This window comes from Equus quagga, unplaced genomic scaffold, assembly GCF_021613505.1.
Source record: "Equus quagga isolate Etosha38 unplaced genomic scaffold, UCLA_HA_Equagga_1.0 146_RagTag, whole genome shotgun sequence".
NCBI lineage: Eukaryota > Metazoa > Chordata > Mammalia > Perissodactyla > Equidae > Equus > Equus quagga.
In genome coordinates this window covers 219,554-363,732 of record NW_025796728.1, presented here as the reverse complement: position 1 = coordinate 363,732, position 144,179 = coordinate 219,554, and the positions used below count along the sequence as shown (strand labels likewise).

General features: G+C 42.6%; 1 protein-coding gene across 4 annotated transcripts; it reads left to right on the top strand.

Moving 5' to 3' along the window:
- The first annotated feature begins 41,633 nt into the window (after positions 1 to 41,633).
- Positions 41,634 to 122,916, top strand: LOC124232991 (mast/stem cell growth factor receptor Kit). Of its 4 annotated transcripts, none has more exons than XM_046649987.1 (21): positions 41,634 to 41,775; positions 77,231 to 77,500; positions 80,086 to 80,367; positions 81,456 to 81,592; positions 86,235 to 86,403; positions 90,824 to 91,013; positions 93,134 to 93,249; positions 106,183 to 106,297; positions 107,987 to 108,168; positions 109,621 to 109,727; positions 109,821 to 109,947; positions 110,217 to 110,321; positions 110,408 to 110,518; positions 111,766 to 111,916; positions 114,093 to 114,184; positions 114,687 to 114,814; positions 115,864 to 115,986; positions 119,292 to 119,403; positions 119,520 to 119,619; positions 119,975 to 120,080; positions 121,223 to 122,916. In XM_046649987.1, the coding sequence occupies exons 1-21, from the start codon at positions 41,709 to 41,711 to the stop codon at positions 121,349 to 121,351; spliced, it is 2,919 nt and encodes a 972-aa protein (XP_046505943.1). In that variant the 5' UTR covers positions 41,634 to 41,708; the 3' UTR covers positions 121,352 to 122,916. The 4 variants fall into 4 exon arrangements, with proteins under 4 accessions (XP_046505943.1, XP_046505940.1, XP_046505942.1 ...); XM_046649984.1 differs by having other exon boundaries at positions 107,987 to 108,180; XM_046649986.1 differs by having other exon boundaries at positions 86,232 to 86,403.
- The last annotated feature ends 21,263 nt before the right edge of the window (positions 122,917 to 144,179 follow it).

Here is a 144,179-nt window from a genome sequence, read left to right as displayed (position 1 = left end):
ACATCCATGAATGCCAGTCTCCTCATGTGTAAAATCAACTGAGGAATATCTGCTTCTCAGGTTTTTAAACGAGAGGCACCCAGCTTGGTCCTTGATACATGGAAGTGTTCACGAACATCCGTTCCTTTGACATTCCATATCCAAATTCTTATGGGATGCCCACAGGAGCTTCCCACTTAATATGCCCCAAAGTGACCTCATTTAAGCCTACTCCCACCAAAACTTGGCCTCCTTCTTAATTTCCTGATCCAATTCATGGCATTACCACCCTACTCAGGCTCCCAAGCCCACACCTAGAAATTATCCTAGATGCCTCCCTTTTCCTAGCGCTCACATCCAGATACTCACAGCATCCTGCTGATGTTAGCTTCCAAAGAGCCCTCAAATTGCTCACTTTCTTGTCAGCTCTGCTGTCACTTGGGCAGGTATCGTTTCTCAATGTCCTTCCAGTGGTGCCCCTGCTCCATCTTAACACCATGCCCCAGACCCCTTCCCTAGTCCTTCTGCTGCACCACCACCAGAGCTACAGGCTTCAAACCTGATCTTGCTATTCCGCAGTTTTAAATCTTCCAATAGTTCCTATTAACCTAGATGGAGCAGAAGTCAGGAGCAGCATGCGTTCTGAGAACATGGGAAACTCCGGAGTCTTAAAAGCTGATGTGCTTAATCCCAGGCACCCACATGCCGAATGAGACAGGAAATAAGGGACAAAAGGTAAAACAGGGCAGCCAGACTCAGACAGACTCCCCGTTACACGCTTCTTCGGCCTGCGGGGCTGATTCTTGAATTAGCCGTACAGAATGGTGCTCTAGGAGAATTCAAGCAAGGTTACCCTCTGCTCCCTGAATCCGGGACTGAGAACCACACAGTGAGGTTTAAATAAAATGAGCAGGGGAGTTTTCCAAAATTAGGAGGTGCTTCCCAATTTTCTGAAGACTTGGGCTTCAGTAGGACAAGACTTGATGAGTTGTCAGCTGCAACGGCTGTACATGCAGGTGGAAGTAAGAAAATACTTCCTTTCCTGCCATTCTCCCACCTTCCGTGAGCAGGACACTCCAGCCACAATTCTTACAGTTTTCCAAACATACCACATTGTTTTATGCCTCAGGGCCTCTGCAGATGCCATTCCATAATTTTTTAAAATGTGTGATTGTCTTTCCCCATTAGAAAGAATGTCAGCTCCAAGGAGAGCAGGCCTAGAGTAGTGCCTGGTGCATGGTAGCTGCTGAATAATTATGCACTGAAAGAATGATGCTATTCCTTATGTTCAAAATACACTTTCCCCCTTGTCTGCCTGAGGAACTTCTATCTTTCAAGACTCAGCTTCTACATCACTTCCGACAAATTCCCCTCATCCTTCCTCACTCCTTCTCTCTCAACTCTCTCCTCTTGGGGACCCTTTAGGCTTCATCAATGTTCCTCTAGGACTGCACTGGTCCTGCCATTTATAATGGCATTTTTACAAGCCTGTCTCCTCTAGGAGACCATAAATCGCAGAGGGCAGGGGCCAAGTCTTGCTGACTGAGGGCCCCAGTTCCTAGCACTGGGACAGCGATTGAGCACCGTTCATATCGAATGTTCGGGAAAACAGAAAGGGGAGCACCCAGCTTTCCCTAGAGGGTGTGGGGAGGTGGGGTCAGAGAAGGAAGTTAGCGGGGGCCAGGAGAGGGAAGGTTAGCAGAAGAGAGACTGGAGATGAATCTTCAAGAGGGACAAAAGGACATTCCAGGAATGAAAAAGACATTCCAAGGGCTACTCCAGAAAGTCTTTTCAGAAAAGCTACTAATGACTACTGAGCTGGACCACCTGAGTCCAAAAAAAGGGGTTTAGAAGGTGACAGCACCGCCTAAGGAGCCCTCTCTGTTCTCCACCTGGAGCTGCCGCCTCCCCAGCCGGCCCCTCTTCAAAGCCTGGGTCAGGAAGGGGGAACAAGAATATGCAAATTGCTATTCCAGTGGCAGTTTTGCCCGCAAGCAATTTCTGAGACCACACAATAGAAGTTTTCAAATAAATGGTTTCAAGTATCCGCAGTGTAATGAGATCAAGACTCCAAGACTGCCAGCATGTAGTGCACCAGGAAAAATATCACTTATGGCAGGCTCATGAGTCCTATTTGCATAAAACATATGAAACCGAAGGACACACTGCCTATGCCCTGGAAATCAAAAAGACCTCTCCTTGTTTTTGTTTTCTCTGGCCAGTGGCAGCCTATCAGGGGAGTAAGCCTTTGTGATGAGAGATTTCTCTAAAGCCAAAAGAGGCTTCTTACAACGGATTCCTAAATATATGAATGCATTCATTCAGTTTTTTTTTTATTGCTCTGTTATAGGAAACAAAGCCTTTCCACTTAAACTGTTTTACAGCTCTTAAATCTCTACACATGCTCTGCTGCTCCCTCCATATCCCAGCTTCGTAACACCCACTCATGGGCACAAAACATTACACACGTGTGTACCTGGTACATCCAGAGTATGTGCACATCTACAGAGCCCGGCTGGGGCGCTGCAAATTTTCCAAAGCACTCGTTCTCCCTGATCTTTAAGCTCCCAAGGGCACAGCTCTGCCGTTCCCTTGGAGGGAAAACAGTCCTCACAGGTCAGGCAAAGTTTTCCAGTGGTCAATTGAAGGAGTTGAATTATGTGAAATTTGAAGTCCCTTCTAACAGTTTAGAAGATTCGATTTTCTTCTCTCCCCTCCCTCCCTCCACACTTCCTAACCTCACAAGGTGCATCCAGCGTCAGGGGAGCAGGTGTAGCATTCACATGCAAGGGCCGTCCTGTGCCTCGCGGGGCACAGACTTTTCTGCTAGAGCGCTCCAAGCCTTGGGTCTCCTTGGTGCCAGCTGCTACTGCATTCGGAGAGTTGAATAGAGTTGAATAAACATAAAATGAATGTAAACCCTATTCTGGACAGTTAAGACAATGCCCTTCATGCATGTTTCTAGAGGCAACGTGTCTTCAAAACTCCTTGGTTTCACTGACTAATGGTGAGGACTAGAGGGATCCAGAATTAAGGTGGGGCAACATTTCTGGACCTCAGAGGTGGTTAGGACCGCAGCAAACTGCATGGCTCTGGCTGGGGGATGGGGACTATGAGGGTGGATCGGGACCTGCAAAAAGTGAGAGGGCCTGCAGAGCACCACAGAAGAGCCAGGGAAGGTGGCGTTAGGGTAGAGAGGAGCATGCAGACCAGAAGACGGGGTCCTCCTGGGCCAGGGGAGCAAATGTCTCCTGCTCCGGAACAGCAGGCTGGTTTCAAACTCTCTCACCTAGGAGGGGCCAGAACAGGGGTTGTAGATTCAAAAGCCTGCCAAGGACGTGGCATAATAGTGTGAGACCTTGTTCCTCATTGTTGAGAGAGAGCCCAGAGAGAAGGGGACTGCGTAGAGAGCAGGGACCAGGCTGCAGCCATTGTTGATCTTAATACCCAGGGACTCAGGTTTGCAAGGTCTGTAATTTTACGTGAAACTCGCACATTTCAAATTTAGCAACTAAATCAAATTTAGAATGTTGTGCGGGGCCAGCCCCGTGGTGTAGTGGTGAAGTATGCACACTCCGCTTCAGCAGCCTGGGGTTCACAGGTTCGGATCCCAGGCATAGACCTAGCACCGCTGGTCAAGCCACGCTATGGAGGTGTCCCACATAAAATAGAGGAAGACTGGCAGAGATGTTAGCTCAGCGACAGTCTTCCTCAAGCAAAAAGAGGAAGATTGGCAACTGATGTTAGCTCAGGGCCAATCTTCCTCACACACACACACACAAAAAGAATATTGTCCCTTCCAAACAAAGCACCTTGGTGGGCCAGGTTGGGACCTCCAGTGGGATTTGTGCACAGGACCAGAGTAATGACAGACATTTCACCAGTGCTGGGACGTGAGGGATGGGGAAGGGATGTCAGGATAATCCATGGAAGGAAGACAGGTCATAAAGCTCAAAACATCTCAAAGTGAGGAAGGCTAAGAATATTTGGAATCACGGACGGGCTTGGAGTCTTCAGGAAGGTGGCATGATCAAAGTCCAGGGACACATGTTGTCCCAGGATATATGTACCTGTGGCTGACACTGATGTACTATGAGCCACTCAGGGAAAAAAACGCCCTTCTTCAGGAATGCATGAAGCTTAAAAGAAATTGCTTCTAGTTTATACCAGAAGAAGGAAATGAGGTCAGAAAAAGGTGAGAATAAATGAAAATACTGAGTTATAGAAAGAGCTAGGCCACCTGTGTCAGGATTGCAAGAAATTAAGCAATGCTTTCAGGAGGCCAGACTGAAAGGACAAACTTGTTTAGCCACAACTTGATGATAGGACATTCGTGCCCCAAGATTCCCTCTCACTGTAGTTCAAAACCTGAGTCTATTTTATTTTTTCTTTTGGTAAAGAAGATTGGCCCTGAGCTAACATCTGTGCCAATCTTCCTCTATTTTGTATCTGAGATGCTGCCACAGTGTGGCTTCATGAGCAGTGTCTAGGCCCACACCTGGGATCTGAACCCATGAACCCTGGGCCACCAAAGCAGAGCACACCAACTTAACCACTAAGCCACCAGGTTGGCCCCAAAACTTGTGTCTTTAAACGGTGGGCTGATGATGTTGTATTACCATGAAGGGGAAAGGATGTTACAAATGAAGTGGGATTGGGGAATCAATTTTTATTTATTTATTTTTTTGAGGAAGATTGGCTCTGAGCTAACATCCACTGCTAATCCCTCTTTTTGCTGAGGAAGATTGGCCCTGAACTAATATCTGTGCCCATCTTCCTCTATTTTATATGTGGGATGCCTGCCACAGCATGGTTCAACAAGCCATGTTACACCTGTACCTGGGATTTGAACCGGCGAACCCCGGGCCGCCGAAGCAGAGTGTGTGAACTTAACCACTACGCCACCAGGCCAGCCCCGGGAATCCATATGTTTTGAGCTCCTACTATGTGCCAGGCCCTATGTGGGTGCTTCCTGTATGACAATTGCTTTTGTTGCTCACAGCACCCTGCAAGATAGGCAATTCTTATCATCCCTATTTTACAAATGAGGAAACTGAGGCACAAAGTGGGAACATGACTTATCCAATGTCCGGGAGCTAATAACAAGTGGAAGAACTGCAATTTAAGGCAATTCAGTATAACAATAACAGCAGCTAACACTTCCACGCTGCGCCCGGGGATCTTCATGCAACCGCTGAGCTATGACCTTCCATTATCAACTTCAGCCTGTCTTTAGAGGGTTGCGAAGATGAAATGAGATGGCACATGTAAGCACTTAACACACTGACCTGCCCAATAAATGCAATTAATAGTTGTTGTTATTAATGGAAGTAACTCGATCCGGCATTCAGAAGGCTCTGGTGACTGTAAGGGTGACAGACAGGAGGTGGGACAGGGACAGATTGCAATGGACTAAGAAGCGACTGGGAGATGAAGAAGAGGAGGCAGCAAGTGCAGACCACTTCAGGGAAAAGTTTGGTGTTTGAGGTTCATTTTTAAGAAAGCTGATTTGCTCTGACTGCTGTGGACTGAATTGTGTACCGGCACATTCCTGTGTTCAAGCCCTAACCCCCACGTGACAGCATACGGAGATGGGTCTCTGGGAGGTGGTCAGGTCATGCGGGTAGACCCCGTATGATGGGATTCGTGTGCTTAAGAGAAGAGAAACAAGAGAGATCCCTCCCTCTTTCCACCACCTGAGGACACAGCAAGAAGACGGCCACCTGCAAGCCAGGAGGGGGGCCCTCGCCAGACACCGAGTCTGCTGGTACCTGGATCTTGGACTTCCCAGCTTCCAGAACTGTGAGAAATAGATGTTTGTTATTTAAGCACCCCAGTCTTGGTGTTTGTAATAACAGCCCAAGCTGATTAAGGCAAGGACTGGAAGTGGAGGAGGAGAGGCTGATGGTGCGAAGGGAGAGGGGGTGCTGGCAGGTGAAGAGCCCACAGGTCCTGGAGGGAAAGGCACCGGGATCCCAGACGAGAAGCTCAGCCCTGGAGAGGGTCAGGATGCTTCTCTTGAAACAGGGGAAAGAGAATGGAGGGAGACGCTGGGATATTTTGAAGTAGAAGGAAAAAAATTGAGGGAACAAAGTTTGATCTAATCGCAATGAAAGTGGGGAAAACGTCGCTGCTGACAGTGAGGAGAGAAGGAAAGGTGCTGGGGGTGGAGGAACTTGGGAAAGTTGGGGATGGATAACCGAGATAAGCACGCACCCCAGATTTCCTGGCACAGCCCTGATTTCAGTATCCTCTCCCATTATCTTCCATAAGCACATTCACATGGGCACAGATCCTTGTCAGACCTTATGCCCAATTTGGGATTCAAAGAATTTGTCCCACCATCCAGGGCTGAATGAAAGGAATGATGAGCAGCCTGAAACAGAGCTGAGATCAGATTGAGTGAATGTCTACTGAGTTCTATCAGTAGACCCAGGTGACTCTCTCTAGCTCCACGGAAGAGTCCAGAGAACCAGACACAGGGAATGCTTGGCAAAGTGGCCGTGGTAGAAAACCAAAGAATTGTAGGATTCTATGGCTAAGATGAGAAGGCAGAGGTAGGCAAGGGAGCACCTCTTTCCTGTCCTAATCCCAAACAAAGAAAGCTTAATTTATATCCAAGATTTCTCTGAACGTATTCCCCCCATGTCCAAATAAACTTAGGAAGCAGCGCATATTTTATTCGCCACAGAGGATTTGTATTATAAATCAGCATATTAAAGGCTCTGAGAAGTCCTGCTGTAAAGAAACTTTGCATCAAATAATGTAAAAACACATTTTAATATAACTGCTCTTTGGGAAACACTAGAGGTAGTGGGAAGGACTTTAATAATTTACTAAGGATTGGGTGGCACTGAGTCTGTGAGGGGACCATTTAGGAAGCAACACGTTGTTTCTAAATGCCCTCTATGGAGAGCGGACCCAGTCAACTGCAGAACTTTCGTTTTACTGAATTCAATATGCAGATGTGGGGCCAATATAAAAATTTTCTGGGCCGTGAAGAAGAATCTGGATGTGAATGAGGAAAGGACAGAGAAGAGGAGTTCCAGGGGTGCCAGGAAAAGGGGATCTTGGAAAAGAACTGTATCTAATGAGGATAATTAAGATAGCCTGCTGTGGGTATGGGGGATTAAATCTCCTTCATTTTTCCCAAGAAAACTTCAGCAAAGACTGAAAGAAATAAAATCACAAAATGGCTGCATATCATTGAAATTTCTTGTGGAAAATAGTGAAGGGGTGAATGCCAGGAGGTGTGGAGTGGAGGTGCCATGGGCATATGAAGATGAGGTGGGGGTTAATGTCTGTCCGACTGGCTTATAGCTGTTCAACCCAGTATTTTCCAAACTTATTTGTCCAAGAACCTATTTTCTTTCCTTATAATGCCTGTTAACATCTCAGAACTAGTATTCCTCAGATCCAAATTTGGGAACACCCTGGTCTTACTCATTCCCCTTTTACATAATCTGATTAAAGTCGGGAGCTTGAGAAAGTTCTAAATTTGACTCTGACAAAAAAAAAAGAAGGATGATGTTCAAAATACCTACCAAGTCCAGCTTGAGTTGCAGTAAATGAGAGTGGATAACTGTCAACCCAGAGCATTCAAGCTGAGCATCAGGCCTACAAAATCCTGTTCTCTTCTCAACTATGTTTAATTCTGGCACTGGAATTTAGGCTCATCTCTTAACAGAAGTGGGAGGGGTCCTGGACACCTTACTCTTCAACTCCCTCCTTGTACAGAAAATGAAATTAATGGCTGGTTGGTGGCACAGTTGGGGCTGAAACCCCAACCCACTAATGGTGGGGCACACCAGCAGTTATGCTGTGAAACGTGAATAAATTGCTCCTAGATACTCAAGACCAAAATCATCCAATGCTGCCCTCTTCCTCCTCACCTTCCTCCCCACCTACCCTCTGTTTGGGGTGTACAGTTGTGCATAAACACTGAGCTTAGGAACAAGACCATAGCATTTGGGCCTTGCCTGGGTGTGGAGGAAGGAACTCTTTGGACCTGTGTTAGTTAGGATAGGACAGGCTGCAGTAAGAAATAGACCCAAACAGGTGACGGCTCAACGCAGCAGAAGCTTATTTCTTGCTCACATGACAGTCCAGAGTGGTTCCAGCTCTGGGGAGCAAGGGATGTGGGGAACTCTTCAGTTATTCAGGAACTTAGGCTGATGGCAGTTCTGCTTCCTTCAGCATATAGCTTCCAAGGCTGCTCAAGGGATCTCCGTCTCAGTGGGACGGAGGAGGACACATAGAAGCTTATGAGCTAACCTGGAAGCATCACACATCAGTTCTGCTCCACTCCCATTGGCTGGAACTCAGTTACACGGCCTCAAGAGAGGATGGGAAATGAAGTTCAGTTGTGGAACAAGGAAAGAGAAGAAAGACATTTTGGTGAACAGATCCTTTGACCCTCGTCTTCCCGTGACCTTATGAAGCATGGGGATTTAAGACATTAGCTTCCCCATCTGTAACTGCCTGAATAAAATAGAAAGAAATGACAATTGGATTCACCGATGTCTTTTTCATTTCCTAATGTTTCTGCTAGCCTGTTTTGTGCTTAGGATCAAAATTGATAAATGCTGATAGTAAATTTAGAGTTCTTCTCCAAATCTTTATGGGTTCCAATAGCTGCCTCTCTTTCCCCTCCATTTGAATGAAAGGTAAGAGCTGGATACTGGAAAGCCTATTGGTGGAATAGACAGAAGGTTTGGGTTCAAATTCTTCTACTTCCTAGCTCTGTGACCCTAGGGGGAGTCAATCAACGTCTTGGAGCTCCAGTAAACCTTAATTATAAATCAAAAATGCACGTATCAGCTCTACCCAGACATCTGGCCCCAGAAAGTGTCTCCTCTATCATTTCCCATGCACATTCATATTGGGATCCTTCTCGAGGATTCATTTCGGGAATGAATGGCATTGTTCACGTGGGTTGACCAGTACTCTTTTTTGAGGCTGAGGGTGAGGAGGAAGGGAGGCTGACTCACGTGCCATCAAAGTCTCACCCTGGAACAGGGCCATTTCAGTGAGCCACCTGTCTCTCCTTGAAGGTTAATAGAAAGACCAATTTTTCTATAAACATAGTGGGGTTTTTTGCCATTTCCAAGCTGGAAGTCTGTCTAAATGTATATTCATTTTGTGTTTGAGTCCGTTCTTAAATTAAGGTACAACGCAGATCATAGACTTGGAGAACTGGATTATGCACAGAAAAATCCATGAAACTGGTGACCTATCATGAATTTGAAGCATATTTGTATTTTCCAAGCTACATCGAGGTTGGGATAAATTTTTTTGCACTTGCAGTATCAGCGATTTATTTTTTTTGCGTTAAGGATATAGCACTGGTTTAATAGGAATACAAATAGATAGTTTAAATATTATTTCCATACCCTCAACCATCCCAGCAGGAACTGAGAGGAAAGGATAGGGCAAAGTTGTTACAAGACTTTAATTCTTCTCTCCCAAGAGAGACTAAGAATTGTGCTAATCATGCCATTTGTCCTAGACAAAGTGAGGTGACACCCAAATGTCTCAATTTAATCAATGGAAAAACTGAGGCCAGAAGAGGTCCATTCACAGCTTGTCAAATATTATGCCCAGAAAAGCCATAATGCAGACTCAGATTTTCTGACTTCCCTCCTGTAGTTTCTGATTCATTTCCTCATTCACACACTCATTCATTTGCTCACTCTTTCATTCATTCAGCAAATACTGTGGACACAGAAGTCATAGGGGCTGTGAAGGACACTGAAGAAATGAAAGACAGTTCTTAGAGTCAAAGATCATAATCCAGTTGAAGAGACCAAAAAAACACAGCAAAAGCGAAAAGCTACAAAATCAAGTCTGAATGACGAAGAGCCTGGTACCCCGGTCAGAGAAGTGCTGAAAGAGCTCAGAGGGCGTCCACTTCAGTGTGAGGCAACCTGTCAAAGGAGGTTTTACAAAGAAAGTGGAACTTGATCTCAGAAGTAAAGACAGGTTTGGTTTTTTTTAAGTGGAAGTGGAGTGGAGTGGGGTGGGTGGGGGTGGTAGTGGTTAGACTTGTTAAAGAGGAAAATTATGAGCAAAACAGTAGGAAGGCAGTAATGAACGCAATTTATTAAAAGACATTGGGAAGTGGTTTGACTAATGAACACATCTTTTGTAAAAGCAGAGAAGACAAGGGAGACAAGGTCGGGAGAGGGAAAGAAAACCCAGAAGGGGAAAGGACACGAGGGTCTGTGTCACAAACACTTGATTGGCATTCAGAATCCATTTCTATTGCTGCCTAGTATATATGTGCACTGCAGAAGCTGGAAAGCAAAAAATGACATTTTCCCTCACCTTGAATGTGGGGTTGTGGATGTTAATTGGGCTCTACTAGCGGGGCCAGCTTGTGGGCACGTAACCTGTGTGGTTGCTTAGGGCTCCTCTCTCAGAAGGGCTCCAGGTTTGGTTTAACGCTCTGCCGTCATGGTCTTGAAATCCTGAATAATTTTAGCTTTGAATTTGTGTTCTGTAAGTGAAGTCCGAGGGGACGACAGTGCATGTGCGTGAGCAGAGGAAATACGCACAATATGGGTGTCCGCTGCTGTTCCTTGCTGCCACACTCCCACAAGCACAGAATCTGGTGGGCAGCATACCACGTGTGGGAGTACATTTCCCCTCCTCCCAGCCCTTGGCAACCACCAATCTATTTTCTCACTCTATGGATTTGCCTATTCTGGATATTTCACATGTAAAACTCAAACTAGTACACAGTAAGTGTATTACCTAGACAACTAAATAAGCAGAGGCGCTGACAGTTCCAAGAGGTCACACTTCCCACTTGAGACAGAACTCACTGGAACACAGAAGGCAAAGACATTCTAGGAAACATGAAGTACCAGTTACCCTTATCATATCTTTTCTTACTTGCGTATTTTTACTTCCCTGTAGTTAGCCAACCACTTATGCTGAAAATGAAGATGTGATGGAAAGGGAAAGAGAGCAATCCAAAGTTACTTTTCTCTTCTGTCTTCCTTGTTCATCAGTAAGCTGAAGGCACGGAACATTGGTGAGATATGTGCATATCGAAAGTGAGGTAAAAACAGTTGGGTTAGTTGTGTATGGTGTTCCCATTGTTTTGACAAGAACAAAATAGTATTCAGGTACAAGCTACAAAATGCAAATGGTGTGATTTCAGTGATTCTACATGCAAATTAAATGCTATTATGTGTATTTGAAACTGGGATAGCACAATGTAAAGATGGATGGTAAAACTAATGTTAATAATTTAAATTTTTAATTTTTTCTTACTTAGAGAGACATTAAATAGCAAATAAAAAGCACTGTAAGTTGAGAGAGAGATTGCAGAAGAAAGGAAAAAGCTTTATATTTTAGTATATATTAGTGGTTTATATATTTAGTATATATTTTAGTGGTTAGACTTAACAGCACTTCTTTCCCTCTTTTTGAACAAAGGGCCCTGCATTTTCATTTGGCACCAGGCCCCACATACTATGAAGCAGGCCCTATCTGTCAATTAGATGCCCTTGTGTGAGATGTGGAAGGCAAAAATGGTGTGGACCCGTCTTCCTCCATCCCTACTGCTTTCATTGATTGAATTGCCACCGCCTGAGGCCAGCCATGCCTCCTGGTTTATGTTGCTTTCATTACAAGATGAAAATAATGTGACTCCTGGAGTCAGGTTTACATTAGGCGGGGTTACTTACCTATTTCAAAGGCAATTCAGGGTTTTGAGTATAACACCATTTTTAAATTAATTTTTACTTTTATTGAGGTAACGTTTTTATATAATTTAACATTTCAAATACTATATGATTCTAAAAAATTGAGGTAGATTTCATATATCATAAAATTCACCTTTTCAAAGTGTCCAACTTAGTAGTTTTTAGTATATTCATAAAGTTGTATAACTATCACCATTTCCTAATTACAGAATATTTTACAGAATTACAGAATATTTTCGTTACTCCCAAAAGAAGCTCTGTACCTATTGGCAGTCGCTCTATATTTCCCCTCCTTCAATCCCTTGGCAACCACTAATCTACTTTCTGTCTCAATGGATTTGCCTATTCTGGATATTTCATATAAATGAAATCACATAATATGTGATCCTTTGTGTCTGGCTTTTTTCACTTAAAATAACGTCTTCGAGGCTCATTCCTGTTGGAGCAGGTATTAGTACTTCATTCCTTTGTATGGCTGAATAATATTCCATTGTCCGGCTATGCCACATTTTGTTTCTCTACTCATCATTGAAGTATGAAGTTTAAACAAACAGAGCAATCACCTGCTCCATTCTTTCCTTCTCCACACTCCCACTCCCCAAAGGAAGTCACTTTCTACTCTTGTAGTTATTTCTCCTGGTACATGCCTCCCTGTTTTCATATATCCTTTTACTGCTATTTACTTATAATTGTTAGATATTTATTATATTCCTACTTTGGAAGATGATCCTGTGTTAGTTTGATACCTCCACAAATACCTATTCTTTCTTCTTCCTTTCTCTTGTTATAGCTACATGGACAATTTTTGGTTAAGTCAATCTCCAGTCATTAGATCATTGTGACCATGTTCACTGCTGAGCCAAGAATCGTACTGTTACTCTTGCTTTTTTGAACCTGGAGAATCAACTCTCTTCCTGATCTCCACACGCTGGAGTGCTACAGGGCCCAGGCCTTGGACCACTTCTTCTCTCTATCTACCCTCACTCCCTAGCCATCCCCATGGCTTTACCTATTATCCAAATGCTGATGACTCCCACATTTATTTTGCCTGCCTTGTCTTCACTTGAATTCCAGACTTGTGTCGTGCACTGCTGACTTGACATTTCCACTAGGACGTCCAACAGGCAGCATATACTTAACTTGTCCAAAACGGAACCCCTACTTCCCCTCCTCTGCAGCCACACCTTCCCCTCTCAGGAAATGGCACTTCCATTCTTCTAGTTGGTTAGGTCCCAAACCTTGGAATTATCCCTGTCTCTCTTTTTTCCCCTTTCATACTCTCTATCCAGTTCACAGAAAATTCGGTCAACTCTACCATCAAAATATACCCAAAATCCAACTACTTCTCCCCAGCTCTACCTCTACCATCCCAAGTCCAGGATGCCATCATCTCTCACGTACACTATTGCAATAAGCTCCTGACTGGTCTCCCTATTGTCCTCCTTGCTCCCCTACAGTTAATTGTCCACACAGCAGCCAGAATTGTCCTTTTGAAACATGAGTCATATCAAGCCACTCCTCTGTTCAGATCTCTCCAGTGGTTTCCTAGCTCACTCAGATAAAAGGTGCTGTAAGATCTGGCCCTGCTATGTCTGTGACCTCATCTCCTTCGACTCTCCCCCTACTCCTTCTCCTCAAGCAGCATTGGTTTCCTTGTAATACTTGGAACCCTCTAAGTTCATTCCAACCTCAGGTCCTTTACACTTGCTGTTCTCTCACCCAGAATGCTTTGCTCCCACATAACGCATGGCTTACTCTGTTAGTTCTCTAATGTCTTACCTGCTCAAATGTCACCCTATTGGAATGGCTATTCCTGATTAGCCTGCATAAATCAACGCCCTACTATGACTCTCTTTACACCCCTTATCTTGCTTTATTTCTCCTTGTGGTATTTATCACCACCTGATAGATTACATATTTATTTGATTGTCTGCTGTCTTCCCCTGGAAGGTAGGGACTGTCTGTTGTATGCACTACTGTAACCACAAACCCTCCAGGACCAGTTCAACTGACCCCATCTTATCAACAGAGTAATTAAGAAATTGTCTTTCAGAAAATTTACAAAGTCACATAGCCAGGGCATGCACAGAAGAAGAAATCTTGACCTGAAATGATCATGGAACCAAAGGTTCTCCTCCCCATGGAATCAAAGGACCAGGACATGGCCGGAATTTAAAAGTCAGACTTTTGTCAGAAGTGAGGGGTCCCTCATTTGGGAAGATCCAGTGTTAAAGTTCCTTCCCCAGCTCATCATAAATGTTTAGAACCTCATCATAAAAGTTTAGGATCTCACCATAAATGTTTAGAACCTCACCATAAATGTTTAGAACCTTACCATAAATGCTTGGAGCCCATCAATCAAAACCTGTCCCACCAGCATTTCCGCATGCCAGCCTGTTCTCCCTAACCTCTTAAATTTCACCCCAAATCTTGACTCGGGGAGACAGACGTGAGGGCACGTGCCCCCTGTCTCCCTGCAGATCACTCTCGCAGAATAAAGCTGATCTCTTTTCCAAAGGCTGATTCGTAATAAATTGGCTTGTTTACATGCATCGGGAAGGAGAACCCCATTTTTGTGTGGTAACACTACTGTATCTCCAGTGTTTAGAATGTGCTTGGAATACAGTAAGCACTCAATAAATATTTGATGACTGAATGAATGAATTAAAGACTCTCAATAAATGCATGTATTCACTCTACAGGGTGGATTTTGAAGAAGAATTTCGTATTCTGTATTACAAATTCTACGTAGCTTCCCCTCATAAATGCCTCCTGGATGATGGGACTCTGTTTTAAGTCTCTTTCTCTTCCACTAGACTGAAGCCCCTCAGAGGAATTCTCAGTGCCTGGCACAGAGGCGACCCTCAATAAAATGTCTGTAGGACTGTAGCATCTCAGGGCTGTAAAGAACTAATGGGCATAGCTGCTTGTCAAGCTAACATGTTGCTCATCCCTCAGATGTTTGTAGGAATGAACCCAATACATCGAAGACCGAGGATTCTACCACCTCATTCATCCATTCATTCCAGCATTCAACCTGATGTGTATTAAGCACCTTCTCTGTGAAACTTTCTAGTTTCTAAATACTTTCTATTCTTGTATCTAAATTACCTGCCCTCCCCCTTACTGATCTAAAATGTTATTTCTCGTTCTGACCTCAGTGGAGCTGGGAACAGCTGGGTACCAGCATCTGTCTAATCACCCCTCATCCCTTGGCAACAATTAAGTCATGCCAGGATGCTCTTTGCTGATGCCTCTCAAATTTAAAATGGGGACCCTGGGCATTCAAAATAGAGAGCCTTGACATTTAGAATACCTGCCCGGCCTTTTTCAGCCTGAGAGAAATACCTGTTGTTGACTGTCAGGGTTGGGCAAAGGCCAGCCACCCTTCCATAGGGCTGGGGTTTGGTTTGGTGGGATGCTTTCACAGACAATGGGCACATTTTCATAAGTCATCACATCAGGAGGAACCCACATTCTTGGAAGCAATGTGTGGTAGCGTGATAAAAGAAGGGTAATATTTTATGTATGGAACTTGAATTCTATTCAGCTAGTATGGAGCAATTTAAAACATGTCGGGAGAGAGATGAGACCGAATTGGAAACAAGGCTCCCAGGTCACACTGGAAGGCTGTTTTGAGTGAGGTCTTCTGAATTTCTCTACAAAGGCACTGGGCTCCCTGGACATCCTTCCAAACTCCTTGCCTTAGTTGGAATGAAAAGGTGTCCTTGGATTGAGTTTCCTTAAACTCTGCTGTGTTATGTAAATAAACCTGTTTTAGAACAAAGTCTCCTGGGGGCCTTTTACTGTAGGGCCTTGTTTTTAGATCAGAGGTCAAGAGGGGAGGGCAATGACCAATCCATATAATTGTTTTGCCACAATTATTCACTGTTTTTGTTAGCATCATTTTCACCTCCTAAAAGTAGAGCACTTGCCGGGGAAAGAGAAACAAGAGGCAAAAATTCATTCTTACCAAAAAAACCCCACAGAAAACGGAATCTAATTCTTTTACTCCAAGAGGGGAGTCTTTGAAGAAGTGGGCTCTCCTATTGTATTTAAAACAAGTCAGTTTGCAGATACATGCTGTCTCACATATCATTTGATTTACATCCAGCTTTTTGTCTCAGTTTCTTGCCACCTGGTTCAGGGCTATTGTGTCAAGGAAGCTCTGGCGACCCATTTGCACGTGGGACATGAGCAGGGGAAATAGGCCCATCAGCCTGGAAGGGTGAGCCGGGATTTCAGGATATAAAACTGATTTGGGCCTGATTCCTATCGGGTGCATTTGCCTGTGAAGTGACCCATTCAGCCGTAATGAGGTGGAGTTACAGCCTGTGACCACATTGTTGGGAAATCTCCCTGGAGTCGCTTAGGGATGGCAGGTAGGGTGGGGGTGGAGCTGGTTCCTTGTACAGCTCCTGGGTGAGACTGGGACTTCTTTTGTTTTCCTCCCAAGAGGTTGGCTCAAGCCTCCAGAAACTTGTTTGTGGCTGGTGCTCCTGCCAGGTGATTTTGTCCTTGGGGAGGTGTGGGCTGTGAACACAGGGACAGCTCAGTTAGGACACACGGCTTATAATTTTTAACCGATACTGCATTTCTCCAGACACGCACAGCCTTTCTTCAAAATCATTCTTTCTCCTTGACCTCATCCCCTAGAAGTTACCTTCTTTTGCTCTCTTTAAGGTGTTTTCAGAATCCTGTGAAATTCATTATCCTAACTTCCCAGCTTTTACCCTGCTCCCCATTGCACCCATAAGCTTCAGATCAGAGCGTTCCACCATCTGGTGCCCTCAATTTCCACTTGAGCCACAATTCCTCTTAGCAAGGAAGTGAGCAATTTTGGGAATCTTGGACAGAGTCCCCCAAAGCACGTGTGCAGTCAAGTCACCAGTTGATAGCTGGCTAGACAAGCACTGTTTATTTTACAATTTTTTTTTTTTGAGGAAGATTAGCCTTGAACTAACATCTGCTGCCCATCCTCCTCCTTTTTTCTTTTCTTTTTCTTTTTTTTTGTTATGGAAGACTGGCCCTGAACTAACATCCGTGACCATATTCCTCTCCATATGTGGGATGCCTGCCACAGCATGGCTTGACCAGCAGTACGTAGGTCTGTACCCAGGATCTGAACTGGCGAACCCTGGGCCACCAAAGTGGAAAGTGTGAACTTAACTGGTGCGCAACCAGACTGGCCCCTATTTTATTTATTTATTTTTTTGCAGGGGAAGATTCACCCTAAGCTAACATCTGTTGCCTATCTTCCTCCTTTGTTTTTTTCTCCCCCCACCGCCAAAGCCCTAGTACATAGTTGTGTATAGTTGTAAGTTCTTCTGGTTCTTCTGTGTGAGCCACTGCCACAGCATGGCTACTGACAGACAAGTGGTGTGGTTCCTCGCCTGGGAACCAAACCCAGGTCACTAAAGTGGAGCCCGCCAAACTTTAACCACTAGGCCTTCAGGGCTGGCTCAGCACTGTTTATTTTTGATGGAGGTAAATGATCGGGAATAGATAGAAAAGAAGACAGTTTCAGGGAATTAAGTAACAGATAGACTGCAAATTCCTTTCTTAATTCTACCATCAACTACCCGTTGACCTTGAGTTTCAAGACTTATTGTAAACACAGAGAACCTCAGACAACTTCCCAGGGCTATTTTGAGCAATACACATTAACTGGTTAAGTAAGGCAGTGATTACAAATCATTCTGTAAATGCAAAGCTTTGTCTATACTAAGTGATTTCTCTGCATGACTTACTAAAAGTAAAGGAGAGAAGAGAAGCCCGTGTTTCTCTCTGTATGAAAATGAGAGCTAACAGATCCATATTAAGCATTTATTACATATCTGGTATTGAGCTCAGATGATCTCATTTAATTTCCCCAACAACTCTACGTGGTCAAGACTTCCGTTTTCCCCATTTTAGAGATGAGGACACTTAGGCACAAAGAAGGTAAATAATTTTCCAAAGTCTTGTGGCCAGAAAGAGCCAGAACCAGGGTATGGACTCCAGCAATTCATTTTCGCTGTTGCTCTTATCCACTCTGCTATAACTCCCCACTATGTCTGGAAGTCTCTCAAACTACTGCAGAAAAGTTTGGTAATTCTGTTTCATTAAAATCTTCAGTCCATTGGACGACATAATAATGAAAACTTAACACTTGTTGAACAGTTACTGTGGAGAATTACACGTATTAAACCATTTAATTCTCATATCAAATCTACGAAGCTGATACTGATATTATTCCCAGTTGGTGGATGAACCATAGACGTGTTAAGAAACTTGCCCGTGCCACATGTGGCAGAGGCTGGCTTTGAACCCTGGACAGTCTGCATCCAGAGTTCATGCTGTTTATCTTTTTTTATTTTTCTATTTTTTTGAGGAAGATCAGCCCTGAGCTAACATCTGCTGCCAATCCTCCTCTTTTTGCTGAGGAAGCCTGTCCCTGAGCTAACATCCGTGCCCATCTTCCTCTACTTTATATGTGGGATGCCTGCCACAGCATGGCTTGCCACTCAGTGCCATGTCCGCACCTGGGATCCGAACCGGTGAACCCCAGGCCACCTGAAGCGGAACGTGCGCACTTAACCGCTGAGCCACCAGGCCAGCCCGTCATGCTCTTTATTAATAACAGCCCAATCAATGACTGAAAACCTAGGGCAGCGTGGAGAGTCCTGTTACTGATTCAAGGAGTCGATTTGGCCACTAAACTTTTTAGGGGGGATGGGAGTATCTTTTTATTTTGAAATAATTTCAAACTTACAAGAATATACAAGAAACTCCTAGAAATACTTTGCCCAGATTCACCAATTGTTTACATTTTATCCTATTTCCTCTCTGCCCCCTGCCCCCTCCATGTCTCTCTCTCTTTTTGTCTCTCTCTCTCTCTCCCTTCAGAGTATATTGAAACATTGCGTTTCCCTTTACCTCTTAACATTCAGCGTATATTTCTTAAGTACAGGGACATTCTCTAACACAGCAGTTAACTGTGTGATCTTGGGCCTCAGTTTCTTTATCGGTAAAATGGATGTTCTCCAGCGACCCTGCCTGCTCTTTAATTCTGCACTTTAACATGTCAGAATCTCTTAATGGGAGTCCGGAGAACAATCATTCCAGCTTCAGGAACAAGCTGGTAGCAAATCTTGCAGATTTAGGAATTTGAAAAGACACAGAAAGTCGACCCAAGTTTGGAGTTTCATTCAGGGGCCCTTGAGTCCAGAGACTCCCAGGAGCTAAAACCACTCCGCAAGAGGATGGAGTTGTGACGGCAGGGGAAAGGAGAGCTGGAGTGGGGTGTAGACATGTGGTACAAAGAGGCTTGGAGGATTCATCTAGAGTAGACAGTAGGACTATGGTAAAAAAACATTACAAGTGGTGTTGTGTTTTGTGGTCTTCGATGTGATGTTGATGAGAAGTTGCAATTCTATCTTCTTAAAATGCAGTGGTGTCGTTAGGGCAGCAAGTAAGGAAAGAGCATGAGGGCTGTGGACTGGGCAGATGTGGCTTTGCTTACACTTCTGCCACTTTTTCGATTGCGGTCCTGAGTAAGCACCTTAATCTCCTTGGTAAAACCGGGACCATACTAACTCCGAGTAGAGACTCAGTAAATGCTACGTTCCACTCCAACAGACCAAGATTGCTTCTCTTCCCACCCCTACCCCAAACCTGAGAAAGTCAAAACCCAATTAACTCTAAGCAGAGATGAAAAGCTTAGATCTTAAAAAGGAATGAGGATGTCATATTAGCCCCTGTTTTTCAAGTTTCCTTTAGACTTCTGAAGGAGCTGGACCCCAATCTCAGAGTTGAAGGGAGGGGCATAGAGTGATAAGTGGCTAGAAGCTACTTATGTTTCTTTGCTTCTAGCTTTAGATTACGTCTATCTCTGCTTCTATCTTCACATCTCTGACTCTGACCCACCTGCCTCCCTCTTATAAGAATCCTTGTGATTAGATTGGGCCCACCTGGGTAACCCAGGTGATCTCCCCACTCAAGATGCTTAATTTAATCACATCGGCAAAGTCCCTTTTGCCACGGGAGGTAACATATTCACAGGTTCTGGGGCCGGCCATGATTCAGCCTACCACACCACCTAAGCTTTGGTATCCAGAAATTTAATTTACATCCTTATGAACTTTGTGACCTCAAGCAACTCACTTCTCTCTGAGCCTTGTCGTCCACACCTGTAAAATGGGAGTAGCAATATTTTACTAGATTCCCTTACAGTGAGGGCCCATAGGGGTAATCTACATAAGATGCCCACTACCGTGCCTTGCCTGGTGTAAGGGCACAGTAAGAGTCAATTTCTCTCCCTCTTCCCTAGCAAGCGATGAAAGACGTTATGGGGCCAGCGATTGGGAGAAAGCACTGGGATGCTCGGCAGCTGTCGCAGGCTGAATTCCTTGGAAAATAGACTTTGAGACTGAGATTTGTGTGCAGGAAGTTTATCGGGGGGTGGTCTTAGGATCCACACCTGTGGGGGGCGGGTGCGGGAAGCAGGACTGGGCAGAGGGAGAAGGTGGGCTGTGATGAAGATGCAAAAAGGCCTCAACCTACCCATTGGGGAACTCAGAGTTGACTCAAGTTAGGGTGAGGGGCTGAGCTTTTATATCCCTGCTTCCAGTCGATATACGTGGGTTGCCCTGGGGAGGGGCGTGACGTTGGCCAAGGTGGCCATCTCCCACCGAGGGTATCCCTGGAGAGCACACGGCAGCGGCCGACGCTTCCAGCAGCTGGGAGAGGCATGTGCCAGTCCCAAAGTGGGGATCTGGGGAGTGCACCATGGCATCCACTACAGCAGCTAACCCTCTTGTCTTATTGAGTGAGGACCAGAGAGAAGACAGATGGTAAGAGTCCTAGCAGGCCGATGGATCCCAGGATCTGAGGCTCAGTGCTTGTGCTCCCAAGCGGGTAAGCCCAACTTCAAATCTCAGTTCTACTTCTTCCTGTTGTGTGATTTGGGATGTCACTTAACCTCTCTGTGTCTCAGCTTCCCCATCTCCCAATTAGGGGTAGTAGTATTTTTTTCTTAGAATGGTTGTAAGGATGAAACAGAAGAAATGAAGAAATCTTAGCACAGAGCCTGACATCTGGTGGGTCCTCTACTTGTTAGATTTTGTGACTAATCCTATTCTCCCAATCCCTTTCCTTCTGTATCCTTTTGGCCCAAATGTTTAAAATGCGAGCTGGAAAGGAGAGGGAAGAATCCTCTAAGAATACCCATCATGGCTTAAGACACATATCAGGAAGGCTGGTGGATGGGAGGGTGGGGCAGGGATTGGGGCTTAGAGGGTGGGGGGAGGTGTTAAGAGCACACACCTGGAGCCAGGCTGCTGAAGTGAGGCTCCGAGCCACTAACTAGCTGGATGACCTTGCGGGGTCATAGTGAGAACTAAATGAGACATGTGAGAAAAGCTCTCAGGACACTGCCTGCTGCACAGCAGGCGCTATGTGTGTTTGCCGTTATCATTCTTACGCTACCACACAGCTGCAGAGGCAACATTGAGGGAGAAGCCCATGATTCAGACCTAGCAGTTTGCCCGGGAAGTTTAAAACACTTGGACAAGGAGACCATTCCTGAAGTTGGCTGCAAACCCCCTGCTTCATCTGTTACCAGGTTTAACCCCTCAATAGCCGAATCGCTGGATGAAGTGTCATCATTTACAACTGTAACAGAGTGGTCAAAGAGAGTGATGTTTTCTTTAGTCTGAGCTGGGATTGGAGGGAGAAAAGAGCTTTAAGAAAAACGATTCCAGAGATCAGCTAAAGGAATTGGTGTCTTTGAGAATCCTACGCCTCGCTTCCAGGTAAAATAAGGTATGTTAAAGTGACTGAACTCTGCGTTATATGACTTTTTTTTTTAAGCCTTATATTTTAGTATTTTTTTTTTAAGATTTTTATTTTTCCTTTTTCTCCCCAAAACCCCCTGGTACATAGTTATATATTTTTAGTTGTGGGTCCTTCTAGTTGTGGCATGTGGGATGCCGGCTCAGTGTGGCTTGATCAGTGGTGTCATGTCCACACCCAGGATCCAAACCAGCGAAACCCTGGGCCACCGAAGCGGAGCGCTCGAACTTAACCACTCAGCCACGGGCCAGCCCCATATGACTTTTTCTTAATTCTTTTTTTTTTTTAAAGATTGGCACCTGAGCTAACATCTGTTGCCAATCTTCTCTCTCTTTTTTTTTCCTTCTTCTCCCCAAAGCCCTCCAGTACACAGCTGTATATTCTAGTTATAGGTCCTTCTGGCTCTGCTATGTGGGATGCTGCCTCAGCATGGCTTGATGAGCGGTGCTAGATCCATGCCCAGGATCCAAACTTAGGTGGCCAAAACAGAGCGCACAAACTTAACCACTTGGCCACAGGGCTGGCCCCTCTTAATTCTTTTTTACCTGGAAAGTTAAAACTAGAGGAACTTCAAACACCCTAATGCTAATAAATCTGCCACTTTGCCTACTATTCGATGTCCTCCAGTTTTCTTTCTCCCCAGTCCCAACACATGCTGGAAATGATTGCAGAAGACGTGAATGGTCAGAGTACAGCGGGGGCCACACTATTTGAATTGGGAGACAGAGAGTGGGTTTAAGAGAACCTCTCCGTGCAGGGGCCCAGGCTCCAGGCTGAGAGCTCCTGCCCATCCTCTACTCTCCCCTCCTCGCTCCTCCCTCTGTATCAAGTTGAAAAAAACATCAGCTATTTACTTTGATTTTCCTTTTCAAATGTGCTTGATTTTCAAGCCCAGCTTGTGGGGAACACTGCCCCACCGGGTCCAGGCTGACTTCACTGGGTTCCTACCACACGGAGTAAAAAAATAAGCTGCAAGAGTCCCAAGTCACGGAGACAGTTTGTTGGACTCATTTAAACTTTCTCCAAGACTAACTCTTCATTAATTTTATTTGATTAAGAGTCGCAGTTAAGTTTCCTCTGCAACTATGGTGTCAGATTTTCTTTCTTTTTTTTTTTTTCAGCAAGTAAGCAATAAAACAAACGTGCAAAGTATTTTGATAAGGGGGCAATCATGCTGTTGTGTCTTTCAGAATCTGAAGAGCTCCTAGTGACCCAAGTTTTCGGCATTAAAGGAGATACTTAGCAGACAGGACCATGCCCCTGATTTTTATCTTTGTGGCCTTAAACCCCAGGAAAGTCAGTTCACAGAGTTATTAGGAGGCCAGAATGGACTCGCTCGCCACCTCCTGCACTGACTTTTCATATCAGAAGGCATAGTTGACTTTAACCTTGTATTTTTATTTCCCAGAAAGAAAAAAAGAAAAGAATAGGCAAACAGGGGAAATCCTCTTAACGAAACGTATCTGAAATCTAATCCTGTCTTTCCATCTCCAGTGTCACTAATCTAGGGCAGTCAACCATAATCGCTGAGACGACTACTCACAATGACCTTCTAATTGACCTCCCTGTGTTGATGCTTGCCTGACTCCTGTGTGTTTTTTGCACAATCACCAGGATGATTTTCAAAAAGTCTAAATCAGATTGTGTCACTCCCCTGACTAAAACTCTCCAGTAACTTGCCTTGCACTTAGGGTAAACTGGAAATTCTTACTGTGGATACACGGACTTGCTTGTCCCTTCAGGCTCATCCGCTATCCTGTAGGCCCTCTAGACTTCAATTCCTTAAGTAAGCTCTTAAAGGCCTCAGGACCTTTGCACATGCTGTTTCCTCTGTTTAGAAATCTTCTGTCCACCCAATCCCCTTCTTTCAAGTGACTCTTCTCGTTCTTTAGACCTCACCTTAAATGTCACTTCCTCAGGCGGAACTTCCCTGTCTATCCTATTTAAGCTAGGTTTCTCATTCTGATTATTTGTCTCTATTTTAGTCTTTACATAGCATTTATCACAGCTTGTCATTGCTTTTTATTTATTATTGTTTTTCTTTTTTCTGATTTATTTTCTGCTTTTTGCTCTTGAATGTAGAGGGCTAAAACCATGTTTTTCTTGTTCATGGTTGTATCCTTTCTGTCTAGCAAGGCGCTTGGCACAAAGTAGGTACTCAACAAATCTTTGTGGAATGAAGAAATTCTTTATTCTGATAGAGAGTTTTAAACATGACTGCATTTTCCATGAAGTAGTCTGCTTTTAAAGTTTTAATTTTATTAAACTCTATGACATGCTGGAGTGTCTATTAAAATCATCTGGTAATTTCATTGAGATTGTTTCCATCCCCCCATTCCTCGTGTTTTCTTGTCTTCTCCTTTGTGAATTCCATGAACATGCTAGCATGTAAGCTTCATTTTGTCTGTTTTGTTCACTGCTATATCTCCAGTATCTATAATGGTGTTTGGCACACAGTAGGCATTATACATCTACTGCTGTTACAGAAAAGCTATCCAGGGTCAAATTTCTAAACTGCTTTAGCACTAAGACTATAAACAATGGTTTCCAATAGTACCGTAATGGGTCTTAGGATATAGAGTTTGCAAAGTGGCAGTATATCAGCTAGAAGTGTAATGTTTGACTCGGGTAGAATTTTAAATTGTTTTAAATCAGTTGCCTATAATGAAAAACTGGGATTTCATATAAAAATCCAGACACCAACTTTTCTTGAAAAGCCAGAAGATCTAGCCACACCGGGTCCTCTGCCTCATGGTACCATGGGCTGACCCTGGGTGGCAGCTGCCCCTTTTGGAGGCCCACGTCCTCTGCGTTTGCTTTTTCTAACAGTCGTGTTGATGTGAGGACCCTGCCCCATTACAATTGTCCTGAAAATAAGAGTGGGGGCTTTTTAAACTAGGTAAATATGGAATTTCATCAGAAAACCCATCAGAAATGAAGAACCAACTGAGGAAATATTTGTGCAAGATGGAGATGGAGTTAGGCCTGATTAGTCCTTCCGAGAATTGTTCAGAGTTCTCTGCAAGCGGTGCAGTAAGTAGTGGCTGGAATAGAAATCATTTACCCTGGAGATCGTCTATGTTGTTAAATTCTGGGCATGGAGAAAGAAGCTAAACTGATTTCTTCCTCTTAGGACCAAGCTAACTCAGCTCATAAAAATTATTCAAGGGCATCATGTCCCCAACTTCCAAAGAAGGGAGGAAATAAATATAAGCATTATTTAAATCTGTTACTGGGCCATGTGCCTTGAAAGTTGGCAAACAACTAGCACCTGGGCGAGACCAGTCAAAGGGATTATCCATCGGTTGCTGACCAGTGAGCAGCAGCAGAGGATTGCCATCATCACCGCCACCCAGGAAATCTGAGATTTAGTCCGGGCATTTGAAAACAAGTTAAGCCCCCAAACAATGTAAGCAACTGTTTGAACCTGATATAAAGAAGTTCGAGTTACATTTGATCAGGAAATACTTTGGCCATGTCCCCAACACGGGTCAAAATAACAAGTGATTTATGAGATCGAGAACTGAGTTATTGGCCTAAGTAAATCTGGGCTGATGTCAAAACGATAATTAAGTTCATTATAACCATTTTGCTTTTAGAATTTTATTTTTTGCCTCTTTTATTGTTTTGGTCACTGTGGAAAAAAATAGGCCTGATGAGGGTAAAAACATCCAAGGACTGCGGACTATGATTTAGCCTAGCAATTAGGTACATTTTTACAAGTGCTACTAATTGTCCCTGAAAATAGACTGGAATGCTATGAAAATGGATGTCGCAGTCTAAAATTACTCATCTATTTTGAAATCTAATTCATAGCTTCCACTTAAATGTTTACAGATTATAGTAAAAAAATAAGCACTGTTAAAATTACAAAATGTTTAAGTATAATTTACGAGGCATTTATCATTCATGATTTAATTAAGCAGTTCATTGCAGCTGTTCAGGTTCATTCTTGAATAAAAATATCTTGCACCCAGCAGTATTCTAGAAAACCAAAAGTTTTACCACAACAAGGTTTGCTTTTCTTTCTTCTTTTTTTCTTAAAAAGAACATGGAAAGAATTCACGTGTAGTCACTCATTGGAAGAGTAGCACTGCTCCGTGTTCAAGGGCCACCGGCTTGGAATGGGATTAATCTGGAATTCCTGGTCTGGTCCACAATGACTCCCCAGCCTAGAGCAGCCAAGCTTTAGAATCAGTGAGAATCATTGACGGGACTTGTTAAAAATAGACATGTCCCCAGAGCTTTGGATTGCTTACTTCTAGGATGGAACCTGGAAATCTGTAATTTGTAAGGCTCCACAGGTGTATCTGCTGATCAGGCATATTAAGGAAGTACTGGTCTGCTTCCAGGGGATTTGAGAACACCAGAGGGACCCAAAATGGATCTGTCATTCTGTTGTCCTTCAAACTCAGGTGAGCCTGGAACCCATGCTCTGAACCAGCCTAGAGCCCTCCAAGCTGACGCAGTCCTTACATTCCAATTGTCTCAGATTAAAATGCCTGAAGTGGGGGCCGGCCCCGTGGCCGAGTGGTTAAGTTTGTGCCCTCTGCTTCTGCGGCCCAGGGTTTCACCGGTTCAGATCCTGGGCACAGACACAGCACCGCTCATCAAGCCATGCTGAGGCAGCGTCCCACATGCCACAACTAGAAGGATCCACAACTAAAATATGCATCTATGTACTGTGGGGATTTGGGGAGAAAAAGCAGAAAAAGAAAAGAAGAATTAAAATGCCTGAAGTGAATGATTATAAGGGAATTGGCAATCAGAAAGCTTGGGTTTTAATCATCTTTTTGCTTCCAACCAGCTGTGTGAAATCAATCTCACCTGCTGCATTGCTGTCTGTAAAATGAAGGAGGGGGGCTAAATGGTCCCTAAAATGAGGATTGCAAACCAGTGGCCTTAGGCCACATCCAGCCTGCACATTGATTTTACTTGGACCTACATGATGTTCAAAAATGAATTTCAATTACTTCCCCAATAGGGAGATTTCTCCCCAAAATTGAGATTTTCAGCTTCTCAAGGAAAATTGGAAATTCTGGGCAACAATGGGGCCCTCATTCTTACCCAGCACCTGTCCCTGGGTAGAGTAGTGTTTGTTTCTTTGAAAAGGGCCACAAGCTCTTATATGTGACAGTAGCCGCCCTTCTTACCCACCAGCCTGCTCCTCCACTGACGCCTCTGCTTGGCACAGGGAGATGGGGGAACGGTCGACTCTTGCCCCACGGCCATTTCAATACTAACATCCCTTGATCCTCTAGATTGCATCCTCGGGGTGGGTCCTTTAACCAGGCCTGTGTCTGACCAGCACCTCAGCAGCTGCTTGGTCCTCCTCTTTTGAGTCAGGAAAGCAATTTCTGCTCTTCCATTTTCAGGGTCCAGGGAGTCTTTAAGGAAGAATCAAGAGAGAGGGAGCCTGAAGGAATGTGGTGTCTGCTTCTCCAGCAAGGATCCAAAGAACTAAAATTGCTGTGTTTACAAATTCCTAAGTACATATCCCCAAGTGGGCCTTATTTAGGCCAAATGTTTGCACCACTGGTTACGTGCAGTTCTACCAAGAGTAAAGGCATGACTAAATTGCCAGGTTTTTGCAAATTATAATGAAAATTGCATGGCACTCAGTCCAAAATCCTTGTGCCAATATGGTAATTACCACATGACTGGAGTTACTGAAAGGAAGTGGCTTTTGTGGGAAAACAAAAAGTGGGAAAAATTCTTTTAGCTCTTTCAGAAGCATCTTCAGCCTCAAGGTGGGACCGCTGGGATTTTAAGGGCCTCGGGAAATGATACTGAACTGCCGTCAATCTGATTGTGAGTTAATCAGATCTCACAGTTATTGGAAGGATTGACCTATTCAGGATGTGGTTTTCACACCACTTCCAACTAAATTCCTTCAACATACACAAAATGTAAAGAGTGGCCAGTGTAGATATTATTCTCAGCTTCCCAAGGCAAATTAGTGTCAAAAGCATACTCTCTGTGATCACTTAATTCAAATCCAACATTTCTTATTCCCCAATTATGGGCATGATTCTATGTTGCAAAAGATGGATAAAATTTGAGCCCAGAAGCTAGTGTATGTTACAGATATCTATGCAAGTGACAAAAATACCTGTTAGAAGTTTTAAAGAATTCCATTGTTGAGAAATGACAACGTGCCATGGGGAAGGGAAGAGGGCATCACTTGCATTAGGTCTAGAAGGATGGTTTGAGTTGCGTGGAGAAATGACAAGGAGCATTTAGGCAAAGGACTGACAGTAGCAACAAATGTTAGGGGAACCCTGAGTGATCTGCTTGGACTGGAGTGGAAGCAACTTGAGTGATGAAAGAGGTAAAAAGGAGTGAGAATTGGCAAGAAAGAAGGCAAGAAAGCTAAATTCCAGCCAAATTGAGAAGGCATTGGTACATTATTTTTAGGTAATGGTGAAAGCCATTGGAACTTTTTGAGATGGGCATGGGAATTATCATATTTTTATTTTAGAAAAATAACTCTCCCTACAGCGTGCAGCATGGATGGGAGAGGTGGCTGTGTGTGTGAGGGGGGTGGTGAGAAGACTCACAATTATTTTGAGATTTCTAACTTGGGTTTGTTATTATCTTCTGCCTTAATTCTAAAAGATAAAATATCTATTAATTTATACTTTGTTCAAAGAGTGCCTTAATGTTAATTTAATGTTCGATTTGAGTAACAGCCCTCCTTGTAAATTGGATTATTTTGTTAAAGTAGACATATTATTTTATTCTAACATGCTCTTTCCTTAAAAAGTAGTATAAATAGGTGCCAGCCCTGTGGCTGAGTGGTTAAGTTCACGTGCTCCACATCGGCAGCCCAGGGTTTCACCAGTTCGGATCCTGGGCGCAGACCTAGTACCACTCATCAAGCCATGCTGAGGCAGCGTCACATGGCAGAGCCAGAAGGACCTACAACTAGAATATACAATTATGTTTAGGGCAGCTTTGGCAAGAAGAAAAAGAAAAAGTAGTATAAATAAAAAAACAACCATTTCGATTATTTAAGGATTTCCTCCTCTTTTTGACTTTCCTAGGGCCTTTTCCTCTCCCCCTTCTGTTTTCCTCTTCCCCTCTGTTGTGAGCAGTTTTGCAGGATCTTTGGTGGGGTGCTACCAAATCTGCAATGAAGCAGGGACAGTAATGTTTCCTATATAGTTTGGGGGTCTCAGTGACTCTCAATATCCCTTTCTTTTTTTGCTACAGATAGCTGAGAGCATCATAAGACACTTGGGATGGAAACTATCCAGGCGAATGTGGTAATAAGCCAATAAACAAGAAATCTGATTATGACAAGAAGTAGAAACAAAAAAGAAGCATAACCCATGGAGAAAGGGGAAAAAACCTAACACACACAGCGCTCTTTCTAGCGTGTTTTACTTTGGTCTACTATATATAGAACCTGTTTCTGCCTCAAGGACAATGGATGATTTTTAGCAGAGTCCACCAATGACAGGCCTTCGGGAATTTTGAAGTGAAAAGAGAGCCATTCCGTACAAAATGCAGTTACAACCATGTGAAATATCTTATTGCTGGGTCTGGTTTTATTGCACTGCACTAGTAGAGACATACTTAAATGGTCAATCCTTGTGAAATACAGAAAAATGCAGCTGATAAGGAATTTAAGGCTGTTTCATGAATTTCACATAACTCGGGACACATTCTGCCCAGTGATATGCATGACTAAAGGAAAATCCTGTGGAATGAGGGAAGGCTGAATTGAATATTTCATTATTTTGCTAATCCTTTTATTCTTTTGGAGAACTATTTGCAAACTGCTTTATAAAGATTTTTCTTAAATGTTACTATTACTAATTATCACTCAATATTATCTTAGTAAAAATAATAGAATCTCAGGCCGTTTTAGTTGGAAAGATGGCAAAGAGCAGTAAGTACACTCACAGAGTTCACGTTTTGAGCAAAGAGAAGAGGTGGAGCTGAAGTCAGCTGCCTCTGAGTTCCTAACGAGTGCCGGTGATGGACACTAGGGCCCTTTGGCAGCAACTCTCTGTTATGTGATCATAAAATCCACAGGTAATTCAAGGTTATCAGCTCCCTTCCCACCAATACACCATAGTCAACATCAAGACCGCCAGAGTCAGGCAGGCCTGGGCTGGAAAGCTGCTCTGCTGTTTACTAGCCGTGTGACTAGAACGAGCTGGCTAACCTTTCCATGCCTTGGTTTCCTCATCCATAAAATGGAGACAGTAATCTCCTAGGGTTGTCTTGAGTGTTAAATGAGATAATCCATCTAGAGCAGGGATTATGAATCCTGGCACTACTGACATTTTGGGCTGGCTAATTTTGTGGTGGGCAGCTGTCCTATGCACTAAAGGATGTTTGTCAGCCTCTCTGGTCTTCATCCTCTAAATGCCAGTATCACCTCCCCATGCTCCCCTTCCCCAAAGTGTGACAATGAAAATAGTCTCCAGGCATTGCCAGATGTCGCCTGGGGGCAAAACCGCTCCCCTCCCCTAAACAATGATCTTAGTAAGGTACTTGGCACATAGTCAGTGCTCAAAATATATTAGCTATTATCGTTATCATCATCATTTTGTATTGCCGTGAAGGAGCAGCAATGTGGCGCTCACACCGTCTCTTTGTTTCTTCCCTTGGCCTTTTGTGAGAACGTGCAGACAAATGGTCAAATGCAAGGATCACAAAAGGATGAGCCACAGACTGTATAATCAGCTCTTGACAGTTTTGTTAAATGTAGTGATTTTCTTTTTTTTCTGCCACTAAGGAGAAGGTGACCCAACCCTTGGATCCTTCCCCATATGTTCCAGATTTTACCAGGCTCTGCAGAGGCCTGAGTGAAGAGAATGTTGTCACTTTACCAAGCCTGCTGTGAGAAAAAAGGGAAAAAGATACCATGGTCAAATGGCTCACATGCTATTATACACTTTGCGCTCTGGTGAGCCAGGCCGTCTCTGACTGTAATTTCCGTGTCTTTCTTCACCTCTCACCTTCCACCGTGGCGATTACTTAACCCACTGACCCAGATAACTGCTTATTAACATTTAATACATGCTGAAGTGTTAGTGGGCTTTGCACAAAACATGAAGAAGTTTCTGACTTGCTTTTAGCTCTTTGCCCTTGAACCATTACATGAGTAATTCTTTAAAGCTCTGCTCTGCCACTGCCATAACTGTGGCATGTATTTTCTTTAAGATAAAAATGAACAATTTATGAAAAGAGTTTGTGCCCTTGTTGCATGCAAGCTTTCATTCATTTAATGAATGTCGATGAGCTCCTTTTATGCTGGATATTCTATGCTGGGAAGGCCTGGGTAAGTAGCCCTGGTGGCTGCCTTCTAGTAGCCTGTGCTGGGGGAAGGCAGGGGAGAGGAGCACTGGGAGCCGCAGACCCTTACAATACAGAGTGAGAAAGTGCCAAGACACTAAAGGTGTGTCAGCAGTCACACCGGTTGAAACGCAGAGTGGAGCTCCTAACAGACTTCAGGGGTTAGAAATGTTTCCTCTATTTAAACACAAATGAGGGGCTGGCCTGGTGGCACAGTGTTTAAGTGTGCATGTTCTGCTTGAGGCGGCCGGGGGTTCGCCGGTTCGGATACCGGGTGCAGACATGACACCACTTGGCAAGCCATGCTGGGGCAGGCGTCCCACATATAAAGTAGAGGAAGATGGGCACGGATGTTAGCTCAGGGCCAGTCTGCCTCAGCAAAAAGAGGAGGATTGGCAGCAGATGTTACCTCAGGGCTAATCTTCCTTAAAAAAAAAAAATTAAAAAAATTAAACACAAACGAAAAGAAAATGATCCCCACCAGCCTCCCCTCCTAAATAAATAAATAAACAGGTCACACTGTGGAGAAAAATACAAAATTCAATCAAGGGAGAGTCTGGAAGTTTGTGATATCTGAAGTGTGCAGCCCTGGTATATGCAAATGCAAAACATTGGAGGATAGGAATGTTTAATTTGACATAAATATTTATTCCTAAGTTCCTTCCAAAAAATACTTGACGTAGGTAAATTGGGCAAATGGCCACTTTTTTTTTTATTTTTTAAACTATCAAAGTAATACATGAACATCTTTGAAGAAAGTTCGAACAGTACGGAAAGAAAAAGAGGAAAAATGGAACAGCCCTCCCCAAGTCGACCCTTCTTGCCTAAGACGAAGATTTGATAGTTTGGTGCACACCCTTTGAGAGACAGAGTTATGGATTAGGTGGAATCCTGCAAAATTGTTGTTTTTCTTGGTCAGAAATGGTCAAATTGGGGCTGGCCTGGTGCCGTAGAGGTTAAGTTTGTGTGCTATCCTTTGTGACTTGGGGTTTGTGGATTCAGATCCCAGGCACAGACCTGGCCCGGCTCATCAAATCATGCTTTGGTGGCATCCCACATAAAACAGAGGCAGATTGGCACAGATGTTAGCTCAGGTCCAATCTTCTTCACACACAAAAAAGGAATGCTCAAATTATCAGCCCCTTCATAGGATTCCAACTAATATTTAACATGATTGGAGTCATCCTACACAGATTATTTGGTGACTTCCTCTTTTTCGCTAAGATCAATTTTATTTCTTTGGCACATAACATCTCTAAATGGATTGTTTAAAAAATAATCTTGAGAAGCCAGCCTGGTGGCGCAGCGGTTAAGTTCGCTCATTCTGCTTCAGCAGCCCAGGGTTTGCTGGTTTGGATCCCAGGTGCGGACCTTCACACTGCTTGTCAAGCCATGTTGTGGCAGGAATCCCACATATAAAGTACAGGAAGATGGGTGCAGATGTCAGCTCAGGGCCAGTCTTCCTTAGCAAAAAAAAAAAGCAGGGGGGAGGATTGGTGGCAGATGTTAGCTCATGGCTAATCTTCCCCCCCAAAACTAAAATAATCTTGAGATGATAGATTAACACTACAGAGAAGAGAAGCTGATGATGGTAGAGCTGCTAGAAAAATTACTCATAATATGCTATCATTGGAAAAATAAACTGCCCGCCTGAGGTCAGCCTCCCCAGAAGGCCCAGTTCTTTCCAAGGGGCCCAGGGGGCATGGTTAAGAAGCTTTTCAGTTTGCAAACAAAAGAATGCCCCCATTCCCTTCACTGTGCTGGGCTGACTCCTGCTGCCCCTGTAATTTACCTTTCAGCCACCCAGCGTCCTTGGACTGCACTGTGCTGGGCTCCAGGCTGTCTGGGAGAAAGGCTGGCTGGCTCCAAGACCAGAGGCTGCAGTCTGCAGCTCGGACTAAGTTTGTGTGTTAACAACAAATGTTAACTTAGTTTCTGATGACTGCCAGAGTCTTAGGATAGTACCTGATCCTCCTAGATTGTCATCTAGTATCATTTTTCCTAATTGCTATTTTTCATCATAATGCCCTCAGACGGCAATCTGAGTAGCAGCAGCCCTGGATTTATGGTCAGAAAACTTGCCTTTAAACGTCTGCTCCATTGTTTATTAAAACTGATAGACTTTGGTGAACTCATTTCTCCTCACTGAACCACAATTAGTTTTAATAGCTGTAAAATGGAGATACTAAACTATACCTACCATTTACTGGGTGCTTCCTCTCTGCCAGGCACACTGTTTAGCACTTGACATATATTAACTCATGGCACTGTCATCCCAGCCCTACAAGGTGATTGGGACCCTATTCTTACCCCATTTTACAGATGAGGAAACTCAGGAGCAGAGGTTGAATAACGTGCCCAAGGTCACATAGCTAGGGAGTTAGAAAGCAAGAAACGAAAGCAAGAAATGCAAGGCTTGAAGAAGGTTGAAGAAAGAAGAGTGGTTTTAGCATCTCTTCTTGGCCACCAGGGCAAAGAGTTGGTGATTTTTTTTCCTGCAACTATTGCCCCCAAATCAGAGAATCATAAAATTTTGGAGCTGGATGGAAGCTCAGAGATAGTCAAGGGCAAACCTCTCATTTGAAGAGAGGAAGACACTGGGCCCAGAGCACATAAAGGACGTGGGGAAGGTTCAAGTTTGCTGGAACATAGACTTTGCTGCCCACTGCCTTCAGTCATTCCCATGGTTTTCCCTATTTGGTTAAATACCACAAACAATTTTGAAAAACTGTTTATTGTGGAGAAAGTTAAACATGCACAATAGTATAATGGACCTCAATGTCCCACTACCCAGCTTTAAACATCGTGAACCGATGGCCAATCTGGCTTCATCTATATTCCCACCTACTCCCCACCTCCCAACCCCTACTGGATAATTTTGAAGGGGACCTCAGGCATCATATATTTCATCATAAATATTGTATTTATCTCTAAACCATAAGAACTCTCTATTTTTAATATTACCTGATGCTATTACCACACCTTAAAAATAACAATATTGCTTAATATCATCAAATACTCAGTTCAAACTGCCCCATTTGCCACACACTATTTTTTTTATAGTTGGTTTGTAGAAAGCAAGTTTTGAACTTTTAACAAGTGCAAGACACTGTGGAGGACACAGGGATGGGTAAAAAACAATCCCTACCCTCGGTTCTGAACAATCAAGTACGAAATTGAAAACCTCTTGTTAAAGTGGAACAAACGTGCACATGGTACAGAGGGAAGCAGTGGAGAGATGTGCTCATTGGCTGCTGGGGTTCTAAGCCTACCTCACCACTTACTAACCAGGTGACCCTAACTAAGTCGCTTGACTTACCCGTGCCTTCTTCTCCTGGTCTGTGAGATGGGGCTACGAATAGACCTACCTCAAAGGGATGTTTGGAAAAGAAATGTGGTAATACAGGCAAACACTTAGATCAGCACATACAACACGATAATTACACAATAACCATTAGCTATTATTATTATATCCCAACATGGTTAGGATCCATTAATAAGCCTTAAGGCACTTTTAGTAGAAAGATGGATAGTTCTGGTTGTTATGCCACAAAAAATAATAATACATAATAATATTATTTTGTATTACAATAATGAAGATGATGATGCTTTTGGCCAGGATTTATTTTTTAATGTGCAAGTCAATTAAAATTAATTGACTTTAATTGTGAATTACAATTAATGTGCAAGTGTCTTTGCACTCATAGTCTCTCTGTCTTTCTCCTTCTTTCTCTTTCTCTCTCTCTCTGCTCACAGCTTCCTCCAAGCTGAGGTCAGAGGGACACCACCCCTGCAGCCACATCTCCAAAGCATTTCTTTCCTCAAGGGCCTAAGGAATAGAAGAGATCTGATTCCTAACTGAAATGGGGTAGCAGCAGAGAGGTTGCTAGAATCTCTAGGCACAGGGTAACCATCCATCCAAGATTGCTTGGTTTATGCCTGTTGTCCCTTTTCTCTCCCCAAAGTGTCCTAGTTTGGAAAATAAATTATATGATCCCTCTGCCTGTACCCAATCAAAACATCAGGCAATTTTAAAAAGCACAAGTTTTGGAGTCAACCTTCCCCCATTTATCTCCTTCCTCCCTCCCTCCATCCCCCTACTCCGCCCTGCCCTGTAAATACCCCCACCTCTACGTCACTTTAACCACCGGAGGCCGACGGACAAGCTCTGACCACAGCTACTCCTGTCACTGGGAATGGTTTACACGACTGCACCGGCGTAACAGGGCCATGCTCTCCCTGCTATCTTTTCAATTGTGAAAATAATCAATCAAGAATGAGGGGCAGCTCCCTAATCTGAGTTGCTAATTTTACGAATTGTAAATAGATTAGACAATGCTTCTCCCCTCCTCCCTCACTAATTTACAGGCAGTCTTTTTTGTGTGTTAAATACATTTTACTCCTTGTATTTACTCAACCATTTAATACTTTTAACCTTAAAGCAAGTTTTTCTTACTCCTCCAACGATATTTCTTTAACAGATCCTAAGGGAAATGTAAAAAGGCAAAAGGTCGTGGTGCTGTGAGATTCAGACAGATTTGGATTGTACAAATTTATGACAACAAAAATAATTTTTTAAAAAGAAGTTGGATTTCTCAGGGCCAAACAAATCCTGATACAATAAAAATCATGGAAAAAAGCTCCTAGATACATAATGTGTCAGTCATTCCATTTTGCAGACATGTAGTGCCTACTGCGTGCGTGGCTTTGTTTTGGACAAGCCCTTCAGTGAGACCCATAGTTGAATTATAGCACAGTTTCCTCAAAAAATGTATTATTTAGTGGACAGACTATGACAAGGTTACAAATAATTCTAATAAAAGGCAATGAAAGATATATGACTTAAGAGATGTCTGAACCATTTGCTGTGGGATTTATGGAACATGAATGTGCCTCTGAAGTGTAGAAATACTCCTAATTCTGGGAAGTAGCATGGTCTCAGACACCCTATAAGGTGTTTACTTATTTATTTATTTTTGTACAGTGCCCCAGGCTGAGGAAGTTCTCAGCACTGGTTGGGGATAATTATGACAAAGTAATCTTTGACTGTCATAGTTTAAGTAGTAAATATCTATGCCTCTAGGGTTTTTAAATTGACCCCACACACTTTCCCCATCTTTCACCGGACGTGTCCCTTCTGTTTTCTCATGTTCGTTGCTCCATCTTGGCTTTAGATTCTGTTTCCATCTCCCCTTTTCAATCATCCTCCCCCACTGACTGGATCTTCAAAATCTCCCTCTTCTGGAGCTTTCACCTCAGCCTACAAACAGCTCAAGGCTCCTCAATCTGCCCTTGACCTTTTGCCCTATCATCTCCTTAGAGCATTAAATTTCTTGAAAACTTAAGAAACAGTAAATCCTTGGATCCATCTCTTCTCTTCTAATGTATTGCTCCACCGGCTGCAGCCTGAATTCTGGCCTCACAAACTCTATGGGGATGTGTGTGTGTGTGTCTGAGTGAGAGTATGTGTTTTGTCACTAAAGACCTCTAGGTTAACTGGGGACGTGAGTTTCCCCAGTTAATTATCAGAGTACTAAGCACAGGGGCTATGGAGTCAGCCTGCCAAGGGTTCAAATCCTGGTGCAAATTTTGTGCAAGTTACTTAACTTCCTTGTGCCTCAGTTTCCCTAACTGTAAAAGGAAGAGTACCTACCTGGTAGAGTTATTATGAGGATTAAATGCGTTCGCGTATATAAAGAATTTAGAATGGTTGGGCGTTGTCAGTTCTCATTATGATTACAAACTTCAATTGATGCTCTTCTGTCCTTATCTTATGTGAGTTCCCTAGGAGACAGGATACAATTGAACACTTCTGCTTTCCTGAAAATCTCCTTTTGCCACAGCCCTCTCTGTTTTTGCCTTTCTGACCCTTGCTTATCAGGATCTTGTGTGGGATTCTCTTCTGCTTGTCCCTTAAATGTGGCTGTTTCCCTGGGTGCTGACATCAGCCCTTTGCTTTCCTTGTGGTGTACCCGCTATCTGGCGTGACCTCATCCAAACCTTGCCTGCAGCTACCTCCCTACAGCCTGGCCCTATGCTGAGCTCCAGGTCTGCATATCTAGCTTTCAAGAAGCCCATGATCACCTCAAACCCAGCAGGCCCAACTCCAAATCCTTCATCTTCCACCACAAACCTGCTTCCGTGTCTTACTGAGGGGAAGCACATTGTAGCTTATACCAGGAATCAGGGCACCATCCTGGAGTCCTTTCCACTCACCTTCCAAGGGATCAAGGCCTACTGGGTCTGCCTAACATCTCTCTCATTCATCCCCTCTCACCATGCTCACCTCCACGAACTTAATTCAGTTCATCATTGCTCCCATGGATCACTGCATTAGGCTCTTCACTATTTTCTCTTCCAGCCTCAAGTTTAGGCCCCTTTCAACTCATCCTTCACTGAGCTTCCCCACTATCTTTCCAAAATGTAAATCTTATTACATCTGGCCCCAGCATAAAGTCCTTTAGCGACTCTTCATAACTTAGAGGACGCAGTTCACGTTTCTTGGCACGAATGGCTCTTGTTTATCTCTGTGGTCTGCACTCTGCCCTTCCCGACAGGCCCCGTTTCCCTAACTGTGCTGCCCTGCTTGTGGTTCTTCAGAGTCCTGACGCTGTTTCATGCCTCCAGCCCGTTGCGTGTGTGCTTCCTACTGCCTGAACATGCTCCTCTTCCTGCTCTGCCTTCCTCTCCTCCGGGTCCCTCAGAATCTAACTGCCACCTCTTTGGGGGAGCCTTGTGAGAGCACCATATAATATGATGCAGGTGTTCACACAGCATCCTGAGCATAGCTCTGTGAGAAAATGTACGACAATTTAATCTTTGACCCCCTGACGTGTCTTTCTTCGTTCTCTGCAGATCCCATGAGGGCAGCATCGGTGTCTTGTCTGACTTCCTTCCCAGCACCTAACGTAGCACATCTGGCATATAGAAGGTGTTCAATAAACGCTGGCTGAAGGCTTGAACTAAGCATACGTTATCTTCTTCCATCCTCACAAAAGGCGAGGTGGGTATTGTCAGTATAGAGTCTACCAATAAGGATCATATATTCACTTCTCCCACTTCATGGACAAAACATTTTCAAATGGTTACCAGAAAAACAAGGACTATTAGGTAGCAAACTTGAAAAGGATTATACCCTTGGTGTAGTAATTCTACCGCTAGGAATCTATCCTAAATAAATAATCAGAGGCAGAGAAGTTTTATTTACCAAGATGTTCATCAGCAAGTAATTTATGACAGAAAAAAACTGGAAAAGAAAAGAGAAATGATTAAACATCCGGAATTATGGTACATACAGACAACTAAACATTATACTGCCATTTCATGTTATGTTTCCGAAGAATCTTTAAGGATCTGAAGTAATGCTTAAGTTATGATTAGTGAAAAAGCTGGATAGAAAACGAGCAAGTATTATAAAATCTTAAATTATATAAGAAAATAAACCTTTTAGAATAAACACGGAAAAAAGATTTGAAAGAAACACCAAAAGGAACTCTTTAGTAATTATATCTAGGGTGATTTTGTTTTGTTCTTTGTAATTTTTGGTATTTTCTAAATTTTCAACAGTAAGCATCTTTACTTTTACAATCAGAAATGTAAAACAATTTTCAAGTTAGAGATTTGGGGTGTGAGACTATAGTGAACATCTGCTCTATTTGTGCAGCATCATTTTGCCTTCTGGTGAGAGCACCTCAGATTTTCTTTGGGGACACATCCTTCTTCATTTTAGGCCTTAAGATGTGGATGAAGTGGGTACTCAGCCCTAGCTCCAGGAGTGAGCGTGTGACCAGACCTGGCCAACCATCATATTCCATCCGTCTGGCTTTGTGACTGGCTCCAAACTGGCATGTGGCTTAAGCCAAGTCACAACTTTTATAGGAGATGTTAACGAAGGCAGAGAAATTCTGCTTACATTGGTACTAATAAGCTGTCAGCCTAGAGCTGCTGAGCGCACACGAGGACAGGGAAGCAATATAGGAAAGTACAGCTGAAGGTTGGAGATGGAGAAAAATGCCTGTGTGTGTACACACACACACACACCACCTTCAAGCCCTCATGACTTTGAGTTCGTGGATCTAGGAATCTAGAACACATCATCCCTGGACTTTCCAGTTATAAGAGCCAATAAATTTTAGGTTTCTTTGTTTGCTTAAGTCAGTTTGAGCTGGGTTTCTACAAGTTGCAATTAAGAGTCCTCACTAATACAATTATGAAAACAATAAAACATATCAAGTGTAATTCATGAAAGGGTCCAGGGCTATCACAAATCAAGGGCACAGAGCTGGTGCCCTACATCCTACCTGAGATATAACACATTTCCATCATTGTAAATGTTTCTACTGGACATGATCTAAAATACAGTTCACTCCCCTAGCATTTCACTCAGAGCACCTTCTAGATGCCTCCTTCGAGCACCTGGCTGGCAGGGGCTATCATCAAAAATAGCTAATCGCCCTAAAGGCACAGGGACTGGAGGCTCTGTTGTGCCTGGCATTAAACTGTTAATTGCTGGATCTGGGGAGATTTGGGGTATCTCAAGGGAGGGTTGGAGTAAGGGGGTGATTAGGTGTTTTGGGGGAGTGGCTTTTTTCCAATCACTACAGAAAGATTTCAATATTCTACCAACCAAATTGGTGTGTACTGGCTGAACACGAGCCCTGTTAGCAGATATTACAGTTTCTTATTTGGCTATCTGTTTTCTCCCCTGGACTGTGACTCCCCCTAGACAGGGACCTTGTCCTACTGATTTTTGTAGGTCTTGTGTCCACCCAGGTGCTCAGGAGATGTTTGTTGAATGGTGAATATGAACGACAGTCTAGCATTGTATCATTCCCTATTCTAGGTTTTTTTTTTTTTCCTCTGATAGAAGTTTCCTGCCTAGAATTAAATTGCAATATGGTCTCTTTTCACTCACTCTTCTGAAGACTTGTTATCCTCTCCAATATCAGTTGATTGAAGAAGAAAATTGTAAATTTTCTCTCTTGGGCATAATGTTGATATTTTAACTCAGTGATTTTTTTCTCACTACAAAATGGATTTTAGAAATAAATCAAGATCCCAGAAACTTCTGATTGCTTTGAGTGGTAGCTTCTATCTCTGTCATCCAAAGAAAAAGATGTGGTCTGATGGCTCAGAGCACAAACAGAGACCTTTGCATTTCAGTTCTCCCACAGCTGTATGACTTGAACCATTCGCTAGGACATTGGGGTGTGGGTTCCCACACTTCACTACAAGGATTGCGGCAGGGCCCACATCTGTCTGTTAACAATGGTACTCCCAGTGCACAGCTCTTACTCATTCACAGTAGACACTTTAATGCTTGTTGAATGAATAAATTCAAAGAGAGGCAATCATACACAATGATCTAGCAGTGATAATTTTTAAGTGATTAGCTTTAAAAATCATTTTTCTTAAACCAGTTTAGGTCCTATCAACATCAAACAGGAAAGCTTTCAATGTTAAAGTGTGTGTGCGTGGAGGTGCTGGTTAATTATAAATTTTGAATACCACTTTAGAGAAGAATCTAGGTGTATCTAAATTATTTCCTCGATTTTTCCGATGGGCATCTCCCATTTATTTTCCATTCCTAAGCTCTCTGGAGGGGTGTTTTACTGGTTTGTTCGAAGACGCAGGGAAAGCTCGTCATGCTGGAGTCAGTCTTACAATCTTGGGTCTCCCCTCTATTAGCTGTGTGATCTTGGGCCACTTTAGAACTAAAATAATAAACATTATCTGCTCTACCTACCTCGAAAAGCTGTTACTGTGAGCATGAAATAATATTCAGGTTAAGGAGGAACTGTAAAACGCTACACGTTGTTACCCTGAGTAAAGCACTTCCTAGGCAGTGGAAGCTGGCTTAGGTGCAAGCCTTGCACTATTATTTCGCTCCTGGTGCAGGCGAGGGCAGCTAAAGAGGAACGCCGGGATCTCCACCCTGTAACTGTCCTCGGATAGAGGGACAGAGAAACCCTACGGGGGGGCGGGGGGGGAGGGAGTAATGCCGAGAGAGTTTAGCACAACGATTTTGGCGCAAAAGGGTTTAAAAGCTCTGGCTCCCAGAGCAAACTTCGCAAGGCGCCCCTCCCCTCTCCAAAGCCCCAGTCTCCAGAAAAGTCTCGGCAGTGGATTGTAGGACGGAGGCCACTCCGACCAATAGAAACCAAGTGTGATCTTACCGTTTAAGAAGCAGGTGGAGAAACTGAGCGGAAAGAATTACCTACGCCGCAGCTCAGCCTTTTACCCCGGTGCCAGGCGCTGCGTTTGGTCCTCCCGGACTAAGAGAAATGGAGAAGAACGTCGGGGCCCCATTCTTATCCCCCTGCCCCCCTATTCCTGTCCCTGCACCACCTCCCCACCAGCCGCGTCCAGCCTCCTCCCTCGGGAGCGTGCTCAAGGGGCAGGCGGCGGACCTTTATTGTCTGGGGAGCATCTGCCAGGTGGCGGGCCCGTGCCCTAATCTGCGCGTGGTGCCCAGACTCACAAAGCGCGCGGGCAGCACCACCCTCGTACGGGAACCGCCCCCGGCGGCCGGACCACAACACAGGGGAGGAGATGAAGGGGCTCCGGGGTCGGAAGCGGGCGACCAGGGCCGGCACGCCTTCCCCCTCCCCCTCCCCGCGGGCTCAGCCCCCCGGGATTAGCACGTCGAAAGAGCTGGGAGGGAGCGCGAATCAGGCGGGAGGGAGGGAAGGAGGGGAGGTGAGGAGGGGCGCCGAGAAGGGGCGTGGCCGGCGCGCAGGGGGAGGGCGCTGGGAGGAGGGGCTGCTGCTCGCCGCTCGCGGCTCTGGGGGCTCGGCTTTGCCGCGCTCGGTGCACTTGGGCGAGAGCAGGAACGTGGAACGGAGCTCCGATCCCAGCGCAGCCACCGCAATGAGAGGCGCTCGCGGCGCCTGGGATTTTCTCTGCGTCCTGCTTCTCCTGTTCCGCGTCCAGACAGGTGGGAGAGCGCCGCGGGCACCGGGGCCGCGCCCCCCGGCCAGCCTGGGCCCCCGAGGGGTCGAATACGCTGGTGTGGGTCGGGAGAGGGGGCTGCAGGTCGTCCAGTGCCCGCGCGTTTCAGCCTCCGGGAAGATTGGAGGCGTCGCTGGGACTTTCCTGCGCCCTGCCTTGCTCACCTGCGCGAGGAGACCGCAGCGCTGGTGGTGGGCACGCTGAGCTGGGGTCCTCCAGAAATGAGGGCAGCAAGGGGGCTTAACCATGAGCGAGGTGCAGGCTGAGGGCAGCGAGCTGCGTGCGAGTTTGGGGTTGCTTTTGTGCCGAGAGTGCGCGGGGGCACCGGCGGGCGGGTCGCCGGGTCGCACCCAGCGCGTTATCTCCGCCGTGCGAGGCGCGGCCGCTGTTTCCTTTTGTTAAAAGTTGCGCTTGTGTGACCGGCGCCCCGGAGGACCGGCCTGCAGGTTCTCAGCTGCGCCGAGGGCAAAGTTGGAGAGGCTTTTCCTTGCTCTGCGGCTGCTGCTTTGCACACCGCGGGCACTCTTTGTGCCTCGGAGCTGAGGACCGACGCGCTGCCGCCTCTGCTCGCGGCGCCACCCGTGGACGCGAGTCGGAGGCTGCGGCGTCCCCCGGTCCCCTGGTTATGCTGCGCCGGGAGCGCGCGGTGCGGCTCTGGGGCCCGACCCTGCGAACCTGGAGGTGGCGGTTACTGGGACAACTTAGGCAAGGCGTGTGGAAAGCAGCCGCTAGGTCGCAGACTTTTAGCTTTTATAAATCCCGTGCGAGAGGCTCGCCTCTCTCTGCCGCTTTCTTTCCTGCCACGCGCCTCGAAGCGGCTGGTGGCTGCGTTTGCCGCCTGCTCCCGGGGAAGGCAGGGACACTGCGCTGGAACGCCGCGGTCCCTGACCCCGGCCGCCTCCGTCGCCCGGCCAGAGTGCCTGGCCAGGCTGGCGGGGCTCTGCAAGCCCCGTGAACCAGTGTCTGCGACCTGTAATCGCAGGTCCCTGTTTTCTTTGGGAATTTGGTGGTTTGCAATACCCCTCCCACGTGATATCAATACTTAAGGGCTGCCTGAGGTGGGGGGTGGGAGATGGAGTGGAACTTTCTGCAAATCTTACTTGGGTCTTAAAGCTGTTAAGAAAATCCGGTTATATCTGCGCGGGAACTTGGGTCTTAAGGCGGCGGCGGATTTGCAGGTTCCTGGGAACCCTCAGTCAGATTCCTGCCCATTCCTCATTTTTCTCTGGGTGTCGCTGGTGCGCGAGCGAGTGCCCGTCGCCCAGCTAACCCCTGGAGCCCTGTTCTCTCCCAGGTTATTTTTTGAAAAAACCTTTACAGCTACCCTGATGGTGTAAGGATGGAAAGTGAGTCTGAACCGGAATTGAAGGGCTCCAGAGGGAGCATCGCTGTGAACTGTTGTGGGGCTCTATCGACTCCCGGTCAATTTTCTCTTAAAGTCTCAAGATGCAGCCTCCGCCTTTCTGGGCTTGGAAGGCATTGTCAGGGCTTTCCTGTGGGGGGACGAGGGGTCTTGCATCTGAACCCCTGTGAGGTAGGAGGGATCATGAGTGAGTGTCCGGATTCCGTGGCGGATTTGACCGCCTAAGCTTCAAATGACATGTTTGGTCCTTAAATCTCTATGCCTTGGCGTTTTAAATTTCAGTTAAGGTGTGTGGACCGGAGGGGAGTAGGGCGCTAGAAAGACAGACCACACAGAATATTTCCTTTTTGAAAATTAAATGAGTCAATTTCTTCCTTCTTCCTCATCATTAGCCTGCTCCATCCAATAGATTTTTGGCAAAGGAATTTTAAGGTCTGGCTCCTGGGGGGCACTATGATGCCCTTCTGGTTCTCCTTGTCTCAGCCGTTTATTGCCTGTGTGCCCTTGAGCAGGTCGCTTAAATTCTGGGGAGCCCAGTTTCCTCAAGAGGACAGTGAGGCATCTTTGGGTCCAAAATTCTCTAATTCTCTTTCAGTCTTCTGAGTGTAGATTCTGCACTTCTGAACTTTTTCCCTGATTCCTTCCTACCTCCTTGAAATTCCTCTGCCTCTTCTGGTCAGAGGGACCACTTGGTGGGATCCTACTGGTCTCCCCCTGGCTAAAGCAGGGAGGTGTGGTTAGGCTGCCCTCTCCTCAATCCACTCACGTCGCCTGCAGTTTCCCTTTGAAAGCTAGGAGGTGCCAACTCTGCAGGACCCTCCATCCCCTCCCTCCTCCCCCCTAGTATTTACAACTCCTATGCCCAGCAGGATGAACCTGCAAGGAATTGTGAATCATACCTTCTCCTTGTTCCTGCAGATGTGAGGCTGGAGTCATCCCCGGCAGCTGGACACAGGACATTCTGGATTGTTGTCCTGCTGGAAATAACATGATGGTCTTGTAAAGGGATCCCAGATAAATCATTTATCCCCATCCTGGTCTTTCCTGCTCATCCACATGTTTTTCCTTATGACTTTATAAATCACAAATGCTGTGCAATTACAACACGTCTTCTAATGTGCCTTAAATTTCACGTTACTTGTGTGTTGTACATTGTTGTTGCTCTTTAATTGGAAACTGCCAGGCCTTTGGTGGGGCCTTTACCTGACATTTCCAGTCCTCTCAACAAGTCCTGCAGGTAGATAGGACTGGTACCATCCCTACCATTTTACAGCTGGAGAACCCGGCTGAGGATGTCAGTTCCCAGAATAATCAGTGGTGAAACCTAGCTTGGCCCCATATGCCCAATTGTACATCCATTCACATGACTTACCCATTCGAAACTGTTTGATGAGGACCTATTATATACCAGGTTCTGGGAATACAAGGTGGCCAAGGTCATTACTTTCCCAATTTTGGTGAAAAAGCCCTAGAATTGCCTGTCTTATGATGTCTGAGTAAGAGTGTTCTAGTTTGAGGAAAGTCATTAAATTATAGCCCTGAGTATGAGTCCTTAGGTGTTAGCTGTCCCATTCCAGTTAGTCTCTGAGAAATGAAGATAAGCTGGCTCTAAAATGATGGTGTGAGCCAGTTGAAAATTTTCTCCATCCTCCGCTCCCCAAAATAAAAAATGGTCTTAGCATTATATACTCGTGGCATACTCGTGAAAGATAAAACCCCCGTGGTGGTAACACTGTTGGCCCTTTGCCCCGGACAGGCACGATGAGCTATCATGGCAGTTTACCATTCATAGCCTTTCTTCTCCCAAAACAAATTCTCATCAGACGTGTGCCAAGTATTTTGTGTGCTTCCCCTGGAGCACGTCTGTGTACAGATGTTGTGGTGATGGATTTTGCTGCTGTTGTTGACGGCTGCTAGAAGCTGCCCTTAGGATTTTGACTCATTTCCTCGAGTCTCTCCCAGCTGATTAAAGGAGGACATGAGGAAATGAGCTGCGGTGTTCTGAGCGGAATTCTCGAAGCTAGGCTCGGGGTAGGGACCCCTCCAAGGCAGTCATCCAGGCGGCAGCAGCGTTTTCTCCAAAATGAACTTAGTTGAACAGTCAACAAGCTAGGATGTGGGAAGTGCTTTATTTTGCTGCATTCGTGTGTGGTAACTTTTGAAAAAAGGGATTGAAAGACATTTGAAAGAATCTTAAATATGCAGAATTTCATGTGCAGTTTCTATAACTTGAATAGATATTTTCATGGCTGCAAAGCCAGAGTAAAGAGGGCCTTCAAGGGAGTTATTAGAGGCAAAAGTTTGAATCTAGAGCAAATCCAGTGTAAGTCTTTGTTCAGAGTCGGCGGGCCTTGTGAGTAAGCCTGGCTTCACAGCTCTGATTAGTGACATTTTGGACATGAGACAGCCCATCTTTTGACTTCAGACTCTTAATGAGTAAAGAGAAGTTGCAAGCTGACAGTCCATAGACGTGTTTTGTTTGGTCCACATGATGCTTTTTTAGAAAGCATGGAGGCAATATTTAGAAATTGGGAGAATTTATATTAAGACCTGGGTTTCTCTGTCCTTTTTTTATTTTTTATTTTTTTTAGGAAGATTATCCCTGAGCTAACATCTGCTGCCAATCCTCCTCTTCTTTTGCTGAGGAAGACTGGCCCTGACCTTACATCCGTGCCCATCTTCCTCTACTTTATATGTAGAACACCTGCCACAGCATGGCTTGCCAGGTGGTGCCATGTCGGCACCTGGGATCCAAACCAGCAAACCCCGGGCTGCTGAAGCTGAACGTGAGCACTTAACTGCTGCGCCACGGGGCCGGCCCCTCTGTTCTCTTGAAGCATTGAATTACTGCCCTTTTGGATGGGACCTGTGCTCTTCAGGTTGCTCTGGGCAATACTGCGCTCCATTGCCAGCCTGTAGACATTTGGGCATTTATCCTCGGGCCCTGGTGAGCACAGGTGTGACCACAGAGGTACCCAGTAGAAGGGGCACAGGCCCAAGGAGTGAAGACAGCCTTGTTCTAGTCTCCTGGCTCCATGGCTGACAGCTTTGTTGTGTTGGAGCAAGTTGCTTAACCTTGCTGAGCTTCACTTTTTCATCCTAGTTTTAGCTGTGTGACTTTGGGAAAATTACTTGACCTCGCTGTGCCGGTAAATGTGTTGCTACATATACAGTTTTTAGAATGGCGTTGCCTGGCACACTCATAGTACAAGCTTAGTACATGTCAGCTATAATTATTATCTGTAAATAGGAATTATTATCCCTAAAATGGGAATAATGCCTACTGTAATATGATTACCCTAAAGATTAGAAAGACATTCTTGTAGAGATGCTTGGCATAGGGTCTGGGGTGGGAGAGGCACCTAATAATGAGTAAACTCCACAAGAACGTAGAATTTGACTATTTCTCTTTATAATCCTTGCGTGACGATACCAATAAGTACTAACATGACAGCTTTAAAAAGGAAATCAATTTTAATTTTTGTCCTGAGTTTTATGTAGCTTTTGACATAACAGTTGGGAATCACTATCTTAGAGATTGAACAGACCTTGGACTTTTTTTTCCCCTGGGGGAAAAAAACCTAGAAGATTCCTCCAACGCTAACATTCAGACCTGCTCATTTTTCCATTCATCTTGTGCTTAGGCTTCCTGCTTACATTTGGCTCTGACGCTTGTCAGATATCTTCCAGCGCATGCCTTTCTGACAGCTAGGTTTTCAACACTTTTGCAAACTGTAAAGTTTGAGCTCAATTGTCATTCCGGGCATGTGGCATCGGAGGTAAGAACTCGGGTTGTGAAATTGACGACCTGGGTCTTAGCCAGTTTGGCCACTTGCCAGCGGTGTGATCTGGGATGAGACCCTTGCCTCCTTTATTTCCTCATCTGTGGAATGGGGGTGATGGCGTAGGGCTACTGCGAGGACTAAATGAGGTGATGCTTGGAGCTGCCTGGCGTGGGGACCCTCACAGGAAGAGCACGGGGACTCCACCATCAGGCTGACTTTATGTTCCGCTTTCAGCTTTCTCTTAGAACAAAAAAAATTGAAAATGATTTAAAGCAAGATTATGTAGAGGGCTTTTTTTGGGTATTAAGATGAAGTTTATACAGTTAATGTGTAGTTTTTAAAAGTCTCCAGTTAGTGGTAATGCATACTTCTTTCTCTGGTTCTTTGTTTAAACTTAGTTGGCTTTCCACCAAAGGGGGCACAGATTTCTGAATAAAAGTTGAGAAGGGGAAGGGTCTGTAAATGGCCATTTTTTCAGGGTGAAGAAGTAAGTGTAGGGGGCCATGAACTCTGTTACCTTCAAGGTCAAGGTCAAGGTCAAGGTCAAGTGGCTTTGAAAGCACCCTGAGAGAGAGCAACTTCTCCGTGACTGCCTTCCCTGGGCGAGAGGCCCCCAGCTGACCTTGTGCATTAGCAGTTCTCCCGTCTCCAGCACTTGCACCACGCTTTGAACATAAGAAATGCTCAGGAAACATTTCAGATTCAGTTTGACAAAGGTTTCTCAACCTTGCAGGGACCACAGGTATCCGCTGGGGTCGGCTGGGGACCCGGTAAGTGCACAGCCACCGATTCAGTGGAATTTGGTGTCCTAAGAGGCGCAAAGTGCTTGCAGAGGTTTCAAAGGCGAGAGGAATTTACTCTTAATGGGCAGGCAATAGAGACCCGGTGTCAGTAAAAGTGTGCATGTGGGAGGTAATATTTGAGATGAATTTCTGCATCTTAAAAGGGCAGAGAGTGTAGTTGAGGCTTCAGTTGGAAAAATCTACAGAAACAGGGAGCAAGACGTGAATTAAGATCTCCTTTGAGGATTGTCAGATCTTTCCATTGCTGTGGTGGCTGGGGGTAGAAAATTGGAGGGAAGAGCCTGGAAAGAGGGGCTCTTTGATTAGCCTCAAGGAGCATTGGAGCCAGGGTGTATTCTGTGTTGCATTGGGTCCAGATTCTGAAAACAGCTTTGAAGTCAAGGCCAAGGTGGACTTGACCCGGTGGTGGCCCTCTGGGCTTTGCCTGCTGGCCCAGGGCTGCTTGCTCCATCCTTCTGTCCAGTTAAGCACGCTCTCCAGCCCCCTTGGAAAACTCAGACACCCACTTGCTGTGGATGGCCAAGACTAAGGGAGGGGTTGTGTGTGTGTTTAAATTTTAGTAAAATACACACAACATAAAATTTACCGTTTTAACCATAGTTAGATGCACAATTCAGTGGTGTTAAGTACATTCACGTTGTTGTGCAACCCATGTCCAGAATCCTTTCCATCTTGCAAAACTGAAACTCTATACCCATTAAACGCTAACTCCCTTTTCCGCTCTGCCCCCAGCCCCTGGCAACCACCATTCTACTTTTCTGTCTCTATGAATTTGACTACTCTGGGGACCTCATATAAGTGGAATCATAAGGTATTTGTCCTATTATGACTCATTTATTGTACTTAGCATACTGTCCTCAAGGTTCATCCATGTTGCAGCGTATGTCAGAATTTCCTTCCTTTTTTTTCTTTTTTCTTTTTCTTTTTTTTTTGGTGAGGAAGATTGTCCCTGAGCTAACATCTGTGGCGATCTTCCTCTATTTTGTCTGTGGGACGCTGCCACAGCATGACTTGATAAGCGACATGTGAGTCCACACCCAGGATCCAAACCGGTGAACCCTGGGGTGCTGAAGCAGAGCACACAAACTTAACCACTACGCCACCCAACTGGCCCAAGAATTTCCATCCTTTTTAAGGAAGGAAATGCATGTATATGTATGTGTATGTGTGTACCACACTTGGATTACCCATTCTTCCATCAGTGGATACTTGGGTTGCTTCCTGCCTTTGGCTGTTATGAATAATGCTGCTGTGAACATGGCATAGCATATCTAAGGGTGAGTTTCTGACGGGCTTGTTTTGGGATGGTTAATCTATGGCCGAGAGCCGTGTTGGTGGGGAGCTGGACAGAGGGATGATCAGTTAGACTCTTTAGATGGCATGTGGATGAAGGAGTGAGGGCCTGGATGTTAGGGTACGTGTTCTGGAAAGAAAAGAGTGCACCCAAGAGACATAAGGAAGATAAAGGTGGAGACTTAATTCTCTTAGCAAATTCACGGGCACGTTGGACCTGTCAGGCACTGATGAGATTGAGAGGACAGGGAGCAGGAGTTAGCATGGGTGCAGGTAACTGGGAGAACTGGTGGTTCTGTGGAATTAATGGAAATCAAGCCAAGAAGAGGAGCAGCCCGTGTGAGGGAGGGAATAGGATATTGGACTCCACTGTGTCTGTTCATTGATTATTTTCAGGGTGCATTTACTTGAAACTCAATTTCCCAGACCTGATGGTAGATACAAATGAAAGTCTTCTTAGGGTCAGGTCCATCTAAGAAACACAGCTAAAGCCCAAAGGTCACTCGACATCCTCTATAATATTTTAGAATTTGGGGATTATAAAGAATTGTGGGTTGTGTATCAGTCATATAATGAAATGTAATTGTTCATGAAAAGAAATAAATAGCAGAAAAATAATCTTGCATGTATTCTCTGTATTAGGCCATTTTTAAAGTAAGTTTATTGGTTTCCTCAGAGAATGAAATGGACATTTTGGGTATAGAAGAGAACGTAGCGATGATCAAAGCTTTGGGAAATAGGCCCTTTGAAAGCAACTTAAAGAAATTGGATTTATTAAGCCTGGAGAAGATAAGGTGAAGGAAGATCAGTGAATGACAGTCTTCAAATATTTGTAGTATGTGAGTGAAGAATGAGACAAAATGAGAGGAGTTTAAATTGCCCCAGAAGGAAACTGAGATTTTTTTTTTCGTGAAAATTCTTTAATTGGAAGAGTTGGAAAAGACTATTGCATTCCCAGAGCTGGTTATAGGGTCTTCGCTGCAGGTATGAGGAAAGCCAAATAATTGTCATTTTGAAATGGTTAGGTCATGCCCACCTCAATTGGTTCCATGACCCTCTGAGGGTCTGAAATCTTTTCTAAATAAAATAACCAGCCGTTTTTCTTTCTTCACTGCCTTGGCAGTGGGGTAGGGTGTTTTTCATAAATTCTGGGTAGACTTGAACATGATCCACTACTCTCTTCACGGTTTTTGTGTATACTGAAAATAGCCAGTAAAGAACCCACAGCCTAAAACTGGGTTATTGATCTGTTGGGGTGGGCGACCTAACCACAGAATGAAGTGTGCAGTGTGATAGCTTAAGCTGAGTGCCAAAATAAGAAAAACAAAAGGAAGTTCGAGGTCTAGAGAAATCCATAATCGATCATAATTAGCCCTAACCTAAGAATGGTTGTGCTCTGTGATCACCCAACTGACTGGTAATTTTGAGATACGGCCAGCCTTGCTGCATGTGGGCTGAAAGATCTGTAAGGGCGAAGGAAGGTCTTTTCCCTTGACTACTCAAGGGTAAATCATTCACGCTGTGGTTTACCCACCACCCTGATGACTTCCCTTCCCACCTGTCCTTTTCCTTTGGTCATTTCATGGTCATGGGTCAATGGCAACATTAGATTGGCCAGCGGTCTTGTAGGGGAAGGTGGTAGAAATGAAATTGCAATTCACCAGCTTCTAGTTGATTATACCATTTCACCTGTCATGTCAAAATCTATGATGATGTCCGAGACGTGATTCCTGCCTTTAAGGAGCCAAGGATCTATGGGAAGATAAGTGCTGGGTAGATGCTAATGTAATAAGATCTGTAATAGGATTTAAATAACAGTCTTGGTCCAGAAGCCAGGAGCCATAATCATTTACCATTGGGTTGGAGGAATGGGCATCGCTTCTTGAGTAGAATGGCTGATTCAGAGGAAGATCTGGGACCTGAGTTAAATCTTGAAGAGTGGGACAGGAATTGGTCAAGGGGTGAACAGCGAAAGCAAAGGGTTACAGTCACCCAAAGACTCCCATAGAAGAGTCTGTGGAGACTAGCAGAAGATGGGATAGGATCATTTTTAGGGCACCTGGATTTCTGTTCTTCAGTAATTGCAGTATTCCCTACAATGCCATATATGGTGAGATTTTTGTAAGTTTGATCTGATCAAGTAGTTGCTTATTCAGAGCAATAACTTTAAGAAATGGAAAAGTAAAGACCTCACTTTTACATGTATCACGTATATTGCATGTACATTGCAAATCCAGAGTAGATTCCGGCACAGGTACTTTGGGTTGTTTTTAAGTCCAGGGCTTATTACCCTCCCCCACCTTCCTCCCCCATCACCCCCAGCCAAAATCACAGATTTTATAGACTCGACATCTGATAGTGGCAATAGATGATCTTTGATTCTTTGCTTATTAGCAGATTTTAAATATTTAGTAAAATGGTAAGCTGGGTATGTAGCAGACTGCATACATTCATTTGTTAAAAAACAAACAAACCAGCAACAAGCAAAACCCCCAAGCCTTGATAAGGGTCCTGGGTGGCTTAGGACATCTTGAGATTCTGCTCTGGGTTCCCAGTCCTGCATTAGAAGGTAATTAGAAGGTAATTAGGGCCACTGGTTCCTGCCCTCCCCCAAGCAGTGAGCCTCGGGGAGGGGGGAGGCGGTGGCTGTTTGTGGGAGGCAGAAGCCTGTTCCTTACGGAAAAGGTATGAGTGATGGCACTTGCCAGGGAATGCCTTGTTCTTGACCAAGTGGAAAAAAATAATAGAGAAAATGAAAAGAGGAGAAACTATTACTCCTTTTCCTGTATCTTTAAGTTCTTTAGTGAGGCAAAACATCTGGCTTCATTTGGGTTTACCCCAGGTGACTCAGGTTATTTCAAAGGGTGTTATAAAATTCTTCAGTACAATCCCAGACTGCTAGTCATTTAAATATAATGGCCTATGTAGATTCAGAAGAGTTGCTTGGCAGAGTTAGAACAAAGGAATTGTTATCACAAAGAACTTTGGAAATTATTTGGTGTATCATTTTATTGCAAGGAAGTATTTATAGAAAGACATCTAATGTAGATTTGACTTCTGGGGAAAACATTTACTGGCGATTTTAGAAGTGTGAAAGGTGGCTGGTGGCATGGGCTCTTATCCTACGTGGTTAGTGCATGTTTAAAAGAAAACAAGGCTATGTTTTAGAATAAAAAATTGTGAATTATTCTGCTTGGAAAGACTATGAGTACTTTTAAAGTAATACAATTTTTTAGCTTGTAAAATGTTTTAAATGGGTTTCCATCCTAATTTTCACAATGTAGATTTCTTTTTTAATGGCTGGAGTGGAGTGAATGTACCTTGGAAAGAAGTGGCCTGGTGAAACCTCATGGACTGGTCTTTAGGCTTTTTGTTGTCATTAAACCAAAATTCTTTTTTTTTTTTAAGTTTATTTATTTATTTTTTGAGGAAGATTAGCCCTGAGCTAACATCTGCTGCCAATCCTCCTCTTTTTTTTGCTGAGGAAGACTGGCCCTGAGCTAACATCCATGCCCATCTTCCTCTACTTTATGTGTGGCACGCCTGCCACAGCATGGCTTGCCAAGCAGTGCACTGTCCGCACTCGGGATCCGAACCGGTGAACCCCTGGGCTGCTGAATCGGAACGTGTGAACTCAACTGCTGTCCCACCAGGCCAGCCCCAAACCAAAATTCTTAATCCAAAATATGTCATTAGAATCACCACTTGAAAACGGTTAATTGGGATGTTTAAATGTTTTTCTACTTATTTTAGTATAGTCAGTATATTTACTGCAGAGAAATAGTAGACAAGTTTCTAGCTCAACCAAAATGCATCACTTTCATAAAAAAGCACCCCCCTCTCCTGCTTTTTAAAATAAACTAGCATATGTGGAAGGGTTTATGAATTTTTTAGTAGGTCTGAATGTGTAGCCTAATTTACATTTGAGCATTTTCAAGGAATATTATTTAAAAGGATCACCTTAGTTTCAGAACTGCCTTCTAAAGGGAGGCTGGCTAGGAGAGAGGATGCCCAACGAGCCAACGTGGCGGGTGGCGTGCTATCGGGTGAGGAAAACCCAAAGCAGAGGGCAGTGGGCTCTGCTCTCCATAGGGAAACCTGGCACGCAACTCTGGCCTCAAACTGTGATGCTTAAGATTTACAGCTTCATTCCCTTGGGCCCTTCTGATGTCTTTTAATACCAGGAATTCATAGATTTTTCCACAGGTACTATTGAGGTGTTGGGACTGTAGCAGTGAACATACCAGACAAGAATCCTTGTCCTCTTGGGGCTTATGTTCTAGTGAATTCTTTTTCTTTCAGGAGCCCAGGCCCACACTAGCCCAGGAAGAAAGTCTAGGGTCTCTCATAGAAAGCGGCTTAATTTAGATTTATTTCAGTTCCGTATTATGGTCAATTAAGGAAGGAAGCAGAGAAAGGCAAGGTCTCTCAGAGGGTCAGGTGGCGGGGGTGGGGGGAATGACTGGGTTCACAGGGAAGAGGGGTGAGAGGAGGCAAACCAGGAGAACAGGGAAAGGAGAGAGATGGGGGCGGGGACAGGGCTAGGGGTTCACTCAGGAGGAGCTCTCTAAGAGGTTTGTCACTTGAGTCCTGTCTGCCACCGGTCCTGCCCTGGAAGGGCTGAACACTCATGGTGGTTCCAGCTTTTTCCTGCTCCGGTCCTTGTGGCTTCAGAGCCGCCAGCCTCTTGAGCAGGTGTCCTGATGCAGGCCTTGCCGAAGAGCATTGAATAAGTGTGTGCAGTGCTGGGCAACACAGACAGGTGTCTTCATTTTCAGGACCTCCCGGAGCCTTTAATGTGCCAGAGTGCGTTGTCAGCCTGTAGGTTTGGAACCGTTTTTCTCAGAAGATACCAGAATGCTTTTTCACAGCTGAGAGAGATGCTTTAGGGGTCCAGGCTGAATGCTCTTCAGCGGGTCTCCAAGGATGGGCAGTTCTGCACCTCCTTTGCAGATTCTTTCCTCTTTTTCTTGTTAAAATCTGACCGTCTTTGGTTTGAATAATAACTATATCCCACAGATGGCACTTTGTGTCTGACAGAGCGCCACTTAGCCACTGTCAGTCATACTGCGCATCTCGCTTCAACTCTGCTGTTGCTGTGTGAGGGGACATCAGGTTGACTTCCTGATTTGTTGCATTTTAGCCTTAGGGTGGCCTTGCAGAGGTCCCTAAAGTGGTCAGCTCTCCACTTTCAAATCAGGGAGTTCCCAAAATGAGAATTGACACTGCTGAATTACTCAGGACTGGGAAGTTCCTTTTCTGTCAATTCTTGGGCATGGAGTAGGACTTTTGCTGCCCTGGGTATTGTTAATGTTGATCCTCAGGAAGGAATCCAAGGTAAAGACTGTTTAGGGGGGCTGGCCCCATGGCTGCATGGTTAAGTTTGTGCACTTTGCTTCTGCGGCCTGGGGTTCGCCAGTTCGTATCCTGGGTGTAGACCTACTCACTGCTCATCAAGCCATGCTGTGGCGGTGTCCCACATAGAACTAGAATGACCTACAACTAGGATATACAACTATGTACTGGGGCTTGCGGAGAAAAAAAAAGAGGAAGATTGACAACAGATGTTAGCTCAGGGCCGATCTTCCTCACCAAAAAGCATCCCTTAAAAACAAAAACTGTCTAGGGGCAGAAAGTGGTACTCTCTGGAGTTATGGGCAAGCAGGCATCCCCAGTGACCACAGCTTTGGTGGAAGGCATCTAGGAGAATTCCAAGGTGCTTGGTAGGATGTCAGTTAACAGTTTGGATGGAACTACCAGCTTCAGGTACAAGCATGAGTACTTGAATAATTATGACATCAGTTGCTTTCAATGTACTTGCTCTGGGCTTGACAAAAGACTCTAGTGTTTCTAAGCCAGAGAATTCTTTTTATCCAGTGTAATCATCATTGGTTAGCACCTATTGTTTTGGGTGAGACCTTCAGGCCTACATTTCAATAGACCTTGTTTAAGGTTGCTATCAGTTGACTAGGGAAGGGTAAAAAAAAATAAATAAATAAGGGGCCTATGACTTCTAGGCCATACCCTGGGTTGTTTGAAAACCTATTAGCAGCCATTTTATTTCAAGATGAAGGAACTGAACCTTACATTAACATTAAAAAATATATATATTTTATTATGGGACTATTTCATACATAGATAATGATGTAATGAACTTTCACATATCCATCATCCAGCTTCACGAGTTGGACCAACAACCAGTCTTTCTGCCTTACCTCTGTCTGTTTCATCCTCCCCTTATTTTGAAGCGTATCTCAAGCATGACAATTTCATCTGTAAATGTTTTCAGTATGGAACTCTGAAATACAGATTCCCTTCCCTAAACATAGTGATAATGCCAGTGTCGCAGCCTTTCAAATCAGTAGCATTCCAAGTCGTTGAGTATCCAGTATTCACATTTCCCCTATTGAAAGTAAATATAAAAATATACGCAAATATATAAATATTTGATAGAATCCAAACAAGATCCACCTGTTGCAATTGGTTGATGTTGCCTTTAAGTCATTTCTTATTTATAGCTTCTATTGCCTTATTTTTGTTGAAGAAACTGAGTATTTGCAGTTTTTCAGTCTGAATTCTGCTTTCCTGTGGTGGTGTTTAAACATGTTCTCTGTATTTCCTATAAATTGGCGATTTGGAGGTTTGATCATATTCGGGTTTTTTTTTTTTAACAATACTACTTAATACATGGTGTGTTCTTCTACTATTCTACTTTCCCCCTTTTTTGGTATACCTTTGGATACTTGCAAAGATTTGCATGTTTTTGTTCTGACGGTTGCCTAAATACTGATAGGTTTATATAATACCCTTGGTTTTGCTCTTTCTGGGGGGCTAATTTCTACTGGTTTCCTACTGTGAGTAATATTTAAATTAGCTGGTACCTGTTCTTTCCTCCTTTTTCTCTGCCTAGCTTGGAATTTGAAGCAATATCCTTTTGCTCCCAGTTACTATCTATAAGGCAATCAGTGAACATATTTTTTCAGATGCTCCTCCCTCCCCTAATTTTTTAATAGCTGTACTTTATCAGAATACGCAGCAATCAAATACTCTACTGTCTCCTTTGTTATCACCATTTAGTCTTAGTTCTACAAGTAAACATATGTTTATTGCTTGCCACTAGTCCGTATGTCCTGCCTTTCCTGACATTTTGGTTTTCGGAAGCTCCTCCTCTAGATAGACGCCTCAGGAAGCGCTCATGGGAAGTGTTTCCTGAATTGTATGTTTACAACAGCTTGTCTGTGGCCTTTATGCTTAAAAGTCAGGTTGGCTGTTAGAAAATCCTTGGCCCATCTCTTCTTTGCTCGAGTTTCTTTAATATTTTACTGTATCATCTTTTGCCATAAAGTCTTATCAAAGTCTGCTGATAATCTGATTTTCTTTCCCTCATGTTTAACTTGGCCTGTTTGCCTAGATACCCAAAGGGATTTTTCTACCTTTTTTCTTTTTTTTTTTGAGGAAGATCAGCCCTGAGCTAACATCTGTTGCCAATCCTCGTCATTTTGCTGAGGAAGACTGGCCCTGAGCTAACATCCGTGCCCATTTTCCTCTACTTTATATGTGGGACGCCTACCACAGCATGGCCTGCCAAGCGGTGCCATGTCCACACCTGGGATCCGAACTGGCAGAACCCGGGCCGCTGAGAAGCGGAACGTGCAAACTTAACCATTGTGCCACTGGGCCGGCCCCAACCTTTTTTCTTTTAAGTCCAGTAGTTATCTAGTGTCGGCTGCTCTGGGTTGGTTTTTCCAGGGATGTGATACACCAATTTAATATGTAATTTCAAGTGTCCTTTTTTTTTCCCAGCAAAGTTTTCTTGTCATATAGCTTTTGCTGTTTGTTTATTCTTCTTTGTTGGCTTTAGGAATTCCCATTATGTGTATGTTAGATCTTCTTTGCCCATCTTTTATATCAATCACCTTCTCTTGAATCTTTTTAATGACTTAGTAATTTGTTTGAATTGAGAAGTTTTCCTCCTTTCCATCTTCTAGTTCTTTAAGGTACTATTCATTTTATTTACTCTTATGTTCTTTTTATTTCTCCTTTTTTTTTTTTTTGAGGAAGATTAGCCCTGAGCTAACTGCTGCCAACCTCCTCTTTTTGCTGAGGAAGACTGGCCCTGGGCAAACATCTGTGCCCATCTTCCTCTACTTTGTATGTGAGATGCCTGCCACAGCATGGCTTGCCTAGTGGTACCATGTCCTTACCTGGGATCCGAACCAGTGAACCCTGAGCTGCCGAAGTGGAACCTGCACACTTAACTGCTGTGCCACTGGGCTGGCCCCTCCTTCATTGCTGAAATGATTTTTTTCTTTTACTTCTAGTTCTTTACTTCTATTTTTAAATCTTCATATTCTCTAATCAACTCATTTTTGAGTTTTTAAAATTCTAATTTATGGTTCTCTTTACACCTTGTTTTATTTAATCTTTTTAGCTCCTTTTGAATTATTAGGTTATAGTTTTCATAAGTTTTATGTCTTTCTGGCATGATTTTATTGTCTATCTTAAGAATGTCATTCTGACCTTATTTTTTCTTTTCTTGTCTTTTTTTTGTGAGGAAGATTCACCCCGAGCTAACGTCTGTGCCAGTCTTCCTCCACTTTGTATGTGGGATGCCTCCACAGCATGGCTGATGCATGGAGGAGGGCTGAACCTGGGATCCGAACCCACAAACCCGGGCTTCCCGAAGCAGAGCATGCAGAACTTTTAACCACTTGGCCACGGGGCCCCCCTCCCCTGATTTTTTCTTTAAATAACAATTTGGAATTCAACTGCAGTTCTTTCCTCTTGTTCACTATGAGTTTTCCTGTACTTTTAGTAGGGCCAGTATAGATTTCTAGCTCCACAGTTCTAGAGTACCCACTTACGTTGTTTTCATGAAGTGATAAAAATATGGGCTCTGCTTTTCTATGTCCCAAGATCGGACTTTTTTTTTTTTGTCCCTGTTCCCACCCCCTACCTGTCTGAACCTTCTTTTTCCTTTGCCCATATTTTCTCATCTTAAATTCATCCCCAGCAGTTTCTCCTCAATATGGGGCTTTGTCCCAGTTTGTTAGTTTATGGGGATCAGATCTCCCCCACCCTAGAACATTCTAGCACCTTAGACATACGTGGGTCACAACCCCTTCTGCACTCACTGGTGAAGTCGGAACCTGCAGAATCCTCTGCCAGTTTCTGTGGGTGTCTCAGAATGGCCCTCTGAGCTCTCCAGTGGGTACCTAACAGCACTTTTTGAAGCTGCCGGTCTGTTAGTTCGTCCCCACCTCCTGAGATTTAGGGTTCATGGGATACTTTAACACCTGGTTTAGTGCAGATGTTGCCAGTGGGTTTTGGTTCTGCTCTCTGTCTTTTTTTATGATGGGGCAGCAGTGGAGTTGGGGATATTCAATAATTATGCTGCCACTGCAGCAGCCACCACCATCTTGCCAGAATCTATATATACTTTTCACCAACTGAATCAGGACCAAAGTAGCAAATTCTTGAAACGTTAAATCACTGGTAGCTGCTTTTAAAAATAATTTTCTTCTGTGGCTGGCCCGGTGGTGCAGCAGTTAAGTGCGCACATTCTGCTTCGGTGGCCCGGGGTTCGCCGGTTCAGATGCTGGGTGTAGACCTATGCACCCCTTGGCCAGCCATACTGTGGTAGGCGTCCCACATATAAACTAGAGGAAGATGGGCACAGATATTAGCTCAGGGCCAGTCTTCCTCAGCAAAAAAGAGGAAGATTGGCGGCAGATTTTAGCTCAGGGCTAATCTTCCTCAAAAAATAAAAAAAAGGTTTTCTTCCAAAGTAAGTTGTTAAAAACGTGTTGTAGAGAGAAAAGTTAGTGGTTGTAATTATCTGAAAACTGGAATTGAACACTTACGGCCTACCTGGCATTAACTTTCTAATCATACTGTTTATGACAAAATGTAGTGGTTTAAATCATTTGAGTACAAGGAACCTCATCTCTGAGCTATTGTTTCTGAGGAAAATGTATAAAAAGTGACACACTTTTGCCATTCTTTGTTTGGTGTGATAGTCCTTGAGTTCCAAAGGAGATAATACTATTTTAAGGTTTAAAAGCATTTAAACCACATTTACACTTTTAGTACCATCTAATAAAGATAAAATCATTACTTAATTGGGTACATTTTTCTCTTTCAGCTTTTTTTTCCCCCAGTGAAAAATTTACATATCTCTAATTATAGTCATTTGGAAAAAATGCTGCCAGGGCTTGACATAATATTAATTTAGATTTCCAAAAATACGAAATTTCCTTCCTCCAACTTGTTTCCTCCAATTGGTTTCCTCCATTGATTTTAAATCACATACTAAAAGGTTACAATTTTAGAATTGGCCTTTTTTTTCTCCATTTTTAGGAATGGCCATTATCCTACAGCCATATAAGGAAGGGACGTATTGGAAATGTTTTTTTTCCCCAATTCTAGAAAATAGAGCAAGATCGTTTTCATTTTGTTTTCTGCAAAGAGATTGAGGAGAAATCATTTCAAATATGGGGCTGGTCATTAAGAATTCTTTGCAAAAAAGAAGCAGGCTTCATGTATTGTTCTGAGTGTCACCCAAGAAAAATTAAGAGAAAAGTGAACACTTATTAAGCAAATTGACCAGCGTGTGTTCTGATGAATGTTGCAACAAATTTGAATAAACTAATTTTGTCCATTAGTGTGCTTTTAGACCAATGTGATTGTTTCTGTCTAATTATTTTTTATTTTGTTTATTCAAATGTAGAATGGCTGCAGAATTAGCTATTGCAACAATTAGCTGATTAGCAATTTAGAAAATTGATGAGTGGTATCTGACTACTCACCAAGAAGCGTCTGATACTTGGTAGGGCTGAGTGGAAGGACACAGGCAGCCAGAGGGAAGCCTGTGCTCTGTTCCTCAGCCGCTGCAGATGGGAGCTCAGAGGCTCTCGCTGGATTAGCATGGGCTGTGGACGTGGGCTCTGGGCCCTCAGATGTACTGCACCAGATTGAGGTCTGATGTGCTGCAGAAGTTGTATTTGCCACCCAATGTCACTATTCTGGAGTCCTGTAGCTGTGACTGGTGAATTCTGCAACATTTCCCACTTCTAAAGCTTGGGGATTCGAGAAATCTGTGCCCGAGTGGCTGCCAACTCTCGTCAGGGGGACCCAGTGCGAGGCCGATTTCTAGGTGTAAAAGCCAGGCAGATTTGCTCACTCAAGAAAATCTGTTTCTGCAGGTTTGCTTTGAGTTCCAAGATACAGTTACTGGTGAAAATTTTTTGCTGCACTAACGCTACGGGTTTCTTCTGGTAGCTGACTGTCTTGCAGGGGAGGGGAGTAGCTGGTTCTCCAAGTGTGGTCTTGGACCAGCAGCAGCAGCGGCAACATCACCTGGGACTTGTCAGATATGCAAACTCTCCTGCCCCGCCCCAGACCTACTCAAAGTGGAAACTCTGGACCAGGGCCCAGCACTCAGTTTTAACAAACTCTCCAGGTGATGCTGGTACAGGCTAATGTTTGAGAACCTAGCTTGTAAAAATGACTAGCCTTTGTCACAGCGTTGGGCTGTGATAGTTAAAAAATTAAAGCTCATGTGGCTTCTTAAATGTCAGACCAGGGTGCATTTCTCAGTTCTTCTTCTCTTGCACTAAATAGGTAGATGTGAGTTTCCGTGGGTCCAGACAGGAAAACAGACAATTGCAGTACCGTGGGACGGTGTCTCGGGAGGGCAGCAGGGGGTCTTCAGAAATGTGCTTGTGCTGGGGGGATAGGGGGCGGGAAGACCCCTTTGGATGAATATGATCGAGTCCCTCAGATTAAAACCTCTCGGAGACTTCCAGTGCTCTTAGAATGAGTCTGTCTCAAGGCCTCCAGTGTCTCCTTTTGATCTCCATTCTGCACACAGTACCTGCCTCACCCTGTGCTCTCAGTGTTTTCTTCACTCCTCAAAGATGTCCTGCTCCTTTGAGCTGCGGCCTCCGCAGGAGCCGCCCCTCTGCCCACGGCCCGGGGTACCACATTCTCCCTGGTCTCCTCCTACACTTCAGAATCCCAGCTCACATGTTTCCTTTGCAGTCCTTTTTGACCCCCCAGGGTAGGTCAGGTCAGCTCTCCTTGTACCGTGCACTTCTTCACACTCATCACATTGTAATTAAATTATTGTATAATTATTGGTTTATTGCTCACAGGTGGAGCTAAATAGAAATTCTATGAGGAGGAGAGAACGTGCCTTGTTCACTGGGGCCCAGCACGCAGCAGGCATTCAGTAAATATTTTTAGATGAGTGAATGAGTAGTGGGGGAGTGGTCCCCTCTTTATCCCTCGGATGTGTGAGCTAGTTAATATATGCATTTTTGGTAGAGGGGTCACCGAATGTGTTTTATGAAGCCCACGGGAGCAGTTGCCACCACCATCTAATCCTACTGCTGGGGAGACAAGCCACTTGCACAGTGGTGGTGAAATCTCTGAATTTGGTTCTGTTTTGGAGTGTGGCCTGTGGGACACCCCAGGGAAGATGTTCTTGAATATTCCTCTTCCAGGGATATGGGAAAGCAGTGAACTCCTCTGATCTTGGAGATGTTCATAATCCATGGACCAGAAGCCAGCACCTGAGTGGTAAAGGTGTCACCTGGGAAGTTTTCAGGGAAGTGACTGTTGTCCCCCCTCCCCTCAGGGCTTCCTTCCGAGAAGAGCTGCCTGCTTTGCTCACAGAAGCTGAGGTTGGGGCACCATGTTTCTTCCCACCCACTTCCAAATCCGCTTAATAGGAGAACAGAGATGCACTCCTTTGCCTTATTTTAGCCAATTTGTCTTGGCCTGGATAAAGCTAGGGGTTTCCATTCGTATTCTAGAAGGTGAAAGGGTGCGAGTTGCCTCTCAGAGGCGACAGCTTCAAAGTGGGGACATTTCTCTCAAATAATAAACTAAGTAAGCCTTGCTGATATTTAATAGAAGGATTGGCAATAGCACACCTGTATGTAATTTATAAAAATACGTATAGTGAGAGCGAGGGCTGAAATTTTTTTAAAGATAGACGTTTTAAGACCTAGAGGGCAAAGTTGCTGACATGCTTAGGGGAATCTTGCTTTTGATAGAGGAACTGGTAATCTGTTGACTGTTTGCAAATTGACTGATTGTTGTGTTTGTCTTTTTACATTTCCGGCTCAACATACTCTCCTATATCTAGTGTAAACATCTGTTGGATTAAGTGAATGTAGTAAACATGGTAAATTTTGGAACAAAAGTCATAAACACAGTTTCTCATTTGCTGTCAGGATAGCTTTAATCTGCTGAGCTGGCCAGGAGCGTGGATAGTGTGAATGGCTATAGTTTTGTGTTTTCTCGCCTGTGTCTTTTATTTTTATCAGATGCCATTTTTCCTCATAACTTCAGTTCATTCCACATACCGCCCCTGCCCCCCCCCCGCGACCCCCCCTCCCCCCACCCCCAGGCCACCTTCCTGCCCATTCTGACCCCAGTGTGGCTTTAATACTTTCTCTGGTACTCTCTTATCCTCCTTTGTTTCTGTCAAGCATAGTAATTACAGCCAGAGTAGTAATAACAGGACCGTTGATGGAGTGCAAGATATATATAGGATTTAGAGATGATGTAAGAATCCTGATACGTTTCACCTCCATTTTATAGCTGTCACAGCTGAGGCTTGGAGAGGCCAGGTAACTTCCCCAAAGTCTCAGATAGCTTGCATTGGAATCTATGGTTGTCTGGCTCCAAAACCCACACCGTTTTTCATTATATTCCTGCTGCTTCGCTTGCTCACCGCAGCTCAGAGAAGCACCATCCTCTCCAGTCTCTGAGCTTGCTTCTGGACTTTAAAATATTGCTGAATAAAGTTACAAAAGTTGCAAGATTAGTACAAAGAACTCCAGGATGCCCTTCACCTAGACTTACCGATTGTTAACATTTCGCCACATTTGCTTTGTCTGTGTATATACATGTTATTTTTTCTGAACCATTTGAGAGTAAGTTGCTCACATGCCCCCCTGAAGACCCATCTGAGACTGAGGCTTGTGTTTTATGAGGACTTGGAGGCCACCCAGAATGAGTTTCTTCTGCCCTCCACCCAAGTGTGGTCTTTGTGCCCCCTTTCCTCCAGGGTGGAGCCTTGCTCCAAGGAGAGACACTTGTCTTCTTACCTGCCCTCAGCCTTAGTCCAAACCCTTTAAATTCAGCTCAGACCCCAAAACATATCCTCTGCCTTCTTGGAAATTCGCTCTCTCTAGCACCTAAAAAACAGAACCTCTTCTAAGACAAGGTAACCAAGGCAAAAAAAAAGGAATAAAGGGCGGCGGCGGCGGGGGGGGGGGGTTCCCTCTGTGTTTCTACCTATTCTGTGAACAGAGGGGAGATGGGCTTCACCCCAGCTTGTTATCCAGAGCTGCAGCTAAACTGTTTTGCCCCAGCTAATTCAGGTCTGTCTGCAAGACACTTATCAATGCTGCTAACCTTTTCTCTCGCAACTGCCTCAGATAAAATTCCTTTTTTTTAAAAATTAATACTTTTGTTTTTACTTCCTTTGGTGTAAACCAGCCCTGTGGCTATAAAACGACATTTTTGAAAGTGGAAACAGGGAAAAACATTCTGTTCTGCTCTGTGTATGGGATGGAGGGGAAGGTGCGATTTCCCTTATCTAACAGGTCCACTAAAAGCAGGATTTAGAGTATATCCACTAATAAAATGTATTGATTTACCCATTATGGTGAAAATTAGCTTGAGTATCTAGTTAAGCCAAGTATAATTCCCAGCTTTTTTTTTTAAAGATTGGCACCTGAGCTAACATCTGTTGCTAATCTTCTTTTTTTTTCTTCTTCTTCTCCACAAAGCCCCCCGGTACGTAGTTGTATATTCTAGTTGTAGGTCGTTCTGGCTCTGCTATGTAGGACACCACCTCAACATGGCTTGATGAGCAGTACCATGGCCGCGCCCAGGATCCGAACCAGGGAAACCCTGGGCCACCGAATTGGAGCAGGTGAACTTAATCAATCGGCCATGGGGCTGGCCCCAATTCCTAGCATTTTTCAGAGCTAGGAAATCAGAGAGGCCTTCCAGAAATGTAGATCACATTTGAAGGCAGGTTTTAAAAAATGCCCCAGGAGAACAACCCAAATGTCAGGATGAATGGATAAACAAAAATGTGTATATACATACAATGGAATATTATTCAGGCTTAAAAAGGAATTCTGACGCATGCTACAATGCAGATGAACCTTGGAGACATTACGCTGAGTTACATAAGCAAGATAGAAAGGGGCAAATATGGTATGGCTCCACTTATATGAGGTCTCTGGAGTAGTCAATTCATAGAGACGGAAAATAGACAAGTGGTTTCCAGGGGCTAGGAGGTGCAGATAGAATAGGAAGTTTTACTGTTTAATGGGTACAGAATTTCTCTTTGGGATGATGAAAAAGTTCTGGAGATGGCTGCCCAACATTGTGAATGTACTTAATGCCACTCAATCGTATAATTAAAAATGGTTTAGGGGCCAGCCCAGCGGTGCAGCGGTTAAGTGCGCACGTTCCACTTCTCAGCAGCCCAGGGTTGGCCGGTTCGGATCCCGGGTGCGGACATGGCACCACTTGGCACACCATGCTGTGGCAGGCATCCCACATATAAAGTAGAGGAAGATGGGCACGGATGTTAGCTCAGGGCCAGTCTTCCTCAGCAAAAAGAGGAGGATTGACAGCAGTTAGCTCAGGGCTAATCTTCCTGGAGAAAAAAAAAAAAAGTTTAAATGATAGATTTTATGTTATGTGTATTTTACCACGATAAGAAAACTTTTTTAATGTCCCGGTTGTCATGTATTTCTGTTTGTGTGTGTAAATGTTGACCAGACAGTCCTTTACTTGTACTTCATTTGATGTCGTTAGAATTAGATGCTATAGAATTAGAACTAGAGCCTATGACGAAACAAATTTTTATTTCTTAAAGTTCGCATTTGCCGCCAGCACAACCTCATTTCCCCTCCTGAGCCTGAGTCGGCATTTTGAGGGATTCTCAGTTTCCTGGTGGGAGGAAATGGTATGGTGACTAGTTAGCATTGGAGTGATCTGCACCCACACTTGTCTACTCTCTACCACATGTGTCCAGGACAATGTTCATGCCACACATGTCCTGCAAGATCTTGCAAGGATCCAACTGTAGCCCTCTGTCTCTGGAGCCTGCAGCCAGGAGGGTCCTCTTGGTGAGCTGTGCACACAGGGCTCTTCCTTGGTGCTTGATAGTTCTCGGGGTAAAGCCGCCCCCTGACTGGCGTGGCTGACCTTCGCCACGCTCTTTTGCCCTGTTCCTTTTGAGTTTGTTCTTCAGTCATTCTTTATGTTAAGGAAGTTGATGTTAAAAGAAGTTGAGCTCCCCCCACCCCCACCCCCAAACTTCGCAGATGGTGAGGGTCTTATTCTGGGGATTATTGGATTCGAACCCTTACTGCTTCTTATCTGGTTCAGATTTCAGTAAATGTTTTCCAGAACTCAAAACATGGAAATCTACATATTTACAACAGGAACTGAACTGGGCTGTTGGGAAAAACCCACTGGAAATGAGAAAGTTCCTCTTTTCTGCTGTAAGGATGGATCCTAATCTATTGTGCTTGTCAGATCCAGACCTTATCTGACTCCCCAAAGACCTACTTTGTAATGGCAGAGAAAGGTTTCCTCTCCACACATATCTTTGTCTGAGATCAAAAGGGGAAGTCCTGCTTCCTCAAACATTGGGTTGTATTTTTCTTAGGATGAGTGTGTAGGAAATATATTGAGTCGCCCTATGAAAGCCTTTGCTGCTAGTGATGTATACATATCTACAGGGAATTTTGCAAAATAGTAAGCTGAGAAGGGCCCTTCTTTCAGTGTTGAATGATGTCTGCATCTCCACACTTACTGTTCACTTTATAAGATGTAAGAGCCAGGGATCAAATTCCATGTTTAGGCCCTTATTCTAATTCTGTGTTCAAACACTGGTTTAGAAACAAAGTAGGTGATCAGTTATTTATATCATAAGAGAACCACTGCTATTCATTCTTGCCACAAATAGTACCTTTTATGTCCAACCCCTGGATCTTTATAAGGGGATTTCTTTATCTTGACCCTTTTATGGCCTAAGTATTTGATTACCGATCCTAGAATCGTAGAGCTTTTGATGGCCTCTTTATAGTTTTTCAGGAGAGGAAGCTGAGGCCTAGAGAACCTGAGTGAGTTGCCCAAGATTTAGAATCAAGAACTGCTACATGTCCCCACTCTTGCGTTTTGTCTTCACATTCTCACTACCTGCTTAAGAGCAAAAATATGCAGTTAGAGATTTTATCTAAAACATACAAATATTAAATATCTTAGCAGACACCAAGCTCTAGTTTTGCTCATCTCCTCCAACCTGAGAAAAGCTTTGACAGATGTCATATCTTTAAATGACATTTATTGGAAGCTTGACTCTTTGCTGCTGGGCCTCTTAGTAAGTTTCCTTAGACGCATGCAGAACATTTCACATCTCCTTGATCTTGGGTGTGCTTTCCTAAAAGCCAAAGCAGCCCGAGGGCATCTTCTCTTGCCACCAGATGGCATGCTTGTGAATTGGGAACTGATGGAAGGAAGGAGTGTGGAGGGTTCAACTACAGTGAGGCTCCCAGTTGGGCACAGTGGAGGGATTTGAGTGGGGAAATGCTTTATAGTAGAGAACAAGGTCTGTGTGATTTGCCCAGGGATCACAATAACAGCAGAAAAGCAGAAAATGCAAATGCTACAGGAAAGGTGTCATCAACACAGGAGATTTATTAGCGCTGGGTTTGTCCATGTGGTTAAGGCAGAAGATAAGGCGGGGTTGACTTGGCCCCCAGGAGGAAACCACTCTCAGTAGCAGAGGCAGGAAGGGCCTAAACTGCAGGTGAATCCACCCAGGCTGAAGGCCCACAGGAAGGTGGGCGGGTAGAAGATGGCATGGCCTGAGAAGGGCACCACCCCCGTTTGTGGTGGGACATCCCTTTCTAGCACCAGGGAGCCTGGCTAGACACTCTTCCTCAGGATGCCCATGGGAATGTGGGACCCACATGAGGTACCACTGGCTGCTTTGTGTCTCATGTATTTTCCTGAAAAGAGTAGGTGTAAAGAAAGAGGGTCTTAAATAAGGTGTTTTTCCCCTGCCTTTAGTACCTTCGAACCCCAAATGGGCTCGTGTACTTTCTGGCCATGTTCATCAGCCCCTGAGGTCAGGCAGCAGCAGCCCACGAGCCTCTGGCAGGTCTGCTTAGCAGCCTTCTCTGCTAGTCACTCCTCTGTGTTCCTGCCTCCCATTCCTTCCCTCTTCGTTGTTCTCCCTGGCTGCCTGCCTCTCTGGATGCGCACCCATCCAACTCCTCCTTTGAGCCCTCTGGGAGCACCCACGTCTTCCATTCCATCCTTAGCCACTGTGTCCTGTGTTCACTGACTCTGAGTCCTCCCTCGTCCTCTTTCATCTCTCCTCTCCCCAAGCTGTCCTGAGATTGCTGTTCCCCAGCAGAACGAGCACGCAAGGCTCTTCTCCCATATCCATGACTGCAACACTGTTGGAGATTCTGGTGTGACTGGCATGGGATGGGGCTGAGATGTTGGTGATTCTAGTGTGCAGCCAGGGTTAGGAATGAGTGATGTTAGTTACGTGACTGTCCCTCCTCACTGCTGTCAGTGACCACTCCTGTATACTGAAGACTTTGGGACTGGTTCTCGGTCAGTTGTCAATTTCTGCTCCCCCACCTGCTGCTATGTTCTCAGAGATCCTAACATCCAACTAGAAGGCCCTCTGCACCATCTAGTCTGGAATTTCCTGGCTCTCCTTTACCAATCGAGTCATTGCCATCTCTACCCTACTGGAGCCACCTTGGGTCTTGTCATTTCCTTCTCTGCCTTCTATTCTTTGTACTCTCCACTCCCTCCCTGGATGATTTCATGGACACCCCTAGTTACCGTCCGCTAACCACCCTCTGTGTTCTGGTAAGTATGTCTGTGGGCCTGACCTTCCCCACACTCGCCAGTATCCAGGACCTTCCAGCTGCCACCTGCTAGTCCAAATGCCTGTAAATCTGTTTTTCCTCTTCCAATCTCTTGACATCCCATCTCCACATGACCTAAGCCAAAAACAGAGATATCTTCTCTCCTTCCTCTCGCTTCTTCACTGCCCATCCCAAGGCCTCTTACTCACCGAGTAAACACCCGTCTATCCTCTCTGGCCCCACCACCTCTGGCTTATGCTCTCATTAGCCATTGTCTGGATCTAGCTGTCTCACAGCTGTCCTTGTCTCTAGTCTTATTCTGTCTGTACTAACATTCGCTGCTCCCAGAGGCATCCCCCCAAAACACACATGAATAGCTCCCCATCAGGGTAGGCTTACCCCCTTACCATGACAAAGGAGACCCTACGGTGGTCCTGTCCTCAGTCCCTCTGGCCTCACCTCAATGCTGCAGTGATTCTGAATGATATTTTGACTCCTACACATGCGCCCTGCTAGTTCTGTGATATTTGCTCTTGGGGTACCCCCATCCAGTAGACCTTTCTCCTCTTTTACCCCACAGCTTGGCCAGGTCATGCATAGTGTCCAACTGGAGCTCTAGGAGTCTTTTTCTGATCTCTCTTCTTGCCCACTCCCATTCTCTCCCTTTTTGCCTGAGCTTGCTTCATTGGACAGTAATTAACCTGTGTGAATCTATCTTCCCCACGGCGCTTTGAGCCCCCGCTCTGTATTCCTGGTCCCCAGCCCCACCCAGGCCAAATGGTAGGAGCTCAATTACCACTTCTTCAATGAAGACAGGTTTCAGAAGTGCTTGCTTTGTTCCTGATCCATCCCTCTTTGCCACTGACGACTAACGCTCCATCTTCTATTTCCTGTCCTTCGATGATTCCCTTCTGTCTGTCAGTTCATAATCTTTAGACCAACATTGAAATATACTTAAGGAGCTGCTTTTAAAAAACTGTGCTACAGGGAAGTCTTTGTTATTTTTGTGATTTTTAAGCCGACTTTCAAATGGCTGATCATTTTATAATGGTATGTGGCTATTGCTTGAAACTATCAATTGTGTCAAATATTGAAACAGATTTTGTATACTCTCTAAGTATCCTGTACCAAATGTAGTACCAAGACCTGGCATACAGATGGAAAATTTCTTTCATTTTTAAAAGCTAAATATAAATTTGCGTGATACCAAGGAGTTCTTTTTTCAGGCCCTGGACATAGGCGTATTGCAGTGAAAGACTTAAAAAAGATGGGAGATGTTGTCAATTACTTGTTATTTACCTCATGTCTAAACCTGAGTAGGTTTTAACAATGAGTTCTATCCAGAGCGGTATTTTAATCTCTATATTACAAGGTTAAAGATATGTCTGAACTTTCTCTTACCCAGAAAATCCTTTGGAAATATTAGAATTGTGAATCTGAGTTCATGTGATCCATTTAGGACTGTTCTTAAAATTGTCTATGGAGGTGCTTTTAAAGGCTGGAGGGATTGGGTGGCGTGTATGGGAGGATGTAGTTGTAAGGTAGTTCAGTTTCTTTGAAAGCTCATGCTTTTTCCCCTGAAAAATGCATTTGATTTTACTTCCTATTTTACCATATGTAATATAATATAAAAGGATGTTTAAAATTATTTGTCACTGAGCGAAATCGACCTTCAAGAAGACTTGTTAACACACACCCTAAATCAGAGAAGGACTGTTTTGTAAGGATGATGTCCCAGACGATTTCCCTTTGAGTCCTGGGATGTGTTCGTCACCTTTCAGTGTTGTTATTTCATTTGTATTGGATTTGTCTCCTACACAAGGCTGAGCGCCCCGTCAGCATCTAGTTCACAACCAGAGGAATAATTATGCTATAGATGCGTGTTGAAACAAAAGACTTTTCAATGGTTATGGTGGCGTGGCTGCATCACAGCTTAATGCGGGCTGTTCTGGGATCCTCCATGGCATGGCTTCCTTCATTTTGGGTGGGTGATCCAGAGTGGATTTACAGCCTTCCTGCCACTGGGCAAGAGCATTTTTTAGGATTTGTGTGGTTTTCACTGAGCTCATCTTCCCCCTCCCCCCGGCTTTATGCTATTTCCAGTATCATCTACTTGTTTTTAAAGCCTCCTGGGTGTTGTGGGCAATTACTAGGATCCTTCCATCTTGGTTTTTATCCAGTTTATTCCTATGGGAATATAAAAGTATGTCAGAAAGAGTAGGATGTACAAAGCATTAGCTTTTGTATTACGAGTTGTGGTTAAACAGTACGTGAACCAATGAGTAGTTGAACTACAGTGGAGCTTTGCCTTCGTCGTGGCGCTTCCTGCTCTATTTCCCCAAAACTAGAAAAGGCCTTTCTACGTGGGTTTTCTTCCCTGCCATTATTTTGCTTGGTTCCTTATATTGGTGTCCAAAAGGAGAAAAGGTTTTGAAGTGACTTCCTTACTTTTTAACCCCAGCTATAAATCCAGTCTTTGCAGCTCTGACATGTGTGAAGGGTGTAAAGCTTAGGAGGATCGTGGAGACTCTAGACTGCAGTAACCATTGACATGGTCCAACCGCTAGTGAAGGTGACTGGGGAGCAGTTACACAGGTCATTGAGAACCTTCTACAGGAGAAGCCCAGTCTGGACTCTTTAATTACTCTTTTCATTGATAGATCACAAAAAATACAAGTATACCTTTAATATTTTATTTTCACTTAAGAAAAGAAAGATGGACAGCTGCGCTCTTTTTGATGTAGGAGCAAAACCTTTTCTTTGAGTTTTGGTTGATTGGAGTTTGGGTTGACTGATGGGAGTTCTCAGGGGAGTTTTGAGCTGCCGTCCTCACCATGCACCACACCCGAAGTGCAAGGTCTGCCATTTCTAATTTCGGTTTCCATAAATGTAGTGGTTGGGAAACAGTCGAATGCAGAATCCCCCTGTGATTGTGAATTGGGGGCCCTCCCCTCATCTTCTAATGTTTCACCCGCATTCATGCAGCAGTAGTCTTTTTTTAGGGGAGCCACCCTTATGAAGTGTTTCTTCATTATCAGAGAATCAACACTTCTCCCCCAACACACACACGCTCATCTCATCAATTTTCATAACGTGTACTTCACTAATATGTATACAGTATCAAGTCCAATTTTCCATAAACAGGTTTGAGAATAAAACCAAATGACTCAGATGGTGTGAGTAGAAAAGCAAAGATGGACGAGAGAAGGACCTAATAGCCTTGGTGTTCAAAGTCTCTGGGCGCAGTGTGGTTTAAAACTTCGAGGTTATTCAGCCTGACGGGTTGAAAGAGCTTCTCCTAGGAATGCCTACTTTGTGGAAGGTAGTAGAGAGATGGGAACGAAGATGCCGTTCACGTCCTCGAGTACAACTGTGGGGAACAAATAAAAATAATGACAACGATTAATTTTTTAAAATTATGTGATTTAAAACAAAGATGAGGGGCTCACAGAGGCTAAGACTGGAGGTCAAAGGGGTCAGATAAGCAAGAGCCAAAGTAGCTGAGAAAGTTTGAAGCTTCACCTGGGCCTTGAAGAATGTTTTTTGTTGTGGTAAAATATATGTAATATGAAATATATCATTTTAAGTGTCCAATTCAGTGCTGTTAGGTATATTCACAATGTTTTGCAACTAACACCACTATCAACTTCCAGAACTTGTAAAAATCATCCCAAACAGAAACTCTGTACCCATTAAACAGTAACTCTCCTTACTGCCCTCCCCCTAGCCTTTGGTAAGATCTATTGTATGTTCTGTCTCTGTGAAGTTGCCTGTTGTAGGTACCTCATATGAGTGGAATCATAGAATATTTGTCCTTTTGTGTTTGGCTCATTTCACTTAACATAATATTTTCAAAGTTCACTCATGTTGTAGCATGTGTCAGAATTTCATTCCTTTTTATGGCTGAATAATATTCTGTTGTGTGTATATACCATGTTTTGTTAATCCGTTCCTCTTTCAATGGGCACTTGAGTTGTTTCCACCTGTTGGCTATTGTGAATAATGCTGCTATGAACATGGAAATACAAGTATCTGTTTGCGTTCCTGCTTTCAATTCTTCTGGGTATGGTTGAATTTTATACTATTGAAAGGTTATAGAGAGGGTATGTTGGCATTTATCTTGATCTATTGTTAGAATCTTGCATTGTTAACTGTTCATAAGTGCCCCTTTCCTCCCTTATTTATGCTATCAGAGAGCAAGGACTGTCTTCGAGTTTCAGCACTTAGCAAGACACCTGGGATAAATATTTGCTGAATAGTTCCTGGAGTTCCTAGCCCAGAGCCATTATCACTATAGTAGTTGGTCCCCAGAATGGTGAGTTTTGCCAACTATCATGTTTTGTTTTTTTTTTTGGCTCATTAATTAACATGCGTTCAGGGAACAGAAAACAACTCTTAGTATTAGCCTTAGCCAAAAATGATTAGGGAAGTACATTTTCTAATGCAAGCAGTCCTGATATAGATAAAACCCAATTCAGTGAACATTTGTTGAGAATTTGCTGTGTACCAGACACATTTCAAAATGTCTAATTTCAAAGCTGGAATACCTTATTGGTATTGAATTTTAAATATAATAAACGTATGTGTGTCTATATATTTTAGCATGAATCTCTAGTCTTTTTTATTGTGAAAACATTATAACAACGTTCAAAATAGTTTGGAAAAAAAAGAGAATAAATAATACAGTCCCACTCTAATATAAGCTCTATTTTCATTTTATAGTGTAAATTTGAGGGTTGAACCTATAAATAATTTATTTTGAAAGTAAAACCCTCAATGCTTCTCGTGGTAATTATTTTCTTTTAAATTTATATTTTAAAACTCTAGTAGGAGTAAAGCGTAAACTAATGATCTCAAATTTGGAGGGCCCATTTTTGGAGGTATCCGTAATAGTTTTAATGGATGAATTAGGCCACTCCTTTTTCTTAGCGGAGCTGCAGAGTTGTCCTGTCTTTTGGGGATAGGTGAGTGGACTGTTACAGGGGCTGGGTGTTTAGCAGCCGGTTTTTCCTTTCATCTTTTATATGCTCAGGGGTTCAAGGTTGTGTTTTATGACTATACTAAGGGAAAAAGTACATGTGTGACCCTTACTCCGAGGGCTTGGAGACCTTGGAGTTGGCAGAGGAGGGAAGATCTAGACGGAGATCACTAGTGAGCATCAGTCCAGGCCAAAGGGGAGATGGCACTGGACATGTTGGGAGGATTTAGTCAGGGCAGGTGATCAGTTAGGGAACAGCATCCTTGAGGGCGAGGCTTTTCACATGACAAGGAGGTGAATGGGTGGAGTTGGTGTCTCCTGGGGACACAGGCAGAAAGGTAGGCATAGCGAGGAATGAAGAATGTTTGCAGGATCCTTAGCCAGCCAGCCTAAGGGTCTGTCTTATTAGAGAGGCAGGCTGGGTCCAGAGGAAACAGCTAGAAATTAATCTCATGAAAGAGCTTTGTAAGCTGTACATGATGTCAGCGTTTGCTGCTGCTGCCTCTGTCGGGGTTTTTGAAGCTGGGAGTGGAGTTGTTGAAAAGGTGGTGTTCTAGGCTGATGGAACCAAGTTGTGAGGTGTGCTGAGTGGCGGGTGGGGAGAGTGAGCGGAGGCTGGAGGTGTGGGTATGTTTTAGGAGAGGATGTTGTCGCTCTGTGAGAGGTGGGGCAGCAGGAGTGGAAAGGCATACAAGGATGTGCGGCAGAGGCTCTGAAGGAAAGATTGCTGGGATGTGCTGCCAACGAGGGAGAAGTCAGGCAGGAACCCGTTTGGGAAATGATGGAACCATTCCCATCCATAGGACGTGAGTAAGTCAGGACTGATTAGAGGGGTGATAAGAGGTTCTGTTTTTAGAATAACTGTGTCTAATATTTATTTTGTGTTTTCTGTGTGCCCAAGAACAATTCTCTCTTCTTTTTGAGGAAGATTAGCCCTGAGGTAACTGCTGCCAATCCTTCTCTTTTTGCTGAGGAAGCCTGGCCCTGAGCTAACGTCTGTGCCCATCTTCCTCTACTTTCTATGTGGGATGCCTGTCACAGCATGGCTTGCCAAGTGGTGCCATGGCCGCACCCGGGATCTGAACCAGCGAACCCCGGGCCGCTGAAGCAGAACGTTTGCACTTCACCATTGAGCCACCGGGCCGGTCCCTCACGCACAGTTCTGAATGCTTTTACATAACAGCCTTTGAAATTGGTGCTGTTACTGTCCCTACTTTACAGATGACGAAACTGAGGCAGAGTTGATTAGTAACTTGTCTAAGGATTACATGCTCAGTTAGTGGCAGAACCTGGATGCAAATCTAGGCAGGCTTAACACAAGAGCCAAGCTCTTACCCAGGATGCTTTCCTCCTTTACAGTAAGAGCTAGCTTTTATTAAAAACTGCCCAGTTCTGTGTTAAGCTCCTTGCGTGTATTGACCACATTTGAATCCCATAAGAACTCTATGAGATGAGGGCATTTTTATCATCATTTCTCACATGTGGAAACTTGGACACAGAGAAGTTGAATGACTTGCCTTAGGTTACACAGCTAGGCCTTGCCGACACTGGCATGGTAGGTCTCTGGAAGTCAGCAATATTTATTCAGCTGGATTGTAGTATCTACGTATGCCTTTAAGATCCACTCATGAGAAAACGGAATTGATTGAAATATATTGCAATATAAATTCTTTAAGCATTTTTGGATTGAATTTGCTATCAATGTCACTCATAGTCACTTGGAACTACTGTTTTTAAAAGGGATAAATAATTGAAATAATAGTGCCTCCATTTATTGCGGTGCCCATATTCATTATTTAATGCTCTACGGCTTTGAAAATAATCCCAGCCCCTTCGTTTCCGTACCCTCTCTGCCCCATTTAGGTGCTGAGCCTAGTGGCCACAGATAATGCTGCTCAAGAGCACCTCTCGTGTTGTTGCTGCTTGATAACATTTGATGATTATAATTGACCTTGTCGTCATCTTCTGCCAATCAAGGCTGCCGGGCGTCTTCTGATCTGAGGGTGTACTTTGCGTGACATCGTGGAGCTATGATCCATGCCCTGGTTGAAAGGCACCCGCATGAAATATTTGTCTGGAATAACAAGCTGCAAATTGCGATGGATCATCATTACATACTTGCAGGGGACCATTTCAACTCTTCTTTAGAGCACCTTTGATCTGTCCCTCTCCACAGACTCTCTTTCTTCTGTCTTCAAATGTCAGCAGGTCTCCTCTTTTCTTTAACTTTCACCTTGTTTGACTACAGATCTGTTTTTCTGCCTTCTCCTGCCATAGCTCTCCAATGAGAGGTCTACACGAGCATCCTTTAACCTTGGAACAAACAGAAATTTCCACTCAACTGAAATTGTACTCTTGGATTTCCTGTGGTCTCTGTCTAACCAAATTTGGGGACTTTTGCTCATTCCCTAGAGCTTGCTCAGTCTCTGCCCTAAGACCTACCCACCTTCTTTTGAAACCTTCAAATGTGTTGCCTTCCTTCCCTCTTAGGCTTCTCCCCTTTCTTTCTGCTGTTTTTGTTTTTAAAATCTCCCTTGACTCTTTCCTACACCCTCTTGGCCGGAAGAGCCCTTCAAGATTGGTCCTCAGTGTGTTCCTCCTTTTTTCCACAAGCGCTTTCCCTTGATTATCTGAACCCGTCTTTTAACTTCACCCATTATCACTCTGCCTCTGCCATCTAAATTTCAGGGCATCAAGTGAGAAGTCCATCTACCAGCCAGAGAGCATCTGGGAACAGGTCTCTTGCTTCTCCTGTCCCGGCCCCTGTCTGACCATGTCTCCATCTCCCTACCCCAGCCATCCTGAACTTGTGGAGAGTTTCTTAGTATGGCTTGTTCTTGCTGCCTTTGCCTCCCATCTGGCTTAGATGGCTTTCACTCTTCTTTCAGAACTCAGGTCTGTTCTTCTCTCCAACCTTGTATGTGTGTGGAGAGGGCACAGATCCGATGATGCACATGAGCCATTTTCCCCGCGGTCTTGCACTAGTGATTGAAAGCCCCCCAGGGAGACCTGTTATCCTGTCGCTCCAGCCCACCTCCCTCACCCGGGTCATCCATGAGTCAACCTTTTGTTTTTTTCATTGCACTAACCTATAACCATTAATGTGTTCTTCCTCTGACAGTATATCAGATCTTCCTCTTAATATCAAATCTTTACTATAGGTTTTTATCGCTTCTACCTGCCCAAGGACCAGAGTTTTTCACTGATCTCCTTGAATCTAGTTGGCCTCTGGTATCTCACTGTGTTTGTCTTTTTGCTCCTGACAAGCCTATGGTGTCTCTACATGGTCTACATGCTATATATCTATGGTACATGTCTGTCTTCTCTTTTGCCTCTTCTGATATTGTGACGGTCCAGCCCACCTTACTTTTTCTTCAGTTTAAAATACTAAATCTTGTAGCTGTGTTTCCCATATTCTGATACTTGAGCAGTGTGTTCTCTAACTCTGGAGTGTGTGTAAGGACCACATGTCACATTTACATGGACTTTTCCCCAGCACCTAGCACAATGCTTTTGCAGATCATAATTAATGAACAGATGTTTGCATATATGGCAATAGATGCATGTATCAATGAATGGGCTGTTGTGAATTTTCTAAGGTTCAAGCTTGATATTCAGAGTCTAAAGTTTGCATCTTTAAACTAGTTTCTTTTCCAGGAAGCCTATCTAGGCTTTAGGTTGGTCAGACTGCAGCCCAACACATACCGTGAAAGATTTCAGGGTCTGATCATTAAAAGTTGGCTTTTAATTTTCTGCCTTATTGTTTGAAACTCATAAATAGTTCTCCTTTGGATGGACGTCACCATATAAGGAGAATTGCCTAGAAATAACTGAATTCACAAAGCTTTAAGAAAAGCCAAGCTATGTCATGGTCATGTACATTTTGCCAAAAGAGGGACAGGCCAATAATTTTTTTTGTAGTGTGAGATTTTGTTTTTGTTTTTTCTAAGCTGGGTGTCAGCATGTCAGTATCACTGCGGTGGCCCATGTTCAGAATGGAAGGTTGACCCAACTGTATGTTTAACCCAGAGAAGGCCATGGCATCCGGCAAGTCTTGGCTTGCATACTAAGTGTGACCCTCAGGATTAATGGAGGGTTGCAGAAAATAATTTTCTGGATGAACTTAAGAAACTGTAAACAGAGCTCTTTCTAACCATAAATAGGGCAGCTTTGTCCTATTTTTATTGTAGAGTACACAGAAGATGGAAATCAATATTGGAAGAAATGTTTTATTTCGCCAAGGAAAAAGATCATACTCAACACGATTCTCATTTTTCTTGGCAGGCTCTTCTCAACCATCTGTGAGTCCAGGGGAACTGTCTCCACCATCCATCCATCCAGCAAAATCAGAGTTAATCGTCAGTGTTGGCGACGAGATTAGGCTGTTATGCGCTGATCCAGGCTTTGTCAAATGGACTTTTGAGACCTGGGGTCAGTTGAGTGAGAATACACACAAAGAATGGGTCACGGAGAAAGCAGAGGCCACAAACACGGGCAGTTACACATGCACCAATGAAGGCGGCCTAAGCAGTTCCATTTATGTGTTTGTTAGAGGTAAATGTTCGGCTTTCTTTGATGTTATGCTTTAGAGAACTTAATATCCTGTTCTTAATTATGGATGACATGTAGAGGGCTGACCTATAGATAAAATATCACCGGCTGGGTCTAGAAAGCCTAAAACAAGTTTTTCTTTGTTAGTTTCCCCCATCTTTTGCTACATAGGGGCTTTGGGTACCACTCCAGCTGAAGGTCTGCAAGGCTCTGATACTCTTCTTTAATGAGATTACAATATGGTGAGCCCCTTTGTCCCGGTGCTCTGAGTAAACCCTGAGAATAAATTAGGCCCTTTGGGAAAGCTGCATTTTAATGCCTTGAGATCCCAGATACTCCCACTTAGTAAAAACACTTCAGGGAACTAAAGGCCTCTAAAGGCCTAAACAGACCAACACTTCAAAAGAACTGACCCACTTTTAGGGAGTAAATTCCAGAAAAATAACTCAGTCAGCTAAGCAGTGCCTGTCCTTCCTAGGTTCTTAATAGACGTCAGTGGATTCATTTAAAAAATTGTGACCTCTTAGAAACAAAGGGAAAATATGACAGTTGTGTTTCTAGACTTCATTTCCTATGATGAATTCAGTGATTCATCTGCATTTGGGCTTTTAATATCCTTGTCAAGAGGAGGTTTGCTGGGAAGTTGGGTGGGGGGTAGTATCTTTTTGTTGATGTAAAAACTGAAGTACTTAAAGCTTCAGAGACATCCCCAGGTTATAGGAGGAGAAATAGAGGCCCAGTTCTACTCCTCAGTTTGTGCCTGGACTGGGGCTGTCACTGGAATAAGTGGGCCTGAGGAGGAGGCCTCATCCATGGTACTGTGGAAGAATAATGAATACATTTATCCCAAATTGTAGCTCTGAGCAACTGTGACATTTGGATAAGATTACCAACTCTGTCTTCCTTACCTAATTATTGTTAGGGAGACAGAATTCTCCAAATTCTAGGAGGAGAATAATTCAAGGGTTAATAAAGTTGACTCATGTGTTCGCTATAAAGAAGGTTGCCATGAAATTGACTCTGCCTCTCCTTTGCTTATCTGGTGTCCTTTCCTTGGTGGGTAGCTGAAAATAAATATACATAGATAAGCCCCAGCTTAGCCTCTGGATATGGTTCTATAATTGTTGAGCCACCCTGTGTGCTGTTCTGTGACATTCAAGAATGTACTCAGTAAGTTCCACTTGGTAATGAAGTATCATTCTGCTTATTAATAGGATGGGTAGACAACTGAATCAATGGGGAACGCTGAGTTAGCCAAATCAGTCTCACAGAGCTCATGAATTTTCTTTATAGGGGACGTCATCCTCAGTAACTTAGAGTTATACTTAATTATTGCTGATTTAAGATGTTTGGGTACTTATGTAATCTGTGTTACAGCAATGAAGGGAAATACGGTATTGTTGTAGGAGCTAGACTCGAGCAACTGAGAAAGAGTAGATGGAAAAATAACCCACTATGGCCTCAGACCATAGTTCAGCCAGCGTGAGGTGATTTATTCACAGAATAAATTAGTGAGGCTGGGAGGTACATAATTCCTTTTGGGAAGCTCTTTTTCAAAATTGGGCAAAATTAAATGATAAGTGTATTTCAATTATGTCAAATTGATTTTTGTGGAACACCTGATTTCCGGTTGGAAAGGACAATTAGAAAACATTTAAATGTAATCTGTTGGCCCAATCGTATACCTGTGTTATCTTTACACAGTAGAGATGGCAGCACATTGACTATATGGAATGGGGTTTGTCTTGGCTTATATGAGGCCTCCGTCTGCCTGAGACTCCACACCTGGTCTCCTGCATAATTATTCATAGTACTCCCTCTCACTCACAAGTGTCCTGGTTTGGGCAATAAAGTATTTGCTACGGCATTTCTGAGATCCCTAAGCTCCCCTTGTGCATATGAATTTATCTGATTTCCAGAAGCTACATTTATACATAGCTTTCAAGGAATATGAATAGAGTGAGGCCCACGTGTTATTTGTACTGGGTGGCCTGCTGATAGTTTTCTAGATTCGATTCAGAAGCTTAAAGATCCTGGAGACTGGGAGCTCGGGAAAAGGACCCACACAGAGGGGTTAGAGGATTTCTTGACTCTGCTAGGTATCTTAGACTGGCTGCTTCTGGCCCATGCTCCTTGAGGTATTCCCTGTTGTAGAAGAGAGTAATGGTGGTAATAAGATATTCTCAGAGTTTCAAGAGCTCACATTGTGATATCAGTCAGACCTGGGGGTTAGAGTTCCGCCCAGCCATATCTGGGCCATGGCACTTCAGGAGAGTCACTTTTTTAAGACTTCAGTTTCTTCATCTATAAAATGGGTATAATGATAGTGTCCATCACATACAGGTGTGTTAAGGATTAAATGAGATAGATAAAGTGTGTAATGGTCCAAGCTGAGTGCATGGAAAATGTTTAATGTTAACTCTTACTCGTTAGTGTTATTTGGGTAATTTCTACTTTTGCTTGCAAAGAAAAGAGTCAGCAGCCATTTGAGTCACTAGGGCTTGTTGTTACGAAAGGCAACATTTTAGATCTTTTAAAAATGTTTTCAGTGCCTGTGATCAACCATTCAAACTGCTAATTTTTGATAGATCCTGCAAAGCTTTTCCTCTTTGATCCTTCCTTGTATGGGAAAGAAGGCAGTGATACGCTGGTCCGCTGTCCTCTGACAGACCCAGAGGTGACCAATTACTCCCTCATGGCGTGCGAGGGGAAATCTCTTCCCAAGGACTTGACGTTCGTCGCTGATCCCAAGGCCGGCATCACGATCAGAAACGTGAAGCGCGAGTATCATCGACTGTGCTTGCGCTGCTCTGCAGACAAGGATGGCAAGTCAGTGCTGTCGAATAAGTTCACCCTGAAAGTGAGGGCAGGTACGAGCCCGTTCCTCCTTGATTCTGGGAGTGGGAGCATCTGTTGATCTAAAGAAGACTTCTCTCTTCCCATTGGTCCATCTGAGTATAGTCAATCAGGCAGCTGGCTGTTCATCAATTCCCCCAGCGTCACAATAATGTCAGCTGCATGTGAATTCTTTATTTCACAGTCCCAGCCCCACATGGCCATTCCGTGACTGCCTCCAGCTAGGTGTGTCTACCACAGATTGGCATTTAGACCGTACTGGGGACAGTCGTTAACCTCCTGACTTCAGGTCACCCCAGGTTTCATAATTGCACTAAGTGTTCCTTGCAAGAGAAGCTTTCTGGGCAGCTTTAGTTACACTGTTTGAAGACTAGCGTACAGATCACTCTTTCCTTGATTTACTGTTGAAATATGAATTGACTTTCTCCTCAGCTGTTTAATTTTAATGCATTCTCAAAACTGTTCACAATCTGAGGAGGAAAGCACCAACTGACTATGGACCTTGTTGTTATGGTGGCATTATGTAGAATATTTCGGTAGCTAGATGATATCCAGATTTGTATCTCAGAGATCATCTAATTCAACACCAGTTGGCATGCAGCTATTGAATAGTTTTTATTAAGGCATTTGAAAAAGAATGCTCGTTGGGATTAAGGAAAGTTTATTTAAAACCTGGGATTTTCAGAAACAAGCAAGATAGTATTTTTACAATACGTGGGAAAGATGCCTATTTGATTAAGAGAATAGAATTAGTTTTAGGTCACATCCTCGTGAAACGATGAAGGTTATGTGAGGCAAAGATTAAATCAGTTTCCGTACACCAGGGCTTCTCCCTGTACTGAAAAAGCATTGTCCAGGAGCATTAGAACCTCACAATAGACAATCTGACCTTTTTCACTCAATGAATTTCCTTGAAGGATGCGTGATTTAATTGCTGATATCTTCAGATATGCACATAATAGAGATCAGTTAGTACCATACTTTATGTTTTATTTAAAAGGCGGCAAAGTAAGCTGTGCACATTTGAGGAAAAATCATAAGTTAAAATGTCATGCTATAATAGAATAAATTCTTTGAGGGCCACATTTCTTTTCTTTTCTAGCCATCAGAGCTGTGCCAGTTGTGTCTGTCTCCAAAGCAAGCTATCTTCTTAGGGAGGGGGAAGAATTTTCAGTGACGTGCTTGATAAAAGATGTGTCTAGTTCCGTGGACTCAATGTGGATAAGGGAAAACAGCCGGGTGAGTGAATAGTTTCCTTCATTTTTCTCAATATATCACTCTCTTTATGTGGGAGAGTTTAAGGTTTTTCTTTAAAAGAGTCTATTAATTATCTCGGGGATGGCTCAGCTGGTGTGTCTGTGAGGTGGAACTGGCTGGGAATGTGTTGAGATGTGTATTTTCCACTTTCATGATGCCATATGTAGTTGTGTACATTCGCTATTAGTAACAAATAAGTGTCATTTTATAAATTTATTGTGAGAAAATCAAAGAGAACTTCAGACTTATTCATGCTGTTTCTTTGAATGACTTTAGTAGGGAAATTTTTTAAAAAATTAATGGTTAACTGCATAAATACGTTGATTTTAAAACTTCTTATCGAAACTATTCAGGCCAGATTACTTAAAACATGGGGAAGAGTTGCCAGTTTTTTTCCTTCCATGTTTAAAAAGGATAAATGGGTCTCAGAGATTTACCAGGAAGCTCTTTCCTCTCCCACGAAGTGGCCTATCCATTTGAGAGACAGATTTCTTTTTGTCTGGGTCTAATTTCCTCCTTTGAGGCTGGTTACCTGAGATCAAGTTGCTAATGGTTTTCTATTTGTTTTAGTCCCTATTAATAAAATGGTTGTCTTTAATCCGAAACATTTAGACATGTTTAGGTTCTCATTTGTTTAACAAATGCACGTTGAATGTCTGCTATGTCAGAGACCATGTTGAGGTGTATCTTAAAATTAAACTTTAGCCAGTTATATTTGAAGGTTGTTTTTTTCTCTCTCTCTGCATAGTCATATTAATAGCAAAGTCTTTAAAATGCCTAATATTTTGCTTTAAAATTCCCATTGACTGAATTTTCAGTAATTTTTGTTTGAATAATCTTGGTCATCTAGGTAATTAGCTCTCATGGTGGTTTTTTTCAGTGCATATGTATGCATTACACTGGAAAAACAAAGCATGCTATTTTCTTCCCCTCCACTTCCTCTTCTTCCTCCTCATGCTCTATATTCAACATTGGCAATTTCATGCCTGTTTAAAGAATTTTTTGCTAAACAAGTAACCATAGTGATTAGCATAATGCAAAGCATGATAGTCTCCCTGTACACCTGTGATGGATGGTAGCTTGCTAAAGAAAGTCTCCCATTGACTAGAAGAATGGATTGTATCGTAAGATTTGTTCTTTCAAACCAGTGACTCAGAGAAACAAGTTTGAGTGTTCATAACATATAATTTAATAAAAATAATAGCTTATGTATGGATTTTTGACTAATCTTGCAGAACACAATCCCATATTAATTGGCTTTCTGTATCCTTGATTTCAGATGAGAGAACAATTTAGACTGTGTGTGTATCTGAGCCTCTGTATAACTTGGAAATTAGCCTTTTTGAGACGAGAAATTAAATTGCCCCAGGCAGTTTTGTTCTGAACCGTTTTTCCCAGGAGCCCTGCATGCCATTCCCAATTAATCCACTGGCGCTGGTAGATAAGGTTTCAGTGTTGGGAGCTCTTTGGGGAAATCCCAGTGTGCACCTCCAAGGGTTAAGGAAAACCAAATCACGTGCAAACAATATGCAATGTGTGACTTGCAGATGGGGCTCATGGCTCTATGCCAAGGTTCATCCATGAATCTTTTATTGGTATCTTTTGGCTTAATTTGGAATATTTAGCACTGTTAGCACTATCAAATTATTTTAAAAATCCATAGTATGTGATTTTGACCATTTAGGAATAAGTTTAACTCACAATGAAATTTTGGGTAAAATGACTGTTTTAGCATTTTTTGCAATTGTTTATTTTAAAACGTGAGTCTTGGCGTTTATTCAACATTTTTGAGTCTTGGTTACCTTTTGAATGCTTCTAAACCCTTGTACTTTTACTCACTTTTAATTATGATCTTTGACAGTATCCTAAATTATGATCTTCAAGTTTGGGTGTCAATATTGCGTCACTTTTATGACCAAGCTCTTCCTTCCAGCACTGGCATGTTCATTGTTTCTGTGTAGCTCCCTATTGTAGGCTCCTAGGCTCTTGCAAGAACTAGAAAGAAGATACTGTGATTCTAGAATATGGTATATTAACTGTCCATTGTCATTCTACCTTTGTAGAGGGGAAGCCTGTGACATGATGGACTGGGAGAGGCCAGGGAAAATGTCACTTCAACTTGTTATTACATCTTCTTAACCATTGATCTTATGCAGTGAAATGACAGATTTCTGCCAATTGCTAGAAGACTCTCTTAGGAAGGAGTATCTTCAAATCCATATAGTGCTCCGGACTAGAAGGGCCTTTAAAGGCCATTGTGTTCTTGTCCCCTTTTAGAAACAAAAGCTGAGACTAGTGGTATCCTCGACTTGCCCAAGGTCTCACACTTAGTTAACAAAGCAGGTTTCTCTTCTTTTTATTGCAAAACATTCAACTTTGGCATTGGCTTTTATGTGTGCTGATTTTAAAGTAAAAAAATTCCAAAAATATAATCACATGAGAAAAAAAGATAGAATCCCACCATTGTATATAGCAGTGCTGTGCAATAGAAATACAGTGTGAGCCTCCTATGTAATTTAAAATGTTCTACTGGCACGTGACAGAGTAAAAAAGGTGAAATTGATTTTAATATTTTTTAATGCAGTATATAAAGATATTATTTTGTCATAATTAACATAATTATTAATGGGATATTTTACATAATTTTTTTATATTAAGACTTCAAAATCTGGGACATATTTTATATTCACAGCTCAGTTTGGACTACCATGTTTCAAGTGCTCAATAGTCACATGTGGTTAGTCTTTATAAGTGCTATATTGCCTGCATCTTTTTTTCATATTTCTTCTCTCTCTGCGCATGTATTATCACATTGTTGCAGTTTTAAGGTACCCTCAATTAATGCTTTTTAATTAATATAAACATTTTTCTTATTTTCTCATACTCATAATTTTGATACCTAGTGCACATTTAGGTGATCTCTGAGGTTTCACTGCAGTAAATAACTTGGAGGTTTTTTTCTCTTGCGCATTTGTTTTTTTTTTATTGAGGTAACATGCGTTTGTAACATTATATAAATTTCAGGGGTACATCATTATATTTCAGTTTCTGTATAGACTACATGTTCACCATCCAAAGACTAGGTCTAGTTATCATCCATCACTGTACACCTGTGCCTTATTACTCCTTTTGCCCTCCTCCCTTCCCCCTTCCTCTCTGGTAACCACCAATCCAATCTCTGTATCTATGTGTTTGTTGCTGTTTGTCTTCCATATATGAGTGAAATCATATGGTATTTGACTTTCTCTGTATGGCTTATTTCGCTTAGCATAAAACCTTGAAAGTCCATCCATGTTGTTGCAAATAGCAAGATTTTATCTTTTTTATGGCTGAATAGTATTCCCATTGTTTACGTCCACCACATCTTTATCCATTCATCCATTGATGGGCACTTAGGTTGTTTCTAAGTCTTGGCTATTGTGAATAATGCTGTAATGAACATAGGGGTGCAAATATCTTTTAGCGTTAGTATTTTTGTGTTCTTTGGATAAATACCCAGATGTGGAATAGCTGGATCATATGATAGTTCTATTCTTAATTTTTTGAGGAATCTCCATACATGGGAAGGAGCTTTTGTTTTTTACTGAGTGAAGTTCCTTGAGTTAAATTTGCTGGAGTTGATCAGGGATATGAACATACCGCCAAGTTGCTTTCCCGAGGACAGTTCTGATTTATAATGCTGTCAGAATGGTCTAATGTCAGTAGGTTCACCATAGCCTGGCCAACAAATCACCCTTGATCTCATTGTGTGTCCATGTCAGCTCCTGTTTACTTTCTTTTTTCAGTTTTGTTTTGTTTTTTTCCCATTGTAATAGGAATGTATTCACAATACAAAAAGTTTGGAAGGTGCAGAAAGCTATATGCTACTCCCTTTAATCTTTTCGGAGTGGCTCTAGTTTATGTTATGTTTTTTTCCCATGATGTTTTCCATACAAGAAATCTCTCCATGTCTTGTCTGGAGACAAATAATAAGAGTGGGATGATGATATCATAAGAGTGAATTTGCAACCTTTTTTCTTCAGCTCATGCTTAAATAATTTGGGGCTGGGTCTTATATACTTGGGAACTCCCCTTAATAGTTGCCAGAATTCTGCTGGGTGAGAACAGTGGGATGAGTTTCTAAGTTAGTTTTAGACATTGTGATTCCATTTTTTTTCATGAAAATAATATAAATGTTAGTAAAATAGAATCTATTATTATTATTAGCAGTGTGTTTTCTTTCAGTCACTAAGATATAGAATAGAAAAATATATAATGGGAAATATTGATATCATAACTATGCATATTCTGTAATATTTCTTATAGTAACTTTTAAAACTTGACACAAAAAATATTTAGCACTGCAGAGAATTTGGAATTATGTATGCTGTGGTTATTAAGAAATGAATTTTCATGTTTTTTTCTAATCATTAATAATGACTATCTTTCAATATAATCATGTAATATGAAGTGTTCCAATGACAGACTTGTCATGATGCTTTATTATTCTTACTTAAGTAGTGTATAATGAATGCTAATGTGGAGAAGTTAATTGCTGCTATTTTTATTTTATCTAGGAAGGATCCTGAATATAAATTTTATGGTAATCTTTGATTTTTTTTTTCTCCCCTTCTGAAACCAGCAGACTAAAGAACAGGTAAAGAGTAGTAGCTCACATCAGGGTGACTTCAATTTTGTACGTCAGGAAAGGCTGACTATCAGCCCAGCAAGAGTTAACGATTCTGGAGTGTTCATGTGTTACGCCAATAATACTTTTGGATCAGCAAATGTCACAACAACCTTGGAAGTAGTAGGTAAATATCTCTGAGAATGTATGAATTACTGGCAGTAGTGAAAGAAGAAATTACTAGATAGTTTCCTTTTCATGTTAATGGAATGTTGAACAGATTTTTAGAAATTTTAGTATCACTGAATGAATGAATGAATGAAATGAATGAATGAAAACATCGTCACCCCCTCCAACTAGAGCACAAAGGAAATTCTACCGGTTTAATAGAGGGAAGTGGAAAGCTGTAACTGACGTTGTTTACGCACCCTCCCCTCCCCACCAAACAAACAAAATTTAAGTTGAGCTTTTTCAAAAATTCCAGTCCTTGCTGAATGACTTGCATTTGGAAATGGTGTAGCCTTTGTCTTTGGAGGAGAGCAAAGGCTTAGAGCCTAAGATATTTCTCTGAATCTTTGGGTGAGGCCCCTCGGCCTTTTGGTTTAGAGTTTTACCCCTCATAGGCTCTCATTCATTTGTAGCAAGAAAGGCTGAATTTGAGCCTCTCCTCCCTAGCACGCACCTCACCATGCCCTGTTCTCCAACCTTAGGCCATAGCATAGACCTTCAGGCAGGAGGCCACTGGGGAATGGGTCATGGGTCCTACAGAGTGTAAACTGGAACATGGTAGCCTGTGTCCCTAACCCCATCATATCTGGTGTACACAATTGCTTTAGCCTTTTCTTCCCCACTCTAGAAATCTCTCTAAATATTTTCCAATCATCTACTTAATGAGAGAAAAGTCTAGGGAAGTACTTGATGTTTTTGATTTACTGAAAAAAATACTAATTTTTAAATTACTTCATTTGCACATTTCTTGTCTTTTGAGTATTGTTTGAATTTAATCTGTTTTCTTGTCTTTTTAATGCAACCATATTCATTCTTTTTGCTTGGCTTTGACTAAGTCTTGAGGCTGGTGAAATTCTTCAGCACGAGCAATAATAAAATGATGTGATATTTGTTTTCCTCTCTCTCCTTTCCCCCATATTTCTTCAATAATTTATGTAGCAATGTTAGAGATCTGTGATTTATCCCACCATAATCTCATATAATTTTGGCATTTCTGCCCATGTTTTAATGGAAAGTAGCTCAGCAGACCGAATGTGGAGAAGACATTTTACTTGCAATTATAGAGTTAGCACACAGAAAGAGTGCTACTTTGTCCCTGAACGTGATTGTGAACCATTTATTAATTTGAATAGAAAGCTATGCTTTTAAAATATTAAACTCCATAAGTGCTAATTTGCTAAGTTGATTAGGGAGTGTGTTGATATATCAGCTTCAGCTCCAGAAAGCAATTAGAAGGATGTTTTCAGCATATTGTTGTGTGTAATCAGATTTTTAAAATCCATTCATCAATTTCCAAGAATATAACTATATAACTGGAAAGACTTGTGGCCGTGAAACCTGAATCTGGTTTTGTGTTGTTTCAGGAGTGGGTTGGGATGGGAGAGGAACAGGAAGAGACAAAGAGAAAAGTAATTTCTTTAGGGGTTGAGAGAGGGATTTGGATGCAAGGTGGAGTGGTGGAGAGCACAAGGCTTTGGCTTGGCCCTGATCTGGTTTTCAGTTGGGCTCTGTCACTTAACTTTCGAATGCACCCTACTTTAACTCTGCCTGCATGTTCTCCTCTGAGAAACACAGCCTCTAACTCCCGAGGCTGTGAAAGGAGAAAAGGCAATAGATTTTATTAAAGTGCCTGGCATAGTGTTTGCACTGGATTAAATGAGGAACTTCAGACTAGTGTTTTGTATATGACTGTAAGAGAAATAGTATCAGTGCGAATGTTGTTGTTTGTAATATTTGAATACTTTGCATTGTGTGCTTTCTTTGGATTTAAGACCTTGAGAACCTGAAAATTTAATGCAGCATTCAGATGAAATATTTATTCCCTCAAAATTAACCTAAATTAGCTTAAAAATGGTGGAAGGTATGATTTATGACTCAGGTATTAGAACAGAGTGGTGGTTTCTATCTGCAGTTTTCTATCTGCAGTTTTCCTTTGGATGATTTTTTGTTCTCACCTGAAAAACCCTTTTTCCGTTGGTACAAAGGATAGTTGGAATTAATTTGTAATCGGAATCTATAAGGAAACGAAAGGGCAGTAGATACGATAATGACAACTCCTGTGGGACATCAGTGTATTTAACCAAATAATGCCAAAGATAGTGAATGATCATTTTACATTCTACAATTAGTTTTTAAATTTTGAAAAATAAATAAAATAAAATAAAAACTCTTCCCTAATTTCACTAACTGGAATGTAACCATTTTTAAGATATTGTTTATCTTTTTGTATGCAGCAGCACTTTAATTACACAGACAGTTTTATTCTCCCTCTCTCTCTAACTGAAAGTATACAGTGACTCTGGGATGTGCTATCTTAAGAAGAGGCCAGCCTTGGCTTCCTGCAGACCTGTATTCAAATCCGGGCTCTGCCATTGGGTAGCTAGCCATGTGGTTTTCCAAAACTTGGGTTTTTTAGGAGTTATTAAATTAGGAGTTATAAGTTTTCTCTTTCAGTATTGTTACAAGATTAAATATTTGTCATAATTATTAAATGAAATGTATGCTAAAGTACTTAGCACAGTTCTTGGCACATAGTAAGCATTTCATAAATGGTGGCTATAAAAATAATATTGATAATTGTTTTACTACATTCTTTTCCAACCTCTTATATTATTATTATATAACCATGTCTAAGGGCTGCTTTATTAATTAACCAGTTTTCTGTTTTCTTGTTTTAAAAATTATTATAACTAGTGTAAATAGCACCTCTTTTTGCATGTAGCCATCCACTAAGAAGAGTTCTCAAATGGAAATTACAGGGTTAAATTGAAGAACAGATAATTTTAAAAAGTCTATATTGCTAAATGCTTGCTTTTTTTTTCTTGTTTTTTTGCTGAGGAAGATTGGCCCTGAGCTAACATCCGTGCCCATCTTCCTCCACTTTATATTTGAGATGCCTGCCACAGCATGGTGTGCCAAGCAGTGCATAGGTCTGCACCTGGGATCCGAACTGGCGACCCCCCGGCCACCAAAGTGGAACGTGCAAACTTAACTGCTGCGCCACCGGGCCAGCCCCAATCTTCCTCTGTTTTGCTTAAAGAAGATTTGCCCTCCACTAACATCTGTACCAGTCTTCCTCTATTTTATATGTGGGCCACTGCCGCAGCATGGCAGTCTGCACCCGGGATCCAAACCCGTCAACCTGGACCACTGAAGCGGAGCACGTAAACTTAACCATTTAGCCAGCCCTGCTAAATGCTTTCTAAAAGAGCTGTGCCACTTTCTAATGTGTCACACTCAGTGTGCTACTTTTACCACACTTGCAAAACTATTGCATTTATTTCAAATCGGTATTGTTTTTCCATAGGATGGATATACTTTATTTTTTAACAGCTTTATTGAAGTTTTGCTATTTTTAATAAGTGAAATGTGATGCCTTATTTTAGTTACTAGTTTAAATATTTTTTCTTCTATAGTTTCATGTCCTCTTTTTCCTATTACCTCGGTTAATTTTACTATATAGACATTTTTAAATGTTTATATATTCCGATTTGTCTTTTATAACTTTTTTCTTCTGTTGCTTCTAAACAGCCCAGAAAACTGCCCCCTCTGTAGAAGTTTGATAGGAGTCAATTCTGTTGTTTACTTAAAAATACAGTTTGAGGGGCCGGCCCAGCGGCGCCGGGGTTAAGTTCGCACGTTCCGCTTCGGCAGCCCGAGATTCACCGGTTCGGATCCCAGGTGCGGACATGGTGCCGCTTGGCAAGCCATGCTGTGGCAGGCGTCCCATATATAAAAAGTGGAGGAAGAGGGGCACAGATGTTAGCTCAGGGCCAGTCTTCCTCAGCAAAAAGAGGAGGATTGGCAGCAGTTAGCTCAGGGCTAATCTTCCTCAAAAAAAAAAAACAAACCCAGTTTGATTGTTAAAATGCTATCTTTGATCCATCTGTGACAGATGATGTGATGAGAAGATGTAAGTTTATTTTTCTTCCAATACTAAATGACAGTTTTTCAACTTTTTAATTGAACATTAGAGGTCTCTTTCTCTTCTTGATTTATGACAGCTTCTTATCACACATACAATTATCCTGGGTCTGGGTATAGGCTAACTCTTTAGTTTGAATACTTTTTAACCTAATAAACATCAAGGCTAGCAGTTCTAGAAGACCTACAAGATGGTGATAGATCTTTAAGAGAGCTGCTTATGAGACTGAGGTGGGAGAATAAACATTCCAACTGTGTGTCCTTTCTCACTTTGTGACAGTGATTCTGCAAGAGCAAAATAAAGTGTGAAACGGCGAGTTAACGTTCTCTTACTTGCTACGGTCAATTAATACTGGAAACCTGTCAATTATCTTTGCAATCCAAAGATGAAGTTGTGTTTTTTGTCGGGTAGTTGTGGATAACAGTTTCTTTCTGTTTGACTCTGTTATGATTAGATAAAGGGTTCATTAATGTCTTCCCTATGATGAATACTACCGTATTTGTGAACGATGGAGAGAATGTAGATCTGATTGTTGAATATGAAGCCTACCCCAAACCTGAACACCAGCAGTGGATATATATGAACAGGACCTCCACTGATAAGTGGGAAGATTATCCCAAGTCTGAGAACGAAAGTAATATCAGGTAAGAAGAGGGCCCGGCACTGGACCTTACACGTTTCCCCCCGCTTCCACTTGGCTTACCAGATCCTACCGTGTGACCCGTAAATGTATGAGAGGACACCTGCTATGGAAGGGAGTTTGGGGCTGCTTCCTGAGTCTCCATCCCGTATTTCATTTTGCTGTGTATTTAGCGCACATGAAAAGTCTGTGCCTCAGTTTTTTTCATTTGTAAAATGGGGGATAGTTCTTCCCCAGAGTTCTGAGGATATGTCACAGCAGTGACTGGCATATACTAGGGGCACATTAAATAATTCTCTTCAGAGAAAGAGAAGAGTGAGTGCCTTCAATCGTTTCCTTAAAACTTTAGGAAAACTCAGAATCATTAAGTAGCTTTGGGCCAGGCAGTGAACTTGAGTTCTTTTTCATCAGGTCTCTCATTTGATCCTCAAAACATTTGTCATAAAAATAGTAGCAATAGTAACATGTTATGAAAGCTGTGTGTGCTTTTTTCTGTCCTGCGCTGTTCCCCGTACCTTATGTCTATTAACTTGATAAGTTTAGTCCTCACAACCCTATGAGTGGGAACTCTTAATTCCCTCGTTTGTATAGAAGAGGAAACTAAGGCCCAGATGAGTTAAGTAATTTGACCGAGATCAGATGACTAATAAGAAGTCGATGCCTAGAGAGTTTGTAGTTTTTTCCAGTCAGCAGCTGTTGGCCGTTACAAGAATGTGGGTGAGAGATATTGGTGTTCTGGGCCAAGGTCTAAGGGTTGGAGGGAAGAAGATGATTTGGGGGGTGTCCAGGCTACCTCTTTAACAAGATTCAGTGATTGAAGGGGTAGGAGAGAGAAGGAAGGAGCTGAAGATGTCCCTTGGGAGTCTGAGGCCGTCAGCCAGGTTGGACGGTGAGAGGAGATACCCTTCAAGGAGGAGGAGGAGGGGGAGACAGTTCAGCTTGGGGTTTGTTGAATTGGAGGTTGACCGTGGGATCTCTAGTGATGTTGAGGTAGGAAGTATCCTAAGTCAGCTTCCCTAGAAGCAGAGCCTGATACAAGGATTCTCTGGCAAGGGCTTCATTAAGGGAGAAAGAGCCCTGCCCGGGCATGGAGGAGCAAGGTGGGGAGGGGAAAGGAAGAAAGAAAGGATTTGATCTCAAGGGCACTCTGGAGCTGGGCATGTCTCCCTTCCCATTGTCAGTCACTCATTGGCTGTAAACCTGGTGGGCAGTCAACTTCCATGTGGGTCTAAGCAGCCAAGGGCAAACGTGGGAGAAGGTTGCAGGTGTGAGTCCTTATTAGCTGCCCCCATAGCAGCAGGGATGGGCATGAAGATAGCTCTGTACAGGAGGCGTAGCACAGAGGAGTCTGGCCTAGAGATAGAGACTCAAAAGTTGTGAGCAAACAGCAGGTAGTTCAGTGTGAGAGTGGATTGCCCTGGCCAGGAGCGTGTGCGGTGTGAAGAAAGTCTGAACAAGCCACTGCATACGTCCAGTCGGTTGTGTAGCCCGTGTGGGTCAAGGGCACTCCATCCACGCTGGAGCCCTTATCGTTAACTCTGCTCAGTCTGCACAGCCGTATCTGGCTGCCCGACAGTGAAATAGAAGCTTGAATAGCAAATACTGCAAAGGACCCTAGGAAGAAGTAACAGAGGGCGGAGGGAAACCGGGAGATTGTGGGGTTGCAAGAAGGAGGGCAAGGGCAACAAAATTGACCCTTGCTGCTCGGGCCCTGCGCTGTCTGTATGGAGACAGCCTGCATGCAGCTGCCTGCCAGTCTGGGGTTTTGCAGGCAGGCAAGTTCAGGACACTGGTGAGAGGGCAGTTGAACAAAGGACCTTGGGCAGAGGACAGGGCCATGAGGACAGCACGGGAGGAAGGAGAGGCTGCAGTCTCTGTGAGGTTGCCTTCATGCTGAGAAAGCCTTTCCTCACTGTGTATTCTCACATGACAGGCATTTGTCCCAAATTAAGTATGTGTGTGTGTGTTTGTATTTGTTGTTTGTGAATGTGGATCTTGTTACTACTGCATTACATGAGTCATTTTTCCTAACCAGACATGTATTTCCAGAGGGGAGCTGTGACAAAGGCACATCCTCTGAGGCAGGCCATCTAGGGGTGACTAATTTATCATCTTTCTTTGTAGATATGTGAGCGAACTTCATCTGACTAGATTAAAAGGCACCGAAGGAGGCACTTACACGTTTCTAGTGTCCAATTCTGATGTCGATTCTTCCGTGACATTTAATGTTTACGTGAACAGTGAGTAAAACGACTGGCTCCTTATCATCTTGTTTTTTATTATTTTAAGTTGTGGCTGGTGTTTGTAACAGCTGCCGAACTGAGCTCATTGTGTACTATGTAAATAATGTTTCATGATAATTCTGACCTTAACAAAGACCCCGTGGTTTGGTGGTTGGAAGAATGTGTATGAAAACCAGTTCCTTGTCCTACATTGCACTGACCACGTGACCTTGTAGACGTCGCTCACATTCTGGGTGCTACCTTTGAAGTAAACAGAGGAGCCACAGAAGCTAAAAACAACAGTGGTTTGAGGGAAAATGTATTCTTTTTGTATTTTTTTTTTGAGGAAGATGGCGCTGAGCTAACTACTGCCAGTCCTCCTCTTTTTGCTGAGGAAGCCTGGCCCTGAGCTAACATCTGTGCCCATTTTCCTCTACTTTATATGTGGGACGCCTACCACAGCACAGCTTGCCAAGTGGTGCCATGTCCACACCTGGGATCCGAACTGGTGAACCCCGGGCCGCCAAGAAGTGGAATGTGCGAACTTAATCTTTGCCACCGGGCTGGCCCCGGAAAATGTGTTCTTGTTGATTGTTGAAATGGGGAGCCAGAGGTTGACTAGGAGCTGGATTACGGTGTCAGGTGGAAGGAGACACTATCAAGCCCTGACATGATTTCTTTGTTACAGGGCTGTCTCTTTGGAGATTGTGAGATTATTTGTGTTCAGATTGTTCTCCCACTAAGATGAATGCAATGTTGACCCAGCTCAGAGGGTCCCTACTGCATACCCTGTGGGTGCAATGGGAGAAGGGAGCGGGCGGTTTAGGGTGGGGGATGGCCGTGAACACCTGAGTCCTGCCCTGCTGTGGCCTGCACCCCCACAGCGCCTTGGAGAAATGTCTGCACAGAGGTTGAGGCCAAGGGCGCATACTCACCCACTGGGACTTTTGCCAAGTGCGCAGCTTCCTCCTGGCTCTCCCATGGTGCCAATCTGCATTTCCAAGGAAGGGCGGCAGATGCCTACCGCAGCACACCAGCCGGGGCACCAGAGCATGGGAGGCCTCCAAAGACAGAATCCTTGGGATTCCCACAAAATGGGATTCCCCATTTTGGGATTTGTAGGATTCCCACAAAATGACCATTGGAATTAGCCACGCTGGGTGTGTGGGGGCCGAGGAGACAACCTGGAACATTGCCTAGAGGACGGCTTAGTAACTGCTGGGTACTTCACATGTGTTGGGCTGCAGGACGGCAGCCAGTCCCTTGTCCACAAGGAGCTTACTACTTGCTACATGAAGTGATTTCACATCATTATGTCCTTGATGCTGCAGCTCAGTGGTGTAGTGGGCTGGGCAGTGGGATCCACGGACCAGTGAAGACGAGAAACAGCTAGTAAGTGATACTCAGGACAGGTTTTTGGTTACTAACCTGGAGTCTTTTGACTATACCAGCATTTCCAAAATTGTGTTTCCTGAACAGGATATGTGTTTAGATAAAGAGGGTCACATCTGTGCCATTAAACTCTTTTCTAACCGACCGACCTTCTCAAGGCGCTCGCTGTGCTGATGTGTATTATGCCTCCCCTGGAGGGGGCTGTGGAGGGCTTGTCCCAAGCTTGTTTGACCACAGAACTCTCCTTTCCAAGGGTATCATGTTCATTAATATCTCAGCTCCTTGGAACAGTTTTGATTATACGGTGTCTCATTGGCCCACAATTCAAATATCTCTAGATTAATTCAGATGTTAATTGGAGCAGCTTATTAGTGCATTACAAATGGGCAAAATTACCTGCTTCTGAAAAATTTTAATATTCAAGTAATTTACGAGATGATTGCAGATAAATCCATATCCATGTGAGCATAATATGCATACTGTCCGTACAAAACTTTATTTTGGGGGCCGGCCTGGTGGGACAGCAGTTAAGTTCGCACGTTCCGCTTTGGCGGCCTGGGGTTCGCCGGTTTGGATCCCAGGTGCGGATATGGCACCGCGTGGCAAGCCATGCTGTGGTAGGCGTCCCACACATAAAGTAGAGGAAGATGGGCACAGATCTGAGCTCAGGGCCAGTCTTCCTTAGCAAAAAGAGGAGGATTGGCAGCGGATGTTAGCTCAGGGCTAATCTTCCTCAAAAAAAGAAAACAAAACTTGATGCTCTCATATGGTGCTTCTTAAACTATCTGTGGTCAAAGACATTTTTTTTAAAATTTTGAATTCATTCTGGATCAATACTTCCTATAAAATACAGTAAGAACCAATTACTAGAAAAGTAAAGCAAAAAAGAAAAGATATACAAAATACGAGATCATATTTTTTTTATTATTAAATTCAACAGATACAAAAATTACCCTGTCAAATTGCTCCTTCTCAACTCTTGTTCTCAGTTTCTGTGCTTCCCTCGTGTGGTCCAGTAACAGCAGATTGTGGACGTGGCCTACTCCGCAGACCTTGCTTTGAGAAGCTCAGTGTTGGGGATTTTATTAAATTAAATGCTGTTTATCTCTCTCTTTCCCTGGCTTCAAGGGCAAGGAGGCATTAAGATCTGTTTCTTTTCCCCTTTTTCATGCTTTCATTTGCCAGTGTATGGTCTGCTAGTTGTGAGTCATTGACCTTAGAAAGATGTCGCCGAAGTCATCCTTACTTTTCTCTGGGTGACAGGGTTCCTACCGTTTTACTTGCCAGGCTAATTTACCATGTGGCAGGATCAGTATTAATCAGTTCTGCTGGTGAACTCGTGCCTGTTTGAAACTAGATAGGAAATGGCATCAACCTTCCCAGACGATCCTTTCTTGGATTCCCTGTTAGTACAGGAGGCCTTTTCTGTATTCTGGGGCCTGGGTCACAGATCCCCCCACAGCATTTTCTGAGCTCCTGCTTGGTGCACTGAGTGAACAGATGAGGGTAGCATGTTTGTTCTGTGACCTCTTGGGTTAAGCTCTTCAGGAAGTCTTTTCATTGATGTCAGTGTGTTACAAACACGAAACTGACTAAAGGCATTTATTTCACTTACCTAACAGGTTGGATTTCTTGATCTCCAAATGCTTTGACAGGTAGCATTTTTATGTGAAACTTAAAACATTTGCCTCTTGTGAAATATGCCCCAGTTGCTCTTCATGGATATGTATAGTTAGCTAATTTCTTTGTTGATTTTTTTTTTCCTTTTTGGATTGAAAAACAATTCTAGTGAATACTATTATGGGGCAAAATTTTTTTAAGTTAAATTTTAAAATCAAAAGCTAAAAATAGTTTTAAAATTTAAAATTGGAGCAGTTGTGTCCATTTTGATGTAATGTTTTAGCTGAGCCAAATGTATATGTGGATCTACTGTATAGTATTCTGTAAATGAGCGTAGCCCCAAGGATGAAAGAAATTACACTCTGCAAAAATTAGAATTAATAAAAATCAGAATAATAAAGGCAAAGAATAAGGGCAGAAGTTCAGGGTACTTTTACTCAGTAACATTGATGCATAATTGCTTAATAGATTCATGAGAAATGCTCATGAAAATCCTTGATTTTGAATGGTTAAATGTTTGGTGGCAGAAAAATCCATTTGTTTTGAAAATTCTACATATAGATTTGAATATAGTGGGAGAGAGGTGTGTGTGTGTGTGTGTGTGTGTGTTTAGATTGTTTATGTGGGCGGTTTAGAAAAAATCATGTCCTGCCAGTTTGTGTTAAGAGGAAAATATGTAACATGTAAAGCTTGAAAATGTTTAATACTGTTTTTATTTCTCTAACTGAGGCATAATTTACATGGGTCTGTAAAGTTGGCTCAGTGACATTAAAGGTGGTTTATAATGGCCAAGAGTCATATGTTTGCCATTTTTCAGCACGACCTCCAGCGGAAACTGATGGGGATTTTCATTAAAAGACAAAACGGCCGGCCCCGTGGCCGAGTGGTTAAGTTCGTGCACTCCGCTTTGGGCAGCCCAGGGTTTCGCGGGTTCGCATCCTGGGCGCAGACATGTCGCCGCTCGTCAGGCTGTGCTGAGGCGGTGTCCCACATGCCACAACTAGCAGGACCCACAACTAAAATATACAACTATGTGCTGGGGGGACTTGGAGAGAAGAAGAGGAAAAAGAAAAAAAAGATTGGCAATAGTTGTTAGCTCATCTTTAAAATCTTTAAAAACCAATCTTTAAAAACAAACAAACCAAAACCAAAACAAAACAAGCCAGTGATTCTTTGCATTGAACTTGCATTGCTTACTGAAGTTGTATACAGAGATCATATTCTTAGTTAGAAAAAGTTTAATGTCATTTGGGGAAAATGCCCATTTGTTTTCCTTGCAGATTAAAATTGGGAGAAAAATAAAGTTCTAAGAACTATCAAACTCTCCCAAAGTGCTTTAATAGGCACTACTCTTTCCAGAGTTCCTCTACGTGTTAGAAAAAGTGACACCACCCAGATTCTTTAGGTAGCTTGCGATTTTTGCTTGGAAACCTATGGTCTCTTTGATTATGATAAATGTCACACAGTGAAGTTTTTTTTTACCAAATCCAGGACAACTAAAAGGACAAATGTGTATTTTAACCTTAATTTATTCACTTGTCTCTTTTCCCTCTCAGTATTTCTTGAATAAATTTCAAACATTTTGGTGGACTTAAATGTTAATCAGTAATATAAATATTTTATGTTTATTTTGGCTTGTATTTTCAACTGTCTCATGTGAATCCTGAAATAATTTACAAAATTGTGCAAAGAAATTATGATTGATATGATAAATCACTTGTTTTTCAAACCTCTGGAAAGATTTTAAGAACTTTTTTTTTTTAGCTTTATTGAGATATAATTGACAAATGAAATTGTAAGATCTTTAAAGTGTACAATGTGATCGTTTGATATATGTATACATTGTGTTAATTAACACGTCCATCACCTTTTGTATTTACCCATTTTGTTTTGTTTTGTTTTGGTGAGAGCGTTCAAGTTCTACTCTCTTAGCAAATTTCAATTATACAATGCAGTGTTATCAACTATCCTCACCATGTTTTATGTTCGATTATATCCTTATTCATCTTACAGCTGAAAGTGTTGTACCCTTTTTAAACCTTATCCGGTAGCATTTCTAGATCAGTATTACAAATCTAAAATTTGTGGCAAATGATATCTAGGAGCCATAAGTAGATCTCTTTCCCATCTTAAAGGTCTGTCCTTAATGACAAACCTGCCAGTTGAGTGAGAGTCCTGTCAGGTGGTGGTAGCAGGACAAGTAAGGTATAGAGAACAAAAGGGCTCCTCTTGTCTCGTTGGCTTTCATGGAGCACAGGTAATGTTAAGCTAGATTGGGTCTCCAGATGACTGCTGAACTGCACCAAATTAACTCTCAAAAGTCACAAATTTCACTCCATTTACTGTAGAGTGTTAACAAGGGGTTGAAACAATTTAAGGAAATGCTAAATAATGTATTATTTCTAAATCACTGCATCATGTAATTAACATCCTGTCTGGTGTGAGTGATTATTTATAGATCATACAGTATACCCAAATCAGTCAAAGTAATAAATCACCCAGAATGAGGCCTCTTGATGAGAAAGTTTCCCTTGACCACATTTGTGAAATCTGGGCCACCCTTTATGTATTTTTTGGTTCCAAAGTGAAATCCAGTTACGCATGGCTCAACAATCCTTCTTTTTGGGAGTAGCAACACCCTACAAATAAAGGACATGGTCCGCCTGACATTTGCCAAAGGTGAAGGTATACCTGTCAAGCCGGCAGTGTAGATGGCTGACTTTGGACAGACTGCCTGCCAGCCGTCTGGGTCACCCACCTGGCTGGAAGTCTCCAGGACCTTTACCCAGGGCACAATAGTAATGGTGGGCTTGCCTTCAAGGACTTCTCAGTTTGGGGGCTTTTAAGATCCTCATGAAATGAGAGTGAAGTTACTAGAACTTAGAGTTTTGGGAAGGTTGGAAGCGTTTTCCTACCTGTTAACCTGTTAGCCATTCTATTTTTGTTTTTTGAAGGTTATAGGCACCTTCCTTCCAAACACTTGGGTGTCCAAACCGTTCTTGTGTTAGAGGCTAAGAATGTTAAGACTAACTGCTAGCCCACTTGTCTGTTGAGTTTTGCTTGAGAGACTTCGCTTTTTAGTGATGGTGTTTTTTTCCTATTAAGTGGACTCTAATAGCCCTACTTCTATGGTTGTTAAATTACTGGAATCCTTAAACATTAAATAAAGCTGGTGCTGAATAGAACTCCTTTTTTATTTATTTACTTACTTTTGAGAGTTTGCTGTAAGGCTACGACAGTAACCACAGTAGCTTGGTTTGTGCAAACATTTGTGTACATGTATTTTTAAATTAAAACAATTTTTGTTTTGAGGAAGATTAGCCCTGAGCTAACATCTGCCACCAATCCTCCTCTTTTTGCTGAGGAAGACTGGCCCTGAGCTAACATCTATGCCCATCTTCCTCTATTTTATGTGTGGGACGCCTGCCACAGCATGGTGTGCCAAGCAGTGCCATGTCCGCACCCAGGATCTGAACGGGTGAAACCCAGGCCGTCGAAGTGGAACGTAGGAACCTAACCGCAGTGCCACTGGGCCGGCCCCAAAACAATTTTTTTTATTATAACAATGTTATGTGAAGGATAGAATAACTAGAAAATATAAGCAAGAATAAATATCAAGCAAGTTTTAACTGTACCTTTTTAAGTTTATTTACATTTTAGAGATAGCCTTTACTTCCAGACCATTAAAAAAAGGTGTTTTTTTCTTGGACAAAATGAGGTCCTATTGCTTCATAACCTTGGCTTTTGGTGCTAAACGAGGAAAGGATTGTGAGCATCTTTCCATGTCATAAATGCTCTTCTGTGGCATCATTTTGGTATCTCCTTGCATGGGTATTTCATAACTTCTTGAACCCATGTCTGATGCAATTTTGAGACATTGTGGAGTGAGAGATGGGACTCTGAAATGGTGTGACTAAGTTTTAAAAGAAACCCATCAGACGATTATTTAAAGTTTATAGTTATCTTGTTTATTCTCAAATGAGCAACCCTGCCTGAGTGCCTGGGAGTCAGTAAGGTTATCATCTGTTGTTATCTTTCATGCTCCCACATCTTGAACATATGTCGTGGATTCGCTGCGCTGGACAGATCTGAATTCAGGAATAGTTTTCAGATCTTCTTAGTATGGTAGCTCATCTCTGTGAAAATAGTTGCTTGTCTTTTTACATTAATCTTTTTATAAGTAATATGTGTTCATTTGAGATATCTGACGGTTGAACTCTGTTTTTATTTTCTCTTCCTGAACTTGAAATGAGTTTTTGTTCTTAAATTGCTGGGGAGTTATGAGTGTTGTTTTTGATGTGACACTTTAATAGCTCCTTCTTATGAAGAGGATCTCTGTGGATATGAGAAGTGTTATAGACATTTAAATCAAGCAAAAAGGGATATCATGGCAACCTACTTTTAAAATAGAATTTGACTCTCTCATGTTCTGAGAAAATTTAGGAAATGTGGTTCTGACCAAGAGTCTCATTTTTCCCACCCTCAAGTCCTGTTATTCTTTTCCTTCGTGTCTCCTAAGACAGTTGGTCTGATGGAGCATGTTGCTAAGTTGGGGATTTATTAAATGCTGAACCTGTTCGAAAACAAGGTAACTTGTGTAGATGGTTAAGCCCTTTGTTGACTGTATTTGCGTGGTCTGGCCTTTTTTTCATGTGTATGGTGGAAAAGCAAGAGAAAGAAGTTTAGATATGTAACCATGTAAACTTCTGCCAGCACTGACCCTGAACTTGGGACCTAACTTTTCTAAAAACAGCAAGAGTAGTTCCTTTTATGTTTGTGGAACTTCTACTCTATGGAAATTTCCCTTCCAGTTGAGCCACATGTGTTTTTACATCAAGTTGGCTCTCTTCATTTACAAATGTATGCAGGGTCACCTCTAATTTAGTGGAAATTTAAAATAATCCAAGAATAGGTACATAATTTTTCCATGGGCATTGTGTCAATACCCTTTCTCCTCTACTTGTGAATTAGGTGGCAAAATGAGTTCCCTACTCTGACAGAGTAGAAAAATAGCAAAAATGGCATTTTATCTCATGCCTGCCCTCCTTGGCGGCAGGCAGAGTTGCATTGTGAGGCAGGTACACATCACCTGCCCCATGTGTGGGTCACACGGCCATGGTGCTCCTGTAAGTTGAACCCAGTGATTCTGGCTGAGGAAGCCTCTCTCCAAGTAGTTTCATCGTTTTTTTTTTTTTTTTTTGACTTAATCGTAAGATTTGGGAGATCTTTTTGTTGGCTGTTTAGAACAGGGGTGGGCAAACTATAGCCCTGGGGCCAGATTCAGCTTACAGCCTGTTTTAGAATGGCCCATAAGCCAAGAATTTTTGTGTTTTTTTGAATGGTTGAAAAAAAATCAGAAGATTTTATGAGACATGAAAAAATTCAGATTTTCGTGTCTGTAAGTAAAGTTTTACTGGAACACAGCCATGCATATTCATTTACATGTCTTTGGCTACATTTGTGGTACGGGGTGGAGCTGAGTACTTACGAGAGACCCTATGGCCCACAACGCCTAAAAGATTTACCCTCACGCCCTTTACGGTAAAAGTGTGCTTCCCCCTAGTTTGGAACATTACTTCATTAGGAGAATGACTTTTTTTTTTTTTTTAAATGATAAACAGTCTGTTGAAGATAACTGGATACAGGAGACTATAGTTGAAGTTTTGTTTCATCTTTTAAATTTCTGTTAAAGTGCCCAGCCAGTTTTTGGCTATCTTGAAGAATGTCTAAGACAAAATTTATTTTTAAAATATCTATTCTGGGAGATTTTTAAAAACTATACTATTCCTTTTATCAGTAAAAGTTAACCTGAGTAGTACTTCTATTTTAGCTGATTTAAATTCCTTTATTGTAACGGTACTATGACAGGAATGTAGATTTGACCCAGACTCCCAAACCAGGATAGGTGACAAATTGCTGCAAAGCATTGCTGTATGGTCATTAAACCATCCTAAAAACAAATCCATCCTTAGGATCTCTCTTCATTTAGTTTTATTATTTGGAGACTTATGTCGTCGTTCTTAGTCCTGCTATTACAGAGTGTGGGCAAATTTTATAGCAGTAGTTGGTCGGGGTGGTTAGAGAGAAGAGCTGTATTCAAAAATGCTTCCCCACCCATTACATGTATATCTCCTCCCAACCCACCCCCTCAGCTCTTGTAATCTGGGCTGTGTTCTTAGAAATTCATTTTGTTCTTGCCTTCCCTATGGACCTAATGGTGGTGAAAAGGAGTATTTTTCAAGATCACATATCGGTTGGGTAAATCAGCGAATGGTTAGGATTTTTAATTGCATGAGCAATAAATTCTCAGTCCAGTCATAAGCACTCTGAAATCTGCCTACAAGCTGATCAGTGTTGTTGGAGACACCGGAATGACTCAGGTCCATAATGCTTTGAAAGAAGAAAAGGCTATTTTTTATCTCCACAGGAAATACATAACTCACACACCTCTTAGGCTTATCTAAACCTGCAACTTGGGAGGAATTAGGGAAGGTGTCATTTGGTCTACGGCTGATTGCAGAATATCTGAGAAACCACAGCTCAGACTTAACCTGGAGAACTGCAGGGAGTTATGTATCTTTAAAAGCAAAATGTATACTTAATGTCTTAACATGGTGCAATGAGGGACTTACAAAATGCAGATGAGCCCAGATTTTCGTTTTTAGGAATCAGATTTATACCTAGCTCATTCTTTATGCATTAAGCATTTCCTAGTGCAACTTGCCATGCACAGCCCACACTGTACTCGTGTAACTCAGCCTTTGCAGAAGGAAGTCTCTCATCGCCAATGTTAAGAACGGGGCTGGTATTAGGGTCAGGCCAGAGAGGCACCTCAGGTGCCAATTTAAGGAGGTGCTCCCTCATGGTGCCAACCCTCCATTTGCAAAACCTTGAGGGTAAGTGTCTTAAATTCTGCACCCTTCATGCTTTTCTTGCCTCACCCTAGTCCCAGCCCTGGACAGGGTCCCTTGAAGGTACTTTTACAAAGTGCATTGCTGGGTCATATCCTAAACCTACTAAGTCTCTGGCAATGGGGTCCAGGAATCTGCATTTTAACCTCTTTGCAAAGTGCTTCCAATGCACATTGAAGTTTGTGAACGCTCTGAGCTTGGTTGGCCAACCTCAGGCCCAAGAGGACAAAAGCTGCTCCTTGAGCCTCAGGTTATGGCCCACCTGGGATAGTACCTTAAAAACCTGCCTAATTACCAGCACACGGAAACAGGGAACAAGTAGGCCATCCGGACACACCATTTGCCAGCCCTGGCCATTGTATAACTGCTACCAGGTGTCACGCTGGAAGGTTTGGATCGTAGAGCATTTGTAACCAAAGCTACATGTAATTGATTATGTAATTTTGAGCTGTTCCAACTTTTTTAATTAAAAAATGTTTTATAGGTTCATTATTAGCTACATGTTCATTATAAAAAAATGGAAAACAAGTCAAAAGAAAAAAATAGATACTATTTGTAACCCTACTACCCAGAGATAACCATTGTTAATATCTTAAGCTATCCTTTTAGCCTCTTTTGGTATTGAGTTAATATTTAATTCCACTAGAAATCCACCATGTAGCCTTAGGAAGGATGAGTGACAAAAGGAATGTCGGGATAAGGAATCTGTCTTATGAACTTGATTCCCATTTGAGTCCTATCCAGTTATCTTTGCTGTCTGTGTATAGACCCTTCTCTTCATTAACTGCAGTATTAAAAAAAAATTCACATGACCCAGGTATTTGTGTATACTTCTTATTTTATAACTGCTACTGCAAAAATAATGGAAATAGTGCCCCTACACAGGAAAGTGACCATTAGGCTGTTCTTCCAGTCCCTTCTTGTGACTTTAGTTGAATTCATTTGGAATCTGAGGCACTTATTGCTTTGGGGAGGACTTAATCGTTCAACAGCTCCTACTGTGTGTCTCCCGTCGGTCAGGCTCTTCAAGGAGTCAGAGGGACAGTCAGTAAGATGTGGTTCCTGCCCTTGAGAATATAGAGTCTGATTAAGAGTGTCAGCTGCTCTTAAGTGCTAGCGAGAAGAGACCAACCACCTTGGCTTTGGCGAGTTGAGGATGGCTCGGAAAAGGAGGTGACACTTGTATCGAGTCCAGAGAGACCCACCGTATGGCGCCTGTGGTCTCCAGCAAATAGCCTTCTCCTAAAGTTCCACTGTTTTTTTGTGTTGTGTCCTACTTTTCAGCCCAATCACACAGTTGCCCATGATAATTAAATGAAACTTGCCAGATGGATGCTTTCGCAAGACGATCGCTCGTCTTCTTGCTCTATTTGTGAAAGCTGGCATGGGATCCAAACTCTCAAGGATGCCCCTACCTTGAGATTGCTTTGGAGTGTCGCTCTTTTGTGTGTATTAGCCAAATGGCCTGCCCATCAGCAGGGCCAGGTTGAGTGACAGGTGGGTGTGCCATGCATGTGGATACTCCGTTCCCTGCCAAGCCATTTTGCCTGCAAGGAGGTGAGGTGCTGAGAGCTTGTTCCACAAAGATGTCATTTATCAGTGTTACCTTCCTTTGAGGAAATAAGCTTACTAGGCTTCTGGGCTGTCAGTCTGTCTTTTTCACCACATCTATTGTTCCCATCAATCGCAGCAAAATTGATGTCAGATTTCCAGTGCATCGGGTTAAAACACATGCGCATTATCACACTCTTAAAGAAGTAATTTTTAGATCATTGAAGAAAATATTTAGGCTGGCAAGAAAAGAAGAACTGAATCAATAATAATTCTTAAATTTTTTGTTTCATTTCTGTGAATCATTTTTAGTTCTTTGTGCTTTGTGTGCTCCATCTCATTGAATTGTCACAACCCCTCTGTGAAGTGGGTACTGTTGTTCCCGTTTGACAGATGAGGAGATCTGATCCAGGGCAGAGAGCTGATGGGTGTTTGTAGTCAGTGTTCAGGTCTGTCGGCCACACACATGGCCTCCCGTGGTCCTGTGCTCAGGCTTGGTGCTCTCGATGCTGTACCAGGGAGACAGGGCAAGCACATCCCTGTCCCCACCACCGGATGCTTACAGTTTAGCCAACTTGTTCTCAGCAGGTTAGAATCCTTCAAATAGATTACCAATAGAACAGCTGAACGCAAGTTCATCTTCCTTCCGCTTTAGAAATAATCTCAAGAATTTGCAGTGCTTTAGGGCACCCATGATTGAATATCAGTTGATTATTGTAGTTACACAGAAATGTCAAATTAGAGCATTCCTGCTGATATAATTTACTTTTTCGGTGATTGTACTCAGATTTAGATATATGTATGAATAACACTCTCGGGCTGGTTTCCTCTTCTAATTTTCTGTCTGTGTTTTGCATTTGAAATAAAAATTTGGGGTTAAAAGCCCGTATGATATTTTACTCTTAGGTTTTCGATTTTCTGTAAAAAGGGTGATTCACCTATTTAATATCTATCACCTCTTCACCCCTCCCCCCAAAAGAGGAAATTTCCAAGGTGGGGGGGCTTCTCTTTTCCTGTAACAACTCCTAATTTCGTCCATTCCAGTCTCTACAATACTTTGAAAGCCCGATATCAGGAATCCTTTAAACCAAATTTCCACCTTTAATACAGTTTGGAATTCCAGAGTCTTGATTTAGAAGCGGTCTGTCAGATTCCCCCTCACTGGAAACAGAAACCCTGCCAGGTGGTCCTGCAACCTCCAGATCCCCGGAAGAGCCAGTTCACAGACCTCCACATTTGCGGGGCGGACAGTCCAGCTGGGCTGGGCAGCTCTCACTGACAGCCTCTCCTGGTTTGACCCCTCACATCCACCTCCCTGTACCTTCCACTTCCTGGTTCAGATTCTCCCCTTTGACTAACATATTCCCTCCGGGTCTTCTTCAGCCTCAAGAAGGTGCTAAGTTTTCTAAAAGAATGGAGTGAACCTTGATGAGGTTTTCCAGCAATCTGACGTATGGCCGCTTCTCTTTTCCTGCAGCAAAACCAGAAATCCTGACTCGTGACAGGCTCATGAATGGCATGCTCCAGTGTGTGGCAGCAGGATTCCCAGAGCCCACAATAGATTGGTATTTTTGTCCAGGAACTGAGCAGAGGTGAGATGATTATTTTGGGTCCTACTTAACACGCAGAAGGGATGGACTGCGATTCACTTGCATTTCAAATGGTGTTTTCAGATTTTTTTTTTTAAAGCTTTGTTTTGCTTATTATTCTTTTCTATCCATGTGGCTTTTTAGAGGTCATAATTGCTATATTTTTCTTGGTAGACATTAATTTTGTTTGCTGAAAAATGATTACTGAATGACTTCTCTATTTTGCTGGTTATCTTTTTGGATTTATCGTGCAATTTCCAGCCTGCAGGTAGATAAAGCAATTTTCCAGGGCAGAGTAATTAGATTTCCATTCTATACACAGGAGGTAATGTGTGTGGGAAATGCAGCTGTAGTTATCATGAAAAAAATTACCTCAGAAGTTAATTGCCAAGTTACCAAAAAGTAATGATCGTGCAATTACAACATACACGTGGTGTTTGTAAGCGGCGGGTTTTCAAATGGTTTTCTGCTTGATGAGGTGTCCGGCCTCTGAGCAGAGCGCATGTGGCAATGTGCTTCCTCTGCCTCACAAGCGACCCTTAAGCCTTAAATTGTCCTTTCACATTACCTGAAGATGAAAATGGGGTCAACTTTGCTGTTTTTATCCATCAAAAGCTATTTTATGCTCAGGGTTTAAAAGCCCAGTGTAACATCGCAATTGAATAGTCAAGATAATAATAGAAATTTTATTTTTCATCAAATAGACCTTTTTATCACAACAACTTGGAAGAGGTTCCATAGGAGTGTTGTCAGCTGAGTTTTAGTGGAATGTTTTCTGCAGGGAGTAATAGGGAGGGTTCAAGACCCCTGGAAAGCATGCCCACAGTGGAAGCAACTCTGGTAATACAATCATTCATTCAGCAAGTATTTTTGGAGTGTCAACTGGATGCTAAACGTTGGTCCAGTGAACAGAACACATGTGAACCCTGGCTTTGTGAGTTTATATGCTAATAGGTGGAGATGGGCGAAAGATGAAATAAACAACTAATGCGTACAGGTGTTAAGTGCTGAGGCCAGAAACAAAGCAAGAGAAGGGAATAGAAAACTGCTAGGCATGTGAGGGGTATGGGTGATTTCAAACAGGGTCATCAGGGTTCGTCATTGCGACCTAGAAGCACAGCCTGTACCTCCCTCCATAGAACCTGGAGCTGCAGGGTCCTCGCTACTGGGGTTTTGGGGGGGTTGCCCTGTTGTTGTCCTTTTTGAGACTTTAATGCTTTCCTCCTGTATGCTTTTCCTTTTTATGCTTTGTACATCCTCTTGCAATTAGTTTATTTATAAGGGCCTACTTTGTACCGGGATGTGTGCCAGCCATCTTACTTAATTCCTCTCTAATCCTTTCAATAACCTTCCAAGATGGGCACGACCATTCCAGTTTTACAGCTGTAGGAACTGAGTCTTGAAGAATTTAAATAACTTGTCAGAGGTCAACAGATTAGGGGTTTGAATTCAAACCCACATCTCACTCCAAACTCTCATCTCCCTCTTCCTTCTCTTCCCCGGTGCTTTCCCTGCTCACGGGGCCACAGAAGTGCTCATTCGTCATCACTCTCTGACATCAGCGTGTAAGAGGAAAGTTCCAATCTTGAACCCTTAACTTAGTTTTAAAAGTACGCCAGATCCGAGGTGTTGGATTGGCTCACTGATTGATTTTCCTGGAGTAAATCTGGGCTGTTATTTTATTTCCCCTAGATGTTCCATTCCTGTGGGGCCGGTGGATGTGAAGATACAAAACTCATCCGTGTCACCGTTTGGAAAACTCGTGGTTCAAAGCTCCATCGATTACAGTGCATTCAAGCACAACGGCACGGTCGAGTGTAGGGCTTACAATGATGTGGGCAAGAGTTCGGCCTTTTTTAACTTTGCATTTAAAGGTAACAACAAAGGTATATTTCTTTTTAATCCAATTTAAGGGGATGTTAGGCACTGCCTACCACGTCAGTCATGATTTTAAGTCCATTCCATCATTGGCCATGTCATTTCTGGTAATACCTGCATTGCGTTCTACTGTCATCACACTCCCTACGTTTCGTTCTGTACTAGTTTGTTAAAATTCATGCAGTAATTTTAACCATGTACTATATATATTTTATGTGTGTGTGTACATATGTGTGTTCTGTCCGTGTGACATATATATCTCTCTAAAGAAATTGTATGTTTCCAATTGTTTCCATTAAAAAGAGATAGAGAAATCAAATAGGGGAATATATTTACCTTATGCTCAAACCAGAAACAGAGCAATTTAAAAATTTAAGTTCAATTTAAAATTTCAGTTATTTAAAATCAGTTATTTTAACACATTGCCAGACACTATATGAGAGTTAACACTGCCTTTTATGGTGTCATGTTAGTAAGTTCTTTCTATAACGTCTTTAAAGTTTGATTTATGAGTGACTAGCTCTCCTAACGTAGGTGAAATGATCCTTGTGGATGAAATGATGAATTGGTATGAAGTTAGAAGACAAAGAAACTGAGCACCTACATTTTTAGGGCTCAGGTTTTGTTTTCTTGAGTTGGCAAAGATGAATGCCAAAAAGTGGTGAATTTTCAGTTTTTGAGTAATGAGGGGAAGAATGTTACATTGTTCTTCGTCATAGTTTTTTTCAGACAGGGCAATGAAAGGAACACATTAAAAATGTTTTTCTCGGTTGTTAAAAGAAATTCATGCTTGATATAGAAAACTGGGAAAATACAGGAAAGCATAAGGAAGAAAATGTAAAGCATCCGCAAAGGAAACTGGCTAAAGTTGTCCAAGACAGGAGTTTTGTTGAGGTACAAAGTTCATTCAGATGTTGCTTTTCATTGACAAACAGCATAAAGTTATTCTTTTTTTTTTTTTTTTGAGGAAGATTAGCCCTTAGCTAACTACTGCCAGTCCTCCTCTTTTTTGCTGAGGAAGCCTGGCCCTGAGCTAACATCCATGCCCATCTTCCTCTACTTTATATGTGGGACGCCTACCACAGCATGGCTTGCCAAGCGGTGCCATGTCCGCACCTGGGATCCGAACCGGCGAACCCCGGGCTGCAGAGAAGCGGAACATGCACACTTAACTGCTGCGCCACCGGGCTGGCCCCATAAAGTTATTCTTATGCTATAGAAATCTCAACTTCTCTTCCACAGTAGTCTGGTTTAGAGATGTTATTTTTAAAAATTCCTTTGACTAACAAGAGTCAGATAATAACCAAGGCACACAGCTGAGATGCCGGTGGCTTTGGACCCTGCCAGGGGCTGTAAGATGGGAGGTGGGTGAGCTTGGGTTTCCGTGATTGTGGTGAAGATCCTACTCTGCTAATAGGCTGTGATTCCATGTTCCTCTCTCATTTTAGAGCAAATCCATCCCCACACTCTGTTCACGCCTTTGCTGATTGGTTTCGTGGTCGCCGCTGGCATGATGTGCATCATCGTGATGGTTCTTACCTACAAATATTTACAGGTAACCATTTCTTTGTTCTCTGCCCTGAGGGCTATACTGCCTGAAACATTAACCATCGAAAGATGATGTCTCTTTCCCTCTCTCCGCCCACAGAAACCCATGTATGAAGTACAGTGGAAGGTTGTTGAGGAGATAAATGGAAACAATTATGTGTACATAGACCCAACGCAACTTCCTTATGATCACAAATGGGAGTTTCCCAGAAACAGACTGAGTTTTGGTCAGTATTGAAACGGGGGCTTTCCATGTAAACTTTTGTGCACACACAACAATGACTTTAGGAACCCCAGTAGCTTCCTTTGTTTTATTCCACCTGAAACAAGAAGTGTTTTATGTGAAATTTCACCACCTTTGATAGCTTTGAGCTAAAGTATATTTTAGGGAAATATGTCTAGACAAATTTGTCTTCAATTCCTTTGTTGATTTTGAAACCGCACCAATGGTCCCTCACCATCACTGCCACTTACTTCCTTGTCTTCCTTTCTACAGGGAAAACCTTGGGTGCTGGCGCCTTCGGAAAGGTTGTTGAGGCCACTGCCTATGGCTTAATTAAGTCGGATGCGGCCATGACTGTTGCTGTGAAGATGCTCAAGCGTAAGTTCCTATACGCTACGGCGCGCACTCAACGTCAGTTTTCCAAATTTGCTTTTTTGCTAAAATAAGATGTTTCTAATTTTTAGCAAGCGCTCATTTAACGGAACGAGAAGCCCTAATGTCTGAACTCAAAGTCTTGAGTTACCTTGGTAATCACATGAATATTGTGAATCTTCTCGGAGCATGCACCGTTGGAGGTAAAGCAGTGACCCGCTTGCATTTTATCACCTGTCGAATTATCAGAAGGGGGAGATTTTGATATGATTTTGACAATGCTTGATTATAAGCTCCTTGCAAGATTTTTACCCAAGTTGTTGTTACCTCTTGCTAGAGTCCCCCCTGCAAGAGTTATTGTTCTTAAGAGTGTATATTTTAGTTTTCTCATCGTGGGGTGGGATAGCCTATGACATACCCTAGTTACTATCACGTATGTTGCATCCACAGCATTGACCTCTTGAATATCTCGAGAATGTCTCATCTTGTGCCCAAAGCTTTTCTTTTTATCTTGCAAGCTTTATGTTTTGCTGGATCATATTTAGTCACTAAAGGGTTAATATTCATTTGCATATCATAATTAAAAATAGGCCTTTAAGCCTATCAGCTCACAAATATACACCAAATGAAGCAAACACCTCACTCTTGTAAAAAATAAATTTCCAATTCTAAAGCATTAGTCAAGCCTCCCATCAAGGATTTCTGTGGTGTTTCCAGAAAGCATTTTGGTCTTAAAGAAACAAAGATTAGTAAAACGAGCTGTTCCTTGAGAACTGGAGAGATCCATGGTCACGTTGACAGCTTTATATAATTTCTTAAAGCAGACCCCATACATTTTTGCCTCACCACGTCATGACTCATTCGTGAGAAATTTCCGCCCGAGTTAATTAGTTGCTTGTTACCTTCAGAGCTGCAGTTTTAGGCATTCACAACACCAAAAAACATTTTCGGCTAGTAGTGCTCAGAACGCAGGTGACGCCACCTCATTTCAGGTTGTCACCCGCTTTCCAGTCTCGTCTCAGCGAGCTGGGCTGTTCCGTGTGGTTGTTTTTCCTCTTGTGCCGCAGTTTGCGCTCTCATCGTTTCCGTAATAACGTTAACCGAGAGACGTGAAACCCCACTGTAAACTGAAGGAAATCAAAGGATTTATGTAGGACGGTTGATAGTAGCGTAAGTTGAAAGCCGTAACTCCTGTCTGTAAAACCAGCAGTCACACCTGGCCCCTAATCTCTCAGAAATTCAGGTAAAAAGGGGCTTGCTCGGTTAGTTTTACTCCAAATAATGCCAGGTTTTGATAAGCAATGTTAATAGAGAGGATTGTATTGGAACTAAGTAGGCTCATCCATTGAACCTGAATATTAATGACTCTGATCACCCTTGGGTATTTTAATGGGAGGCAAGATTGTCTATATGTCTCACCTCTTTCTACCCTTTTCCTATATGCTCTTAGGGCCCACCCTGGTCATTACGGAATATTGTTGCTATGGTGATCTTCTGAATTTTTTGAGAAGAAAACGTGATTCATTTATTTGCTCAAAGCAGGAAGATCACGCAGAAGCGGCACTTTATAAGAACCTTCTGCATTCAAAGGAGTCCTCCTGGTAAGACCGATTTACATAGATAGTCAGCTGTCAGCAGGTAGTTCGTGGGGTCATAAGGGTTTGCAATCAAGGCTAATTCTTTAAAAAAAATGAACTGAGGTCCTTTGAGATGCAAAATCAGAATTATTAAGTCATTTAAATGTGATTAACCATTTAGGCAGTTCAAATAGTGTTTTTAAAGATTCAAATGGTGTTAAACTTAGATTTTTGTTGATTTCTTTTCAAATGCATCCTTAGTTTTTTTTTCTAAGCTTTAGTTCTGTTCAACTGAAGGAAGTCTATACCTGTTTCTCTCATCGTGGTTCCGCTCTTGGTGTCATTCCATTTATACTGTGGAGCTTGGTCCTATATGCCTCTTTATAGGGAGATGCTGTTTATAGGGAAAACGGGAAAACTTGTCAAGTTGTCACAGTAAATTCCTTTAAAACCTTCAACAGGATGGCAGAAAGCTCTGAACGTATCTCTGCTTTTAGGTTTCTCGCTGTCTACCTCTGAATTATTTCTGTATACCTTACCCTTGTTTTTTTTTAAACTTATCATGCTATAAAAAGACACTACAACTGTAGCACATTTAAAAAAAATTCTGTTGCTTATTTTCATCTCTTTCATCATTGATAGCATTCTGAATTTGACTGATGTGTAAAGAGCTTCAGGTTCCTTTAAGGAGAATGAGTGTGGTTTACCACCAGAACAGAATTCTTCTCTGCCATGCTTGGCCTGTTCTTTCCAGATGTTGTTAAGATCCACCACGTAAGAAGATTTCCCAGACTCACCCAGCCCAACAAAGTCATACTCATCACGCCCAGTCCCTTATACCGTGTATTTCTGTGGTTGTATGGAGGGAGTCTCCTCTCCATTTTATTTGCTATATCCCCTACATTTCCAGATGACAAGATTTTGTCTCCTGAACTCTTAACGCCAGGCCCTCAGGGAAACCTCAGTAAATATTTTTGATGAGCAGTTACCCTTAGAGCCCTTTTCTGCACCTCTGGCTAAAGTTTTTTGTTTTGTTTTTTTTTTAAAGATTGGCTCCTGAGCTAACAACTGTTGCCAATCTTCTTTTTTTTTTTCCCTACTTTTTTCTCCCAAATTCCCCCAGTACATAGTTGTATATTTTAGTTGTGGGTCCTTCTATCTTTGCTATGTGGGACGCCATCTCAGCATGGCCTGACGAGTGGTGCCATGTCCGCGCCCAGGATCTGAACTGGCGAAACCCTGGGCCGCCGAAGCCGAGTGCGCGAACTTAACCACTTGGCCACGGGGTCGGCCCCTCTGGCTAAAGTTTTAAACCCCAGGTGAAGCTTTTTAACTTTTTTTTAATCCTGTAAACTTGAGTAGTCTGAAGTGGTAATAAAATACAGTACAAACTACCTTTTTTTGGTTACTCCAGAGCATGTGCTCTTTATATGAATAAATGAGCTGCTTTGCCTTATTTCTAAAACTTTGGCCACATATGTGTTTCTTAACTTTCTGAGATAATGGCCTGCATCGTTCCATCCTGTGTGGTATTCTTTGTGCTTTGGGATCCCATATGGGATTGGAACCCCCAGCACGCTCTGAAGGAGATTGTTGTCATGGTGTTTCTATGCTAATCAGAAGCAGGAAGTACTAGAAATCTTGAAGACTCTCCAGCCAAATGTTGCAGATTCAAGAGGTCCAGATGGTTCAGAAAATCATCCAAATTATTGGTGTTTGTCTGAACCAAACTTGATTTTGTTAAACCTTCTCCCAGCAGTCACTATATATTAACAGTCTCTGCCTTCCGCCACGTAACACGTCTCAGAAGCTCTGGTTCTTTGTCTCTTTCTAGTTTCCTTCTTCTTGTCTCTTGGGGCTCATTTAGAGAGTTGGAAGTACTGTGGCATAATGTTTTTGGCTCTCTGTTTCCCATTAAATCCCTGGTGTCAAAAGATGGGAAATTTCTAACCTGAGTCCCACATATGATTGAACACAAAAAAGGCCATCTAGCTCCTGGGGATTGGACCCTAATGTATATTAAAAACTCCTCTCTTACTGAACAAGATTTTCTTCATTCAAACTTGGCGATACTTTTCTTTGAATAAAATTAGCATATTTTGTAAAAAAGGGAGTAGGGAGGTAGAGCCTGCTCCATGGGTGCTCCCCCGCTTTCCTATTTTATTCAATCGTCATTTGATGGATGTTTCATCTCTCCCAGCAATGATAGTACTAATGAGTACATGGACATGAAACCTGGAGTTTCTTATGTCGTACCCACCAAGACAGACAAGAGGAGAGCTGCGAGAATAGGTGCGTACCTATCAAGCAATAAAAACAGCTTTCTTTTACCGAGGATTTCGTATACTACTATGGAATGTAACATCATTCCTAGTAGTGCCTGGTTCTCCTTCACGTAGGGTCTCATGGCCATGCCAATGATCAATGGCAGTTAAGGGTTGCAAGCGGGCATTTGGGGTCAGAGCATGTGTTACTGTAACTGAGCATCTTACTTGCATATATAAAAATGTATGCATCTCAAAATATACCAAATATATGTTTTGCATATCAAAAATACGAGATTTTTGTATTATTCCACCATCCTTCTCTCCTAAAGATTTTGTAACTTAGTCCAGGATTGTAAATACTAACTTTGTGATTCAACACCCACCTTTCCTCACACTGGGGAGGCAATTTGCCTGCAAGTTCACATCCGTTAATTCGTTACCAGCCTTTGATATTGTTGTTGTCGCCGTCTTTTATTTTCCTTGCCTTGAGGGTTTTAATTGCTGAGAAAATCCTTCTCCTCCTTCAGGCTCGTACATAGAAAGAGACGTGGCTCCGTCCATCATGGAAGATGACGAGCTGGCCCTAGACCTGGAAGACCTGCTCAGCTTTTCTTACCAGGTGGCGAAGGGCATGGCGTTCCTTGCCTCGAAGAACGTAAGTGGGAAGAGTCCTTTTGTTTTTCCTTCATCGTGGAGCATTTTAGAGCCCTAGTTAGAATGCAGAGTGTCATTTTGAAGTGTGGTTACCAAAAGCACAGGAAATTTAGTTTCTTCATGTTCCAACTGCTGTCTCTTTGGAATTCCTGTTCTCATTTATAAGCTTTAATGTGTAAGCCTGTCTAAATGAGCTTTCTATGAATATATTTTTGTATGCAATGAATTCATGTAAAACTTTTGGCTTTTAGGATATAGGAGCTGCTCTGAGAAAATAGAGAAATAATTATTTTATCAGCAAAAGGAGCAGGTACCTCATGTAGTGGCAGTGCTTGGTGAAGCATATACTTGAGTCTTATTAAAGTTAGACCCCAAATATTGCATGTGTGGTTTATGTAGTGTAGGGGAAGAAGCAATCAGGATAATAAACATTTGGGAAAAAGACAGGGGTGGAGAGAGAATGATGGAACCATAACAAGGAACATGGTCCCTGGATAGGAGAGAGGAGTTCCCTAGGACATGGGACTAGCAGAATAGAATAAGATTACAGATTCTGCCCTTAAGTGTTGGTGACATTTCCAAACAATTACCAAACTAAAAGAGGATATAGGATGGCTGAAATAGCCTCTTCCCTGTGTCCTTGGGAGATGTCACATTGAAGTTGCAAAGACATTTTAGAAACTCTGTAAAAAGACAGTGAAAGAGAAGCATGCAAAATGAGTTCTCAGTTTAAAAAATATGATACAACTATTTATAATGTATTTTCCTGTGAATGAAAGCCGTCCTAAGAAGAAGAAAAGCATTTATTGGAGTTGGTTTTGAAAGTGATTATAGTAATTAAGGTCCTAACGATGTGAAACACAAGTTTTGAACATCATTCAGAGCATAATTTAGATATTTATTTTTGGTGCACTGAATAGTTTAAATGTAAAGCAAAAAGTATTGGATTGGTAGAACATAAGTGGCATTCTAGCATTAAACATAGTTTTACTCTTTAAAAGTTTAAAATAAATTTAAATGGCTTTCTTTTCTCCCCCTCTCTCCTAATAGTGTATTCATAGGGACTTGGCAGCCAGAAATATCCTCCTTACTCATGGTCGAATCACAAAGATTTGTGATTTTGGTCTAGCCAGAGACATCAAGAATGATTCTAATTATGTGGTCAAAGGAAATGTGAGTACTCACTCTCTGCTTGACAGTCCAGTGAAGGATTTTACTTTCACATTTTTATAAGAATTGTTTTTTATGATTTTCATAATGCAAATGCTCCCTTTGAGATAGCATGCATTTTAGCAGTCAAATTAAGTGTACTTCAGCAAAATTTGCGTGGTATTGCTGAACCATACTACAACTAACATTCTGATAATAGGATTCTTAATTCTAATTGTGTAATTATGGGGCACGTGAAAGAAACAGAAATAGCCTTAATTTTCATTATAGCCTGAGAATAGCAATGAACTGGATTTTGTTCAAGTGAAACAAATGCAGACCTGAAGGTCACAGCAGGAGAATTTTATTTTGAGATTGACATGCTATGTGAAAAAGATGAAAATCTAAGATAATGTTCAGAATTAGGTATCTAGTGTGTTGGCTCTTTAATCAATAGAGAGCTTATTACATAGGTTCATAAATAATAATTGGTTTATAGAACATTGTGATTTTATTTCAGAGGCCTTTATTTCATGGCCAATTTTCATTGTATCATCAGAACAACCCCTTGGCATTAGAATGCAGTGTCTTCGTATTCTAGGAGTTGGAGAAACTAAAGTGCAGTATATTTTAGTGAGGTTTGTCTGAGATGACATGGTCAGTAGAGGCAAAACCAGAGCCCATGATTTCCAGATTTCCCATTAGTTGGAAGCCGTATAGTTCTATACAGATATTCTTCTCTGTCTTTTTTCACAGCACCGTTTCTACAGTCCAGATTTATTCCTGGAGGTAGCTATTTGTGTGCCTTATAATAATGTAATATTTTCTCCTCCATCACTATGGCATCTGTATAGGTAGGCTATGCTTGACTTGGTTTTGTAGAAATGTTGCTGGGTTTACTTCCAGACTAAAGCATTGCATTTCTAATAAATCTTCTCTGAGGCTAGATTTCATCATTAGGAGTGTTAAACCAAGTTCTCTCCATCCTGGTGTACTAGCAGAGGAAAGAATGAAAGGTGGTTCCTTATCCGGTCCTTTGAATATTGACAGAAGAGCAAGAGGAAGAAGGTAGTGGGTTCTGGACCCAGTCTTGCTGAATTCGAATCTGATTCTGTCATTTAGCAGCTGTGTAATTCTTGGCAAAAATTACCCAACTCCTCTGAATCTTGGTTTTTCTCCTCTTGGGAATAATAGTGTCACCTGCCTCAGTTGTTATGAGGATTAAATGAGTTAATGTATATAAAGTGCTGAAAACAGTGCCAGGCCCAGTGCAGCTAACACTTATATGTGGCACTTAGCGTTCTGACTATTCTTTATAGATGCCTTATTTGGAATATAAATAATCATGAAAGTGGTTATGCTGAAGCTTCTTAATAGGTTGTTATTAGTTAGTGACCTTAGTTGGAATTAACAAGGATGGGTTAGGTCCCCCTAGGCTTCCAGATTGTGGCCTCCAGCTCAATTGAGCTAAACTAACCCATCACAGATACCGCTCTTCACCAGGCTCTGGATAAGGAGAATTTATGGGGCAAGTTAAAACCAAGGAAACTCACACAAAGTGTTACTGCCCCAAAATTTCCATCAGAGTCATTGGAGATGTCCCTGTGGTGCCAGTTTCTCTGAAAGTTCTCCCATTTTGCATGAGTTCTTAGTCATTTTTGTGCCACCTCTTTCATAATCTAAGGATGGCTGTGGATCTCTTATCAGAACACTATTTTAAATTCATAAAATAAAATACATAGGATTACCAAGAAAAGCAGTTAAATTGAAATACAGTTATCAAAATATTAAAAAGTAAATTTGTGATATGTCAATACATGTGCTTCCTTGTTATACAGAATAACATATTCTAGCTCTGGGTCTAAAACTAGTATAATTCAAAGTGGTAATGACCGTAAGTATTGCACTACAATGAAGATACCTATGATTACTGTTGGTGACAAAGTCACAGCGCTTTATTATCTTCATTTGTAATTTAAGGAAATTAAACTTCATTTAGAACTTAGTAGAAACAAGAAAGTAAGTTTTCCAAGTTCATAGTCCCGCGAATTTAAGATCTCGTAGATCTCAGGTTAAGAGCCCTGTAGGAACTTTAGCACCAAATCTGGGAGAGGATACTGGGAGGATTTTTTTCCCCTACTGACTGAAATAACTTTAAGACTAGAAAAAATTGTCTTCCCAGCTTTCAATCCTAAATGGTTTAAGTAGGGATCGATTTAGCTTTTTATGGTAGATTAAGATCTAGGAATGCAGAATGTCTCTAAACGCATAATAGTCACGGAAAGTTTAGGTCTATTTTAGCAGAAAGAGTTCAGGATGTGAAGTCTAGCTTTTGAATTTAAACTCTGAATCTGCTGCTCGCTGCCTTGGAATAGTCATAATCATCCTAAGCTGCTAGTCTTTACTGAGTGCTTGCTTATGCTGGGCAGTTTTCAGATATTAGTGAGTTGGGCACTAATGTGCTAAGCACTTTCACCCACATTTAACCTATAAAACAACTCATGGAATCAAAGTATATTATTTTTGTTTTACAGAAGAAGATACCAAGGCTTAATTTACAGATATTTAAGTGACTTTCCCAATGTATTAGTAAGGGGATGCTTTGGTTGCATATGACAGAAAACCCAAAAGGAAAGAAAGAGAAGTGAAGGAGTGGCAGGCCAGGCATGTATAGAGGTTCCAAGAAGTACTCAGGGACCAAATCCTTCCACCTTTCCATTTTTTACCCTCCCTGGGTGTAACCCTCATCTTCATGGTCCAGAAGGGTCATCAGATAGCCAGCCAGCACATCCAGAAGGCAGGATGGAGAAAGGGACAAGAAGGAAAAGGGCAAAGGGTGTTTTCCTAAAGCTGCCAAACAACTCTTCTAACTTAGTGGCCAAAACTGAGTGGCTTCATGGCTACACCTCACTGCAAAGGAGCTGAGAAAATGAGGCCCTTATTGTGGGAAGCCATGTTTCTGTTACTAGAGGAAAAGGGGAAAACATATTCAGTGGTAACTAACAAATCTAACAAACCTGTGTGTTACTCAAGCCAGTGGTGGAGCCAGGATTAGAACTCGTGTCTGTCTCTGACGTCTGTGCTCTTAATCACCATGCTGTACTGACTCAATGTCACATCTTGAAAATGGGCATAGTATACCTGTGGTCCACCTGTTTCAGAGGTACTTGGGGTCATCTGAGGCCATACAGGTCAAAGGCCTTTGTGAGATGGCAGTCAAGTTCTCACCCTCACCTCTCAGCGAGAGCAACATCTATAGGAACAGTTTCTATTCAGTTCTTTTGACCTTCTTAATTATCATTGTTGGATCTGTTGTGCTTCCATTACAGGCTCGGCTACCTGTGAAATGGATGGCACCTGAAAGCATTTTCAACTGTGTCTACACATTTGAAAGTGATGTCTGGTCCTATGGGATTTTTCTGTGGGAGTTGTTCTCTTTAGGTAAAATGATCCTTACCAAAGGCATCTTGATTAGACTTACAGCATCTTCTTTAAGATTTTATCAGTGTCCTGCTTGCTTATTATTCACACTGATTTGCAAACTGTCTCTGCCTCAGGAAGCAGCCCCTACCCTGGAATGCCAGTCGATTCTAAGTTCTACAAGATGATCAAGGAAGGTTTCCGAATGCTCAGCCCTGAGCATGCACCTGCTGAAATGTAAGGGCCAAGATGTTTTTCCTTCTTATGATGTTTCCCCTTTTACTTTCCTTTTTAAAGACAGAAACCCAGATGTTGAGGGTTTTCACTAGCAAGGTTGAAATATCACTTGGTTCCTTTTTATTGCATCCTGTTCAAATGTAATTTCTGTAGCTTATTTTCATAATCTCTTGTCACCAAATATCCAGAAAGTTTGAGGAACATTTCATACATATACAGTGTTTTATTTTATGCACATCATTCAGTACGGCCAGTTGCATGGCCCTGAGATTATTTTTGAAATTGTTGCACGGCATACACATGAAGACAGGATAAAGGCATGGTGGGGTGATGCTAAATGGCCCTTGTTTTGCAGGTATGACATAATGAAGACTTGCTGGGATGCTGATCCCCTGAAAAGGCCAACATTCAAGCAGATCGTGCAGCTAATTGAGAAGCAGATTTCAGATAGCACCAATCATGTGAGTACACTCTGGACAGACATAGAATTTCCCTTCTCTTGGTTCCAAGTGTACCCTCCTTCTCAGGGTCTGGGGGTGACGACCAGGCTGCCCACCCCTTCCCTCCTTGGCTTGGGCTATAAATTGGGCTTGGAGTAGGAAAGTAAAGCAATGGAAACAAGTTCTGTCTGCCCAACCTCCCATTCTGAGCCAAGGGATTTGGGATGAGGAGGGGAAAGTGTGGAGGGCTTTACACCCAGAAGTGTGGAAGTACAAGTTTCCATAAGGATTTGCCATGTTTCCTCCCCCACCCCAAATCCTGGTCATGCGGTCGGCGTGTTCTCTCTCTCACATGTTATGGCCATTCAGGCTTTGGAGGGTTGGGGGGATGTGAACTAGAATAAAAGCATAGAAAAGACAGCTTGTTACAGCAGTGAAATAAGCCTTCTGCTTAAACAAGCATAGCCAGAAAATGGCAGATTGCTGTCATGCCCACAAGTCACAGAGAATGAAGAGTTGTTTGAAGTTGGGACATCCCTCCCAGTGATTTGGGGAGGGGGGAATTCAAAACTCAAATCCATTTATTTCCTCTCCTGCTTTTAAGGAAGAATTAGTGATCCTTACTTTGACTCAGATTTTTTTAAGCTGCTTTTTTTCTGGATTGTGTGCTTGGAGCTATGTTTTCTAAGAGTGTATATCACTGATAACTTTTGGGTTAAAGCTTGCTTTTCCAGATGTCAAAGCATATTTCAAATTAAATAGCATTTTCCACCCAAGTGCTTGGTTCTTTTTGGAAGACCCCCCTGGAAAGGCCATCGATTTCTCAGCAAATTACATCGGCTGTTGGGTTGTAGTTGGCTAGAAAGATTTATAAACCCTTTTAGTAGGTTAGATAGTACTTGCTCTGAGATGTGTCCCAGCAGAAAAGCGCATTTTTTTTGGCCGTCACTTCTTATATAATCAGACTTTGGGGAAAATGAAGGGTAAAACAAAATATGTATTTTCTTTTGTCAATATGATTTGGTTTTTGGCTTGGTCTTGTAAACCTCTTCTCTTTAAGAGTCTTCATCAGTTACTTGCAGTTCCGAAGCTGCACACATGCCCCTTTGTTGCTGTGTGTGTAGTGGGGACTGGTGTGTTGACTATGGACTTGTTCTCCTCAGATTTATTCCAACTTAGCGAACTGCAGCCCCCGTCAGGAGAACTCCGCGGTGGACCATTCTGTGCGGATCAATTCTGTCGGCAGCAGCGCTTCCTCCACCCAACCTCTGCTGGTCCACGAAGATGTCTGAAGCAGAACGAGTGTCTGGGGGTCTCCCCAACAAGAATGATCCCCGTTCTTTTGGTTTCTATGATGGTTATTTTGTTTTCCTTCGACTTGCATCCTGCTCCAGGGTAGTAGACAGCCCGCTGTAATCCCATCTTCATGAGCACTCTTTGGTGGCTGATGATTTTTGTCGTCAGCCACATCCCATTATAAGGTTCGAACTGCATATGTTCCCAATAGCCAAGTAGCCCCCATTAATGAAAACAGTTCTGACTTGGAGAAATGGAGAGTGGGATGGGCTAGACACCCTGAGTCCTTTCCAAGGCTTCTCCAATTTCTGTTCAAAAGGATGGTTGATAGTTTATTTGAATAAGTGGCACATGTGACCCTCGTAACCATCCATAGTGATATGATGACGCTGCAAGATTAGAAGCTGAAACCTAAGCCCTTGATGTGGAAAATACAATGTTATTAGAACAAGGGACAGAAATCTATGAATGTCTGGGCTTAAGAAATCTAGTATTTCATGCTGGGAATGAGACGTAAGCCATGAAAAAATGCTCCTGAGCATGAATAAAGACTTGCTGCTCTGCACAAGCCTGTGTACTAGGGGCCTGGTTTCTAAACAGAGTTTGCTATTAGGGAGCTGAAGTGGAGAGAAGGCCTCCCCAGCCAGCATTTGTATATACTCATCTATAAATGTACATGTTCATATAGTTGAGGGGGGAAAACCCACAAGGTGTCGTTTCTGGATACAACCCTGGCTCCAGTCTGCTGTGTGTAGGAATAGGTTCAGAGCCAGACGAGTTTGAAGGAAACAGTTCATGTGTTTTTGTTAAAGAAAAAACATAATTGCCAAGCACAATCATAACAAAAATCTCCTTTTGTAGTTGAGGAACTTGCTCTCTAGATTCTCCAGAATAAGCCTACCAGGTTCAGAATGGCATTGTGCTCGATGGATTTGATGCCGTTTGAAAAAGTGACTGATTTACTGCATGACTCCAGCAGGAGTGACGAAACAATGCTGTCTTCGTTTGGGTTCTTCTGTAGCAGGAAATAAAATTCAGATTGAGCCTCCTTTGCAGGCATGTCCTGGACACCGGGCCAGTATCTATATAAGTGTGTATGTGTGCGTGCATGTGTGTGCTTGTAGACATATGTTTTGGGGGGCTTTCTTGCCTTGAGCCCAAAAGGATCCTTTAGTACCCAAGGAGTAGCTTGGCTTCCATCATCAAGACTGCTCTTGTTTCTCTTCCCCTAGCTGTCTAGAGAAGCTTATCAAAGCTCATGTAGAGGCGTGGAGGAGCAGCGTGCTTGAGTACCTATTTATTTGCAATCCACCTGCTCTTAAGGCACTAGGATATTTATACTCAACATACTGTACCTGTCCCTTAGACTTTATTAATGCTACTCTGCCACTGAAACATATTTAAATTTACCCTTTAGGCTGTAGCCTGGATATTGTTCTTAAGTTTGCCTTTTTTTTTTCATCACTGGCCAACTATAAGAGGTCCATGTGTACATGGCAAGGTTCGTGCGATGTCTTGCAAGAGTCAGGTATGCTGCCTTCCTGGTTTTCCTCTTCTAGGTCCCTTAGATTACGTTTAGAGAACTGTGGCCATGTATCTGGAAGTAACCATTTGCACTGGAGTTCTATGCTCTCGCACCTTTCCAAAGGTAACAAGTTTTGAGGTTTTGTTGTTACATAAGAGATTGTTGCTGTTTGCCATACTTTGTCTGAAAATTTCCTTTGCGTTTCTGTTGACTTTCATTAAAGTAAGAAAAGTGGTTGTTCATAGTAGATGTCCAGGTACTTCAGGGGCACCTCACTGAGAGTTTTGTCTTGGATATTCTTGAAAGTTTATATTTTTATAATTTTTTTTTTTTTACATCAGATGTTTCTTTGCCGTGGCTTAATGTTTGAAATTATTTTGTGGCTTTTTTTGTAAATATTGAAATGTAGCAATAATGTCTTTTGAATATTCCCAGGCCCATGAGTCCTTGAAAATATTTTTTATATATACAGTAACTTTATGTGTAAATATGTAAGCCGTGCAAGTTTAAAGGATGTTGGTGTTCAATGTGTTTTTCTCCTGATATGGTGTCCATTTGTTGACAGTTATGAAGAATTCTAATAAAAATGTAAATATATAAATCAAATGGGATTTTTTTTTTATTTCAAGCTTAGCGAAATTAAACTTTAAAGTGTTGAAAGTGCCTTCACCTGACATTAGGAAGTTTTGTAGCTAGTATGCATAAGGGACATTCAAGACTATCAGAAAACTAGGATTTGGGGCCGGCCCCGTGGCCGAGCGGTTGAGTTCACACACTCTGCTTCAGGGCCCAGGGTTTGGACGGTTCAAATCCTGGGTGCAGACATAGCACCGCTCATCATGCCACGCTGAGGTGGCTTCCCACATAGCACAACCAGAGGCACTCACAACTAGAACACACAACTACGTACTGGGGGACTTTGGGGAGAAAAAGAAGGGGAAAAAAAAAAAGAAAACTAGGATTTATATACTTGAAGACTCAGCAGACATTTATTAAAAATTTAGTATGTGCTGTATTTTCTCACTTTATTTTTACAACCCAAGGTCTCCATTTAAACTGAAAAATAAATACAGAAAGCATTTTGAAAATACTACACATTGCTATGATTATTATTAGGTTGATTTCATGTAAAATGACCCCTTTTGTGGGCAAAATAATAGTCAAATAGCAGCAGTTTCATGTGGGTCAATCTAATATCACTGCCATGTTTCCTCCTAAAAGAGATTGCTTAAAATTAACGTGAACAGTAAAGTAATTCACAAGGTTGACATGAGGAATCCTAAGAAAGTGGTTTGTATTCTTGTTGGCTTGGGTTCTGAAGAGAGGTTATTTCGTCCTGAGATGTTCATGCCCCACGCTTCAATCTTTGTTCTCACTTGCTTCTGGAACAGAGCTAAGTTCTGTCACTTCTTGGAGGGAGGCGATTTGTGCCTGTTAGTTTAAGCATCTTGTCTTGTGGCTGGAGCATCTTTGTGATCCGGAAGTACAATCCTGACCAGTGGAACCTGCATAGAGCCTGAGAGTTCTTCCAGCTTGACATGAAGAACCACCCCGTGCCACGTAATCCTATTAAAAATGAGTTAGGTACGCAGAACATCATCAGTTTAGATTTTCTTTATCAGCACATTTATACCTGCACAAGTGTCTCCTGAAGGGAAAAGGAAGAGGGGTGAAAGGTGACCTTTCATGAAGGAGGAATCGTTTTAAAATCAGGAGGGGAATTGTGTGGCCAGGAACACATCAATCGTCAGTGAATAACAGACCCACATTTCAGTCAAGCGTTTTCCATTATTTTATTACAGACAGGAATGAATGCTAACTGACAGAAAACAAAGAAGTCCTTTCTTTCTGAATGTTTTCAGTGTTGTTTAGACTTTTTCATGTGTGTGAAATCTTGAGTTAGAAGCAGGCAACGGCCCTTGTATTATTAGTCTGTAGCTATTTCCTTCCCTAGCCCAGCTTTTTTTTTTCTTTTTTTAAAGATTGGCACCTGAGCTAACATCTGTTACCAATCTTTTTTTTTTCCCTTCTCCCCAAATCCCCCAAGTGCTTAGTTGTATATTCTAGTTGTAGGTCCTTCTGGCTCTGCTCTGTGGGATGCTGCCTCAGCGTGGCTTGATGAGCGGTGCCACGTCCACACCCAGGATCCGAACTGGCAAAACCCTGGGCCACCAAAGCGAGCACACGAACTTAACCACTCGGCCATGGGGCCGGCCCTCACTGGCCCAGCTTTTAATCACAGAGTAGTATCAGATGCTCGGTGTCCAGGCTCAAACTGGGTTCAAATCCTGGTGCCAGCTTTGTCTCTACTTACTGCTGTGTGATGTTGGATGGACTTAGCTCTTGAAATCTCGGTTTCCATAATATTGGTATCTGCCTCAATGTACTAATATGAAGCTGTCAAGACCACCTTGCTCATTTGCCTTATACATAAATAGTGCTCAAAAATGGTAACTTTTGTCCTGGCTAGTTAGGCTTACTAGGAAGGAAGAAGATGCTCCTGTACCAACATAACCCAATTGTTACCCCATATAGAACTATACAGTCAAAAGCTTGCTTCTAATTGTTGTCTTTCTCTTAAATGCAAACAATGTTGTACTAGTTTGCTGTGAAACTTGACTTTGCTTTAGAGATTTCTGTGTTTTATTAAAATCCCGGCTTTTTAGCCAGGAATTCAAGGCTCTTTGTTCTTGCTCCAGCCTTCCTTCTGGGCTTCTCTCACATTACCATAGATCCGTGAATATGCCCCACTCTTTTCTGCTTCCATCCATTCAGACTTCCTATTGCTCTTACTGTCTATTCTGCCTTGTACTATAATTATTGTTGTTTTGTCCTATCTCCTCTCCACCCCCACTATATCCAGTGTTAAAATCAATCAACGCAAAATACCTATACAGTCATGTGATGCTTAACAACAGGGATACGTTCTGAGAAATTCATCATTAGGTGATTTCATCATTGTGCGAGCATCACAGAGTGTACTTACACAAACCTGGATGGTATAGCCTACTACACACCTAGGCTATATGGTCCAAATCTGATGGGACCACGGTCATATATGTAGTCCATTGTCAACTGAAGTATCATCATGTGGCATATGACTGTATGTGCTAGGGTCACTGGTTTCACTGGTTATCATTTATTTGTTAAAATAGTTATCTAGACACTCTGAGGTTAAATTGCTCAAGAGGTTGTAAGAGGTTAAGGCTTGCCCAAGATCATGTAGTAGTACATGGAACCAGAATTTGAATCCTGATCTGCGTCTCTGCACTTCAGTGGTGGCAAACACCTGGTCTTCCCTTGGGGAGCTGGCACCTCCCACTCCATGTCCGTGCAGACATCACTCGTCTCTCACAGCACCCTTTCCCATGGAGCCAAGATGTCTTAGAAGTCTCAGCCTCCTCCAGGAAGCCCATACAAATCAACTGGAGTTAGTCTAAGGAGAGCCTTACCTGTCACCCTTAAATGATTACCAAGTTTCGAGTTTCTGGAGGCACAGGTGTTCTCTATTTTAGACCCTCCTGAAGCTTCTAGCACAGTGCTTCATGAGGGTTAATTAATGCTTTTTGAATGAATGATTAAACATTCCATCAGCATGGAGTAAAGGAGGGCCAGCTGGGAGGAAATGGGTCCGGGAAAGACAGCAAATACAAGAAAACATAACTTTTCCCCAGAGTAGGACCTTGAAAGGCAGCTTCCTTTCACACTAGGGGTGAGGCTTTGAGGAGAAGGAGAAAGGGGAACTAAGAAAGTGCTTTGGGCAACCTTACCAGGGTCTGCACAGCTGCTCTCTGGGAGCAAGGAGAAGTAGAGAACAGGAGGGCTCGGGTGGGTGGGGAAGGGTGGGCAGGAAGGGAAAGTGGCAGAAATTCTCTTCCTTATTCAGAAGAGGGAGAGGTGCTGAAGCTCCCAAGGAGAAGTCCCTGGGCTGGAAATACAGAAACTGAAGACGAGAGACTCCACCACTGCAGGCTGACCTCTGGACAGGGTCAGCAGGGCAGCATCTCCATGGGGAAACACCCCCCAGGAGGGGTCTTGGGACCAGCTGGGCAGCCTTTGAGTGAATTTTAGTAAAAGAAAAGTGTATTATTTTGCCAGGGCTGCTGTAACAAAGTACCACAAACTGGGTGGTTTGTACACAGAAATGTATTGTTTCACAGTTCTGGAGGTGAGAAGTTCAAGATCTGGGTGTCAGCAGAGTTTCTTCCCAGGGTTGTGTGAGAATCTGTTGCCTGCCTCCCTCTCAGCCGCTGGTGGTTTGCTAGCAGTCTTTGGCATTTCTTGGCTTGTAGATCTCTGCCTAATTCACATGGCGGTCCGCCTCTGGGTGTGTGTCTGTGTCCAAATTCCCTCTTTTTATAAGGACACCAGTCATGTTGGATTAAGGGCCCACTCTACTCCAGTATGATCTCGTCTTAACTAATTAGATCAGCAATGACCTTATTTTCAAATAAGGTCACATCTGAGGTACGGGGCGGTGGGGGGGTTACCATTATGATTTCAGCATATGAATTCGGAGGGACACACGTCAATCCATAACAGAATGGTGTCAAAAACCCTCGGTATTGTAGCATGTGATCTCATCCTTGCTAGAGTACTGAAATTGGCTCTCTAAAAACTCTAAGAAAATGGTCTCCAAAGTGCCAATTTCAGAGCACTCCTTTTAGTTATTCCATTATTTAAAACAGTGTCTAGAACCGTATCTGGTCTGTAGCAGACACTCAATACTTGTTGAACGAATGAGGTTTTATGCCCTGAGGGACCTCTCCTTGGAACTTGCCTTCTGGTCTGCCCTCCCAGGTCCTCCTCCTCTCTCAGTTTTCCCCTATCACCCCTTTAAGGGTCAGAATTCCAGAGTCTGGTCCTTCATTGTCTTCTTTCATCTGACATGCTCTCACCAAGCTCTGGTCTGTCTCATCTAGTCCCTGGGATGCGCTGTCCCCGGCCAGCTGATAATTTCCAACTATGTCTCTAACATCTCTTCCCTCATATAGACTATGGTTGCCAGATAAAACAGAGGACATCCAGCTAAATGTCTCATGCAATATTTGGGATGTACAGTTACTAAATATTTATTGTTTATCTGGAATTCAAATTTAACTGAGTCTCCTATCTAATAACCCTTGTCTAGATTTTAGGCCTCTTAAAGTTAGGGACTGCACCTAATTAATCATGGAATATTCAGGGTCCAGCACGTGGAAGAAATGTAAAGTTTCAATGACAGTGAAAAACAGAGGAGGAACTTTATTTTAGTGAAGATCTGTAGGTGGCAAATGTCCTGAGTTTTCCATGTCTAAATTGTTACTTCACCTTCATTCTTGAAAAAATATTTTCAATAGATATAGAATTCAAGGATGGCAATTATATTTTTCAGCACATTTATTTCAGCATGTTTATTTCCACTTTCTTCTGGTTTCCATTGTTGCTGTTGAGTTCAGCTCAGTCTACTGTTCTTTTGAAGATAGGTATCTTTTTTTTTTCTCTGTTGCTTCTAACATTTTCTCTTTGTCTTTGGTCTTTGTAGTTTCACTATGACATTTCTAAGCTCAAATTTCTTTTGATTTATCTTATTTGGGACTCTTCGGGCTTCTTGAATCAGTAGATTCTTCGGGCTTCTTGAATCTGTAGATTGATGTGTTTTGTCAATACTGGGAAATTCTCACCCCTTTCTAAATTGCCTCTGCCCATCCTGTTTCTTTTCTCCTTCTGTGATTCCAGTTCAATAGATCTTAGAGCCTCTCACTCTATCCTCCATGTTTCTTAACCTATCTTTCATATTTTCCTTCTTTGTATCTTTCTGTGCTGCATGCTAGGTAATTTCTGTTCTTCCTGTTATCTGAATCTCCCTTCAGATCCTGTCCTTGGAGAATTTTTTTAGCTCCTTTATTGAGGTATAATTAACACACCAGAAAATCCACTCATTCTAAGTGTATCATTCAATGATTTCATTAAATTTATAGAGTTGTGTAACCATTCCTATGATGCAATTTTTGAGCACTGCTGTCATCCCCAAATTTCCCTCTTGCCTGCCTGCAGTTAGTAGGTATTTAAGTAGTTTTAGTGAGTTAATTTTCATTTATTCTTGCCTTGTAAGATGATGCCACATATTTGACTATTTAGATACACTCGCTCATCGAGTCATTTCTTATCTCTAGGACCTTTCTAGGGATTTTGGTCATATAAATAACAGTGATAATTGATAGGTTGCCTTGTTTGGGTAGTTATCAGTGATGGTGGTGATGATGATGATGATGATGATGATGATAGCTATCATTTATTGAATGCTTACTATGTACCTGGATCAATATTGGATGTTTCACACATATTACCTTATGTAAGCCTCACAATAACACTAGGAAGTGGGAATTATTTATCTCCATTTAGAGGTGAGTAAACTTTGCCTCTGAGAGGCTCACTATCTTGCCCTAAATCTCATGGCTACAAGCAGTGGAGTTAAGAGGCGAACTCTATTTTGTTTGACTCCTGAATCCTAGGATTTTAAAGAGCAACTTCACCAATCTAGTTGGTATATGAGTGACTAGATTGTTGTTCTTTTCAGGGCATTGGATGATCTTTTAGCCATTTCAGTTCACCTTCAAAAATACAGGAAAAGGTAAAGAAATCAAGTCAACCACTTGGCTGCTCATTACTAACTCCTATAAATGTTAGTGAGATGGTGGCTGAAGTAAAGGTTAATGTAAGGCTGCAGAATTATGTGTTGATGTCACAGGTTCATGATCTGCCCGCTCCCTTACGTACCACGTGAACTTCTCCATGTCTTCCAAGAACATTTTTCCCTTTATGTTTCAAAGAATAGTGTTGTTCATTTGAGCCTCATGAGAAAAACAAAATGTTGGGTTTGTACAGGAGGCTGGGTCTGAAGAGTAGAGAGGAGCATTAGAGAGAGAGGGCGAGTCAAGAATTTCAGATCCATGAGAGTGGGTGAAAATACCACCTTTCCTTTGCTTCAACAGTTGTTATTGTTGGTTATAGATTAAGAAGCCGTTACCCATATGTCTCCTTCACTGTCGATTCTACTTTCTTTGGTTAAATGCAGCTTTTGTGATGTGGGTTCTTCTATGAGGAGCTTAACCTCACAAAGGCTGGGTCCTCAGGGGAAATGCTCCTGGTTGAAATAAGTATTCTCAAGTGGCTCACCTACGTGTCTCCATTCATGGTTGGCTTTGAAGTGTGCGTGCTTCGTCAAGCACATCAGCAGGACTGTGGTGTTTTTATGAGACTGACCTTTTTCTTTGTGGTCTGTGGCTTTAGCAGCCGCTCTTGTTCTGTAGCGAATGAAGAATGAGGACAGGCAAATGGACTCTTTTCATGTCTGCTTGTCTCAGGATGTGAATAGGCACACTAGGGCAGCTGAAAACATTTGTGTCCACACAACATGTTGCCTGGCTTGAGTGCCAAACCTCCCTTATATGGCATCATTTGCCTCTAATCAGGGTACATGTTACTCTTGTGAAGTGTTTGGTATAGAAAACTGGTATGGGTGAACTGACTTTCTCCACTGCTTAAATCCGGATATTCCAGTTGACATTATAAAAGGATGTGGAGCAGATTTCATTTGGTGAGCTAATCAATCAACAACTACGTGGATTGGCTTTGTTGAGAAGGATACAAAGACCTCAAACAGCTTCAGTGAAAAAGAATGCTGTTGTCGATTAGTTCTGTCTGCCTGGATGTGGGTATAGAGAATATGGCATATGTGCTAATTCTTATATAGCTCTTAGTATGTTCTGAGTGCTTTACATATGTTAACGAATCTGATCCTCTCAACAGCCATATGCAATAGTTATTATTTTATGGATGAGGAAACTAAGGCATAGAGAGGTCAAGTAACTTGACCAAGGTCACATAGTAAGTGGCCTAGGCAGGATTTGAATCCAGGGGAGTCTAGCTTCAGAGTTTGGGTTCTGAACCACTATGTCAAACTGCCTCTCCTTGTATTTATTTTTCTGTTTTGATCAAGACAGACTACATATGTCAGCCTGGTTCAGTAAAAGTCTCGCATTTTTCTTGGCTTAGGATATAAGAAGGGGTCTTTTCTACCATGATGCTTACTAGATATGAGCTTTGTGGGTCTATCACCCTTCTTTCCTCCCAGGCTGACAAGGATTTAGATTCCTGACCTTGTAAAAGAAGAGGACTTTTTCAAACAAACAAAGAGCGAGTCCCCAGGATGAATAGGTGCTCAGAGTGCATGTCGGTGACCATTTGACCCAGATCTCTGAAATGCATAATGTCTAAAGGTGACAGGGCAAGTCAAAGACAACCGTATAGTGTAAGATGTTTCAGGCCCCTCACTTGCCCCACTTGTGCCTCTATTTACCTCTTAGGTGACCCTTTTTTCTTTGAAGCGATCGTTTATTGAATGCTAAGCACTTCACTGCATGATTTCGTCTTATCCTCACAACAGCCCCAGGAGGTAGGCATTTATCTGCATTACGCAGATGAGGAAACTAAGACTCAGGGAGATGAAGTAAATTTTGTTTGACTCCAATGTCCCTCTCAATGGAGTCGGAAGTTTTCAACTTCTTTGGTTTTTGTTGCTGCTGAATTCCAACTTAAATGAAAATCCCAGTAAGCAAAGCAGACAGTGGCCATGGGGGTCCCAGAAGTCTGCCTGCCAGACTTGGAGCCTCTTTTTCCCACAGCTGCCCCCAGCCTCTTTGGTCCTTCACAGACCACATCTGGGAAACCACTGAAAGTCCCCTGCAGTTTAGCAGCTTAAAATCCCATCCTGCCATCCCGCCCCAGTGTGGTTGACTATGTCTCCTCTTGCCGGCGCTGGGAGATTTCCCATCCTGGGGCACTTCAGGGCATTCCCCAGCCACTTAAATGCAGACTCCTCTTTTGACTCAACAGGAAGATAGGGAAGGAAGTACACCTTCCCTGTCTGCAAGTTTTCCAGACTTCTCCAGTACCAAAGCTGTTGCTTTTAAATTGTATATAATATACTATCATTTTGAAAAGACTTGTTCAACTGTTACTCCCCATTAGATAATCACTGTTAACTTTGAAAAGTTTCTTTCCATTCCTTTCTATGTTATATAAGTATGCAATACATATATATTTCCTGTATGCAATAGGTAGATAGATAGATAGATAGATATTTCCTGTTCCTTAAAGAAATGGGATCACTGTTTGTTTTGCAACTTACTTTTTTAACTTCCAATGTATCATGATTATCACTCCAGATCACCACATATAAAGTAAACTTATAGTTTCCCATAGTATGGGCATACCAAAAGCCTGATGTCTTCAGATAATAACACATTAGCTACTGAAGTCTCAGACCTTATAGTTTTGTCCACTTCTCACAAATGTAGAGGTTGGCATGCATTTGTTTGTTTGGATTAAGAGCTAAGTTAGGGGGAAGTATGTGATAAGAGACTTGTCAGTTTATGAAATAAAGAGGATCCCCATGAGAGGGCCTCACGCAGTGCCAGGCAACGTGCATGTGCTCAGTGGTGGTTAACGAAATCTGAAAGTATAACATCCTTCAGTAAGGAAAAAAGGACTGAGAAGGTATAAGGAATATTAGTGTGCCTGGATTGATTTTTATTCAACGTATTTTAAAAGTAAGATGATTCGCTTTTCTTAGCTGTCTAAAGGAAATTGGAAGGAAAGGAGTTATTTTCCAATCACACACATGCTTCAACCGTTCAGTTGCCTATGATTAAAATAAAGCCAACCCACCCCAGGGTTACATTAGATATTCACTGTTCAGATAACAATAGGTTATCACGTTCTCTTTGAACTGCTCTCCAAAGATTGCAACTCTCCTGCCCCCAAGAATGTCAATCCCGACCCCTGTTTGGGCTGATTCGTAAGCATTAGCCTGCCTTAACTGACAGTGCAAAGAGCTGCACTCCAGGTACTTGTCAGGAAGTGTAACCTCCAGCTTCCTGACACGCAGAACCCATCAAAAGCCCAGATGATAGAAACAATGCATATGCGCAACTGTCTAAAGAATGATCAGTTCATCTGCCCTCCCCTTTGAATTTCAAGTTCTGTCCATGAACAGAAGAGAGCTGTGTGCCCCAACTAGGTTGTATTATAGCCTAACCCCAGAAATGCTTTTGCTGACTTATACTTTGAGGTATTCCATTAGTTTCCACCTTAGGTTAAGGAAATTGTACAAAGAACATTATTGTGATCGGTGTCTGGAGTTGAGAAGACCTGAGTTTTAATCCCAGCCCTGCCATCTGTTATCTATAACACTTTAGGCAAATCCTGTAATTTCCCTGAGCCTCAGTTGCCTCATCTATTAAGTAGAAGTAAAAATAGCTCTAAGCTCATAGCCTGTTTGTAGAGTTAAATGAGATAATCCATGTTAAGTTCTGGCAGTAGAGTCCTCAATTTGTGGTCTTGCTTGAGAAGCCATTGTTTTAACCAGAGCCCTCTGGGCCCTATGTGAATCATAAAGACTGATGTCCAGACCCACTGAATGCTCTGGACCAATAGGTTTTTCTCTGGTTTCCTCACCCACTTGTGCTCACAAGTTGTGTGCTTACCAAAGTCAGTTGTTTTGTTCCCAAACATATTAACGTCAACTGAACTTGTTATCGTAATAATATATTTTGATATTTATATTAAAATATTCAAAAAAGTATGACTGGAATTATTTCAGTAAAACTCAAGGGAAATATTTGGAAAGACTTCATAAAGGTGAGTGGCCAAGAAAAAATACTGTCAGAGTAGCTGTGGGTATAACAACTATAAGAAAATAGGGAAAAGACTATTAAAAAAACTATAAGAAATACACACTCAAAATGCTTCACAAATTGTCCAATTTCACACTCCAATTTAAGTCCAAATTGTAGATGATGTATTGTGGATGTGATTTATAGGAGAAAGATGGCACCATAACTCAAATCAAAGGATTCAGAATCAAAGAAACGGCATTGCCGTACACAGAAAGATTGAGGAATGAATGTATATTCATGGGATTTATTTAAATAAAAGGTAAAAGGTATGCCTGTATCATGATGTTTTTGTAAATAATTTCCACCACTTTAACCAGCGTTGTTACTTTTTTTATTGTTTTCAATCAACCCATGAGTGCCCAGATCACTTCTACTGTATTATTATCATTAACAGCATTCTTAAGACCCATGAGAGAAACCTCTTTCTGGTCCCAGAACAAGTGGTACTTTTCCATAAAATGGAACGTTTTGGCTTAGTGGATTTTGTGAATCAAATAATTGTTTTGCCTCTTTGTAGTCACTCCTGGAAGGGTTAGAACCAAATGGAGATAATTTGATGATATGCACTTTGTACTAATCTCATAGCTGGCTCCTTATTTCCCCTTCACTCCTTTTTCCCTTAAATGTTTCTAAGGTTTATGTTATTTTATGTATCCTTCAAGGCACAGATTCACAACCCATAACTGTTCTAACTCCTTCAGGCAGAGAGGGATTGAATACAGGCAACTAGGAGCTGATAGCATGGTTTAAAGAGCTGGAAGGGTGAGCTCTAGACTGATCCTGCCACAATGCCTCCCCGAAAAACGTGGCTGAACTGACCCACAAAAGGAGCTGCTGCCTCTGGCACAGCCAAGAAATGAAAATCAGGAGGCCGCTACTGGAATTGTTGACTTCAAAGGCTCGCCTGAGAGCTGCAATGCCGCCTGAGAGCTGCAATGCCGCCTGAGAGCTGCAATGCCGGGAGGAGGGAACTGTGGTTGCTGAGGCTGCTGCAACTGCCTTTCACACCCCTGAAGGCAGGGGCTGGGCGATGGGGCACTGCTGCAGAAAACCACACGTCCTCCTGCCCATGTTTGCCAGTAGCAATAGTTGACACAGGAGGGAAAAGATGACCTCCACCTCACTTCCACCTCTAAGCCTCGTGTGAGTACTTCTAACAGGTGGAATGGATTCACAGCCAGAACACCAGCTTCAGGAGAGCCCGGGAAACCCCTTTAGCCAAGTACTGTGCAATGTTGCAAATCAAACTAGAAGAAGGTTGCAATGAATGCAAAGGGCCAATTGACTACACTAGACTAAGTATTTTTATGACTCACCATAAATCCTTTCTGGTACAAGCTTGGGGGAATCTAATTCAAAACATACTTCCAGACCTTTACTTTCTTAAACACAAAAGTAGTAAGTTCTCCAATAAAGTCATATCCAATAAACCTTTCTCTTCTGAGAGAAATCTTGGGAGTAATACTTGGAGGAAAGAAGAGAAGACTCGAAGTTAGTAGACAAGAGCTGAGCTCTGATTCTACCTCTCGCTAACTGTGGGACACTAAACCACTCTGAGAGCCAGTCTCCTCCCTGATAAAACGAGAGTAATATTATCAGCTGCCCTAGCTACCTCACATGATACTGCAGGGATCAATGAAGGTAAGGTGTGAGGCACGTTTTGCTTCATCAAACTCATCTATGATGAGGATCTCAGTCAGCACTTTTGTCTCTAAAAGACATCACATTTATTTTTCTAAATTAAATGTTATCTGCTGTACACACCCATCCTACCAACCTGGCAAGAGATTAATCTTAAGCATTCTCACACACACACGAAAAGGTAAATATGTGAGTGATGGATGTGTTAACCCAATTGTGGGAACGCTTTCACAATGTATACGTATATCAAATTATCATGTGGTACATTTTAAATATATTATGATTTTGTCAGTTAAACCTCAATAAAGCTAAAAAAAAAAAAAAAACAGTCACACTTGGTCCGTTGAAGCCAAGCATTTCTGCTCTTTCCGTGCCAACTGGGGCACATGGCCCTTGCCTTGGCTGAGAGTCTGGATGTCTAGGGCCCTGGCTCTCTATTTTCTTTGAGGACTTGCCTCCTCAAGAATGTTGTGGCAGTGCAGAATATGAGTCCTGGCCACTTGCTATGCCACAAAACTCTTACACCCTGTGAGTCCCAGAGAGCCTCCCCAAATGTCCTCTAGCCTCCCCTGCAGGTCCCTACTTACCTCCTCACTTGCTCTGGGAAAACCTCACGTAATGTCTTCCATGACCCTAGGCTTTAGACAGTGATGGCTACAAAAGGGAGGCGATGTCATCTTCCGGCAACTTCTACCTATCACACAAATTAATCTCTCAACAAATTATACTGCAGCATCTGAAAAAGAGTTTTTTGACCCATCAAGTGTTATACAAGTGCACAGAATGTAACTCAGGGCTGTGCTATTTGTCTACTCTGGCTGTAGGCTGGTCCTAACAAGCAGCAGCATTTCAGCTGTAGGCTTCAGAGAGTGCCCTGAAAACCACATACTGGAAAATACGGAGCACCATTTTCATCATTGTTTTTAGTGGACTTGTATTTATTATAAAAGAACAAGAGGGACGTAGTGGAGGAAACCCTTCTTCAAATCTTTGAATCCTACCTGTATGCTGCTGAACACGTAGGTGACTTCGTAAGGGTTGGTTAAGCTCTGTGGGGGTTGGGTTCACCATCTTCGCAATGAGATGATCGTGATATATCAGTGGCTTTCAAAATACTCAGTGAGCACAAGAACAGGAGTGAGCGGGACTTCTGATCCTCACCTCGGCTTTAACCAGAGCCCCCTGACATTTATCTGGTTAGAAGAAAGAGTTCTGCTACTCAAAACAAGAAAAAGTTTATAAAAACCACTGAATTGGTTGGTCTCTAGTGTCTGTGATTCTGTGAATACAGCTGAATCTGCTGAGAACAGGCAATGACCTTTCTCTTGCGTGTTGTCCTAACTAGCCCCTCTCTTTGATGTGAGCAGATGAGGGCTGCAGCCCTAGCCATGGCTCAGAACCCAGAGATCCAACATCAGGACCAAATTCTCTGGGATGTGGACATCTCCTTGGGAAATATGAGTTGCTGGTCTCCTACCCTGTTCTTGGCCGTCACTCTCCCTTGCCAGTTTCCTTCCCCCAGTCTTGCTGTGGGCTGCACAAGTTGAAGTAGATGAATTGGGACACAGACAGGCAATTGCACGCTTTCTCTTTTGGCTGCCTTAACTGCTGCTTTGGCATCTTCTATAGCAGCCAAGTGAAGCCTGAAATTCTAGGATCTGAAGCACTATCTCCAGAGTCATGGCAGATAATATGAATTAATTAATCATTTAATTCCTATTTTCCAAAAAGCGTTTTCTGAGTACCTGCTCTATATGAGGCCCAGGACTAGGTGCCAGGTGTACAGTGATAAATAAGGCCTAGATAATGCCCTCAAGAACTGTATGGTCTCCTGGGGAGGCAGCTCATACATGTCCACTTTATTACATTGGGATCGGGGGTATACACAATGCCTTGAAAGCACAGAGAAGGAAATAGTTAGATTTGCCTGTGGAGTTGGAAGACACTTTCTGGTGCCCAGAACATAGTAGCTCCTCAATAAATATTTAGTGAATGTGGGGATGTTTGAGAAGATGGATTCTGGAGCTAGACTGCTTGGAACTGAATTCCAGCTCCATCACTTTGTCAGATGTGTGACTTTTGGCCAGTGACTTAACCTCTCTGTGGCTCAGTTTTCCCATCTGAAAAATGGGGCTAATAGTACTGACCTCACCTCATAGGGTTGTTGTGAGGCTGAAGAGTTAATACACATCAGGTCCTTAAAACAGCATTTGGCACATGATAGACGCACTAAGGGGGCTTGCCGATTACCATAGGCGTTGAACAGGAGATTGTAGGGTAGAGAAAAGAAGAAAGGATAGTGCATGAGATCCTGATTAAAAACACAGGAGTTCCTTTCAGTAACCCACTAAGGGAATGTACTCTTATTGGAATTATTTTAAAAAGTGGCGCGGGAGCCGCAGTTCCCAGCGCTTGTCTGCCTTCCCTTCCCTTGGTCTCACGCTCTCTTCCTTCTGTAACCCTCCCTTTCCTGTACTTCCTGTGCTTCTCCTTCGTTCCTTCTGCTTTTCCATCACTCAGTCCTACTGGCCCTGCCTCCATCTTGTCCTCCCTGCTCCCTCCTCTCTCGTCAGCCCTCTGAGATCTGCTCTTTTCATCCTCTCTTTCTCCTCCCTCCTCATTTCCCTGTATCTGTGTTCTTCCTCCCCTTGCCCGCCCCAGCCAAGCTGGCCGTATACATATTTCTCCAAAGCCTGAAAAACCAGACCCTCCTCTTCTCTGCACCCCCTTCCTCCAACAAGAAGCATGGGAATAGGATTAAAACAGATCAGAACAAAGAAATAAATCTTTTTTTGTTATTGTTGCCTCTCAGGGAAAAGCACCAGTGGGTGTCCTTTGTTGCCAACACAGCCAGGGCTCCCTTATGACATCTGTAGCTTGGGGTGATCGCGGCTTTTGGCTTTCCAACTTTTCACTGTCAAACACGCTAGCAGTTTTCAGGGTTTAAATGGCAGTAATCACATGGACAGAACCACCCCTGCTGACACCCCGAGGGGGACAAAGCCTAGATCCTCAGAAAGACAAAATTCACGAGTTTCCTGCACTCGGAAATGAATGCTCAGGCATGAAGAGTGAGCCCTGGAGCAGGACAGAAGGCCTCGGAGAAGTCTGGCCTGGGCACCTCCTGAGAAGGGCCTTCATTTCTTCTATTCTGCACATGATTCCTGCGTGTTGACTATGTGCCTGACGGCATTCAAGGTTCAGGGGATGTAGTGCTGACATGACAGAAGAGGTCCCTGCTCTCCTGGGATAACTTCTGATGGGAAAGGTAGACCACAAAGGAATAAAATCACGAATGAGATACTTTTAGCTAGCTACAAGTGCTGTCAAGAAAATAAAATAGAGTAATCAATATAAAGGTCTCGGTGGGGAAGGGTTTGTTTTGAATCACACCATCAGGAAAGTCCTCGCTGAGAGGAGCCCTTTGAACTGGATGCTCGATAACAAGAAGGAACCATGTAAAGACCCGGAGGCCAATGACCCGACATCCAAGAGTCTGGAGAAACAGGCCCTGAGGGATGGAGCTTAGGGACCGAGTGGAGAGGGTGGTATATGATAAAATTGGGGAAGGAGGCAGCGACCAGGACTTGTAAGGCCTTGTAGGCCACGTTTCTAAGTCCCTTTGTAAGTCTCAGAGACTGATTAGATGCTTAGATCAGAAAAGGAATTTATTGGAAGGAGTTGAGGTAGCCCAGAGAATTGCCAGGGACAGATGCGGGAAAGTGACAAGAGAAAGGAGACAGCAGCTGGACACTGGCATTGCTGGTGCTTGTGCTGCCATCCCTGCCAGTTCTGGTCACCGGACACCTCCACTGGACTATCATCCAGATGGATTCCCTGCAGTCACCGAAGCCTGATTTCACTGGTGGGTACATGGATATCTTAGGGTTCTCTGGTGAAACGGAACCAGCAGGATGTGGGATGTGCGTGCATGTGTAGGTACACATATGCATTACATATTATATCCTATTGTGTGTGTGCGTGTGTGTCTTTATATATTTACTATTATAGGGAATTGGCTCAAATGGTTATGGAGGCTGAGACATCCCAAGATCTGCTGTTGGCATGCTGGAGACCCAGGAGAGCCGATAGTGTAAGTTCCAGTCCAAGTCCAAGTCTGAGGGCAGGAGAAGACCACCGTCCCAGTTCGAAGACAGGAAGAGAGAGTGAATTCTCCCTTACTCAACGTTTTTTTCTGCTCAGCCTTCAGTGATTGGATGAGGCCCACCTCCATCGGGGCGAGCTGTCCACTTTACTCAGTCTATAGATTCAAATGCTAATCTCATCCAGAAACACTCAGACGGACACACCCAGAACCATGTTTAACCAAATATCTGGGTACCCAGTGGCCCAATCGAGTTGACATGTAAGATGAACCATCACAGTGGGCAAGTACAGCCGATTGGCTGAGTGGTCACTTGCCATTTCTCGAGGACAAAAAAGCCGGGGAAGTGAGTGCCTGAAGTATTCTTGAGTGGGAAGTAGAGTGTATACCCAACAAAACTCAAAAGTCAGGGAATTTCCCAATGTAGAAAGTGAGTTCGGATTCTGGATAACCAAAGAAATGGCAGGTGTCTACTCCGTGATGGCAAGAGTTAGCTTTTTATTTAAGTGCAATGGGAAGTCATTGGAGGACTTTAAACGGGAAGTGATATGATCCGATTTATATTTCTGAAAGGTCCCCCTGGCTGCTGGGTGGAGACGGATGGTAAGGAGGCAAGAGGGAATGTCAAGAGGTAGTGCTGACTTGACCAGAGTGGTTGCGGTGAAGGAGGTGAGAGAGGGGTTAGATTCAGGATTCTGTTTGGAGGTGAAATGAACAGGACTTGCTCATGGATTAGATGTAAGGGACTAGGGAATGGGGATAATCAGGGGTGATTTTAGTTTTTCAATGAAACAATTTGGTGGCTAATGCAAGTTACTGGATGGAGAGTCTGGGGGCGGGGGGAAGGAAGGGAAAAATCAATAGTTCATTTCTGACATGTTAATTTTGACATGGAAGAAATGCCTATTAATAATCCAAGTGACAATATAAAGTAGACATTTGGATATTGCAGATATGATTCAGAAAAGAGGTCAAGGTTGGAGATAGAAATTGACAAGACGGACTTTGGAGCCAGACGGCTTTGCTTTGATTTTTGGTTCTCCTAATTACTAGCTGTGTGAACTTGAGCAAGTTGCATACGCTTTTGAGCTCTGGGGTCCTCAGTTATAAAACAGGGGTGTGTTAGTTCCCTAGAGCTGCCATAACAGAGTACCACAAACTGAGTGGTTTAAAACAACAGAAATTTATTCCCTCACAGTTCTAGAGTCTAGAAGTTCAAAATCAAGGTGTAGGCAGGGCCGGGCTCCTTCTGAAGGCTCTGGGGAAGAATTCTTCCTTGCCTCTTCCTGGCTTCTGGCGGTCGCAGGCGATCTTTGACATTCTTTGACCTGCAGCTGCATCACTCCATTCTCTGCCTCTGACATTGTGGCATTCTCTTCCCCCCTCTCTGCATGTCTCCATGTGTCTGTGTCTCTGTGTTCAATCTCCCTCTTCTTTCTCTTATAAAGAGACCAGTGGCTGGGTTAGGGGCCAGCCCTAACCCAGTATGACTTCATCTTAGCTTGATTGCACCTGCAAAGTCCTATTTCCCAAATAAGGTCACATTCGCACTTACCCGGGGTTAGTTATTCAAAGTATCTTTTTAGGGGACACAGTTTCAACCCACATCAAGAGATATGATTCTAACTCTCTGGTGAATAATGATTGCTCAATAAATGACTACTCTTATTTTTTTTCTTCTCCTTGGTGTGGACTCCATGGGAAGCTGTTGTGTTGGATAGTTCCGAATATATTGGTAGAAGGGACCCCCTCTGCCACACATGCTTCTGTAGCACAGTGAGTCTGACTCCTTAAGAGGGAGACGGAACTCTTACAGCAGTATTGTCTTTGTACGTAATTGTCATCTGGAACCTTTTGCATTGTGTTGGGCTTCAGTCAAGAAGCATTTGTAAAATAAATATTGGTTGAATTATTTTGTTCTTATATTGTTACCTTCTTGTCGTCCCTTTTGGAATTCAGGTAGCATATATGTTCTCCACTTTCTAGCACTACCCTCAGTGCCTAAAACAGGACTGTCACATGGTAGGTGTTCAATGACTGAACTGATAAATGATGAGAAAAGCTATGCAAGTGTCACAGACATTCAATTTTCCCAGACTTAAGATGACTTGCAAGTCATTGCTAATTCTACAGGCAGCAATTTGATAGGGTTGCTGGGGACCCCCTTTTTCATTAAATCTAGCTGTATGGCTGGAAGTGGAATCTTGTCAGGAACCACATAGAATGGGCCATGCAGGCTATTCAGTCATTTATTCATTCATGTGTAACTCTTGTAAACTCAGAGGCTATGTTAACTATTGTCAATGCATTGAAGTTGTCCAACAAGTTAATGTCATTTTAAAAAACATTTTATCTGGAAATATCTTTAAACTTAGAGAAAATGTGCAAGAATGAGAATAGAACACAAAAACAGCCAATATCCTTTACTCAGATTCACCAGTTGTTAACATTCGTTTCATTTGCCTTCTGTTTACTCTCTCCTCTCTCTCTCTATATATATTCAACATAGTCTAATATATTAATTGTTTCCTTTATGATTATTACTCTTTGTTTTGTGTTTAAGAAATAGTTTCCTCCTTTACAGCCACGAAGATATTTTCATATTTTATCTTCTAGAGGCTTTATTGTTTTACCTTTCACATTAAAACTATAATCCACCTGGGACTGATTTTTTTTTATGTGGTGTAAGAGTCAAGTAGCATTTTTTTCCATATGGATATTTCATTGACATGGCTCCACGCATTGAAAAGAGCACGGCTCCCCACTGCTCTATTTTGCCACTTTTATTGCCAATATAGCATCACTATATGTGTAGATCTATTTCTGTGCTCTCGATTATGTTCCTTGGGTTTATTTGTATATCCTTGTGCAAACATCACACTTTATTTATCTTTTTTACCAGGGCTTTAGAATAAGTCTGGGTGTCTGGTAATTTAAGTTCTCTAAATTTGAACCTCCTCACAATTTGAGGGGGGCAGTTCTTGACCCTTTGTATTTTCACATAAAATTTAGAATTGCCTTGGCAGTTTTTAACAAAATTAACTGCTGGGATTTTGATTGACATTGCATTAAGTCTATAGATCAATTTGAGGAGACTGACATCTTTACAATGTTGATTTTCTGGTTCATGAAAATTGGCATACTCTTCCATTTATTTACGATTTCTTTAATTTCTCTTAGTTACATTTGATAATTTTCAGGATGTAGATCTCGGACAGCTTTTATAAGATTTAGCCCTAGGTATTCGATTGTTTTGATGTTATTGTAAACGACATCTGAAAAAAATTTATTTGTTAATTGTGGCTGGTATATAAAAATACAAATAATCTTTTATGTTGATCTCATATTCAACAATCTTACTAAATTAACTTATTATTTATAATAATTTATATGTAGATTTCTTGGGTACGGATGCAAATCACATCATCCATAAATACTGACAGTTTTATTTCTTGACATCCAATCCTTTCACCATTTATTTCTTTTTGCTACATTATTGCATTTGTTCCATTATATTGGCTAGGACCTCCAATACAGTGTTGAATAGCCGTAATGAGAGGCACTCTTATCTTGCTCCTGATCTCAAGGTACAGTGTCCTGTAGGACTTTTGTAGATAACCTTCATCAGATTAACAAAGTGTACTTCTATTTCTAGGTTGCAAGATTTTTTATTGTACATGAGTGTTAAATTTTGTGAAATGCTTTTCCTGCTTCTATTCAGATGATTTATATTATTTCTTCCTTTGTTCCATTAATGTGATGAATCACATCTATTGATTTCCAAATGTTAAATCAACTTTGCTTCTTGGAATAAACCCAGCTTGGTCCTGATGTATTTTTTTTTATTTTCAATTTGGTAATAATCTCCTTGGAGGTTTGTGTCTATGTTTGACACAGTCTGGCCCGCATTGTAATGTGCTTGTTAGGATTTACTGTCAAAGTTTTGTTGGTCTAATGAAACAAGTTGCAACATGTTTTCTCTTTTTCTATCTCAGGAAGAGTTTGTATGAGATTGATGCTGTTTCTTCCTTAATGATCTTAAATATTTGGAAGCATTCGCTGATGAAGCCAGCTGGGTCTGAGTTTTCTTTACAGGAGATATTTCACTACAGGTTCAATGACTTCAACAGATATAGGATTGTTTAGATTTTCTATTTACTCCAGGTTCAGTTTTGGTAGGTTTTGTTTTTCTAGCTATTTGTCCAGTTCATCTAAATTTTTAAATTTATTGGTAAAATATTGATCATAACATCCTTTCATTACATTTTCAATGTCTGTAAGGTATAGAGTGACAATCACTTTTTCATTCTTGATATTGGTTATTTGAGCAGTCTCTTTTTCTCTTAATTAGGTTATCAAGAAATCTGAGAATTTTTTAGTCTTTTCAAAGATTGAAGTTTTAATCCTTTGTATTGTACATTGTTTTTCTTTCATTAATTTGTGCTCTTATCTTTATTAGTCCCTTCCTTCTACTTTCTTGATGTTTAAATGGCTCCTCTTTTTCTAATCAAATTGTTTCCTTAATTTCCAAACACTGGGGGATATTTTTGTTATTGATCACTAGCTTAATTCTACAGTGATCAGAGAACATATTCTATATGATTTCAATCCTTTGAAATTTTTGAAATTTGCTCTGCAGCTCAGCATTTGGACACTTAATTACATGTGCATTTGAAAAGTATTATTTTCTACAGTTATTGGGCATAGTGCATATATATCTATACATGTATATATATAAATATAAAGTTAATTTATATCCATTATCCACTTATGTATTTATATCTATTTATAAATCAGATCAATTTTATTAGTAGTTTTGTTCAAGTCTTCCA

Bases quoted from the DNA above. Each gene is read 5' to 3' on its own strand.
- LOC124232991 (XM_046649983.1), top strand. From the start codon at position 41,709: ATGAGAGGCGCTCGCGGCGCCTGGGATTTTCTCTGCGTCCTGCTTCTC. The intron at 109,948-110,216 runs GTCAGTATTGAA...TCCTTTCTACAG, and splicing joins CAGAAACAGACTGAGTTTTG to GGAAAACCTTGGGTGCTGGC. The intron at 115,987-119,291 runs GTGAGTACTCAC...CTTCCATTACAG, and splicing joins ATTATGTGGTCAAAGGAAAT to GCTCGGCTACCTGTGAAATG.